The sequence below is a fragment of the Sebastes umbrosus genome, chromosome 2 (assembly GCF_015220745.1).
Source record: "Sebastes umbrosus isolate fSebUmb1 chromosome 2, fSebUmb1.pri, whole genome shotgun sequence".
Lineage (NCBI taxonomy): Eukaryota > Metazoa > Chordata > Actinopteri > Perciformes > Sebastidae > Sebastes > Sebastes umbrosus.
Genome location: NC_051270.1, coordinates 22,014,269 through 22,158,447, shown reverse-complemented (window position 1 = coordinate 22,158,447; position 144,179 = coordinate 22,014,269). Strand labels below are relative to the sequence as shown.

The 144,179-nt window shown below is 39.8% G+C and overlaps 1 protein-coding gene across 4 annotated transcripts; it reads left to right on the top strand.

The window, feature by feature from the left end:
- Window positions 1-46,294: 46,294 nt before the first annotated feature.
- Window positions 46,295-108,542, top strand: pcdh17 (protocadherin 17). 4 transcript variants are annotated; one of them, XM_037751338.1, is made up of 5 exons: window positions 46,295-47,003; window positions 47,781-50,374; window positions 72,706-72,764; window positions 73,195-73,364; window positions 103,738-108,542. In XM_037751338.1, exons 2-5 carry the CDS (start codon window positions 48,092-48,094, stop codon window positions 104,433-104,435), a joined length of 3,210 nt encoding a protein of 1,069 aa, XP_037607266.1. In that variant the 5' UTR covers window positions 46,295-47,003; window positions 47,781-48,091; the 3' UTR covers window positions 104,436-108,542. The 4 variants fall into 4 exon arrangements, with proteins under 4 accessions (XP_037607266.1, XP_037607261.1, XP_037607253.1 ...); XM_037751333.1 differs by having other exon boundaries at window positions 73,192-73,364; XM_037751325.1 differs by having other exon boundaries at window positions 47,781-50,584.
- Window positions 108,543-144,179: the final 35,637 nt, after the last annotated feature.

The window sequence follows — 144,179 nt, the reverse complement described above, 5'->3', positions numbered from 1 at the left end:
CTGAAACATGAGACAACTGGAATGGGATCAGTAGTTACACGAAAGAGTTAAGGAGAGGCCCGGGGCTGTACTTTAAAGAGAAACCAAAGTGTTGTCTGAAATCATTCCAAACAGGCAGGGTGCTTTGAGATGTAATGTTTTCAGTTCCTTTATTTTGTTTTCATCTGTTTTTCTTCAGTATTTTTTTACATACAATTTAATGTCTCACAGAAAAATAGATGGATATGATATAATTTTCTTTCCTGGGAAAACTGGAATGAGGTCACTTTAGTGTAAGCTAATTGCATTATTCAGTCTTTTTGATCAAAGTGTCCCCAAACCTTAAAAAATTAAGAAGAATTATTTATCTAACATAAACAATTTAGAGGCCGTCACATTTTATCTAATGCTTGTCGGACATTGTGTTTCTCATCAATTACTTACAGTACAGCCATGATAACCTTTGTAAATCTTATTATCCAGAGCATGCTCAAGCATTTCTGACAGACTATTGGGTGCTAACATGTCATGTTTGGATACACTTCAAAGTGGCTGAGTTTGTAGCATCTCTTGAGTTTTGGCCTGCATATTTTATAACATCTATCATGAAATAAAAATGATGGGGGACAGTGCCTCAATTAAACAAAAAAAGAAAAAAAGTGCAATGCCATCTAATTAATGTATTAATGAGAAACAATTAAGAACAAAACCATCATACAGCAATGTAACATTAGCTTCAGACAAACATGCAAACCACTGACAAATTACATACATAATGATAAAGAACAATATACAATGTACATCATTTTTATTCATGCAGAAAGAAAGAAAGGTGAAGAAGGAAAAGTGGACGTTCTTATAGAGCGCCAAAGTCTGTGTAGATGGATCAATAAAATAATGGTCAATAAAAGATCAGACTTAAACACAGGAGACAGCTGTTTGTTTCCTGTTTACAACAGACAGTCAACGAGAGCACAATGCTTCCATAACCTTAACCACGTGTTTATTATTTTAACCCGACATTTAAGTGTCATTTTAACTCAAACTTATGTTTCCTAATCTTACCTAAGAACTTATTTTAACCCAAACCTTGATCTTTCCCTGAAGTCGTTTTTGTGCCTAAACCCAACCAAACCATAACCATAGCGTTGTCACATCATAAAACCGATTTGTTTTGGGGGGTAATGGTTTTGGAAGGTACAGACAAATGATGTTGATATACAGGAGGGGCATCAGATCAGAAAATGTTCTGTCTAGAGGGCATGCATGGACAAACAACGTATTTAGTCATTACATTTTTCTTATTCAAGTCTTTTTCAAAGAAAACAAATTTGACATGTCACAGTAGGAAAAGCATATGTAGATAATAAAATCAATGATGGCTGAATTTAATGTATCTGCCTCAGTTTCAGGATAAAACAGAACCATCATTAATGTTATTAGTAACACATATTTTTTTTTGTAATGGCCTATAGGCTTAATGTGAACATCAAATGATCCTTTTGATACTGGAAAGACTTTAAATTGAAATAAATTCACTCTTTGAAAACCTCCCACACAAATCACATTGGCTGTTTTCATTTACGTCAACACTTCAGAATAAACCATTATCACAAATCAGTGGTCATTCGCCACATTTCATATACTCAGGTTCCAAGAAAACAAGAAACAACAACCAATCAACACAGTATATCAGATTAGAGCGACAGAAAGAGACCATAAAAAGTTACAATGTAGATCAAGACATCAACATGCAAAGTACGGCCCACACGTTTTCACAAAAACATGAAACACTTCAATTATACAAATACATGTAGATAAAGATTATACATTCCTCCAGGCTCTAGCTGTCATGCCAAATCCATCATCTGGTAGATGTCAGTAAGACAAACCAAATCCTGTAAGAATGTTTATTTCTTTTCTACACTATATGCAATGACTGCACCGATTTCCCATCACTTATGGCTGAACATAAATCTGCCATTTGTAATGGTAACTTGGATAAATTGGTTTGCTAGTGTAGCATCAATTTCTACAGAAGATGCATTTGTAACTGTTAAAAGGTCTTTACAAACAGATAAAATAAAACCAAATACAAGTAATTCAAGCAAAATAAAGAACACAAGCAGCACAGAAGAGGTAAAGAGTCTATCAGTGACATATATTTTATATTATATGTCCATCCATTATGACTCAGGCAGCCTAACCTGGTTGATCTAGCAGCCCTGATGGCAAAAGCTCACCATGGTCTAGGATACTATTTCAACATTTATTGTGTCATTAAAATGTATGTGCTGGGGGGAAGGTCACTTCTTTTTGAAAATTCGTCAGGAGGGGCCATGAAAAATGCTTAGGCTACTTAAGGAAGGGTCGTTAAAATTTAATCAGGTCTCAATTCCTACAGGTATCGCAAAAAAGTAATTAAAAACCCCATAGTGTCAGATGTTATATATATCACAAATAGTGACAAATAGCTCAACGAAACGTGATGCTGTGATGTATCTGATTCAAACCATATGTGTCTGTTGTGAAGGGAGGTGCCAGATGCCTGTAAGTCATGCATATACATGAGCGCGGTGCATGCAGGGCTGTGCCTCTGTAACCAGCCTGTCCTCGCCAGAAGAAATGACAGCATTGGTCGCTTGTCCAAATATTTAAATTGACAAGCAATCTCTTGTGAGCAAAGGTAGAGGTAGCATGACATTTGCAAACATTTTAGTGATGTGGTGGGGGTGGCAACCCAGTCTCACATAAAAATGTTTAATAGCTATGTTGGACCACAGTGCAAAACGTATTAGTTGGCTCTAGACAGAAGACCGTGGTTTGCATCAGTGTTGGTTTCAGTAAAGAATCAAGACATTTCCCTGACCTTAACTTGGTAGTTTTAGTTGCTTAAACTCAAACCAATTGATTTTTGGTCACTTGGGTGAAATGCAACAAGCTGTTAAAAAAATACCTTATAAATTAGTTATGGCAATTGTGTTAGCAAACAGTCGAAAGCCCATTACACACCGGTAGAATTTTTCTTTTCGCACGTCAATATACTTTTTCGAACTGTTGCTTTTGTCACACGGGAATATTATGCGGCGAAAAAGCAATGTGTTTTTTTTTCTGAATGAGGTGGATTTTCTGAGTTTTCCCACTGCAAGTAAAGACATCAACCAATCACGTTGTGCGGAACAGGTTGAGTTGCGCCTTTACTTACAACAACACTGAAGCTCCGTAGTCCATACCAGGACGTAAAACTCCTTTCAACCTTGACAAAGGCAGCGCAGACCAGATCCACGCCTTCCATTCTAACCTTTCACAATAAAAGCCCTAGACATATAATATTCACAGGCGAGTATTCCGCGTACCCCCGGTGTGTGCTACATACACTCTCCTTTTAGCTCTGTTTTGGTCTCCACCATCTCCTGAGGGAAATATCTGGCTCTTTGGCTGTTAAATGCTCTACTTTCATCAGGGTGGCTGGTAGCATACAGAGGTTTCAGTGAGAGTGAAAACAGTAAAGTTCTTGGTGGAAAAAACTAAACAACGAGCTGAAAGATGGCATGACGCAGCTGAGAGGAAGTGCAGAGTAAGGAAATCATTCTCAATGTAATCCTATACCAAGATGGCATCAGAAAACATTTATATGATTCATTTTTGACAGCCTATTTTACCATTTAGGAATTTATATAAACTAATTATGTAATAATTTCAATTTATATGCATATGCCTGCATGGGGAAACATCTTTTTACGTTTGTATTTATATTACAACTGTGTATTTATATACATTTGTCTTTAGATGTGCATCTTTGTCAAGTCAATCACAATCCAATAGCATACCATATCTGTCTAGCATACGACACCCTCTATCCTAAACCCTTGATTCAGATAAGGAAAAACTTAGCATGCTTGTGCGGCTACTATATATAAATAATGAGGCTTGCGGTCAGTAAATGGAAAATATTATGTGTCAGTATTGACTTCGGATTAATACATAGACAAGCTCAAAGCAGAAATGTGATGTTGCTGATCAGTGTAAATAATAACTGTCTGCTTGATACAGACAAATGAGGCTAGATCTCACTTTTCTCATGTTTTTTGCCCAAGTCTAATTGGGTTAATTAATCTCGCTGCAGATCTGGAGCATAATAAGATTAAACATTACCAATGCTAGTGGACTTTTCCAGCCCATCAGACTTACACTCCAGTCCCAGGCGATCTGTTTATTTTCAATTAGGTCTGAGAATGAAGACTGTTTTGGCAGAGTGCGGGGGAGCAACAGCACCTCTCTGAAAGTCTGCCATGACCTGCTGCTCATGTTCACACTCATCTTCTGTGGCAACTCCTACTTCCTAAGCCTGACTCCCAAACACAATTACACACACAACAAGTTTACCCATGTTGAAATAGGGATACGACGTGAGAGTTTTGTGAAAGGTACTGACTAATGTTTGGCAACAAGATGTTTTTCACATTATAACAAGCACGTTATAACAAGATATTTTCACATGATTACGACATACAAACTTGTCACTGTATAACAATATACTATTTAACCTGTTATAATGTGAAATGTTTACATTGTTAAAACGTGATAACTTAGCATTTATTGTTATTCATGTTTTAATGAGGAAACGGTTTGCGGAGAATGGATAAATTGAGGAATACGGCTCATTTACACGATTTGATTAAGTTCTACTTCATGCTTGGGTTGAGACATGGCGAGATTCTACTGTTATTAAGCACGGTGGATGATATTGTGATAAGTATGCGTACACTAAGAAGGAATTTAACACTAAGAGCGTAATTTCTCATTGATTGGCTGAAGGGGCACATAAGGCTGCAGTGTTTCCCATTAATTACGCCAACCACAGTTTCACAATGAACCGAAAATAAACAACAAACACAAGACTTTGATCCAGGAAACCACTGTTCCGTGCATTAAGTTTCACTTTCACTTCACAATCAGCTGTTCGTTCGTGTCCCGTGCTCACAACATTAAATTTCAATTTAATTTTACAAACATAGTAATTTTAAAGGGACTGTATGTAAGTTTTTTACAGGTATAAACATTTTTAATTGTTTTTTAAAGCCAATGCGTGAACAGTTTGTAACCTAACCTAAAGAAAAGACCCTGTAGACTGATTTTAATGTGAAAAATGCAGATGTGACATTATGCGTGCACGCGAGTGTCTTTATTTTCAGTTAGTGGTTTTAGCTGGCTAATGTTGCTAACGTTTATCAACATGATGCCTGTCAATCACGTTCAGTCTCGTGTGTGATGCCTTACTGTTTTGACCGATGCTCGCTCGCGTCTTTGTTATGCAAGCCAAGCGTGAGCAACAGGAGGCTGACTGTCGTTGACTTAACGCCACAGGTGTCACTGTTAACAAGCAATTTCTGATTCTTTAAGTCCCTTTAAGCCCAACCATGATGTTTTTTTTCCTAAACCTTACTAATTGGTTTTGTTGCCTAAACCTAAGCAAGTGATTTCGTTTGAATTCAAAAGTTAAGCATGTGTTTACTGCTGACATATAAAGTATATGTGATGAGTTGGGATGAGAACGTGTCGGCCCTTTGCGTTTTCCCGTTTTCGTGTCGGCCCCCGTAGTTCCTCTACACGCTCGGTACATGGGAGAAGTTTCAGTTGGTTGCAATCAGCAGCCTCACCACTTGATAGATGCTAGCCAAATCCTACACACTGCAGAAACTGTGTTTACTCAAGAAGCATTGTGTCAGGAGAGAAAGGCAGGATTTTCATTGCATGTTTTGAGATACCGTGTCTGACCTCAGGTTAACATATCGGTCATTTATCAGGAATGTGCAAATCACATTTTTCAGAGGGACAATTTCAATCATCTAAACTGAGATAATTACTGAAAGAAACTACAAAACAAAGCTTGATAAATGTAAACCACTGGGGGGTGTTTCAGATACTCTTTCATGGCAGAGCTATGAGGTAGTTTCAGTTCACTTCAGTTTCAATTAAAAGTTTTTGCTAAAGCTTCTTCTTTGAAAATGAAAATAGTCCACGGGTAGATGGAAAATAATGAAGAAAAAAAAAAGCCTCACAATGTCAGAGACATCATTAATGTCATTGTTGCTAGAATATAGCAATATTTTTACCAAAGTGATTTCCTCAGAAAAATAACAATTTTGATCCTGTATTAGCTCACAAAACATTGCCAGAAGACTGCATCAACGTGCATGAATCTGTACACGTACATGCAACCGAATCCAAGGCAAAGAGGAAATCACTGAGAGCGTGATGCTTGGCCTCGCTCAACCTCTATTGATCTGCTCCCTAGATGAGAGCAAGGTGAAGGACACAGCTATTATATGGATGTGAGGAAGACGGGAGGAAGAGGTAGAGGAGATGATGAGAGATTGGGGGTAAGGTGTCGTAGGAGGAAGAAAAGCAAGTGGAGAAGGTACAACAGGAGTGGAGGTGGAGGGGGGAGGATCTGTAGGACAGAAATAAAGTATTAAAAGAAGGAATATGAAGATTGAAATCAGGTACACAGCACACCCTCAGTCTAAATCACTGATGTATATCTACTAGGGGTGTAACGATACGTTTTTTCAATGATACGATTCAAGGACGATATTTGGCTCATCTAAAGTGATATGATACACAGGGAGCGTGAGCTGGAGTAACGTTTAACATTTCTTTACTATTAAAAGTGCTAAAAAAATACATCCATGTAACATTTGTCTTAAATACAAGGTGCAAATTCTCAGTATCGATGCAATAGATCATTTACCTTGCAAATTGATTTTAGATCGATATACATCTCCCGTGAAGGACAACTTGCCGAGTACCTATCACTGTAGTAGATGAATCGTTACACCCCTCACATCTACTGCATGTGAAGGGAGGGAATATTGAAACGGCCTTCCCAGGTTTACATAATTCTACCTCTTTTCAAGTCTTAACACAACTTCTTGTTTCACCCACATCTTCCTGTATGTTTACACTGACAAAAGTGTGTTTTATTGATGGTAAAGCTCATCTCTACACTCCGGAGTGTCAGGGCATCAATGAAAATACATCACAGAGAGGAGGCAGTCAACTTCAGCCTCCATACTGACAATAAATCTGAGGGTGAGAGGGCCTTGTAGGGTACGTGAAAAAACTCGTTCTCGCTGATGAGAAAGGTACATGACGCAAAAGGACACTCCATCTAAAATGGGCTTCTGTCAACACAGAAATGGAGGCGATGGAGCAGCGGGAGGAGAAGGGAGAGAGAGGGAGATGAGGGGTGGATATGAGACGGACGGCAGATGAGCAGTTGTCTCCGTGGCAGAATCATATTCTCTGAGCCTGTCAACAAGACACTTGGAAAATACAGTTCATTCCAATGAAGGGATTAAAACGGCAGGGAGGTGGACAATTGAGAAATAGACTAAGGTGTAAAAAAGTGGAAAATTGGAAGAAAAAAGCTGCTGGAGGAGAATAACAGCTGCTATTGCAGAGTGAGAGAGAGCGAGAGAGAACTCTGAGAAAATCAGCTGGAAGATGAATTTCTGTTGGCCTTGAGTTCTGCAGGCAATCCGACACTCTCCTGACCCATGGCTCACCACTACGTGCGATGTTTGTGGTAGCAATCTGAGCCTTTTTCTATTGTGGCACTTTTTTTGGTTGCATCAGACAAAATGTCTCAAACGTTAACAGAAAACTAAAAATCTTTTTGCACATTGTTTTCAAATCCTGTTAATAAAGCAGACTCAAATGTCTTGTGCTCTGGTTGCCTGCAATTGATTGTAATCAGAGTAGACAAGCAAGTCATGAGAGGTAATACAGTACACTGTGATGAAAAATAGTGTCACTTTATCACTGCTTTGTGATTTCTGACCAAAGAAAGAAGCTTTTTAGCTTTTGCAGCTCAAATGTCTTGTGTTACCAGCCAGCGTTTTTAATACCGTCCTTCACAGACGAACAACTGCAGGGAGTCTTGAAAGCCAGACCTTTTCTGAACTCTTTACCTTGCACTGCAGAAACTATCTGAGAAATACAATAGGTTTTTACACTGAAAATATACTATTCTATCTTCCAGTCTGTACAGCTTGGAAACACAACTTTTACACAAGTGTTGCCTTATTTTACTTGGCTTAGATTCCCTGCTGGAGTACTCCTGGCTTTTTCAGCTATATAAAAATCTCAGGTGATTTCACATTTAGATTGATCTTAACTTCAATGAGCAGTAAACATATGAAAACGTGTTTATTTGAGACAGGGACTGGTATCAGAATATAACAACATACAGTATTAATATTCACATTTAAGTCACATCCAGTGCCTTCGAACCATTCTACAGCAGCCATGTCACAAGGCTCCCTTTGCACATAACAAACTGTAATTTGTAATTACAAGGATTGCTTGAAATGACCTCTCTGGGTCACAATTTATTTAAAAAAAAATCCAATTACTATACCGTTGATGCCTTCAGCTGACGGATATCTGGGAAAGAAGACACACTGCCATCTCTTTCCAGAGGTCAGATGTTATAAATACTGTCAGCTCAAAACCATCTCCAAAACCAGCATTGATTTGCTAATATACACTCGTGCTACTTGCCATACAAATAAGATTTTACCCCCATCTCCCTCGGTCCTTGTGAAACCTCTCTCTAATGTTCCATCCCTGGTTGAATGGAAAGAGACCGGATAACAAATGAACTTGGGCCGAACACAAAAGCAGAGGTGGGGGAGTGGTATCCGTCACTGGCAGCCATCACATCTGTCACCACTCATCAATAACTCCCAAAATGTCACCCTCCTTTGCTTTTAATCAGATCCTGCAGTAACGCCAGTCAATTTGTCTCTCAGTTTGTTTCGACAGACTCTCAGTTTGTCTTGACAAGCTGGCATGCTGTGAGTTATGTAACAGGCAGCATTGGAGAGCTGCGCTAACTAATATACATGCATCAAAATTCATATCTCTCGCAAGGCCCTAAATTATTTGTGTAGCTTTAACAGCGCAAATTAAATCTCACAAAGATGTGTGTTTTGCTTCGTGGCTCCATCTATCTTAGTCTGGAGCAGTAATTAGATTATCACTCAGTTGATGAACTTCCATCACTCGGCCACCCATTTACTGAGCTATAGTATGCACAGACTTACACAGACAGGCATAGGCATAGACACCCTCACACATACTCGCCTTTCCTTCAAACACAAAATATAATCAGTGCACACAAAGTTAAGTTTGAGCTGGGTGGCAACCTCCGGTTCTGAAAAGTGATGCCAATGCGGAAGTGTCTTACACTTGTATTCTTTCTAATAGCCAGCAGGGGGCGACTCCTCTGGTTGCAAGAAGAAGTCTTATTGTATAGAAGTCTATGAGAAAAAGAGCCTACTTCTCACTTGATTTATTACCTCAGTAAACATTGTAAACATGAGTTTATGGTCTCAATACAGCATGATGTTCATTCAGTAAATTATGGTCCCATTTAGAGTCAAATAGACCATAAAGCAGGGTATGATTTAGGGCGTGGCTACTTTGTGATTGACAGGTCGCGGCGTTGTCCGGTCTGGGAGTTGTCTGTGTTTTCATCCAAGCCGTTCTCACTACCAATTCGTGAAATACCGCCGTTTGGTACCCCTCGACATCAGAAACTAACGCACAGAGGCACCCATTTATTCGACGGTCAGTGCAAGTGACGTATTATTTATAGCATGAGAGTCCGTTCAGGGTAGGCAGGAGAGTTGGTGGATGGGTCAAACAAACACAAGACTTGCAACCATGAGACCGATGTTCGTGTCCCGTGTGAACCTAAAAGTAACGTTGACTTATTTTGTCACATCAGTCTTTAGTCACGTGACTCGTTAGTATCATCAGCCCCGTGAGTCACTAGTCACATGACTCGTTAGTCAGTGAAGTTAACGTCAGCCACGACTGTTTCCTGACCTTAGATAAGTGCTTATGTTGCCTTAACCTAACTTCCTGTGAAAACGGAAGTTTATTTTGAAAGGACACTATTCATGTAATGAGCATATATTGACACAACGTCCCTGGTCTGCCCAAAAGTAACGCAAGAGGGGTACTCTGTTATGGAAATTGTTATTGGACTTCATTAGTTGTAATCCACAGAAGACAATCCACAAATGTGTACTATGATTTCCGAATATTTCACTGTCCACAAAAACTGTTTTCACTTTATGAAAGTTAATTATAACCTTTTTGGTTGCTTAAAAATGTCTTATTCAGTGTTTGGTTGTACTTAGCTCCACCCTCTTTTGTCACTTTTGGTTGCAAAAAACCAAGATGGCGACGGCCAAAAATGCTGAATCGAGGCTTCAGAGCCGCAGTCCACAAACCAATGGGTGACGGTGACTACTTGGACTTCTAATATACAGTCTCTGGTTTGAGCCATCATTCAGATGATCAATAGTACTCCAGTATATATACCTGTGACCGAATGACCTTCAGCTGAAACAAACAGACTACCACATGAATAGCTGCAAAAACAATGTTTTTCACATTTTTATCTGCAAAAAAACATAATTGCAATGTTTATTTTTAACCATGTAGCTTGTGTTCTCTAATTAATTTGAACATTATCCAAAATCTAGCTCAGGGAAGCCTTAAGCTGCACACAGTAGAATATCTACAGTCTGCACAGTATAATATGTGTGTACTGAATAGTGCCTGGAGGGCGAGACAGAAAAGAGAAAAACAGAGTGAAAGATAGAGAGCAAAGTGAATAACAGACATGAATCAGAGGAGGCAGAGATCCACCAAAAGCCCTTTGAGAGTTATTAAGTCACTGATGAGTGTGACTATTGATTGACAAGTCGTTCTGTTTACACCAGTTTGGCCACCCTTCAGACCGGTGTTAATCAAACTAAGCCGATTCAATAATCAAAATAGCAGCAAGAGTGAGAATATATTTTCATTCTTTGGCGTTATGTTTCAGGAAAGTAGAGCTCCGTAATTGGACAAATATTAAAGTTTAAAGCAGACAACTGGAACCTTCTTTGGCTGGCACTGGTGTGACACAATTATAGTAATTCCTCAACACCAGGAGATCTTCTTACAAAATACTTCTGTGTATTCAAAAGCCTGTTTGGAAAGGAAATTATGTTTTTGGAAATGTCAGTTTCCTTTTTATTTGATTGTATCAAAAGATTATCTAAAGCTTGCATGAGGAATATTCATCAAAGATTTCACATTTACGTCACATTAATGGTCTTAAAACACTCAGGCCAGGTCAATGCAAGGGATAATGAATAACATGAATGTAAGGAGGAAAAAAATCTCTGGTTGAAAGGTCAATGCCTGAAGATCCAACTTTAAAGTAGGATTTTGATTAAAGCATAGAAAGGAAAGAGCACTCAATATCAAGAAACCCTGATCTAATCTTTTTGGAAGCGAGGGAAGAACAGGGATTTGACTGCATCTTTTTGGCGTCTTTGGGGTCTGATCCGAGTATGTAACTGATGCGGGACATCATCCCAGTTTCACGGCTGGCTCCCAAAACAATCCATCTTCAAACATCGGACAATCCATCTTGCCTTTTTATGCTGTTCTGTACACACAAGAGAAGAAAAAAAAGTGGGGGGAGTAACACATCAGAAGAAGAGATTAGAAAGATGTTATCTACATCTGTGCATAGTGTGCATGTGCTATCCAAACTAATCAAAGATTCATTTCCCCCTTCATCACTAGGGCTGTTAATTCCTTTAAGAGATGAGAGCATTACTACTAACTTACCTTGGTAAACTCTTCATTTCTGCAGATTTAAAACAGCATCGTGTCAAAGCTCACAACAGACCGGCAGCTCCACTTTGTTCTAAAAGCATTAGTCTCTTAATCTCTTCTTTTTGTTGTGTGTGTGGTGGTGCAACTAAGCCACAACTACTCACAAAGTTAAGATGGTGAATAAATCAAATCTGCTCATGCGGCTTATAGATGTGGCAAGATTGCAGGGAATGCCATATCTGCAAGAGTCCACTTTTGCTTGTTTATCAAAATGCGTGTCTCTTGGAGGATTCAGTTTTATAGATATTGTGCGTAATGTGTTTTGAGCAACACAAACAACTGTCAGTGTTTACTGATTGCGAAGCTGTTAGTGTAATGATAAACCGTCTTGCAAACAACAGGTGTGGCTCTTTTTCCCTTTCCACAATTAAACAGAAGAAAAGAAAACGAATCCTGAGAGGCTGTATTTATTCTAATTGTTAAACCCATTTTAGCTGGAGTAAATCTATAAACATAGCTGTGTTGTATATGCCGTGCAGCAGTTTGTTAATAATGTTTGTGCCATTCTGTGTACTCAACCAATAATTGCAAATAGAACTATGTTGGTTGGGAGCACCTTGAAATTGATTGTTTTAGTCACGAGTTCTGATATGACTCTGTTAACATGTCACCGCTACACACAAGGACAATTATTTCTATTGGCCGTGCACATATGGGGTACTTAGTCAGCCAATTACAAGCAGGCGCCTCTGTCCTAGATCTTGAAGGATAATAGAGGCCGTAATTATGATGTGTTCATTTTAATGGGGTTTTATTGACAAGCATGGTAGCGGCTCAGCCTTAGCCCCCAATCGTAGCTGCTTGTGAAAATAGCTCCGCAACTCAATTACATTTGACATTGTATTTGACTCCATGACAACAGAAACAGGTAAACATGGAGAGCAGATATGCTGGAATGCTGTGCAGATTGAGCTGTTTAACATAAATCATAATGAATGTGTTAAAAGAATATTAACACCACAGAAAACGGATACGATTACACCGTATGCTTGTAGAAAAAATAATCGCTCTCGCTAATAATAGAGACAAGAGAAAGTCGAGGAAGTTCTTGAGGATTGAACTTTCTCGGAGGAGAATTTGTGCAAAACATCATTTCATTATTTTATTTGGATTTATTCAATGATATACATGATTAAGGTCGCAGGGTCACATTCTTGTATTAGTCACTTGACAACATCTGAAACTAATCCTGCGGAGGAAATACAATTGTCAATTGTCTTTTCATTTACCTTTTATTTCCTATTCTCGCTCATGCTCTCTATTAACCTCTTTATACACGCTATCATCAATTTGACACCCTCTCTTTATCACTGTGCCTCACTCGTGGCAGTGTGTCTTCAACATCCTTTTATACCACACGTTTGCATTCATTCATTTCCGTCCTTTTCTTGTCCTTTATATCTTTTTTATATTCATTACTCCGGCTTTCTACTTTTCATTCCTTTCTCCCTGCTTCCCTCATCTTTTTTGTTTTTTTCCTCTCTTCCCTTGAGACTTTAAGGTCATGGTCAGCCATTTATAACCATGTGCTTTAAATGCTGTTTAACCTTATCTCTGCATGCTTTATGGATGCTTCATGACTGATGGAATAAAGCCTCAGTACTCTGCTCCAGGTGCTGCAACAAGACAACAGCTCTTTCTCTTTCTCTCCCCCTCCTCTCCTTCTGTCTGTCTGTCTGCATCTCTCATTCTCTCTCTGGACGCTCCTCGTCGTACGCAGCTCTCATGCATCAACCCCTCTCAGTATACAGGTAGGCGCGCCGCAGCTGAGACTCTGACAAATAGAGATAGGGATGGCCGATCACATGATTCCGCTAGCCCACATCCTGTGTGCTCCCTGTCGAAGGACACTGACGTCATGGGCAGAACCAGAGCTGGTGCAATGACTGTGTCAATGTCACCTTATGTTCTGCTTAGCTGTTAGCATAGTGCGCTGGGCGCCGCTGCTCCCGTCGTTACTGGCCTGGCAGCCTTGAGTGTAGCAAGATGGAGGTGGCAGAGTGAGTGACAAGTCATCCTAAACTGCCACTTTAAAACCTGCTGTGTCTAATGATGTGTATCTAGAAGTGGCACGTGTGTGCGAGTTTATGTCTGCGTGTGTGCACATGTCGAGTGCTTGTGCACCATTACGTCTGCGAGTGTCGTTTTTTAATGTGTTTTCATTTAGTTTAGCAATAAAGACATTGTCCATTAACCCCCTAATATAAATTTAATCTATTTTAACCCTTTGGTTAAGGTCAGAACACAAGAATAATCGAAATAATGGCCAAATAATGTTGTTTGGCATGCATTTCTTCTTCCGTTTCACGAGCATACCACCCATTTATATATCATATTAGATGTCATGCTGTACTTTAGCCTAAAGGAGTAAGGGTTGTGTATGTTTAGGGACAATTATTCCTAAAATTGAAAGATGCTTTAAAACTTCTCTGATTGTGAAGTGCAACAGTAAGAGTCATAATATTAGCGTAGTATGTCTTGAACTACATGGAGTGTTTCTTGTCTTTAGTTACCGAATTATTTGTAAAAAAAAGATGTAAATAATAATTCACGAGTGTTTGTGCATGTGTGTTTCCTAAACTTCTATCTGCACAGCAAAATGCAAATGGTATTGTGCAGCCTAATTGCACTTCATTGTCAGGGGCACACTCCACATCAAAAAGAGACCAATCTCTTCCTCTGGAAAGCACAGGGAGATAATAGGTGGTGTGTCAGTGCGAGTCAGTATGTTTATGAGTATTTATATATGTGTGTGTGCGCGTGCATGTGTGTGAAAGAGAGAAATAGAAAAAAGTAGGGACTGCAGATACACATGCACGTTTCTGTGTATGTGGTGGGAATACTAAATAACAGTAGTGAAAAGCCCTCCAGCCACTGTCAAAATTATCTTCTGTAGCAAGTCCCTGTAGCGCAGCTTGGCTCTATCAAGAGCCTATGGGTCGGACTCACACTTGTGGCTCTGCTTTGCAACGTGGACAAACAGCCAATCTCGCCACAAATGTACACCACGTCCTTAGCTCATTGCAGACAACGTTGATAGAAAATAAATATGTAGATCAACAGTCATGAAGTCAAATTTAACAAATCAGTTATGGCAGTGTGTACAGGCTTCTCTCTTTCCCTGTCTCTTTCTATTTCTGTGTTGCCATACCCAGTTGCCAGGATACCACTTCAGTAATGCACAGTCCTAATTGTTTTGACTGAGTAACAAGCTGCTTAATAAAGGCACCTTGTACAACGTTGAGATTCAAGTCATGCACAAGCTCAGTGGATTAATTTGAGGAGGGGGTGGTTGATAGTGGCGTCTGTATATGTTCTTCAAAACAGTTACACATAAACAGGTACATCAATTATGTTAGATAGTCATCTCAAAGCCAACATGAGTGTATAACACTCCTGACGTACATGCTCTCTGTCTCCCAAACTAGTAGCGCATGCAGGAGATGTAGTATGTAGGTGTGTGTATGTGAAAGTTACCGGTGCTTCTCAGCCGCTGTGAGAGCCAAAAGCAAAATTACGCCGGTGTTAAGCTTTAATACCTCCCAGGACCTTGGTGCTGCTGTAGCTTCCACCTCAACCCATTTTCCAATTAACAATTCCAGCTCTTTCCAAAAGCCCTGCAAACAAGTTCACAAATACAGTGAACTTCTAAAGAAAAAAACAATTCCACTATCTAGCATTTTGGGCTCTGAAAACGAATACATTTTCTACAAAGAAGCAGCTACTTGAGAGAATAACATTATTACATATTCATTAATAAAACTGATGAATAATCAAATAAAAGGATCTCAAAACTCAGAGTCAGGTAAAAAAAAGAAAGAAAAGGTGTACTTGGTAAGGGATTATTTACAAATTTGGACTGAATTCATTTTTATGTTATTAATTTATCACTTTGCTTGCATGTTATATATTTACTTTTTCATTAATTTTCCAACTAACCCGATGACTACCCTTAATTCAATAAAGCACTTTCAATTAAGCCCAATTTAGATTAGACACACACGCACACACACAAACACACACATACGCCTGATTTGATATATATTTGACAATTTGCTATTGTTTTGTTCATACTTTGCAAGGATCTAAAATCAAACCCTATAATGTTTTGTATGTGTAGATGGGAAATAATGAGAGCTGTATTTATTAAATATGTATTTGCGATTAATTGCATGATTGTCCATAGTTAATGGTGATAGTGAATCACAAATTAATTGCAAATTTTTTTATCTGTTCAAAATGTACCTTAAAGGGAGATTTGTCAAGTATTTAATAGTCCTATCAACATGGGAGTGGGCAAATATGTTTGCTTTATGCAAAGGTCTGTATTTACACAAATCAATGACAAATATTGTCCAGAAACCCTCACAGGTACTGCATTTAGCATAAAAAATATGCTCAAATCATAACATGGCAATCTCAAGCCCAACAGGCAACAACAGCTGTCAGTGTGTCGGCATCGACCCCGTGACGGGAGACTTTGGCTAATCACAGGTCATTTCAGAGAGCGAGCGTTCCTATTGGCTGTGATCTGGCTGGTGGGCGGTGCTTGGTATAACTGGACATGGCTGCAGGGTCACAAACTTTCTCATTTTACAGCTAAACAGTACACTACAAGATGTTTCTGAAAACATTTGAGGCGAGAAATATACATAATATTGATTCATAATTGATCAGCGCTGCCTAGTTTGACCATTTGATCGGAGTTTGCAAGTGATTGACAGCTGCTCAGAGACGGCAGGCTCCAGCTCGGCTCAGATTGGTTGTTTTCCTCCTTTCTGTGACATATGCAGATGCCACTAGGAGCACCGGAGGACTCAGAGGCACATGATTATTTTCAGATTACCTGTCTCATGCACTACTGTCAGGATATAGTGACCGTTTTATAAAAATAACTTTTTTTAATCATATTTGCTCCAATTCTACCTACTGTAACTTTAACTTTGACAGCCCTAGAAATAATATAACAAAATATCCTACATGGACATTAGGTTTTTTGTTGTTCTTTCTTTTCTTTGTTGCCTGAACTGACATATTCTTCACCACATATTGCATATAATAATATCTTATACTACTCATAACATTATAGCAAGCTTACAGAGGAAGGGAACTAAATGGACCCTCTGTATGAACTCCACACAGACCAACTGATGCATAATGCAGTGGGTAATTGTGTTCTTGTCATGATATAGTAAGTGGTGATTATTTCTGTAGTATGTATGGTAAATATGAGGATGAGGGAGCCACTCAGTTGTTTACTCTTATGTCGGAAGCTTTTTGGTGCAGTAGATACCGCTTTAGATAGAGACTTTCTCTTGTGGTGAATGTGATCACAATCTAGTCATAGTAGCATCTATAAAAATGCTAATGACAACTTATGTGTCATGTAAGCACATTAACATGATACACGTAAGCCACAAGGTAAAAAGGTGTGGCTGTCAGTAGTTATTTTTATTCATGTACTATACTGTCTGAGGAGCCAATTCCCACAGGCCTGCAAGGCAATCTGTACATCACGCTGTGCTTATTAAACATAAACATGCTTTAAATAAAGTACAAATTCAGTCATTCCCCCAGGCTTTACAGATAAATTCTACCACCTGGATTGCAGCTTGTATAAAATTGATTGAAGTCTGTAAAACATTACATGCATGTCTAGTCTCATTATTAGAGACATTGGAAAACAAACTTTAATTAACAAACAAATGTCTGTTGCTTTTAATTGTTCTTTTCTAACTAATGGTGATATACATAATGCATACATAATTTTATTCATTTTCTTTTCCTTTTACTGTGTTACTTTGGAAATGCAATAATATACATATTAATAAGTTTATTAGCAGAGAGTTACAGTAGATGAGAAGATTGATGGCAACTTGTTTTTACTAATTTGCCACCAGAGACAGATGCTAATGATGCACTGTATCTCCTATATCTCTACCGGCATAGAAACTGATCAAAACATACTGTTTTTGTTCCAGATATAGAAGATAATGTCCTATTATACAATAAGTATAATGTTGTCTATAAAAAAATATATTGATATGATCTAACCTTTATTGGTCACATACATCATTAAATCCAGCCCTGTCTTCTAAAAACTATGTCCCCATACAACTAAACTGCATTGTGAGTTACATTTTTAGGGAAATGTATTTTACTATGGATTTTGTTTGTTTTTGACATATCAAAAATATGTCTGTGATGACAGCCTGCAGAAGTCTGCATAGGGAGGAGGTTGGGTTGGTGAATGCATCAAACAAACGCAGGACTTTCATCCAGGAGGCTGCTGTTTGTGTCCCGTGTGAAACTAAAAGTCAACGTTCACTTATTCTGATTTATATCCGTGGCTTAATAACATAACAAACATAGCCCTTTTAAGCAAAACTATGATCTTTTTTTTCTTAAACCTAATCAAGTAGTTTTGTTGCCTTTTTGTTTTGTTCTCACCCGGGTCGGTGTCCCATGCGCGCTCGCATATGCACTCGCACACTGCAGAAGACTTCGTAGCTCTGAGAATATCTAGTAAATGTACAGTGGACGTTTGTGCAGAAATAACTGCTGCAGCTCCTCCGGACCAACAGACGTTTTCCGTGTCTTGTGAAGTGACGGGGCTCTGCAGCGAGAAACGTTATCGTCTCTGACTGGGTGCCAATGTCTCACTCCAACCGCTGTTTTGAGCGATGCTCGTTCATGTCTATTTAGAGCGAGCAAGTGCGAGCCCGACGCTGACTTTCGTTGACTTAAAAGCCACAGGTGTCGCTGTTAACAAGCATTTCTGATTCTTACAAACAGTCCCTTTAAATTTGCAATGTTAATGTGTTTAAAACTGTTTAAAACTGTTTAAAACTGCGACCGTAATCCAGGAGAAAATGTTTCCCTCGAAACGTAATTGATAATGCAGTTTAGTTGTATGGGAATGTAATTTTGTAGGAGATATAATTAGACATAATTAGTGATGCTAACTCACCTACCGGTCAATAGTGTCAAGTGACAGGAGCTGTAGCACTGCACATCATATCTGTTGTTGCTGCCCTATAACCATATATTATTGCTTTATAAAAATGGGAAACTAATTTGGTCTAATGGAAATTCTATGAAGGACTTCAAACCTTTAGAAATGTATCAGGTCTGTGTTAACATGTAATGATAGGATTTTAGTCGTAGAGAATGCTCAAGTCAGTGTACTTCATTAGCAAGTGAAAAAGTAAATGTGTAACATGTTCGTGTGGTCTATAAGAGTGAAAACAATAGCAACAAATTAAAATGTGTATTAACCGGCCAAGTAACAGCGCAATTTCAACCCTTTTACAATTGAGCCAATTTATCATTACCCAGTGCCCAGTCTGGCCCGCTGTCTCCTGAGCATAAAGCTGCATTAACCTTAGCTAAACACAATCATCAGTTAGCCTATTACAGTGTTCAGCAGCTACAAACTCCAAGATATCAAATGCATTATGATCAAATTTCCATTATATGTGCATTATTACGTGATCATTTTCTACCAATCAAAATATACAATACTACATTAACAGCTAAAGGCAGTAACAACAATTTCAACACACTACAATTTGACTCTGTCTGAACACTTTTACTGTGTTTTTTTTTATTTATTTGCTCTTAAAGGAACAGTGTGAAACATTTCAGATTTGTACTGAATCCAGATCGTAGCTGCGGAGGAATCAATGTGTTTTGAACTGAATGTTCAGACTGAAGCGCCCCTCCTCTGCTCCATGTAGTCTTTTCGCTCAGCCTCCTGTCACTGGAGCACCAGCCGGGAGAGTTTCCTGTGGACGGCTTTCATGTCTTAACAGTCAGGCACTTAAGAAGCATTCATAAATGAGTTTGTGACAGTGATGATGCTGTACAAAGCACTGCCTTACTGGGCATTTACGCTGTGTGAAATGTTTACTTCAACACAGGACACAAAGTAGTTTATTAAACTGCTCTGGCTAATGGCTCTGAGTGCCGTGGGCTACCTAAAGATAGACCCACTGAAGAGATTTGAAGTAAATCTGTATACAGTGTTGTGCCAATGGAAAATAACTTTCTGTTTATATTTGTCAGTCAGTCTGAGCACGGGGAGGCAGATGTGAGTGCTGAATGCAAATGTCCAAGATGCCTCTCCCTGGGCTCCACGGGGGATGCTAATGTGAGCATCGCGCTTTCTTTAAAATGCAACTCAGACTCGAGTGGAGTGCACACAAACATGAACTCATACCTGATGAGGTGAGCCCTGTCATTCAAATGCATCCGAACCAATCAGCATGTGACAGGATTACCCACTTTGCCCTTGCAAAGTCAGGCCCTCTGTGTCTGAGGTAGCTTCAGAGAACCACACAATTTCCTCAGTTGTCATTGGATTCTGAAAGACAGGTCATATCTATTAATCATGTGTCTGCATGAAAGTGTTTTTCCTTCATGACAGCCCTAAATGATATTGTCTTAAACCCTTTTCACATTGCAGTTTGCATTAATGAGTTGCATGATGTGGATTACCTTTGCGTATTTCATTGACTGGATTCCTTCTGTCTAAAAGCAAAAGACTTCTATGATGAGTCGTGTTGAAATATCAGACATAAATCATAAACATGGTTTGCTTTAATGCAAATAGCTGTAATATTACACACATTTTTGTTGAAACACATTACTTGTTTAATGAACCAAATATTCATGAAGAGGAATGTAATTTGCATGTTATCAGTAGCACACTTTACAAAGCTCATTTAACATTAATCATTGCTGTAATTGGTGATGATGAGCAAGAGAGACATTATCAAGATGACTTATATGTTACACAGACTAGTGCAGTTTTAGATTCTTCAAATGTTCCCTGGCTATTGAAGTCCATGACAAACAGTTTTGGAGCCAGAAGGCATGACTATTAGATACGCTCTGGGGATGAAAGTTTTGTGTCACAATTGCCAGTATCCTTTCTTTCTAATAAAAGGTCTGGTAAATAAATATAGAGATGATAATATGCAAGTACATGTGTGACTGTACTGCAAGCTGCCAGTCAGACATTAGAATACTTTTTTTCCCCTGTTCAAATCCTATTTCTATAGCTTTTGATGGTGAGATTAAATGTTGGACTGAGACCAAACTAAACTGATTTCTGATTTTGTTTATTGGTCATTAAAGATAATTATAACACTTGAGAATTAGGTTTTCTGGCACAACTAGAAAGGTATAATAAAAAAAAAAACCTTACTCTGAATTTGCTATTATTAGTGTCTCACAATCTCAATACAAGTAAAGAGTGTAGCTGAATGTAGCTGCAATCTCTGTGTTTTGTGTGCTTGTAGATTTGACTGATACAGGCTGTGCAAATGGCCATTTTATTCCATCCCAACGTCACAAAGTGATTTGCATAGAAGAAAGGTGACAACTTCATTGAAGCTGAACTACTGCAGGATGTGGTGGTGGCCCATAGTGGTCCATTGTAACCAACATTTTTCACAGTGTGTTGTTCTGTCACTCCAGATAAAGTAGTCCATCTGTGGAGAGTTTGGGCCACAAGACTTCACTGAGATCAGATGCTATTGATGTTACTGCTACCTTTGGAAATGGCAAACATTTGTGTGACCTTAAATCACACGATGAAATAATATTTTGGACACATTTTTTGTTTGTTATTTTGTTAGAAGTGTCTGAGTTTAATTGGCTTAAAAAAATCAATACCACAAAATCCCCAATATCTGTGTTCTTAGCTGGATTCTGGTTGAACAGCAAGATAAACAGCAGAGGAGCTGCATTTCCACACCATCTTGCACTTTATTTTCTATTACTAGAGGAATATTCTGAGTTGCACTAGCCACAAGAGGACCTTGTTTACAGTCATTTTGCAGTAGGAAACACAAAAACAATGCGTGGAGACACAACACCCGGATGAAAATCAGCTTGAATCAAACTATTCCTTTTAACGATCTGGATATTTTATGTTCTATGAAAAACAGAAACGATCCTTTCTTGCTTCCATGTATGAGATCTATTTCCGGAAACAATGTCCATACAGGCTTTCCCAGCATGAACACTGGCAGTATTGTCACAATGATGGATAACTTATATAGAAATACCTCTATTGACTTTGAATTTCTATTTTCTGAAAATCTCTGGGGAGTATTTTAGTATTTTATGTGTCAACCTACACTTTGAAAACACAGGATTCAGCGAAGCAAGTCAATTTCAGTTCAGACTTTCTGGTAAGACAATGGATAAAACTAAAGTTGTCACAAGTGAAAGAAAACAAATCTCTAACCAACATGGGTGCAGAACTCAATAACACCAGTAATTCTTTTTAAAAGCAAAGATAATCCAATAGAGACCTAGGTGGGCTAAGAGGCCATCTTCGCAGCAGAGCTCCTCTGCTTTTAGCTGATAGAGAGACAGAGAGATGAGGATTACTGCCATCCAAACACCTGGCCTCTCATTGTGGGAAGAGCAGCTATAAATCAGCTGAGGTCCCCATTCTCCCTGCTCTCTTGTTTTCATCCCTGTCATATACACCCATTCATTTTAGATTGGTGTATTGAGTTTGTACTTGTATTGAACCTGTTAAGTATGGACTGGAAGTGAAGTGTGTGTGTTTCCTTTTCTTCTGTGTGGACCTACTACATGCTTAGAAATGTGATAGATAGTAAAGATGTACACACCTTAAACATAAAACTTGAGTTAATTTAATGAAAAAAAACAAAAACAGGAATCCCCAAGCAGAAAAAAAATCCTTGGTTTGAAAATGAGTTGAAGAATATGAATTGGGAAAATGCACTGAATGGGAGATCATTGTTTATGAATCCTAAATCGATCTAAAATAAAAACCACAATAGCTAGGGCATTCATTATTTTTGCAGCCGAAAGCTACGGCTTCTGTCTTCTGATGATGTCATTACGTAGTGTTTGGAACGTAATAATGCAAAAATAGCAATTTAGTCACTGCGGAAATATTACTATTGCAGATGAAACCATCAAAAGGCCTTGGCACTCTGAACATAAAAAAACTAAAACATGTACATAGCTCAAAATACTAATGAAATATTAAGAAATATTATGGAATATATTATTATTATTATTATTATTATTATTATTATTATTATTATTATTATTATTATTATTATTATATTTTGGATCAATATACTTTGTGTGTTTATTTAGTATTTTATGAAAAAACATGTCAGATTGTTGTATTTTCTAAATATATGACACAATTTCAATATTTGTTCTCCAATTATTATGGTTTATTGACTTACATAACCTTTTAGCTTAGGTTGTACAGATTTTAGGGATATGAAGCATTTGAAGATACTCCACAAATTACATCACAATAAGCAAAAATACCAACGTAGGCACTGGGGGACCATTTCTATTGCAGAGTTCAAAGGGTTAAGTGAGTGTTGCAATACTCTGCTGATGTCATCTTGAGTATATTAACTTGTCAGGCTCTTGTGGTTAATTGGTTCATACTTTTTCTTATCTATATATATTTTTTCTAAAAATCTTTCCGACAAATATGAGAAATATATTTTTCACTCGCCTGCAGTTAGTGTCAGTTCAGTGCACCTGCGGAGCAGCCGCCCGATAATGAACTCCTATATCAGCCTACATTAGTCTAATGTTTTATCTATAAAACCCACATTTTAATGACCTTGTTCATCAGCAGAGCCAGATTGATGTTTAGTATAGTGTTTTGTATGGAGCAGTTGTTCCCAAGGGTTTTGGTTTGCAACCCCTTCAAAGGAAGCTTTTTCTGCTTGTGACCGCTCATCACAAGTTGCAATTGAGTGATTTTTCCTGGCATGAAGATGTTAAAAATATCCAGCAATTCACAAGCAAACAGCGAGGAATACAAAAACGTTTCACATCATACAGTTTGGTACAGCACAAATGCTGTATGTTTCGTCTGGTTTCTATCAATTGTCTCTGGAGCCCTCAGATTTATCTTGTGACCCTTTGGGTGGTCCTGACCTGAACATCTGCTCTAGAGAATGGAGGACCCGACCCAAAAATGTACAAAACAGGGTATCATGGTGGTCATGCAGCATCATAACAATATGTTTTACCCTGTTACTATTCAAATTATAAATGTAATTTAAGACATTTAAGACTGTAAATAACAAATTATTTTACCATATGTTTAGTATAGCTGAAATATTTTGGTTTGGCCTATGTATGTAGGCCTACTTTGCACTCATGTCTCTGGCAGCAACCTGAAGGTTTCCTGTGATTGTTTTTGAGACCATCTGTGCAGATAATTCCTGGATTTGTGTTCAAAAGCATCTGTGGAATCTCTGATTCAACCAGCAGGAAACATTCACACTGAACGGCAACTTACTTGTTTTTAACCTAAATCTCCTAAATCAATACTGGAGTTGTATTTAATAGACAGACTCTTTCACATTGATTATCTACGGGGGGGCCCAACTTGTCTTCTCTATCTTTCAATTAAACCCACATTTTCTGTTAGGACCATGCTTGCTAGTCTTGTTTCAGGAATATTAATCTGAATAGAGGAAAGGAGAAGACATACTGTAATGCATGCAGCGTGGGACTGATGAGAAATAACCCAAGCCTTGTAGCCAGAGACTCTGAGGGACTGACTCACTCTAACGGGAAGTGCCCTTTAATGAGAAGTGCTAGTGATTGTAGGTGGTGGTATTAAGAAAGGCAAAGGAGGATTGAGAAGCCAAGGGTCACACCCGCTCACCTCCTTGGGCTTTGTTCTTCATTACCACAGTGGCGTGCAGCGTTCACTGTGCAGCTTGCATTATGCTTCAACATCAAAGGGGATACTCATTTTGTGCCTCTTTCAGGAGACCTGGGGAAACAGACATGCTGAAGAGGGGCATGCTCATGTTTTCTTGAGGACCGGGGGTGGGAATGTGAGGGGATGTTGCTATCGAGGGATAATGTGTGTTTTCCGTTGCTAAGGAACTGTCTGGCAGACCATCAGAATAGACAGAAGCAGAGAGAAAGATCAACATTCAAAAAAAAGAAACCTTTTGTGGTTTTTGCAAAGTCAAAGAGGATCCTTAAAACTCTTTCCAAAAGAGAACATGAAAGAACGGAGTGAGGATGTATTGTCTTACTCTTTTGTTTTGAGTCTACAGTCTACCACTTTACAATAGGCAGACTTATACAAATGTACAAGACAATGACAATACAGTATGTTATCTTTGACAATTACAGATCATTGTCTCTATTAATAAAGACAGGGAAGACAATTATATCTGTTGCAGATATATTTTTATTATTTTTTTTTGTCTCTAATGTTTTGCAGTTTTTTATTTTTATTACCCTATTTCTACTTAGGCTGTCAAAGTTAACGTAATAATAACGCATTAACACAAATGTGTTCTATGGGTCCCCACGAGTCTCCTCTTTACAGACATGCCCACTTTATGATAATCACATGCAGTTTGGGGCAAGTCATAGTCAAGTCAGCACACTGACACACTGACAGCTCATTGTTTTGTGCTGTTAATTGATTTCCAAAAATAAATTTATACATACATTTGCATAAAGCAAGCGTATTTGCTCACTCCCATGTTGATAAGAGTATTAAATATTTGACAAATAAAGTACATTCGAACAGATAAAAAATGTGCGATTAATTTGTGATTAATCGCGATTAAATATTTGAATCGATTGACAGCCCTAATTTCTATGCTTTAGCAAACTGTTCCTATGTTCATCTAACACATTGTACCTACTGTATGCATGCCAATACAGCTCATTTTAGTGAACAGAGTGAAAGAGAGAGAGAAAGAGAGCTTTGCGAACAGTGTTTTTTTTTCTTGTCATCTTTACCTACTTTTCAAGCAGGCTGGACAAAAGACTAAACTTACAAGCAGTATACATAAATGACATAATGTCAGTAATGCTACAGCCACACATCAGACCAGCAATACGTTATCCAGAGTAGGCTCTCATGACCACGCCCCCTTTTGGGGAAAAACAATCCTGTGTCCCTAAGAGACGGTAACAGAGTAAACAGAGGAAGTTGAAACATGTCTCCAGACTTCTACTTTAAACAAACCGGTAATAGTAATAAAGTTATGCGGAAGAGTTGTGTAGTTGGTTGTACCAACAATAAATCCCAAAACGCTGATCTCCAAGCTATAGACCAGACCGGCATCACGTCATCGCCGAGGCTGCTCTCCCTTTTGGGTGAAAGAAACTTGCTGTCACAGGATGATGCTGGTGTCATACATTAACGTTATAGCAGCATCAGACTGTCGTCTCCAACTAAATCCCCGCCCATAGATCAAACAGTTGACTATTAACAGGCTGGTTATTTACAGACAACACTTAGCCTTACGTGATTCAATCAAATATGTATAGATGTCTGGATATGCAATATCCGGCCACTGTGTTGGACGGGGGAAGACTGACGGGACATGGTGGTGATCGACCTTCATTTATTAAGGTATCGAGAACGCTCAGGTTCAGGCAAGGTCGCAAAATAATTATTAGACATGTGTATAAAAGAAAAGTTTGTTTAACAAGAGATGAATGCATATGAATTTGTCAAAATTACAATCAGACGTCAAATTGCATTGAAGTCTATGGGATCTTTGGTTTTCTTTCGGCGAAAAGGGGTTGCGGCCTTGACTTTTTGTGAATTACCTGTATGTACCGGTCTGATGTAAACAGTACAATTGGAATTATTGGAATTATAGCAATCACAAATGCAAAAAGTAGACATCTTTTTTTAAGAATAAAGAAATAAAAGTTTGCTAATGATCACTGTAATGTCTCTCACTTATGAACATTGTGCATTTGCCAACAAATATAAATGTTTTACTAATATTTTCACATCAAATTTCCCATAAACAACCTTCTGTTGTATATGTTGCTGTGTTTTTGCCCTCCTCTTTCTGCCATGTGTGTTTATTTTGAATTACAAGAAGGAAGAGCAATGAGAGACACTGACACCGGTGAATATGTATTCCAACCATCCTGTCAGAAAAGAGGATCTGGACTAAAATTGTGTCGGTTTGAACAATTTCAATTTTTTCCTTTAAAGCAACCTCGCTGTGTGCTGTAAAATTGCTACTTTGCTTCTATAGCTACTATTGCTGCCTTGAACTGGGCTGCTGCAAGTGTGATAACAGGTTGTAACAATTCAAGGAGCTCACAGCTGCAGAGGACCCACAAAAATCCAAGAAAGATTGTTGCGACTCAGAATAATAGTCTTTTAGAACTCAAAGCTATGCCGTCGCTAGCCTACAGTATGCTATAGTGGAGTGCAAATGCTTATGTGAGAGCCTTTGTTGTGGGATCATTGTTTATAATGAGGGGTTAAACCTTCAGGACTTTGGTTCATTCTTAAATGTTGGTTTTACAGCACTGAGCCGTTGAGGAAACCACAAATCCTCCTTGTCTGTTTTTCCCCCTTCAATTTTCATTCTTTCTCTGTATAGCCGGTACAATATCAATTAACTTGCTCAGCTAACCTTATTAATTCCATCCTATCAATATTTATCATGACTCCGAGCTTTATTGAACAGCCAAGGAACAGAAAATCAAATGAATGCAGGAGTTTTTATGTTTTCAAAGGAGGCTTATTGAAAATTAAATACAGATCTAAAAGAAAATGTTGTATATATTTGCAGCTGTGCTCACCGTGTGAGAGCCCTATACCGTCGATTTTTACTGCAAACTTCGGGGAACATTTTCCTCCAACTCCTGGAAACAGAATATATTTTGGTGTGTGGCAACATAACATCTTGATTAAATTAACATACAACCAATATTCTTTTCAAAAATCTCATTATTTTTTTGTGAAAAATTGCTAAAACTGAAAACAAAACAACTTTATATATTTTTTTGTTGGTTAGGAGATATACTGTAAGATTTTAGGCGCTAATTGCTTTGACATATGAACTACAGCTTATGGACTTAAATGAAGCAGTGTTTCTGTTCACATTCAGTGCTACTTACTAAAACATATTGTGTGTATTGTTTTTTTCACCTTTATTTATTCACACCAGGAAGCTGCCCAGTACACTGGAGCAGTTTGGCTTAAGCGCCTTGCTCAAGGGAACCTCAGTGGTGGTAATGAGGTATAGGGGAAAGAGCTGCTTCTTCACTTTCCACACCCAGTCCGGGGAAATTGAACCGACGACCCTCTGGTCACAAGCTCGCTTCTCTAACCTTTAGGCCACCACTGCTTGAGAAGGTTTTCTTCCTCACAGAACATTTGCCAAGCAGATTTTTTCTTAAAGGTTTGCTTATGTTCACATCCATTTGTATTCTTTGTGTTGTTCATTTCTTCTCCCCTGCCTTTGTTGGTGCATTACTGCCACCTGTACAGCAGTGGGTTGTCGTGATACCATTGGCAGGGATGCATTATTTCATCACCTAAGCCCAAGTATCTACCCTGACTTCCTCTCTAAGAGGTTTTTGTGGGGTTATAGCAACGTGACGCCACTTTTCTTCTTAGAGAGAAAAATCATTATTCACATGACAACAAGAGTTCATCTGTCATAAAAAAAGAACAAACTACCAGTTCTGTTTTTCTAAAGAGGATGGTGCTGACTGAAACGTCATATTAGATAAATCAGTATAACTGTCCTGATGAACTATCTACTCAACTGCTGGTACTCTAATGCATCTATAATAGGCAACAGGTGAAGTCAATGATTAGACATTGTGAGTTATTGGCTGGAACTTCACACCTTCCTTCTGGGCAGGTGAGAGAGAGAGAGCTGCCAGGATAGCACCCTAACCCGTCCCAGCTGCAAGATCAGCACCATGGACAGCGCTACACAACATTGACATGACGCTGCTGTAAACCAAACAGAGTCAATGGCATACTATTAGATCATAAATTACATTTAACAGATACATAAATAACCAGAGTGAATCATACCCGTTTTCGAAGGGTGTCCTTCTGTGGATGTGGTGGCGAATACAGACTTTCTTTTAATGCACTTGAAGGTAGTAGTTTGTCTTTTTTCTTTTTCATTTCCTTTTCTGTCATTTTTGATGCAGTTACAAAAACATATTTGAAGGTTATTTTTGAAGGTTGTTTTTGTTTGTAATCCGGCAAAACATGTGATTTATTCCCTTTGCTTCATGTTGCAGGCCGTATGGGAGGCTGGACCTAAAAGAAAGATAAAGGCAGAAGCTGCAGAGTAATTGATTTTCAGCTATTGATACCACACCACGTCCAGAAGAAAAACATGTCTTGAAAAATTACATGAAATCAAAAATGAATCTTACTCTCATAAACATGATTTAGTTGATTTAAATATGAAAAGAAAATATATGCAGACATGCACTGTGAATACTTTTTCAATAATATGTTATGATTTTATAGTGACAAACTGTACTGTCTCTCTCTCTCTCTCTCTTTCTCTCTTTCTTTCTCTTTCTCTTAGTTTCCTACTGTCTCCACGTGTGTCCGTGTCCATAATAAGACCCCAAAAGATATCACGTTGTGATTCCATGCCTCCTTCTTCCTTGTGTCCTAGCAGAGGACTACAATTACACACAGTGTTCATAAATTACTATGTTTACTCATGCCTCAAGCGTGGCCTTCACCACAGGTATTAGAGCACTAGGGATGAAAAACGGGTCGACTAAAAGAGAGGGAACAGAAGAAAAGACACATTTATAATAGAAATGTTCACTCAGTGCCATTTTATGACTGACGACTACATTTGTGACAGTATTACTGTTATGTATCAAATTAATGCCAATTCAATTACATCAACCCAATTTCCTATGAATTACATATTCAACTATTCTGTATTAGTGATTACATTTTGATTGTACATTTTGCCCCTGAATTATCATTAAATTATTTGTTTTGCATGCTCTTAGAGTTGGAGTTAGTTATTGTTTTGGATATTTTTTGCCTTTGATAATGTATAATAACAGTAACATCTCTGCTTAAACAAAATCATTATTGGTGTAAGTTGTTTTTTGTAATCATTCCACTTTTTCCATGTTTCATAAAACACAACCTCCCCGGGTATGGGTCTTTTTCTGAGTCAGAGGTTTAGCAGGTCTTTGCCACTGCTTTAGCTTCTAAAAACACACAGTAACAATATGTTTATTTTCATTTTGTATGTTGGAAAAGTGAAAAAAAAAGACAGAAGAGATACAGGTATATAGTGTGGGAGACAATAAGCATATTATGACAATCAGTCATGATAAAAAGACGTGATGGTGGTCATAGGTGGAAGTTCGTATGGAAGGTCATACGAACAGAAAAGAAGGACCTCTCATGCAGACGGCAGCGGGGATTCTTGGAGAGATCATCAGCTGGTTCCACTGACACAGTCAGTCAGAGTCAATCCACTGGTCTTCCACTTCTCCCTCTCACAGAATGACCTTGATTTGAGATTTAAATAAAGGTCATTTAAATAACCTTTAAAACAACTAGAGACATGACTGAGACCACCAGCAACCACACCACCACCAGAGCTCTATCTTAAAAAGGAAATTTTTATCTAATACATTATTTAACCTTTACAAAATGTGTAGCTGTTTCTCTGGGAAAACTCGAGGCTGCTGTAATACCATGCCAACTTCACCACAAGTGAGAAGTTTGCTGCTTTGGCTGATTACTCCCTCTGTGGTCAGAATGGACACGAGCAGAAAGGGTTAATAGAGAACATACCTGTATACAGTATGTACCATATATATGGAGATACTGCCATGACATACATTTATGTCATGTTTAGATAATAATATCACAGTAAAATGTCACTTATATCCAAGTCCGATGCATCTGTCTACAACAGCAAACTCAGCTGTAAAATCCTCCGTCACTTTCCCACTTTTACAAATACCAGTATGACTATTTAACATGTATTCAACTAAATATGATGTGCAGTATACAGGATATTTACCTGATATCTTGAATAATATCAGAAACAATTGCTTCTCCTTGTACATCTAAATGTGGATAAATTTGACCCTCAAAGTTACCAAGCAACAACAAGGCACTTGTAGCATCATATATCATTATGCATTCAATATGTAAATGTTGCAAATTGCAAATTAATTGGCTCTCATATACAGATGAATAACAAATTATTCTTGCGAGTTGGACTTTAAAGTATTTAGATTTGACATGAAGTCTTCTACACTAATTAAAGGGTATACGTGTTAAATAATGTAGATGCCATGAAGCCAAATACAGAGACAGTGGTTCAACATTAAACCAGACTAATTCAATATTTATCTTCCTTTTTCTTCAGCCTTTTTCCACTTGTCCTGTTCTCACAGATACACAACCAAATTAGAACCAAAGACAGAAACATAAAAACAAACTGTACAAGAAAGAAACTGTACCTCTCAAATGGAATTTGACTCCCGTTTTAGACATGGAAACAAACACCCACACCATTATGAGTGTCACAAACCAGACAATCCCTACAAATCACACGGTGGAGAACACCGTGGTGTGTGTGCAGAATGGCTGGTTATGCGCAGTGACGTCTTTGATTTAGATGGTTTGGAGATGGGATCATGACTTTCATGAGCAAGGCTTATTAGCAGTCTCTAAACGCTCTGGCAAATGGGCTGATCTATTATATACAACATGAATCATTGGCACTTTCAAACAGGTAAAGGGGGATTTGGGAAAAAAAAGGACACATTTGGAGATAATTACATGAACGCTGGAAGTGAATTCATAATTTAGTTGACATTCAGAATTCTTTATTATCTGGTTAATTAGCTCTAGTTTGAGATTCTCTCGTAATCAGAGCACTTGATCTGCAAGGCATGATGACAGTTTGTCAGTATATATACAATTTACTGCATTTTCCAGGAAGTAAACACATAGAGACAGATAGATAGATAGATAGATAGATAGATAGATAGATAGATAGGTAGATCTATATGCTGTACACACACAGTACTTTACATTTCTTTATTCATGTAAACCATGATGGCATTCAAAATCATTTGTTTTGTTGATTTCTGAGGTTGAATGAATTATATGCTTTGCTCATTTTGCTAATAAAAATTGCAGTGATGAGTCCACACATGACCAAAACAAAAAGAAAAACAAAGTACATGTGGGATCATGTAAAGGGCCAGAAAGGCTCTGCTAAACTCACCACTAGATGGTGCTAATGTGTTTCCCACCCCATTCCTATCAGTGGATGGATGTTCTTTTTGCAGTGCTTGAACCATTTAAGGTTAAACACATAAATTAAACATATTAATTGAAAATGTCTTAGATGAATTTCCAACTGTGGTAAAAAGACATTTCAAAGGCTCAACTTAGTATGAGCTGTGTGTGTCTTCCGTAACCACAGAAGGAGAGTGTGTGGTTGCCACGGGCAACCAGACATTAAAGTATAGTGTAAAGTATAGACAGTACTTTTTTTTTTTCTTTACAATTGATGAGGACTGTGGGGATGTAAAGAAACCCTGGGAATGGATAATGGGAACAGTGCAAATTGAATACAACATATCACTGTAAGTAAGCTATTACTTCTCGGCCCATCCATCTTACGTGAGTGCAAAGCAGCTTTGCCTCCAACAAATAACACACCGTAAATAACTCTGATGCTTGTGGGAAATCTAGTGAATGTAAGTGCCGCAGCCCGTGTTATTTTGCATGTGAAACATCATCGTGAGTAACACCTGTAGGCACTTCATCGAGTCAGAAGGTTGTCTCCTGCTGTTGTGTACATCTACTGATGATGAACGCCACCCATATGCATACTTCAAGGCCGTGAGACTCTACAAAGACTTGCAGCAGCTCTGAGGGAATCAGGTGCTGCACTCTCGCTTCAGCATGATGCACATCTAAGCACAGGCACCGCTCCGCTCTATGGGGATGGGTTGGAGTCTTTGTCTTGCTTTCAACCCCTTTGATATCTCCTGGTGGGAAGGTGGTGGGGTGGTGCGGGGTGGGCTGGGGGGGGCAGGCATTTGCAAGTGAAAGACAGCGAAAAAATGCAGAAGTGAGAGAGAGAGCGAAGGAGACAAGGCAGGTGGAGGGTGGGATTGTTCCTCCGTTGATGGCAAGCAAAACATTTACCTCCTGTTTCGCCTGCGCTGCCCAGGATCAGAGCACGGAGCCGCTATGGATGACTCAGTACATATATTAGCTGGCTGTTATTTATATACTGTACTGTGAAAGAAACAGTGGAGGGTAACATCATGAATGAAAAGAAGATACAGTCTCACATTTCCCTGTCACTGTAGAAACACTGCCAGTGAAACCACATTATGAACCTTGTAATAGCATCTCGTGACATGTGATCCTGCTCTGTGTATCACAGTATCACACAATTTACACTACCTATTTTTTCCATTAGTTATTTTTGTCCTGTTGCTGTGAATGTATTACATACCATGGCAATGGTGGACTCAGGCTGCCTGAGGGGCAGGGGCAAAAAAAAATCCAGTGTACCAGCGCACAGAAAGTTTTCTAGCATGTAAGGCAGCCTTCAGGTACCACCGTATCACGTTTTTTCAATTTTAAGGCCACCCTAGAGGGCACTTCATTGCGTTTTCTCCACTGGAAGGGCATCCTAGAGGGCACTTAATCGCGTTTTCTATACTGAAAGGGCACCCTAGAGGGCACTTCATTGCATTTTCTCTACTGAAAGGGTACCCTATAGGTCACTTAATCGCATTTTCTATACTGAAAGGGCACCCTGTAGGTCACTTAATTGCGTTTTCTCTACTGAAAAGGCACCTTATAGGGCACTTCATCGCATCTTCTCTACTGAAAAGGCACCCTAGAGGGCTCATCATCGCATTTTCTCTACTGGAAGGGCACCCTAGAGGGCAATTCATCATGTTTATACCTACCATAGGGGCATCTAAGAGGACACTCCTGCTGTGGTTTGTATGAACTCCCCCTGAGTCCACCAGTGAACCATGGGATATATTATATGGCTTTATAGCTGCTATATGCTAATCAATATTTTTATATTAACAATGGACGAAATGACTATGTGTAATGTGAAAGTGATCGCTTGTAGTGGTTAATCTTCAACCAACTCTACAGTTCCTCTCAGCTCTATAGAGTATTTCAGCATCTTTCAACTCAATGTTTTGGTTTACAGGCCCTCAGCTTCCCTTGTTTAGGTTCTCTCTCATCACTCTCACCAGCTTCTTTTTCAGCTGCGTCCAGCGGGTGTCTCTTTTCAGGGAAGAAGCTCTGATAAACCCACTGTACGCTACCCCACAGATATTTCTTTCAGGAGTTGGTGGAGACCAAAACCAGAGCTAAAAGGAGATTGAATATTGGACTTACATCAGGTGACCAGAAACACGACTCTAAATGAATTCTAATTGTGCCCCATATTTGCTGGATGTGTCAATAAGCAACTGTTTGCTTACAAGTTTGCCATATGAATTTAAAAGGGGATAATAATCCATGTGTACTCATTTGATAAGCAGAAAAAAAGCTTTTATAATCACTACTTATCCTTCTACCGCTTTATTTTTTTAATTTTTGAGAAGACATTTGCAGCTTTACGTTGAAGTATTAAAGCTTTACTCATTTAAACCTGGGAAATAGTAGTATACACTGTTTGAGCGTGAACTAAGAATTCAGTCATTTAGCTGCTGTATACATAATGGACTTCCTCTTGTGAGCAAGGCAGTTTGATAGGTTGAAGGAACTGAGCTGAGTCACTCTGCATTAATCTCCATACCGGTTCACTGAGAGGGGGAAAAAAGGAAAGATGTCTAGAAATGTTCCCCAGGTCTGGAAAGCTGATCACTCCTGGTAACTCAATGTCACTCCCATCACCTTTAGTGGTTGGGGGAAGGTTACTCTGTGTGGGTGTCTGTCTGTCTGTGTGACATACAAGCTGACCGAAGTGACTGTGGACCAGATGGACCCTGATGTGGATGGCTTGATCAAGTGTAGCGTTATCAGACCACCCACTCTGGCTGACATAAGCTGTGAGGGCTAAGCGTATTAGGAGGCAGGGGGTCCACGGGGACTATGGAGACACTTCAGAGTAATAAACTCATCAGGAGAGAGACAGATACACCTGTTCGCTACAGGGTGACTGAGACAGAGGGCACCGAGAGGGAAGGAGACGAGGAAGATAGAAGGAGGAGTGGTTGCACAGAGAGAAAGAAGGAGATAGCAGCTGAGGAGGGGGAGAGCGAGAGATAAAGACGAAGAGACAGGGACGCTCAGCTACAGAGGGTGACACTGTGACCATCCCTAGAGTCAAAATCGCCTTAGACAAGACAAACTGAGCTGGCCTAGTTGAGTCCAAGTCAAGCCAGACACCAAAGAGGAAGTCTCAAATCCTTTTTTCAAATCCCCAATCTCTTGAAATCAACAATGACAGCACTACTTTTACCAGAAGTGTTGTTGTTGAGTTGAATAGAACAATTATTTAAGATTAGTTGTTTGATATGATGGAGTCATTATAGCCAATTCTCTAAAACAAGACCTTGAGATATTAAGTGTGAAAATATGAGACAGGTGAATGATGTTCAAAATGCAGATTTATAGTGATTTTGCAGTAGTCTACCCTTGACAGTCACGGGCAGCTAACACGGATAGGCAGCCATGTAGAGAGAGAGGGAGAGAGCGGAGACGATAAAGTCCAGATAAAGTGAGATGAGATGTGAAAAAGAAGGAGAGAGAGAGACAAACTCACTCCCTCCACATACAGTAAGCCCAATGCAAGACAAATATAGACGCTCTACTAGGTCACCTATATAAAATTGGTTGGTAATTTTCAACAATCTTACAACACTTGTTCTTTTCTGAATTTCCAGAAATAATGCAGTGACCCATATGATTCTATCTCCTCTGTAGAAAATCACTTTGACCTATTTTGGATGTAATGTAGTCCATGTTCTTATTGCTGCCTTTTAGGATACAAACGGATGAATTAGATGAACCAAAAAAAACCACATATGTTGTACAGTATAGACATTCATCAGTGTCATTCCAGAAAAATATATTATAGTTATCTCCCTGCAAGAGTCTGGTGTACTGATGTATAATATATTCAATTAGGTTTGGTGGTGTTTAAAGGTCCAGTGTGTAGGATATGGCGGTATCTAGCGGTGAGTTGAGGAGACTGCAATCAACTGAAGCCCCTCCCGTGCCAAGCGTGTTGAGAGCCACAGTGGTTGACGCGGAAACGCAAATGGCCCTCTCTAGAGCCATTTGGCGCAGAACCAGTGCGTAGAGAGAGTGTGTGTACGTGAGAAGTGAGTGGTGAAGCGAGAGAGAGAGAGAGAGTTGGCAACGGGAATGAGTAACGTTATTGACTCCAACCCAAGAGTTTGGTTTGTCTATTCCGGGCTACTGTAGAAACTTGGCGGTGCAACATGGCAGACTCCATGGAGAGGACCCACTCCCTATGTAGATATACACAGCTCATTTTAAGGTAACGAAAACACAACAATTCTTATTATCAGGTGATTATACACTAAATAAAACATACGTATTAATATTATATTCCATTTCTGCCAATAAATCCCCCTAATTGTTACACACTGGTCCTTTCAGCTTAAAATATCTTTGTGTTGCATCTTCAGATGTGAGGCAACTTCTTCAACAGTAGCAGGTTTATTAAAGTGTTAAATCATGAATTTCAGTCTATTGTTTTGGGAGTCATGTTAGCAGAGCACAAACTTGTTTCAGGTGTGTTTGTGGTGTTGGAGATCACCTGCTTATTCAGTGATATTAAAAGCAGATGCATCATAGTATCCCGAAGGGGTGGGTCACAAGTGGTTGAAGTAACAGTAAAACTGTCTACTACAGTAGATGGCAATTTATTAATGTAGCTCACATGAGCAAGGGTGTGTATTGCTAAATTTAGATGTCAACAATATCTATCTTACAGTAAGTGTAACTTAAATTATTACCAATTTATTTACTTTTTTCTCTGAGCTCACCCCTGTGCTACCTGAGCAGATGGTAGGTTCCAGATTGAGAAGACAATGCCAGTCATTGTCTGCAGTGAGGGATAAGGTGGCAGTTCACTGTAAGGCTGTGGGTGTCATTGATAGATTTTATTTCCGCTCAGAGTTTTCTTTGTTGAACTTCTTCTCACTTTTGTTAATAAAATGCTACCTTTTTTGCATGTACTCCTGCCCACATGTGCTGCATTGCTCATCATCCCATTCAGAGGTTTTCAGTGTCAAACAAAATCCTTTCTGTCTTTTGTTGCTGGCACACTCATAAAACCAGAAATGAATACAATCTTTTATGTTTTAAGTAAAATTAATATTTGAAACAAGTGGGGGAACATACAAAATAACACAAAAATGTGGTCAAAAATATATACTTTTATTTTTTGGTTGGTATTTGCAGAAATAAAAGGAGTGTCAAGAGTAGAACTTCATTTCAGTTCAGTTTCAGTTTATTCACAAACCATTAAAATAAAGTACAATGAAGTACAATCATATGACATAATGGAGATACTGTATGTGAAAACTAGAATTGCTGCCTGCGGGTTGTACGCCTCCGCCAACCAGTCAAGCTACTGTTTACATCCTTGTCTGTCCAAAATGTCACATCATTTCATCCTGTTAGACATTTGTGTGAAATTGTCATAATTAGCATATGAATTCTTGAGTAATGGTCAATGGTTTTGTGAGGTCACAGTGACCTTGACCTTTGACCACCAAATTCTAAGCAGTTCCTCCTTGAGTCCACGTGGACGTTTGTGTCAAATTTAAAGAAATACGAGCAAGGCATTCCCGTGATATCATGAGAATGGGATGGACGTGAGGTCACAGTGACCTTGACCTTTGACCATCAAAATTGAATCAGTTCAGTCCAGGTGGACGTTTGTGCCACATGTGAAGAAATTCCCTCAAGGCATTTCTGAGATATTGCATTCACAAGAATGCTCTGGACGGATAGACAACCTGAAAACATATTGCCTCTGGCAACGGCTGTAGCTGGCACGAAGGCATGAAACGCTATCTGAAGCTTAAGAATAGGGTCCCCAGACACTAAGCAGATAGTATTTAAAATATATGTTTACTAGCACGTTGTCTAGATTTGAAAAAGTGCAGGTAATATACAGTAACGTTCACAAAAAGAATACCTTAAAAACTAACTAGCCTAACCCTAACTATTAAATAGTCCCAAAACATGTATTCAGTCAGTCTAAACATTGATTAAATAGGTAAGATACAATAATTAGAGACGTATGGAAAGTGGAAATAACATCAGTACAAGCCATTTATTGTATTCAATCTTTACCATATTTTTGTAGCAACTGTTGCCTTAAGCTCTTTTTAAAAACAGACACAGATAAAGACATTTTTTATAGTGTTATCAATTTCATTCCATACCTGTGGACCTCTGCAAATCACACTATAGTTCATACATCTAAGTTTACGTTTCTTTTTTACCCTTTATACAATGCTTTTTTATAGTCTTATATGTATGTGAGGGAAGGTAAGTCGGAATAAGGTCAAAGAGTCCGTCATCGAGCATATTACACAACAATATACATCATACAAGCATTGTGAAAGATATTGCATTCAGTAAGCTTCAGAAGACTGTAGCTGTGGAAAAGTGTGTCAGCGGACCATGGCATGGCACTTATGACTTTGTTCCGTAAAATCTGTAATTTCATAAGATAACTAGGAAAAGTATTGCACCGTATAACATTATAGTAATTTATATATCAGGATCATATAAAGACTGGTATAAGGTTAAAAGTGCTTTAAATGGAAGAAAAAGCCTCAACTTGAAAAACAACATAACATATACTGTATTATTATGTATTTTAACATATTCAAGCTTTAACATACTTTTGCAGCTTGTGCGTATTTGAAATCAGATCTTTCAGATGGGTACTCAAACTGATTTGGGTCTTTCAACAGCTTTTACTTTGGACAAGTAGTAGTATCACCTTCTTTAGACACTTGAGTATTTCATACTATGCTATTTGTCTGGTGCTTTTATTCAATGGACCACAAGTGCAAAGACTTGAATCAAGTTAATCAGATTCATTCTTGTGAAATTATATATGTAAAGCAATACTTTCATCTGCAAAACATGGACAAAATGAGCCTTTATTAGATCGAGCAGTCTAACATTGCCAGGCCTGGAAAAAACAGAATCATATCCTGCTAATAAGTGTTGATGAAAAGCTATTGTGTGCTTATTTTTTCTCAGGAGGCCTCCTCTGTCACTTTGGTAAGCCCTTTATGCTGTCTAATAAACACCTCTGTTTGTTGCTCTAATTAATCTCTCTAATATTAATAAGCCAAACAAAAGCATTGCAGGGAACAATGTAAGTGGTTGGTGCTAATACTAATGACTGCCTGGCCTGATTTGGAAACTGTTGTATGAAAGTATTTTGGAACTTCTTCCTCATCTGATCAAGTAAAGAAATGATGTTGAAAACCCAAAAATAAAGATGCAGCACTTTTAAAGTGTTTCCGACTAAAGCGATCCAGAAGAGAACAGATGGTTGATGGACATTTTTAATGCAGCGGATGGTTATCAAAAATGGTGTGTTATGTGATTATGTGTGTATCGTTTGATGCTCGGCACCTAAGCCAAAGGGAGCTGTTGGTCTCGTCTCCCTGTCTCAGCGTGATTGCCCGCGCTGCAGGTGAGCGGAGAGGTAATTATTTGCACCTCAGGGTGAATACAAGACATACTGTTGGCATAACCATAAGCGTGACTCTCATTACTGCACCTATCTCCTGTGTCCAGTCTCAGCTGGCCAAATGTGATTTGGCTCTTTAGGAGCACTTGGTGATGCTAATAAGGCAATAGGAGATGATTACCATTCATCTCTCACTCGCGTTCTTTCCAAAGAGAAGAGTGTTATTCCACTAAGAGCATGCTGAGAGCATTAATGTATGCATCCGACTCATCGGCTTCATTAAAGGCGTCAGTGTAGAAATAGAGGTTGTGCGTCAATTTGCTTGTGGAAAAACCACGCCTGATGAAAATGAATCTCAGTTACGTCACAAAGCAGATCACCTTATAAACATCTCAATGGAGATTTCACAAAAATTAACACCGGTAATCCGCGATCCAGCCCTCCACCTGCTGACTGACACCAATTACGGCTCACAGTCCAGCAGCGAGGATTGTGATGAGGCAGAATCAATTACACAGTGAGCATTGATCAGGAAATATTTCTTGGAACGTGCAAACAGGCACACTAACAGATCTGGTTGACCATTAAACACATTCCTCCTGTCCAATACCCTCTGCAAAAGAAGCATTCATTACCTGCGGCCATTGTAAAGATATATTAGAAATCAACATATAGACATGTTTAAAAGGACATAAGGGTACAGACACACACACACAATGCAGTATACATGTAGGGTAGCATTTTGTGTATCGACCTCTTTGAATAAACCATTGTTTTTCTTGAGGCTTGATGACACCGCTAAGCCGGGTCAGGGATTTAAACTGCTCTGTTGCAAAGACAGCAACGGAGCTGGAAGAAAAGAAAGAAAGAGATACTGCATAGTGAACATATAGATAGATGGGCTCAAACTGTAAACCGTGACCGTGCTCATCAGTTCTTACCTCTATTAAACCTCTTTCAGACCAACACAGTGAAGCGGGTTAAACTGGCCATTGGTGGTTCGTCTGAATGGATCAATGCATCTACATCTGACCTCCAACCGTCCTCCTGACCTGGTTGTTTCAAGGCGGTTTGAACACTACTCAGCTTTGATGAACAGGCGCCATAGCAATGCTCATTTTTATTTACTGTTATTGTGGTTTGACATGACATTCATGAAGATTTAAGGAGTCGGTGTGCCTCAAACAAAGTGCCTGTGTCTCAAGCTCTCTTTTTTTTCATTCCTCACAGAACTACTTCTGAGGCTTTTCGTGTGTTCAATCATCATGAATGCCTTTGAGGAGAGCAGGTCTGCAAGTGTGCGCCATTATCCACATTTCTATGCATGTGTGATGGCAGACGTTTCAACCTACTCACAGATATAAACTAGAGCTGTCAATCGATTCAAATATTTAATCGCAATTAATCGCATGATGGTCCATAGTTAATCACAATTAATCGCAAATGAAACGCACATTTTCTATCCGTTCAAAATGTACCTTAAAGGGAGATTTGTCAAGTATTAAATACTCTTATCAACATGGGAGTGGACAAATATGCTTGCTTTATGCAAATGTATGTATATATTTATTATTGGAAATCAATTAACAACACAAAACAATGACAAACGTTGTCCAGAAACCCTCACAGGTACTGCATTTAGCATAAAAAATATAAATGACAAATTATAACATGGCAAGCTCAAGCCCAACAGGCAACAACAGCTGTCAGGGTGTCAGTGTACTGACTTGACTCTGACTTGCCAAAAACTACATCTACTTATCATAAAGTGGGAATGTCTGTGAAGAGGAGACTTTAGGGTACCCATGGAACCCATTTCATCCACATATCTTGAGGTCAGAGGTCAAGGTACCCCTTTGAAAATGGCCATGCCAGTTTTTCCACGCCAAACTTTAGTGTAAGTTTGGAGCGTTATTTAACCTCCTTCATGACAAGCTAGCATGACATGGTTGGTATCAATGAATTAGGTTTTGTAGTTTAATATAATGCCTGTATCTTTACTCTAGCTTTAAAACTGAGACCACTACAACCTAAAAATTGCAAGTTGCGTTAATGCGTCGAAGAAACTATTGGTGTTAAAATTCATTTGCGTCAAGGCATTATTATCGCATTAACTTTGACAGCTCTAGTATAAACACGTTTACCTTTAGATGTATGTAGACAACACTTTGTACATACTGTACTTACTTACTTACACCTATCGTTCTTTGTCATGGAGCATAGGCCGTTGACCACAGTTCGCCAGAGCCTCCTGTCCTGGGCCATCCAGCCCGGTCTGCTTGATGTCAGTCTTGAGGTCCCTTCGCCAGCTTGGGCTGTCTTCTCTTTCTTGTGCCTTGGGAGTTCCATCTAAGGGCCTGCCTGGTGATGCATGTTTCCGGATTGTGTGGCCGATTCATCCCTATCTTCTTCTCTTGATCTCCTCTTCCACAGGTTGTTGGCCTGTTCTCTGCCAGAGATCGTTGTTGCTGATGGTATCTGGCCAGTGGATGCTCAAGATCGAACATTGAAGCATACTGAAACCTTTATTTACTGCCGGACATCAGAGAAAGACAGTGAGGAGACAGAGAAGAGACCCCCCCTAAGCCAGCAACAGAGTGTGAAAGGGAAACTGAAATGAAACTCAAAGTTAATTTTGTTGCAATCCAGTTTATTTCTATGGTTTGGCATTAAATTGAAGAGAACTACAGCTTCAACAGGCTATTTTATCTGCTCAGGAATTATCCTGTAATAATATGCAGTATATGGGGTCAAATGCGGGTTGAACTAACTTTCAGCAAAGCGTGTCATACGCGGGTCACCTGTAGGAACAAGTATTAATATTAATAGCTTAGTGCAGTCAGGCTGCATTATACACGGGTGCTGTAACTAATGTACACTACAGAGGGCTTATGTCTCTGAAGAATGAAAGAGACACATCTACTTAAAAATATCATCAGTGCTGCTGTCTCAGCTTTCATACTATCATAGGCAAAGACAAAGAGTTACTCAAACTGTGTTGGAAACAAGCTTTTCTCTACCGCTGAACCACAGCAAAGGGAAGTAAACAATAAGGTGCTACTCCCCCTCTCCCTCCCTCCAACACAGCGAAGAGTTGAACAGTGTAAAGAAGAAGAGAGGCACGGATTCAGATGGCAACATGGAAAAATGTATGTGGGAGACAAACAACAGGCAGGTAAAAAGTAGCAGTGAAGGAGGTGACAGTTTGCTGCGGGGAAAACTCTCCATGTGTAAAAGTCATGATTTTTTTTTTCACCCGACAGAGGTAGTAGAGAAAACGCTCACACTCAGACGCCACATGGTCCGTCTTCATGGCTTAAATTTCTTCTAACAGTGTAACACATTTTTATTGCTCGAGGGAAGAAGAAGTGAATTCAGAGAGTGTAGGAAAAGGAGGAAAATAGAATTCAAAAATGGGTTAAATAGCATAGGCAGGAAGAGGCCTCCTCTCTCTTATTACCACCTGAAGAAAGGCCATTGCCATTAGATTGAAATTTAATTTGCGAAATAGTGTTTTAATGCAACTGTTCACCAGCAGCCCATTCCAAATACGCTTTCTGTCAGTGCATTTCCTGAGGGCCATTTAATTGGGCTAATGAAGAAAGCTGCTAATGGCTGGGTTTATCTCTGGCAGCACTGGTGACATTTCATCAAGGCAGGTGGTTTTCCAGGCATTGTTTAAGCTCACTGTGTAGCGTTGTGTAGTTGGCGAGGGTAAAAAAAGCTAACATGTTATTTGAGCAAATTATAAAAAAAACAAGTGGTGGGAGCAATGATGCAAATGGATAATTCAACTTCTTTCGAGAGCAGATTGAATTATTTTCTCATTAATTTCCCACAAAGTGCTAATCATATTTTTTAAAATACATCTGGCTCAACACTACGCAGCATTTTGTCTCAGGATCTGTAAGTCATGGAACGCCTACACGACCTGAAGACTTCAGAGGAAGGTACACTTAGTGGACAAAATATGCATCACATTTGAATAAATAAACACACACACACACACACACACTGTATGCAGATAGAGACAGTGATGTGACATTTACCTTCATCAGTTATCAACATCTTGACATTAGTACATCAAACCTGCCGTTTAATAATGAGCTGTGGTCGCTTCCTGACTAACGAACGGTTCTGACACTCATGTCATTCCCTCCTGTCAGAGAGAAAGGTCAGCGGGAAAGTCAGAGAGGTTGAGACCCATGTTTATACATGGATCGACTACTGAACAAAGCTGACATGTTGAAATAGCAATACCAAATGAAGGGCATGCTTAAACTCTGACAAAACTGCAGCTCTATGACAACAGTCGAGTCCAACGACGACTAAAATTCCTCTGGGCCGTGATCTGACATTTCTATGGACATGTAATGAGTTATGATGTGTTTTAAATGCTAAATAATACAAATATGGATGGCATGGTGCCTCAGTGATTAGCATTATTGTTACACAGCAAGATGATAAGAAAGCTTTGATCGCTGTTTGCAGCCTGTCTAGTATGTTCCCCTATGCAGTTAAAGATTATTTTCATTATTTAATAATCTGTTACATGTGTTTTGTTAAAGCTGCAGTGGGTAGAATTGGAGCAACTAGGATTAAAAAACATTATTTTTATAAAACGGTCACTATATCCTGACAGTAGTGAGACAGGTAATCTGAAAAATAGCATGTGCCTCTGTGTCCTCCGGTGCTCCTAATGGCATCTGCAAGATATCACAGACCGGAGGAAAACAACCAATCAGAGCCGAGCTTGAGCCTGCCGTCTCTGTCAATCACTTGCAAACTCTGATCAAACGGTCAAACTAGGCAGCGCTGATCAAATATGAATCAATATTCTGTAATGCCTATTTCTCACCTCAAATGTTTTCAGAAACATCTTGTAGTGTACTGTTTAGCTGTAAAACGAGAAAGTTTGTGACCCGGCAGCCATGTTGAGATCAATTGAAGAAATACCAAGCACCGCCCACCAGCCGGAGCACAGCCAATAGGAGCGCTCTCTCTCTGTAATGACCTGTGATTGGCCAAAGTCTCCCGTCACGGGCTAAATTTTTTAAAGCATGAAAACAGAGCCATGAGGAGGTGCAGAAGTCTAGTTTTCTCTCAGAACACTTCAATTACAATATGCTGAAAGGTTATTATGGATTTTTTGCCCAATGATGCCATAAACATTCTGCCTACTGAAGATTTAATTGTGTGGTCTTTAAAATGCCCGTTAAAATTTCCTTAAATCCAAGGAGACATCATCAAAGTCCTTGTTTCATCTGACCAACAGTTCAAAACACAAAGATGTTCAATATACCATCACATAAGACACAAAAAAAGCCTGAAATCATCACCACTGAGAAGCTACAAACGGCTAATGTTTGACTTTCTCTTGAACAATTACAATTAATCGAGGACCAAAATAATTTCAGCTCTATTTGCAGTGAGAACTTTTTAATGGCGAGTTTCTGTTGTTTCTTTACTTTAAAATGGGAATTTGAAAGACACGATTAAATTAACTTTTTAATCTATAATTGTGAAAGTATATTACTGAAAAAGATTATGTGTGATATTGTCACGTTGAATACCTGCTGTGATCATCGCTATAAATCTCTCATTATTTCCCAGGTACTTAACACTTTTAGTTACCTATAAATACATACCAATTAAAGATACTGTATCCAGGTACTGGTACAGGGGATTTATTTATACTATAAAACTTAAAATTGGAGTTCAAACATGTTCAAATGAAGAATGCCACTGGACACTGGAGTGGTACATAAAAACACACACAATCCAATCAGTCATAATCATAGACTGTAGTATAAGGCTATTTTTGGTCTGCTCCCATCTTACCTATGGACCTACATACTTCAAAAAAGTACGGGAAGTTACCGTCTTCGCTCCCAGGACTTAATCCTACTAACAGTCCCCAAAGTCCGTACTGAACTGGAGAAAAGGGCATTCAAGTATGTTGCTCCCTCTTCTTGGAATCAGATACAAAATGACCTGAAACTTGGAGAGCTGGTCTCACTGAAAGTCTTTAAAGTGCTTCTAAAAGATTTGGATACAGGCACATATGGCTGTAGATGTTTTGAATGTTGATGAATGTTTTGTAATACCTTATGATTCTGTAATTTGCTCTTTGTCTTCGTTTTCAATTGTTATGTTTGTTTTATGTCTGCAACTGTGGTGCTGCCTATCTTGGCCAGGACACTCTTGGAAAAGATATTTTTAATCTCAATGAGTTTTTACTCCTGGTTAAATAAAGGTTAAATAAAAAAAAATAAAATAATAAAAAATAAAAAAATAAAAAATCATCCTAAAGTTAACATTTTTAAGTAATTACAATTAGGCCTATATACTGTATATCTAAGCTTTTGCATTAGACTTAACATTTTGTCTCTCTGCTTTGAATATATTTAAATTCCAGAATAAAGGAATTCTCCACTGAATTAAAATCTTATTATCTGTTTCCTGACAAACGGAGCGTTTTAGACAGAGGGTAAATACAGGTAAATGCAGACAGACAGTATGAGGAAAATAAAGTGTTTTTTTAAACATTATAGCATGTAAACATATTCTATTAGAAACACAAAATACAAGTATGAACTTGAAAATGAGCACGATATGGGACCTTTAACATTTTGTCTCTCTGCTCTGAATACATTTAAATTCCAGAATAAAGATTAATTTCAGTTCATTACAATAAATTATTTTTTCCCACTGAATTCAAATCTCAGTCTGCTCTTTGACAAACGACCTAACTGAAATCCAGCCCTGACCCCTCCTTCAAGTCTCTTTGGCAGAGCTTTCCCAACTGCACGGTTCCTCCTCTTATTGTAAACAACAATGTGAGTGTGATATTTGAAAAAACACAGATGCACCACCGGTGAACTGCGAGCCACCAATCATTTGTAGTCTGTACCCAAAGCGGCTTTTGAATCCCCTCCTTCTCTTCCCCACCTCTTCAAATTCATTGGCTGCCAGAGGAGTAGCGACAATGTTTAATGCACCATGCGGTGTCCGGACTTCAGTCAGTGAGAGGAAGCCTTCTGTGCGCTTTAGGGCTGCGTTACGTGCGTAAAATACTAAAGAACGACTGTGCGTATTTATATATATATAGAAGAAAATCACCCTTTTGTTCCCTGACAGCTCCAGACAGACTTGTGGCAGGATGCAGGGTTGTTACTGACCACCTTTCTACGGCAGCTGTCTGTCTCTCTGTGTGTGTGTGGACTTTGACGGAGACGGGGACACGGAGGACAAGGACAAAAATGCCAGGACGCTGTTTCGGGACAAAAACACTGCTCGCCTTTTAAAAATCTATCCACTTTGGATCTACGTTACAGCACATCTGGATGTTTTAGTTGTCTCCTCATAGAGACTATATCTCCGAACAGTTTTTCCCTTTTTCCTGAACACACGGTGACTCACTGCAGGCATGAAGGCGAGCCGCTGAATCCTAATCAGACAGCGGAGAGGACTTCAGCTCATTGACATTACAGTCATACTTTTCTGGAGCACTTTTTTTTTTTTCATTTCCACTGCGCTGCACTGTAGCCGTGCAGCGCGTGCAGCAGCAGAGGAGGCTTGTGGCTTCTCCTCCTCCTGCACGGAGAAAGAGGAAAGAGGATACTGGTATAGGGATGAAACTCTCCCTTTTGAAACCTGCTGGAACTCACTGCTTTTTCTTATACACTTCTATTTTTTGGACTATTACGAGCACAGCAGTTTCTTTTGGTAAGTTTTTTTTTTCATCTTCTATATGTTCTTTAGGTCTCCTCTGCTGCGTAATTTCCCTCTGGAAGCACCACGTCTGTTGCTCATTTCCAAACGGGTTGTTATATCCCAATGCACGCGAATGCAACAGCTTCTTCTAAGGAAATCTTGCAGAGAGAGAGAGACACAGAGAGAGAGAAACAGAGGGCATTCAGTGGAGAGAATTACACGGCAGTGCTGAGACGTTGGCAGCTCATTTATGCATTTTTATAAGGCTCATTGTAAATATCCGGATTATGCGGATTTGTTAATGCGTGTATAAGAGGCTCATTTTTATACACACTTATTCAAATAGCCGCCACAATAGGCCATCTTCCGTTGCAGTGTTACCATATTATTATTATTAAAGTTGCCCTATTACTGTTTCAGTCAGCATTCTCCTAATGTGTGAAATGTGCCACAATAGGGTCAGGGTTGTGCATTGCCCATTAGAGATACATTATGAAACTGCATTCTGTTCTATAATGTAGTAAATAAGCTACAAGGAGAAGAAGCATTATGTCCTGTGTTTCTAGGCTGCGCCGAGTGTCTTCCCAAGGTTAACTAATTGACAAGCTTCCCCCATAATTGTGGAGATGAATTACACATGAGCCCTGTTTCATTTTTGGCTCAGCGGTCGATCTGGTTTCTTACAGGCAGAATGGCTATACCTTAGTCTTGTTTTTTATTTGGGTGACTATATTTGACACATATACGTTATAATAAATCTATATTTTTCTTTTCTGTTTTCCTTCGTAGGTGGTATGAGTGAACGCTTACAATGACTATTCTGTTTGGAGACTGGATCGCGATTATTGCTCAGATGAGTCTGGGCGCTCAGCTGAATATAAATTAGGTGTTCAGCACCACAGATTGCTGGAAGAGGCAGAGGAAAAGAGAGAGACCAAGAGCAAAGACAATCCACAAAGACAAATGCCAAGGCCTCACAGGATGAACAGAACTCTTTATTTGATCCCGAATAATAGAAACACCAAATTTGATCATAATATCAACAGGTCAAGAGAAGCGTAAATACAACACAGATTATAGCAGCTTTTACCGGAGTGGGGATGTATCTTTCTATTTTCTTTTTCCTCCTCTTATGGGCTCAAGCCCTGACATTGAAAAACTTGAATTACTCTGTCCCGGAGGAACAGGGTCCGGGGACAGTGATTGGGAACATTGCCAAAGATGCCAGACTCGGAATCGAACAGGTTGGGCCGGGACAGGGTAAGAAAGCCAACTTCAGGGTGCTGGAGAACTCGGCTCCGCATCTCATCGATGTGGACCCCCAAAGCGGACTGCTGTACACAAAGCAGCGCATCGACAGGGAAACCTTGTGCAAGAGAAACCCCAAGTGCCAGCTCTCCATGGAGGTGTTTGCCAATGACAAGGAGATCTGCATGATCAAAATAGATATTCAGGACATTAACGACAACTCGCCAGCTTTCCCCTCGGATCAGATTGACATTGACATTTCTGAAAATGCAGTGCCAGGGACACGCTTTCCTCTGACCAGCGCGCATGACCCAGATGCAGGGGAGAACGGCCTGAAAACCTATCAAATAACACGCGATGACTACAATCTCTTTTCCTTGGAGGTAAAAGCCCGTGGGGACGGGACTAAATTCCCAGAATTAGTTATTCAACGACCATTAGACCGAGAAGAGCGAAGCCATCACACCCTCATTTTGTCAGCCACAGATGGGGGGGAATATCCTAGGTCAGGTACCATGCAGATAAATGTTAAAGTTATTGATTCCAATGACAACAGCCCTGTGTTTGATCAGCCCTCATATGTTGTAGAAATACCTGAAAATTCAGCCCCTGGTAAAGTGCTGATCGATTTAAACGCCACCGATCCTGATGAGGGCAACAATGGACAAGTAGTCTATTCTTTTAGTGGCTATGCCCCCGAGAGAATCCGGGAGCTCTTTTCCATAGATTCCAGAACAGGGGTCATAAAGATTCAGGGCGAAATTGACTACGAAGAGAGCCCTGTTATTGAGATTGACATCCAGGCAAAGGATCTCGGTCCCAATCCAATCCCAGGCCATTGTAAAGTCACTGTTAAAGTGCTTGACAGGAATGATAACTGGCCGTCTATAGGCTTTGTGTCTGTGAGACAGGGTGCCATCAGCGAGGCAGCACCTCCAGGCACTGTCATTGCTCTGGTTCGTGTCACAGACAAGGACTCAGGCAGGAATGGGCAGCTTCAGTGCAGAGTGCTGGGTAGTGTCCCTTTTAAACTTGAGGAGAACTATGATAACTTCTATACTGTGGTGACAGACAGGCCCTTGGACAGAGAGGTACAGGATGAGTACAATGTCACCATCGTGGCCAAAGACAACGGCCTTCCTCCTCTAAACTCCACAAAATCCTTCACCGTAAAGATTCTGGATGAGAATGACAATGTTCCTCGCTTCACCAAGTCAGTTTACCTCCTTCAAATACCTGAGAACAACATCCCTGGGGAGTACCTCGGTTCAGTTCTGGCACATGATCCCGACCTTGGCCAGAATGGCACAGTGTACTATAGCATAATCAACTCCAATGTGAGTGGGGGTGATGTCAACACCTATGTTAATGTGAATGCTGCGAATGGAGCCATCTACGCTGTGAGATCTTTTAACTACGAGCAAATAAAGTATTTTGACTTTAAGGTTCTTGCTAGAGATGCAGGATCTCCACACCTGGAAAGCAACGCCACGGTGCGCATCAGTGTCCTAGACGTCAACGACAACATCCCTGTCATAGTTCTGCCCCTGCTCCTAAACGACACGGCTGAAATCCATGTGCCGCGCAATGTTGGCGTTGGCTACATTGTCACCACAGTGAGGGCGGTGGATAATGACTATGGTGAGAGTGGGAGGCTCACATATGAGATCTCAGATGGCAACGAGGAGCACCTCTTTGAGATTGATCCGGTGACTGGGGAGGTGCGAACATCCCACCCATTCTGGGACGACGTGAACCCCATTGTTGAGCTGATCATCCGAGTATCGGACCACGGCAAGCCAACTCTCACTGCTGCCGCCAGGCTCATGATCAAGGCCTCCAATGGACGTCCTCCTGATGGACTGCCGCGCACAAAGGACAATCAGAACTGGGACATGTCCCTGCCTCTCATTGTAACTCTAAGCATCATATCCATCATGCTTCTGGCTGCCATGGTGACCATAGCAATCAAGTGCAAACGAGAAAACAAGGAGATCCGCACCTATAATTGTCGCATTGCAGAGTACTCGCATCCTCAGCTGGGGAAAGGCAAGAAGAAGAAGATTAACAAGAACGACATCATGCTGGTGCAGAGCGAAGTGGAGGAGCGGGATGCCATGAATGTGATGAATGTGGTAAGCAGCCCTTCCTTGGCCACCTCTCCCATGTACTTTGACTACCAGACACGCCTGCCACTCAGCTCACCAAGGTCAGAGGTCATGTACCTCAAGCCCACTGCCAATAACCTCAGCGTGCCCCAAGGCCACGTGGGATGCCACACCAGCTTCACAGGCCCAGTCACCAGCACTACAGACACACCTACTAACCGCATGTCCATCATACAGGTAAGATAAATTGCACTCCTCTCCTTCACTGTTATGCCACCATTTTCACGTCACAACCATCATAAAGCCCCCCCCATTTCCTATATCAACATTTGCCCCTTTGTTTTTTTATAAAATGAAAGAAAAAGAAGATAAGGACAGGCAGAGGCAGAGAGGCCCAAGAGCATAGAGAGAGAAGAAGAAGGGAGGGAGGGGTGAGCATTAGAAGGATTAAACAGTCATTCGGGTGCTCTCATAGAACAGAGCCGGTGACATCGACACAAATCAGTTGTGCTTGAAATATGTCACGGCAGGCTTTTGAAATCAGTTTCCATGTAGAAATTTTTCATTAATCACTCAATCACTGTCGTTTCATTCCTGTGGAATAAAGAGTTTAGCCTGTGGCTGAGTTATAATCAGGTATGTGTTTTGTTTTTTTTAGGACCAATTCCATTTTATCCCACAGACCCTTGCATGTCTAAATCCGATAACTGGATTTATTGAAAATATACATAATTATGTATTCATTTTCATTTATGTCATTTAAATGCATATTCGATAGGGCCAAATACAATATACATACTGTAGGTAAGTGCACAACAATTATGCAATGCAATGTGTCACAGCATTTATAGCTACTGCTAATTTTAAATTCCTGTCCCTGTATAATACAGACTACAAAGTTAAACTATGTGTTACATTTAGTTGACTTTACAGGTAGAGCAATATGACTTGTCGACACACTCATATATGCAGTATATACACATACAGACACACATATATTCACATATACACCCGCCCCCCCTCCCCCCGTCCACAAAGAGTAACAGATGCATGTTTACTGTTTCAAGTGACTGTTTAACATCAAGTCAGTCATCAAATTCTACAGCTCCTCGTGGTTAATTCTAGCGATTTTAATTCCTAGAGATTAGCGGATTGTACTTATTTTCACAGCTACTTTATGCGTCTTTGTGTGGAGTACTTGGGTGTATAAGCCTCTAACGTGATAACTTCTCTGTGTCTTTGGCCTTAAGCCCATTAAAAGTCTGTCGTGTCAGACGAGGATTAAGGCCTGCTTAAGACAGTCGTATGTAATACTGGGGATAATGGGCAGCGGTAGCAAACCCTTTTTTCTGATGTTTACCTATTGTTCACATATAAAAAAGTATGTCCCTAATATATTTTGATAGAAATAATAAACAGACCTCAGTGAGTTTTATTATTAATGCATTCCGCCTATGGCCTTATACTATTTGGCACAATAGAGAATGACATTCCTTTCCGTTACATCCCGATGGACTGCAACTATTAGTCTCTCCATTAGGCTCTCTGCTGTCTTTTCTATCCCACTATTTGCTCTGGATGTGGATGTGACGATGACTGTGATCAGATGTGACGTGTTCCCACCAGGGAGGAAGGCCACTGTCTGTTGTTCCCACTCTCAGTCTCAGCCCTGCTTCTATTATGAGCCAGCTGCATAGGGCAAGGGTCAGCACAAAGACCGTTAAGGCTTCCTAATCAGAGGGACAAATTAATTGCTGGTCCATTCTGCAGGCTGTTTCTCTGTTAATGTAGTGGTGATGAATTATACCGTGTGAGGCTGTTGCACATCCATTTTGTGCACTTACTTTTTCTCTCCCCCTTCAGACTGTCAAAGGGAATACAAGCAGGAGCAGCAACAACACGTTCCTTAGTGTCTTGTTTACAGAGGGTCCCCTCGACGCATCAAGCGTGCAGGGTGCTCTATTGTATTATTCAACGGAAACCTGTGTAGAGGGATATGGCCTGAGGCATTAAGTTTCTTCAGAATCTGTACAGAAGCGTATCACTTTCCTCCCTCCTCCCCTGCCTCTGCCTCCTCTCTCCGTTGGTGTGGACAGTAAGTAACCTGAGTCAGAGGAGAGTGGCTATGGGAAAAATGTCAGGAAACAAAGACAGAATTCCCCTTCCATCGATCCCAAGGCCTCTCAGCCCATCTGTCACTACAGTTGCCACGGGAGGAGAGGCTAAATAGGAAAAATAAATAAAGAGATGGATAAAGCGGGAGAGCATATCGCCTGCTCAGTCACTTTCACAAGGGCACCTTAGTGCTGCTGTCTTCATCTGCATCTAGTGGGGCGACTGTAGCCGCCTGCAACTCCCAGTCTCTCTCCACACTACTGCTGCTGGCCTCTAATGATGTTTTATAGTGGTGCACTGGCAGACAGGCTGGGCTTGGTCTCTAGCAGGGAGAGGGGAATAATATGAACATATCAGCCGAGCTCTGCTGGCCTTATCATTGTCACCACCGTGCCAGCGCCCGGCCCAGTGGAGAGCTTCATTTCATTTCTAAAGAGAATTCCTGGGATAAGGAGATGGATGATACGTAATGATGCCTAATTCCGCTTAAGGCGTTGAAGGGAATTACTTAGTGTGGAATCAAGGTTAAAACCAATCCGCTGCAAAATTCCTCAATGCTCAGGAAGAAGGGATTTCAGTAAATTGCTCCAAAAAGAGGGAGCCTGCGCTGCGCCCACTCCGTCTTGAATACATTTTAGGATTTTTTGTCCCACATTATATTGAACTTCAGCAGCTGTGCTAGGCTGTGGCCCACTGACTGCTTCACATGTTTCTCCGCTGCTTTCTTCCCACCTTTTTCGGGGGGCTGCCCTCATTGTTACCAAACATCCAAAGACTCCTGTGTCATTACTTTTAAATGGCCCCATAATTTATCATATTGATTTGTTTTGATAAGTTTCGAGTGTAGTAATTTGATTCACCATGAAACTCTAATTAAACGGAATCCTGTCTCGGTGGGAGACCATCCATGTTAATAAGGTGCAGGTGGTACGGAGGCAAAGGGGGTCTGAAAGGCTATAAAAGCCGCCTTTAGGTGGCGGCATTCTGCCTTGTGTACGGTGGCATTGAGATGAGGGTGTCAAGGAGAAAAGGGGCTCTAGTCTCTGCTGACTTAACATTGTCACTTGTCACTTGGTAGGGAGGCTCCTGCAGCTCTAATGAAAAATGTCAGACATGAATATGTTACAAACACATGGAATATTTTTCTGGAATTACCTGCATGGCGCTATTTTGTTACACTTGTTCTAAATGGCAATCATTGAATTTACCAAGCACTTAATCCATGATGTAAAATGTGCACACAATTTTACTGCATATAAATGAGAAAATCAAGGCCGACTTCTCTTGTAACAAATCATAATAAACCAAGGTCTTTGGATGGATTCTAAAAATGACTGGCAGCATAAACAGTGAGTGAATTTAAAGAATGCTGAAAAAAAAGCAGCTAAGAGGTGCCACTGTGATCATTTAAGTGGCGCGTATACAATATAGGAGATAAAACGTTCGCTCCTTTGAATCTGTTTAGGTTGAGCATGTGCATGCCAACAATGTAGCTGGAGCAGATGTTGAAAATGGGTGCTTCCAGGAATGGTCTTGCTCTGCATAATTTAGGGAGATTGTGTGTGTGTGTGCGTTCGCGTGTGTGTGTGTGTGTGTGTGTGTGGGTGTAACGTCATTGTGCATTCTAGGCATGTGATTTAAGCCTTTAGCTGGCAGGCTCCGTGACAGAGCCCCTCTCTTTTATGAGCGGGACAATCTTGCATTTGTCCGAACCTTGAAACACCCTTCCTCCAAGGAACACACACACACACACACACACACAAGCTCATGCACATGCACACAAACACACAGATGCATATGTAACCGGGCTCGGGCTGTTTTTTAAGGATTCTACCGAAAAGTCTTATCAAAGCCTCCGCTGTATATTGTATTGAAATTGCTCCCACACTTCAGTGGCCACTGAGGCAATGAATAGAAAAGCGCTCTTTATTTCATTTCTCTCCCTCTCCCTTCATCTTCAGATAACTGCTTTCCTCTGGAGCTTTCTATGGAATGAGTTTGGTAAACCTGTATGTACTGGAGCCCGCTTACTGACAGGATTGAGCAGCTCAGCAACTAGATGCAGTTCGTCTCAACAGCCATTTATAGGACTGAGAGACAGTTCAAGAAGCTATTTGTAATTTGTGTGCTTTTGTCCCCCAGTTGAGCTTTTCTGGGCCACTAGGCCACATTTGTTTTATTTCAGCATGCCAGTGCATTAAAAGAAAATTATCAGCTCGCCTTAGGGTGTATCCTCATATTTCCTCAAATAAACCTGCTGCTACTGTACATAACACTACATGCTGAAAATTCTGAATTATTAATAGGCAGTTTTATTTTTCTTCATCTCCCCCAAGCTCATATGATAGATACAACTGAGAGGAAGTGCATGTAGACCACAGAATGTAGCTCTGGGGAAGAACAGTAAATTATGTTATCTCTGCACAACCAAAATATAGACATTTTGTCATTGAGTGTTTTGTTTATTAGCTGCCATTAGTGGTATTTCAGTTTGCAGAGGGGCTTGTTTCAGTACAGTATGTCTTGAAGCTGTAGCAGAAGTGTAACGCACAGCACAAAACAGCAGCTATATTTGCATCCTCTTTCATTAATAAATCATAACGTTTAACAAATCAGAGGGAGGCGGAAGATGTCACGATAAACATCAGAGGTCTCTGGCTACACATTTGTGAACATGGGGGGGAAGGAAGGGAGGGAGATGGGAAACAGAAGCTACTTACTTTCTGATAGAAGCCGAATTTGAGTATTAATTTCCTGGTTTGCAATGTGATGCAGCGCGAGAGAAAGCGGGGGGATCACTGTAGTAATATGCCAAGCAGCCAGTCCTTCTCTTTGAACACATCATTCTCAAGTTTTGGAAAGTGTGAGAAATTCTGTTCTGGTAATAATAAACACCACCAATGTGTTGATCTTTACCCTCACTTTTAATGTTTTCTTTGGCCACTATTTCCATGAAAAACATTAAACGAAGTAAGGCTGGAAATTCTTCAAAGATTTACAAAATTAAGAGTTCATTTGCAGAAATATATTACCCTGGAAATTTGTTTGAGATCGGAGGCATCTGTGGAAGTGAATGTTTTATTTATTGCAAGTTCTCAAAAATCCAAGTAACCCTGCTGAATAATTGAATATATACGTATGTCCACCACTAAACACAAGTTGCCCCTGTAACTTCTAACAAACTCTGGTAGAGTAAAAATGTAGACATAGATAGATAGATATATTATAATGGTTTTACTAGAACTCCTTTCAGCCAGCTGTTGTGCATTCATTTGGACACAGCACTTATCTCTGCTGCTTAATTTCATTATTTTAACAGACCTCCCAACCTGGCAACGCAGGGAAACAAAAGAGATTTGTTTCTTTTTTCAAGTGTAGAGAAAGAGACAGGATATGAGAACACAAGTTGACCTCTGTGATACAAGCCAGATTGGCCGGACACATTAAACCAATTTGCTAGGCTCAATAAGAAGCAGCCTATTGGAGATGACATGGCCACAATAGCAGATTGTCAGTGGACGTTCGCTCTCCAGTCATTGTGCGTTTGTGTGCGCAAGAGTGTGTTTGTGATAGAGGGGAAGTGGATGATCACAACTCACAATAATTCACTGACACCCGGAGCTTCAAAATATCATGTCATACTGTCATGTAATTTTGTTGAGTAGCAAGTGCCATTGTTTAGCTTTGTTGAGCTTCCTTAGACAGACTGGCATTTTAAGTGGTTTCAGATCAAGTCCTATCAGACTTAGTAATTACTTTTCTATTCTGTTCTAACAAGGCTACTGAGGGCCTGACTTGGGTATTTTGCCAGTCATTTGTGTTTGTCTATTTGTGTGCCGGTGTGTCTTGTTTTCTTGACCATGCTGATACTGCACGCTGCCCATATCTCTTTTGCATTTCAATTGCACACCTACACTAGATGGATCTGTGCATTTTGTATAATCCTTTTACTGTAGGGTGTTTTTTTTTTTTATATATATATATATGAATTACTCGAATGCACAGAATACTTTATAGAGAGGAAAAAGAAGATTGTGCCAAGATTTCTGTGCATGCACCCAGAAGGTTTTGAACTATTGGTGCTGATGGCGGTGCGCTCAAACAACTCCGGTACAAGGAGCCAACCTAGCATCAACAGAGGTCACGAAAACAAGAGAACAAAACATCACCTTCACAGTGGAGGAATCTAAGATTCAGCTGGCATGTCTGTGTGCGTGTGTATCTAAGTGCACGCGCACACACGCACCTGTATAAACCACCAGCTGTGCTCTGAAGCAGCGGTCTCGCTGGTTCCCTCAGATTGGAATAGGCTTCCCTGTTGGGGCCGCCTGCCCCCTGAGGGCTCTTAGATCCCTCCTGGGGTCTTAAGACTTAACGTTTTGACCAGCAGGGTGCTGGGGCTGCAGCTATATATAAATATATATATAGGAGTGACCTCCCGGTAATGTGCGCTGAGATGCACAGCACACAGAGGGCTACACCGGCGTACATGGCGTGGTGATGTATTCTTTGAACTGCCAGCAGCTGGGTCTCCTTGCTGTAAATCAAACACTTTCAAAGTCAAACAAAGTGGAACTCGCTCCGCTGTGTCTTGGCACCGGTCCAACCTGAGAGAGCTTTTATTCCTGCCACATCTTCCCTCACTGTGCCCCCCAGGCATGTGCTGTAGAAACAACACGCAGCTCAAAGAATGAGTTATGTGAATCTGTTCTCACCTTCTATCTCATTAGTATAAGAGAAATGATTTATCCCTTTCTCCCTGAATCTCTCTCTCCTTGTCCTTGCCTTCCACAGTTCAGCACTTCTTCAGCTTCATCAGTAATGTGATTAATTGATTGGAGGGATATACCATGAATACCGTCATCATTTTCTCTAATTTCACCTAACTACATGTCAAAACAAGACGCAGTAAAACGGCTTCTTCTCCCACGGCGTACAACCGCTGGAGTACATTGCAGTAATCCAGGAAACGACGGTTTGCTTTGCAATTTGAGGAGTATTTTTCTAAACGATGTAATCCTGCCAGTGTATGTTTGCATGTTTGTGTGTGTGTGAGAAGATCCGACACTCTAATAGGAGAGAGATCCCACTGTCTTCTCTGTTCCCGCTTATATCTGTAGCACAGTTTGAAATCTGACTCCCATGTCTAGAGCTCTGTGTGCGTCTGAGGGGAATTGACAGCCACTGTGTTTTGCAGTGGCTGTTATGTGTTTTGTGGCAACAGAGGCGAATGAGTCGGCACTCTCAGATGTTATTGCCTAAACAAAAGGCCCTCTAAGTGGCGGGCACACAAGATTTGTCATCAAACGTTTGACTGTGGCTGCTCTTCAGGGTAGCAGTGGCGACGCTGAGTGCTAATGGCGTATTGAAAATGGTATATTTGGCCGGTCGCATCTTTTTCCATTGTACTACACAGATGTACTCAATTGGCCCCTCACTGGGTTTATGTCTTTGAGAGAAATCTTTTTGGGGCCTTTAGCATTCAGATCAATTGCTGGTTTGCTCCGTTTCTTATTGATTTTTCCTCTGTTTGGTACTGAAATACTGTATTTCATTATCTATCGCTCTGAGCATTGTTTAGTTAAAAAAAAAAAAAAGAAGTGCTAGTGCTAGTGCTCACTCTCTCTCTTCCTCGCCTCCCCCCCGCTCTCGCTCTGACTCTCTTCCTTTTCGGATTCCCTTTCTTTCTCTCCGCTCTTGTCATCTCAGATAAGCGATGCAATTGCTCATGTTACTGACGACCCAAGCCAAATTCATAATGATGAGATTATCTTGTCAACAGTACAGAGTGTATATGTCTGCCGTATTGATTTGCGCGCAGTCTTAATAAATGAAGTACCACGATGGAAGCGTTGGCTCAATGATAACTTTGAACAGATCTTGCTATTTATACACTCTCAACGCTGCTGAGATGATGAATGGAACTTGTGTATTCTGCCCTTCTCTCTTTTCCCTTTTCCTCCTCTCTCCTCTCCTCTCCTCTACTCTCCTCTCTTCTCCCGACACATTGTTTGAAATGCGTCCTCTCTGAGGTCACGTTGACATGCTGAGTCGATGTACTCCCAGGTGGAGAGACATGGGTGCTGCTGCTGTGGGAGGTACCAATCACATCGACTACGGGGGAGGGAGAGCAAGGAGGAAAACATTAGCAGCTCCAGAGCTTGGGCCTGTGTGTGTCTTTAAATGACTGAGGTTTGAAGGGGGGTTTATCTGTGCATTTGAAGAGAAGGTCAGCAGGGTTTAGAGCTTGAGATTATGTGCGATTGTTTCTTCTGTGGGCTAGCTGATTAATGCTAAAGCTGGTCTGACAGATACTTAATGCACCATAGACGCACTTAAAAGAGACTCGGAGGAGCTGGCGTCTGACACTTTGACAACGGAGCATTATCCTAAAGCCTTTTCTGTCAGTTTTTATCCAGGTGTATGGACAGTATCCTTCCTGTCTTCTATTCCTCCTTTTCCCAGCCCCTCCTTTGCTCAGATAAACCTCTGACCTGATACATATACAGCAGATAGGTCACCTTGAAGGGAAACTACACATTGTCCATCTGCTGTGTGTGTGTGTGTGTGTGTGCATAGAGAGACAGAGAGGGAGAACCCAGGTGTGTGTGTATGTGCACTTGTGCATGTATTGATGTTAGACATACAATATGTGTGCTTGCATTCTGTGTGTCTGTGTTTGTGTGTTTATATATCTGCGTCTGGCCTTGGTTCTGGGCTTTGGGGAAATATCTCAAATCCTTTCATCCACGGAACGGCTCTTTCTCCGCCAATTCAAATGGAATAATTTTGTTCTTTTAATGTTTTTGTTCACGAGCCCTCAGCGTCTGTCTTGTTAACCCGCAAACTAGACCACACTTTGTGGATGGTGTGTTTCAACACTAAATTATAAAATGCTTGTTTCTTTTGTCAAATCTGATATAAATACCAGATGAGATGGCTTAATAATAGCAGTTTGAAAGCGTATTAAAGGTGTGCTTTTAGCAGCCTTAAAACAGATTGATGGCATACCATTTTCAGGTTGCAAGGCTGCAAACACGCTCTTACTGTAAATGATGAGTAGGCTTATTAATTTATTACTCTAAACACTGAAGGATACAGACTTTTGATAAATTTATTTTATGAATGCACTTTTGTATTGCAGTTTGTTGGATCATATTGTTTCATTCAGTGGTAATTTCTATATTATTTGTATGAATTTCATCATCTGAAGAGGGAAAATATAAATCTAACAGAAAAACATTTTCTTTTTCTTTAAGCTGAATTCATTTGCTTTTTTGCTAAGAGTTAGATGAGGAGATTTATACCACGCTCCACCATTCTGTCCAGTAATCTGAAGCCTTGCCAGCAGCTGGTTAGCATAGCTTCAGATTCAGACAACTTTATTCATCCAGAGAAGGGCAATTCATTTGCATCTTAACCCCGTCCATATACATAGCTTCAATACTCACGGGCAAGGATATAGAAGCAGCAGATCAACATACATTACATGGGTCAATACAATGGACAACGAGCAGCAGTAAATTAAATAAACCATTTTGCTGTAGTTCATATAAGCCAAGTTTAAAAGAAAAATGAAACAGTCATTTGATAATGACTATCGACACATACATACAGTATGTACGTATGTATGTATACATACGTACATACACACACTGCGTACATATGCATACACACACAGCATGGGCCACAAAGACTTCACTCAATTCACCTAAAATTATTACCGTTGACGTTTAGTAGCCTGATAGCAGAAGGAATGAAGGACTTAGAGTAGCGGTTTGTTCTACTAAGGGGCACATTATAGCGCCGGCCTGAGGGCATTACAGTAAATTTGCCGGACAGAACATGGTCAGATTGGCTGATAACTCCTTTTGCTTTTTTGGCCATCTGTTTCTCCCAGAGGGAGTGCAAGTCTCTTTGCTGGGCTCCAATTATCTTGGAGCAGACATTCCCAATGCCATTAAGGCTTTTCTTGTTCTTCTCAACCCACTGAACCAGCAAATAAATGAGAAAGTCTTTCAATGAATGATTGATTGATAAAAATGACATAAAATACTATCACAAACATGAACATTTTGAGTTGAGCTTCTACATTAACTGAATTCTTTGTTGTCCACGCTTGGCAACCGACTCTGCGTACGTCGAACACGAGTTGAGAGTTGAACACTGTTCCTAGATACAATTTAGACATCCACACCATGTATAATACTAGCTTTTGGTTTGTCCTTATTCTGCTTGAAATCAATGATTAATTCCTTAGATTTCAATACATAAAGGTCGAGGAGGTTATCATCACACCATTTAACAAAGGCATGTAAGGCACAACCACGGTCCAACTCTGAGCACTGAAGAAGAGACTATAGGGCGGTGTCATCAGCAAATTTCACAAGCTAGCTGTGAGAAGTTCTGCAGTTGTCTGTATACAAAACAAAAAGTAGGGATGACTGGACACAACCCTGGGATGAGCCCGTATTTGAGACCTTGATGCTGCACATCTGTCCATTTACCAAAACCTGCTGGATTCTGTTTGTTAGAGAATCTAAAAACAGCATCAAAAACTGAACAGGTAATTTTTCAAGGGTTTCTCAAGGTGCTTATACACTCTATTGAGAATGAAAAGTTTTACATCCTTCACACCTTTACAAGCTTGGGAAGCAAACTGCAAGGAGTCAAATTTGAGGGAAATGAGGGAAAAAAAAAACATACCTTTTAAAATCGTTTTCCAAATTTTTCATAACAAGGGATGTAAGCACAACAGGTCTAAACTCATTTAGTTCTTTGCGATTTTTTGATTTTGGCATAGGTATTATTGTGAAATTCGGCACACACCTTGAAGAGTTTAGTGAAGACCTGACTAAGCTGGTCAGCACAGTAGCGCAAAGTGCGCCCGCAGATGGCAGATGGCTTAACATAAAGACTGGAAACAGGTGGAAACAGCGAGTCTGGCTCTGTCTGCATTTAACAAAATCTGCCTACTAGCACCTCTAAAGCTCCCTAATTCATTTAATATATCATGTATGTTTAACCAAAACATGTCAAAACAGCATGTTGTGGTTTTATGGGAGATTATGTGTCAAACTATTTCTTGGCCAGAAGAAGTGATTTCCTGGAGTCGTCACCATGAGGTTCATATTTAGACATGATAGCCGCAACAATTTCCTCAACTAACCCTTGGAAAGAAAGCGAACAAGTGTATTCTGTACCAAACTGCCAAAACTATTGCTTTTGAAGGCAGAATGAGTAGGACTTGTCGATTTTAGGTTTGTAAACACAACATTCAAAGTTCGCCCCTCCTCCCCGGCTCAACGACACCAGAAGCCTTAGCCCACTGACCAAGGTTAACTTTAGGGTGCTCGCCAGCGGGTGTAAGCCAAGCCCAGATTCTCGTTTTCGATCGAGCTTTGTCTGCTTGGCGTTTTGCCTCGCTATGTGTGCGTTTTTCCGGCACTGTGTCCGCCATTTCCATAGCTTCCTCTTGGATGTGTACTTACGATAACCTGGTCGCTTTGTTTTTATAGAGGTTGACACCTAGAAACGTCCCGAACACAGCAAAATAAGAAAATACACGCAGAGGGCAGGGTCTCTGTAGATATTAGCCCTGTCCTTTAAAAATTACGTTCACATACAACAAAACTGCATTTTGAATTAGTTTCAAGGGAAAAGTGTTTTGTCTCGGATTTGTTTTTTACGTATCACAAATACATTTGTAACGATAGTGTATGGAAGTATAGGGAGGAGGTCAGGGTGGTGGGTGGGTCAAACAAACACAGGACTTCCACCCAGGAGACTGCTGTTCGTGTCCCGTGTGAAACAAAAATTCAGCGTTAACTTATCTTAATTTACATCTGTAGCTTAATAACGTAACAAACGTAGTCATTTTAAGCCAAATCGTGATGTTTTTTTTACTAAACCTAACCAAGTCATTTTGTTGCATTTTATGTTTTGTTTTGTTTCAATTTCCGACGTTAATCACATGTTTAAAACTGTGACCGTGATCCGGGAGAAAATACATCTCCCTTGAAACATAATTGAGAATGCATTTTAGTTGTATGGGAATGTAATTTTGTAGGAGACATGGTTGTGCAGATACAGATACCGCCACACACTTCTAGTGGGTCAAAAGTAATGATTGAGAGGGATTATTTGTGTATGAGTCTATACAATGTTTTTTTTTTTAGGAAAATACTACTCATTCTGCCTTCAGGTGTTGTTATACGCTTCTTGCTCAGTATTATATATGTACAGTACAAGGAGCCTGTTACCTCTGTAACAGCTTTGGATTTTTGGGCTGAGTAGGCTTTGGATTAATGAGGGTGAAGCAAGGTCAGTGCTGACTCAAGACATCAGTTAACGGCAGAGCTGTTGTAACTATTGATGAGCAAGAACTGAATGATTAGTAGCTTACACACCAAGATTATATACTGCGCCCTCTCCTTTCTTTGTACTGCTTTCCTCACAGTTTCAACAGGGTATAAATAATTCAACATCAAGTAAAGTCCTCTGTCTCCCACTCCTATTTCACTTTTTTTCCAAAGATTTTCTTTTATCAATAATCATAAGACTGGTCCCAGCTGTAAGCTGCCCAGACCAGCTGGTTAAATGTGTCCACACAAAATGAATCAAGTAGTGAGGGAAAACAACACTGCTATTTTAGGAGAGCTGGCAAACTGCTGTGCTAGGTGTTTTTATGTGTTGGAATATATGCCAAAAGCTACATTTATCATTTACTCCTGGGGTTAAACTGCTGTAGATGTAAAAAAGTCATCAATTTATTCTTTTAGTACCCTTTTCTCCTGGTATATTTGCAGACTATGTTTTTCACATTCCTGCACCTCAGCTGGAAGCCAGATGTGCTGTGATGGACACTAGAAAGGCCAGAGAGGCCCTCTTTTCGTGGAGATATGTGTGTGAACATTACAGCATTTCATGAAAAGAACATGCATGGTTTCATGTTAATGCATGATCAGTGCATGGCTGGTTGCCAATTGGTCAGAATGATGGTAACTTTGAATAAGTTAAGTAAGTTGACCAATGGAAAGGGTTTTCTTTGTCTTGGAGAAAAGTATATAACCTGTGTATTATCTTCCTTCGAGGAGACATTCCTGTTTGACTTCTGGTGCCATGTGTTTTAAGTGTTACAGTTCTCTATGACACTACCACAGATGTTGATTGTGTTAATAGGAGTACAAACGTGCCGTCTTGTGTCGCCCTTCCTCTTCAGAGAAAATTATTCTCTGAGATGGCAGCTGAGACTGGCTGCTGAATTGTTGTCAGTGCTGTAGTATTTTTAAAAGATAATGGGGGAAGGAACTGCAGACATACAAAAGTAATATCGCAGAAGATAATTGCAAACAGAACCGGGCCTGTAATACTTGAGTAATATTAGAATGAGGAGTGCGTCTTGCCCTTTTCAACTGGAGACCAAAAAACAGTTTTTTTTGGGGAAGATGGAGATGGGGTCACAACCTCTTCCAGACTAGACTTTTGTCTAGTCTAGTAGACTGTGATTAAGAATGTGTTTTTTCATTTCATGTTTTGGTCTGGTGTATTGTTGACTGTCAATGCCTGAACAGGCTGCCTCATTATATTACAATGCACACAGGTGTGACTGCACCTCATAATAATGGCTCACACAATCTCAGAGACCAGTTAATTCATGTATTTATGTGTCATTAAATACACATGTGTGCTGTGCGCCACTGTGGCCCACCTGTGGATATAATTATTCTTAATTATTTGTGTTACTTATTTTTATTTTATGTAGACGTTTGATTGAGAAACATGTGAAGATATTATTGAAAAAAAATATATATTACAAAGATCCAAGTGAAAATCAGATTAGAAAGATGTAATATGCATCAGAAAAACTCCTCAACATGGTTAGGAGATATGGCAAAATTGACCTGTTATCCACTGCCACCCCTTATTTAGATATATTTGGAACTGGTGGAGATTGGCAAAGTTAAGCTCACGAGGCCATGAGCACCACATCTGTAGCTTACTACTTGTTGCAAATCCAAAACTGTTGTATAACAGCATTAAAACAAACATCTTAACTAGGGCTGTCAAAAATAACGCAATAATAGCGCGTTAGCGCAAATTAGTTTTAACGCCACTAATTTCTTTAACACATTAATAAAATCGATCTTTCGGAGATTGTAGCGGGCTCATTTTTAAAGCTAGAGTGAAGTTACTGATATCAAATGAAACTAGAATCATCAACATAAGGATTACATTGATACCATCTATGTCATATAACGCTCCAGACTTCCACCAAATTTTGGCCAGGAAAAACTGGCATGACCATTTTCAAAGCAGTCCCTTGACCTCTGACCTCTGACCTCTGAAGATATGTGAATGAAAATGGGTTCTATGGGTACCCACGAGTCTCCCCTTTACAAACATGCCCACTTTATGATAATCACATGCAGTTTGGGGCAAGTCATAGTCAAGTCAGCACACTGACAGCTGTTGTTGCCTGTTGGGCTACAGTTTGCCATGTTATGATTTGAGCATATTTGTTATGCTAAATGCAGTACCTGTGAGGGTTTCTGGACAATATCTGTCATTGTTTTGTGTTGTTAATTGATTTCCAATAATAAATATATACACACATTTGCATAAAGCAAGCTTATCTGCCCACTTCCATGTTGATAAGAGTATTAAATACTTGACAAATTTTCCTTTAAAGTACATTTTGAACAGATAAAAAATATGTGATTAATTTGCGATTAATCACAATTAATCATGGACAATCATGCGATTAATTGCATTTAAACATATGAATTGATTGACAGTCCTAATCTTAACCACTGGATGTCACAAGCATAGTGAAACAATAACATTTTTGACGTGGTTTGGGGGATTGCATATACCCATTAGATCATTTGTATTCTCTTTCCACCCAGATGAGAATATGCTTAAATCTGATTAAGATCTTTTGTAAAAAAAAATAAAAATAATGAGACTTATATTCTGTCGCAAAGATATGTGTTCCTCGACTGAAACACTTGAATTCATAATCATTTAATTTCAAACTACAGACCCATTGTAAAAGGGTCACAGTCAAATTGGTTTTATTTACTTTCATTTAGTGAAAAAAAGATTCAGTTTGCTCTAGTAGAGCCTGTTTGTAATCTTTACCCGAGGGGATGTTGGTCAACATCATAACGGTTTATGGGAAATGCTGTCCTTTTCAGTTAGATAGGGATGATTCATTCAATAACAGCTTAATCAGTCCATTAATAAATCAATTACATGCATATATTTTTTTGTAATTTGTGGTAAACAGATTATTCTGTATTACTATATGCTTATTAAGACAAGCCTTCTGAGCCATTTTGTTAATGCAGGATTTAGTTTAGCCCATCATTTGATTTTTCATGCATCATAAAATAGGCTAGACTGTAAGATCTCCAGCACCTGTAATGGTATGTGTGTGTGTGGACTATGTAAGTGAGAGAGAAAAACCTGTTCAAGGCTATGCACACTCTCAGGAGACTTGCATTTTATTATTTTCTGCGTGAGTTGATTTTCAAGATGATAATGAAAGGTTTAAGAATAGAGTTTTCTTGACCATCTCTCAGACTCGTTTGGTAGAGTTTTCTTTTCAGGCTCTTTTAAAAGTGATTTAGTCTAAAAAATGTAATGGCAGACATTACTACAAAGATGAATGTACTCTTAGCACCCCCCAAAAAAAGCTATCCCACTTGTACATAAGGGAACTACCTTAGAAATTTGACCAAAGTAGTCATTTGTAGACCGAAGAGAAAATTATATCCACGCTTGCTCAGGCTCTTCCTCAAAGGGAATAATAAAGTAGCAGTAACCGCACAGGTTGAAGGAAATCAGCTTTGAAGTAGTGTCTCGTCTCTCTTGATGAAAAGAGGCAAGCACAACCACCTCGGCCCTCCCTCTGCCCTGCGCATCCCTTCTTTTCTGTCTTTGCTCTTCACCTATCGATGATTTCAGCCCCCTACTCAGTGTGAGGTTTGAATGTCAACTCTTTCATTTGCGTGCCTTTTCCTCACTACATGAAGTGGTTTTGTTAAGACTGAGGATGATAAACAAAAAAAGAACAGTTGTGCCACTAAAACAACTTGATGCTTTCCACTGGGCTCCTAATAGGCATCTCTAATGACACTGGATGGTCAACCAAAATAATAGGCAATCAATGTGAGTGGTTGCATATTAATTATGAATATTGTGTCTTTGCTGGTGAGCAGTGAATATGCAAGGGAGAGGTTATGCTTTTGATACTATAAAAGCCTCCAAAGTGCTACTTAGCCTTATTTAATGAAGGAGCCCCATTCCACACCAAATGAACATGAACACAAAAAAATAAAAAGCAATGTGGTTATGTTATGAATTATGGCAAACCATGATTAACAAGATGAGACTATTGAGTTGGATTAGAGCTGCCTGAGTCACCAGCTTCGTAATAAACCAGCAATTCTTGCAAAAAAACCCCCACAGTAGTTCTACAAGAAACACTGTCACAATATGTCAACACAGCGGCAACTCTAACACATGCAGATGTGTGCTGCTTTATTCAGCTGGAGTTGTGTTAGATTTGTGGCACTAAAGTCGAGTTCAGTACAATTAGAGATGGGGAGAGACTTGGCGGTAAGAGATACTTTAAATGACTGATCACTAGGGGTGGGACAAATAATCAATATATTCTGATATAGTCTCTAGTGATATATCATTACGCTGGCACTATTTTCACGTTACTGAGGTACAGTATGTCCTTCCTTTCCATAAAAAAAACTTGAAACCTTTTCATAATGCCAGAAATTGTACATGCATCAAGTCCATTTAGGGTCATCAGTCACATGGAGTGTCAGCTCACTCATTCATGTGACAGTTATGGTTACCTGCCATCCTGTGACAAACATTGTGGTACAGAGGAAAATCAACATGGCTTATGCAGGTGACTCACTGTAGCAAATCATTCTGCACAAAACCCTGCAGCAAGGGCTTTTTCATCCTCTGTTGTTGGCTGACCAGCGAAGAGAATATGAAGTCAGTCAAGACTGCAAATGGGCTTCATACCTCATAGATACCAAGCAACAGGAGATGATGTATGCTGCAGCTCAACATATTCGGATAACGAGGGCTGTATACACAACATTCACAGTTGAATACGCAGCGTGGTTTTGGGGTCAGGGTCCAGTATGTTTTTCGGTACAGCTGGGAAGAAAAACCCACAGCATTTCTTTTAATTTATTTTTGAAAACACTAAACATTGGCCCATGGGCATTAAATCCTGCTGTCAGTAAAAGTAAAATAAATTGATAGATCTAAGATCTACAGCTGAAAACAAGCAGAACTGAAAGAGTTCAGTAAAAGCTGTATGGTTTAGATGTACTGTAGGTGTGAATGCTCATTTACTGGTGATTCTCTGCACTGCAAAATGAAACTTTTTATAGTCTTTTTCTTAACTTTATCCAGAGCACGCATGCTTGATTTCAGCTGCGCCTCATGTCATTTATACAGCTGCACTTGTTCACACTGGGGAGATGCCAGTTTAAGTACTATTTTGTACCTTTGCCCACAGCACCGCTCATCAGGGCACCTTGGGGAAAGCTCATTTTTCTTTTTAGTTTGTTATTCATTTGTTGGAAGAATTGGTGCACAGGTTGCCCTCTTTGTACCTGTTTTACCACATATTTCTCTGCAGGATAATTTAGCAAATAGTGTACAAATTACATAGCAGAAATACAAATGACAAAAAATTTGCTATGTATATTAATCCTCTAAATGAATCGACTAAGTGAGACAAATGGCTTTTTTAGGTATTTTTGGTGGAAGACAAAAAAGTACATTACACCAGCAAAATGACAAAAATGGATGTTCTTTTCCCACAGAGAAACCACTTCCTCCTAATATGAATATGGAGAAGGCATTCTAAAATACTATGACTACATAAACAATCCTATCTATGTCACGTTCAGATACGAACTTGTCTTCATTAGGGATGTACCGATACCGATGCTGGATCAGATATTGGGCCGATATTGACTCAAATAGCTGGATTGGTTATCGGTGACAATGGGGCCGATCTATTCAATTCAATTATGTTTATATACTATATACATTATATACTGGAATTTTAATTCCTGTTTAAGTTTTGACCAAAGGCTTACAGTTGAATTGGAATTTTGAAGATTTTTTACCAAGTTGCTGGTGCACAATGTATTATTTTAATAAAAAATAACAATTAAATAAATTTGTATCTATGTATTTATTTGTTACATTTTGTTTTACAAAATTAGTAAAGCAATGTTTAACTCAAGCCTGATGTTGCTTTACACATAAAATAATGATCCCAATCACTTCCACACATTGAGGCATACAGCTTATTAATTATACACTGGTATCAGATCGGTTCTCGGTATAAAAGCCCAGGTATCGGTATCGGGACTGAAAAAGTCGGATCAATGCATCCCTAGTCCTCATAAGTGTAAGATATCTTCTGTTAAAGTCTCATTTATGATTAGGTACTGTCTAGAATCATCAGCGAGGTGTCCATCTGGACTGATAAAACCTCACTGTGGTTGAGAACTGTCTAGTCTCCATTTACTGGCACCGGCGGCACTTCCTTACTTCTCAGAAATTCATTTGGACCTGACCTCTTGTAAGTTATTTGGAAGATAGTGGAAGATATTTAGCAGGCAGTCGACTGTGATGGCTTTAAGTTCACTTAAGCCCATTGATTGATTGCTCTGTTATCTCCAGGAAGATGTATAGGACCAGCTAATTAGATTTGATCACTTACAATTGCTACTCAGCCACTAGGTAATCAATGCAGTCTAATTATTGTCTAGTTCCTCCGCCCCTTTTCCCTTACTTCCTTTATCATCCTCTCACTTTGCTCACTTTTCTTCTGTTTTCCTCTTTTAGTTCCTGCATTTGCGGCACCCACCTTCACCAGTGTGTATACTTTCCTCTGAGCTCAGTGTCTCTTTGTTTTATCCTTTATACAACCTTCCCTCCCATTTGGCTGTTGCTGAGCTGCTTTGACAGCTTTCCAAGAGGAATAAACTAGAGTTCCCGTAATGCAACACACACATACACAACAGAGACTCAGTTTATCAAATTAAAAACTGCAGTCCAGATCTTTTTAGCTTACTGACAAGGTTATGGTGGATCTGGAACCGCTCACACCTTCTGACACACGCGTACACACAGAGAGTACTTCGTGTGCTTTTGGAAGACAGTAAAGGACAAATGCATGTATCATACCTAGCAGGGAAGGTAGAGGGAGGGGAGGTACTCTCGTTCCTGTGAATAAAAGAGAGCTGTCCAATGATGTGTGAAAGAGAAGCTGCAATTTGTCCTCTTTCACAACATCCCCTACCTAAGATATCAAACACTCATGTACACACAACACACAAACATAGCCCGGTAGAAACTACCGGTGCCCCAAAATGCACCAACAAGGCCTGAGAGCAGAATAGCACTCCAATATGCTCGTCCCATTTGTCTCAATCGGCCTGCTGTCTGCTCGGTCAATCTTAGGGTCTCAATGGGAATACAGAATAGAGTGCAGCTTTTTACACTTACTCAGCCTCACTGTACTCAGTATCTCTCTGACCTTTGTGGCCTTGCTGCCTGGACTTGATACAACATATCATTCAGTACACCCCGACAATGAGGTTTTGCAATCCTCATCCACACTACCAATGAAACTAACCTCTGCTGATATCGACACAAAATGCGTTCACCCAGAACCGCTGGATTTATCTCGTGTTGAATAGGTTCGGTGCGTCTCTGAACCTTTAAGGTCAAAGTCTCATATTTTAGGTCCGTAAGCAAGTCAGATTTTAAAACCTTACGGGCCAAATATACAGAAGCTGCAGTTTGGGTCCATTCAATTTAGGTCAGTTTAGTTCAGCTCAATTCAATTCACTTTAGCTCAATTCAGTTCAGTTCATTTCGAGAAGTCCCACAAGGGGAAATTAGAAGGCAAGAAGTGCAAGCATGCAACATGAAATACTCAATGATTCTTGCGGTGCTAAATGAATTTATGTACTGTATAATTCAGTGTCTAATAATGATAATAAAACTGCTGGACATGTAGCCCGTATGTATCATTCCCCCTCAAATTATCCTGTATTCATTGTGGGCTCTGACTGGCTAAGTACAAGGCAGCCCATACTGGCCGTTATCGATCCATTAATTGGAAAGTGGCCCATTGTAGTGAAAGGGCTGGGCAGTTATAGACAGACAGGAAGAGATGGAGGCTTAAGATCAGCCTGGACTCTAATTGGCAGGAAAGAGGTTTCTATGAAGTGGCGTAATGTGCTTTTTATTGGCTTGTAGGGGTGGTGGGCGGTAGATGGATGTAGAGCACACGCTGCTTAAGTGCGACAGGCATGTTTTTTTCTTTTTGTTAAGAAGTCGTGAATACCATGCTGTGGGATTCAGCAGTGTATTCCCATTTAACACACTATGCAAGTACAGTAGACCATTGCCATTTCAGGTTGATGTCATCAATGTGAAACACTACAGTGGGTGGAAAAAGATACACTTTTTACGCTACTGTAATATGCAAAAAAATGTTCTGTGCACATTATATCATTTGGATATTCGCTCTATGTGCGCAGGTGTGTAAAGTAAATTAAATCCTATAACAATCAAGCAAAACCTTCTTCTCTTAATGTCCTTTCATTATGATCAGATGCAGTGCCCACAGAGCTGAGCTGATTGAAAAGTATGTCCAAGGACGAGTCCCTGGTCATAAAAGTACAGAAGGGGCACATTATTATTACAAAGACTTCCATTTCCCATTTTTTGAGAAACTCAGGCTGTTACCATTTCAATGCCAAACAATTTCATACATCCATTCTTCTCGTACTCCGTGGTCAGATTCCAGCCTTTGATATATTCTGTGGGTGTTTTCTTTTAATCCTGGCGAAGGCTGAGGTGGAATAGAGTGTTTAGGTAGAGATAAAGGTGTTGGCAAAAGCATGGAAGGTCAAAGTACTGAGGTGGCCTGTCTGACCTTCACACACCCTTTCTCATACCGAGCCACCGCAGAGCGCGGATGACATTGAAATACTCTATCGACTGTGAGTCAAGCTGTGCATGTGAAAAAGCCTGGCACACGGAGACATTACTCACTAAACGTGACATTTTACTGCTATCAATTCAGGACAGAGAGTTGTGCACTACATCGGGTAATTATTTGTGTTACTGTGATGAATACCACTACAACGGTATGAAAGCTATTTTTTCTTGAAGCCAATTGTTTCCACCCTTTCTACCTCTACCCAACAGGGACGTTGACATATTCCTGGAATAATTTTAACAAAATATAAACACATTAGTTTCTTTCATTATTAGTAAGGTTGACAGGCACTTCTGTAAATGCCAGAAAGAAACTAGGATCTTTGTGACCTTTTAGACCAATCGGCATGATTAAAAACCCTCATATACCGTACGTTGATATGATTAACAAGAGAGGGAGAGAGACAGTACTTTCCAGTGCCAATGTGATTGATCCAGTCTGTAATGCACTGCTGCATACAGTGCTGAGGATTGAGGAGTGTTTGTGCAGTTTATGCTGTAGGCTTTGTACCAGCATCCCTTTATACTGATGTATTTTGTCATACATGCCACACTGTTTCTTTGTGCGACTGTATATGTAAGACTTAACGATGTTTCTGTGCACAAGCGTGTACAGTATGTGTGTTTTTTCTATCGATCCACATAGCATGGAGCCCCCCTGTGTATGATCACGTAGACCCATATCGAATTCAACACATACAAGCCCCAGTTCCTCACAAACAATTTCTCGAGAAAAAAAAAAAAGTGTTCAGAGAGTCGACAGATTCTCGCAGAAATGTTGTGAAAGGAACTAACAAATTGCACATTAATTTTATGTACAAACGGTGGTGTAATTTGGTTACTGGATGTTTTCGCTGACACATTTTCTATGCTCATCAAGGCTATTGTCCTGGCAGTTATTGATCACGTCTGCCAGATTTGATGTTCAGCTCTGCGGTTTGCTCTCGAAAGGCTAATTAGCTTGCTTTATGTGGTTAATGAAATGCTCAAACCTAAACGATACAGAGCTCTCATCCACAGTATTTTATTTGCCCCTACTCTGTCCTCTACCTCATTTTTTCTGCATAATTAATCATATGTCACTGGGAGATCTTGTTTCACAGCAGGACTCATTCCCGTAGAGCTCACTACATACCTTTTTTTTCTCTCTCTCTCTCTCTTCTCCACAGACGGACAATTTCCCCACTGAGCCTAATTATATGGGTAGCAGACAACAGTTTGTTCAAAGGTAAGAGTTGGGATCTATAACAGTCACTACATCTCAGACCTTTGTTTTCTTTTCTCCAATAGTCCCAGCACAGTACAGTAACTAAACGGACAATTAATTGTACTGTGTCATAGCAGGGAGAGGAAGGGCATGTACATTTAATTAGGTTTAAAAGTGGTCAATAACAGCATTTTCTATAATACATAAAATATAATCACACACAAGATGCTCCGCTGTTTTGTTTCATCTCCAGTCTCCTTTAGCAGACAGTACAGCTACAGTATTTTTAGAAGCATTTATTACATCTTAAATTCTATTATTATAATTTCTTTCTTTCAGCATTCAGGGATGCTCATCAATGTTTCATGCTGTTTCTAAACTTCCTCTGAGGGTTAAAAAGACAAAATCTCTATAAGTACTCTTCTTTTTTTTTTGATTGTGTGTCTAGTAGTTCAACATTCAAAGACCCAGAGCGAGCGAGCCTCCGAGACAGTGGTCATGGTGACAGCGACCAGGCTGACAGCGACCAGGACACCAACAAAGGCTCCTGCTGCGATATGTCTGCAAAAGAAGCCCTCAAGTTGAAGGCTACAGGCGTGAAACCACCACCTCTGGAGCAAGGTGAGCCCTCATCGGCTAAATTTGACTGCATGAGAAATGAAAGATGCCACGGCGTGAGCCAGACACACTCGAGTCAAATGACTATCAATCTGTTTTTCCTCCGTACTGCGGTTATTTGTATCAACGATTGAGCTCCCGACTTGCCTGAACGCTCACAATCTGAACTTGTACTCTGCTACTTCATTCCCCCCTACTTTGTTCTCTGCACTTTTCTCATTTAATGTGTGTGTGTGTGTGTGTCTGTGTATGCATTTGAGGGTGTGAGCGAGTGTGCATTCTATACACGTCCTCAGTTTATCAAAGCAGACAAGCCCATTATGTTTTTATAAGCCCAACTTCTTCAGCCTCTCCATTTAGTCCCCCTTCCCTGAGCACCCGTCTCTGAAACTTTGATAATGGAACATGGAAAATGACTTAGTGAGCGGCAGGAGATGTAGCTTCGTAGTGCGGTGATTAAATATGAATAATTATTCTAAGCACTGTGGGTCGGGCAGATTACACATGACATGTGTAGAACAATAACTCCCCAGATATGAGTTGTCGCAGTGCTCCCCCACCCCAGCCACCTCGCATGATTAGTGCAGGGTCAGGGGAGGCAAGAAAGCCGAGATTATACATATATAAGGAAGTAAAGGGACAGGAGGTGGTATGGTGAATTTCTCACTGCAGATTCATCCACCCATGTACCTCGCTGTGGGTCATTACCTGCTTGGCAAAACAGATATTCCCACAGAAATACAAACTCACTAAAGTCTTGACACCAAGAAGTATGTGTCTCGCCGAGTGGATCCAGAAGTACAGTGCGCTATACTGAACATGGATTCTGTGTAATGGTGCTATTAATCCAGGGAACAGAAGGGCTGTTTTTCTCTTTGCGGAAGGACAATGACAATTTGTTGCAATATGCATGTCTGACTAGATCGCATTTTTTTTTTTCCTTTTCATTGGTTTTTAGAATGAAAAAAAACCCACACACGTTGGCAAGAGAAATTGGCCAATTAAAAAGCTCCATATGTTTCTCATTTCGCAAAATGTTCCTATTTAATTGTCCATGAGGGACTGGGAAAATCACATGTATGCACGCGAAGCGCATGACAAACGGAGCTAAGTGTGTGTCAGCCAGTAAAAAACTGTCCCAATAAAACAAAATGTGTACTGCTACTGCCAACCACATTCTGCCCATCCACTTTTCTGTTTTCTCTGTGTTGTCTTCGATCAGTATCCTTTTGATAGTCTCGAACAAGAGATTGTCGCACCCATACACCAACAGACACACACACACACACAAGCCCCGTGGTGCTGGAAACTCAGGCTGCAACCTGCCATTGCCTGTTTCTCACTCTCCGCTGCCCTCCCATTTATTCTCACACTCCGCTATGTTTTCACCCTCGCTCCGCGACTCTCGTTCCACTTCTCCACCTCTCCTTGTTTGGGGAAATCGATTGATGTGAGATTAGACAGTTAACTGGCTGCAGCTGGCTGTGTTTAGCCAATAACATGCGGGCTTAGCTAAGCTGTGGGGGAGGGCAGGGGCAGGAGGCCAAGGCATGGTGCAAGAGCAGTGATGAGTGAGGGGTGGCGAGCATCGCTCTGGCAGTGTTCCAGTGCATCTTTATTAAGTTGCAAAGATACCAGTTGAATGCTCCAAAGCAGCAAATTATGCCACACTTTCAGTTAAAGAGGACCTATTATGCTTATTGTCAGATCTATACTTGTGTTTTCGTTTTCTACTAGAACATGTTTTAATGTTCAAAAAACACTTCATTTTTCTCCTACCGGCTGTGCTGCAGCACTTCTTTTCACCCTCTGTCTGAAACGCTCTGTATGAGCTCCTGCCCCCACCCCACCTCCCGAAAAGCCCAGTCTGCTCTTATTGGTCAGCTGGCCCACTGTTGTTATTGGTCAACCGTGCCAAACTCTGGACTCCGCTCCAGCTCCACTCTAAATATCTTGCTAACTAGTTTGATGGCGTGCCAAACTAGCCGTTATGCAGATGTGTTACTTGGTGACATCACCACGTTATGAAAGAAAAGGCGGGACTTCAACCAAGGCGTTTCAGGCAGTTCAGGAGCACTCCCTTTGGCGTGGACTTTGTGCTTTGTAACTTTGCTGACCTTTTACATGCACAACAAACAATATAATACACTAAAGGAAAGTGAAAAAAGCACAAAAGCATAATAGGTCCTCTTTAATATTTACATGAGAAAACAATATTATTGTATGGTCTTCTGCCTCTCAAATTACAATGCCATCTACTCAGGAAAGTCTGTATTTATGTTTTATATCCTCCTGCTGTTTAAGATGAATTGCAAGATGGTCACCTTGTGCCTGGTGAGCTCAAGTCCCATCTGCTACTTTGTCTTAAACAGTACAGCTCAAGTACAGGTAATTTATTACGGTGATTTTATGGCTAATTAATGAGAAAAAGTGAATAGAGGAAACTGAAACATGAGCTATTAAAGGAGTTATGGTGTAATCTGCTGCTCTGCTTTCAGATATTGCTCTCTGTGATTTAAGCAAAGCTCCCCGTGCACACACACATGGACTGTACACATGGAAGCTCACAGGTCTGTCTATTATCAGATGGAGTGAAAAAAAGGAAAAGGGAGCTTGTCATTGGTCACTATCCCTGGGGTTGTTTTCCTGCAGGCTTATTTTCTTCACATCTCAGCACTTAGCATCTACTTCATAGGTCTCCCTCCATCCTCCCCTCCTCCCTCCTTTCCTCCTTCATCCCATCTTAAGTCCTCTGTTTCTCTCCAAGCATAGCCCTCCCAATTACTATCTGTAGCTCTCTCTGCTTGCCTGCCAGGACTCTGTGGCCTCATTCACTGGCTCAGTATGAACACAACTACAAGTGCACAAAGCATGTAGTTCAAGTCCCAATCAATCCCCAACCCTGTTTCAGTTCTTAGCCTTTATAGTCAAGGTTGTAGCCTACAGTGTACACACAATTGTGTATTTTATTCCTTTTTGTTTTTGCCATCCTCTTTGCGCTTTTTTCTTCCTTACTTCTGTCCCCCTTCAATTTCTCTATTTATGCTCTCCTGTGGTAATTGCTAGAACAAACACAACTCCCCATTTCCATGCTTGTAATTCATCTTCTTCTCTGATGTTCGGTGCGGTTCCCTTCCAGACAACATAATCTGGACATCTTCGCACTAGGGACCAGTCTCAAATTGATTAATTAGCCCTGCAAAATTGGTAGCAACGTATTAATTAAGCTTAAGTATATCAAATGCATTTTTTTTGCCAGTTTGTAACGGCGATTAATTGATGCTTCATCGCGCCTGCAGCAGACGTTGATACGGGTTTGTCTGGCTCCGGCGGAGTGGCTGGCAGCACATCGCTCGCCTCTGTGGAGATGACTGCCGTAGTCGCTATCACGAACAGACAGGCGGCAGTGGTGTAGGGAGATGTTGCCCACTGATAGGGCTGTCCGAGGGAACGGGAGAGAGGGGGATGATGGAAGGGGAGGAGGAGGAAGAGCGTGGAGGGACACTGTTTGACAGGGATACTGTTTGACTGTACCAGCTGACCTGTCCTAATTAGCTGCGATTGGAGCGTGATAATCAAGACGCCCGGCTTGTTTTAAAAGGGAGGCATGAGTGGGAGAGAGGAGGATGTGATACTACAAGGACAGCGTGGATACAGTGAGGAAAGACAGCATGAGATGTGTTCCTATGACAGCGGCGTAGACGGCGATGAAATTGACTTCCCCCATTATTTGTGGCAGGCTGATAGAAATCCCCACCCCCACACCATCCCTCATCTTGTGAATAGCTTAAATAAGGGAAGTGTCATGCTTTGTCAATTGCTCTCACACACGCAAACTATTGGCACATGCTCACCCAAACAATGATATAAGTGCACACACAGACATATATACTGTACACAAATAAAGGATGATACTCACCAAATCCTATATTTATATGAGGCTTGTCTTGGCTGCAGGTGTTTAATAATTTATGGTGCTGAGGATGTCAGTGAGTGCATTTACAGATTATAATGTTCCTAAAACATGTTTTTCTGTAAATCTCTCTGTTTTGTAGCAGGACATCTTAAACTACGTCACATATTTTAGTGTCTTTTAAGCAGCACATGCTTTTTTGACACCTTCTCCAAAGCTTAAAAAGAAGTCCTTGGTTCGTTGGGACTCTTTCAGTTAAAGCTATTTAAATTAAGAAATATCTTTTATTTAAATAACTAGATATGTAGCAGCATTTTGCAGCAATGTAAGAGCTCTTTAGTGTTAACACTGTACTGGTATTTCTTATAATATTTTAGTCCATTAGCTATTGTATAGTATCATATTTTATCCTACAAGAACGTGTCACATTAAATATGAAAGTCCTGTTGACATAACATCACAGAATATTTTATTGTAAGTATTTTATATGAATATGCCGCTCAGAACAATGAGCGCCCATGAGAGCCCATTTATTCCTTTAGATGTATAGTGCTGATGAATATTATCATCATTAGCATTTTTTAATGAAATACAGTCGCAAAAACAATAAGAACAATACATCTTTTTTTTAAATAGTGATTACATATAATGCATTTTTGAGTCCTTGTGACACTTCCAAGTAAGAAGAGGTTGCAACTTTACATTTATTCATCTGTAAAATCATGCACAAATGAAGTCTTTATATGTTGTTTTGTTGAATAATAGCTTTTCTCTACCAGTCCACACGGAGACCAAGCAAACTCAATATTCAGACTTTAATCCATCTTAAATATTCACTCATCTTCCCTTGTGGCAGTCTTAATCTTAAGACTCTAGCATTACTGTACTTTTCAAAGTGTTTCAAGTCCCCACAATCTCAGGCTTTCCTTTTTTTTTCTTTCTTTTTATTCACAGCAATTAATTTTGAATCACGACTGAACCTTTGATAAAAAAAAATGCAATTCCAAGATTAATTGACTGGTCAGAAGTCAGATCAGATGCCCTTTTCACACTTGCAGCCATGGCAACCTCTATCCTGCTCACTTTGGCCTTCAATAAACCTTTATCTAACTGTTGGAAAAGGGCATTCCATTCAACATCATTCATATTTCATGGACAGATAAATGCAGACACGTTTTCATAGGATGGGTAGATGCGTATTACACCTATAATTCAGATCATTCTGAACTGAAAATGCAGCATGACAAGCCTGTTACGAGTCCAATGGTGACAAGCATGTTTTTGTTACAAATAGTGCACTTAGGCAAGTACAGGTAATTTTATAATGCATGTATATGTCATTTGGTGATATTTATATTTATAATGTCTAAAATGTCAAGTGCTTTTATTATGGCTCATCAAATGTACCCTTTATAGGCAAAACGGTGCACCCATGTAACCGAGAACATTTAGTTTATTATCACTGCAATATTCATATTTTAGTCACTCGTTATAGTTTAAGTTGTTCCAGAGATCAAACCGTGCTGGCTGTTGCAATTGTCAATGATGTTTTATCAGTCAGATGGATGACTTTATATCTGCAGTTGTTTTAAAATGATAATTCTTTTATGCGGGTTCTTTTAGGGGTAAATTATTGTTTATAATGTAAAGTTTTCAGTTGAAGCGAGAGAAGGACACAGACAGACGGAGAGAAAGAGACAAACAAACAGTTCAGACACAATTGAATGTCAAAAACAAATGAACAAAGCAGCACAAAATCTGGCTGCTGAAAGACAGGCTGCTTGAAGACGCACTTCTTCTGAAACCTTTCCAGTGAGCATGTGATGGAGCCACGGCCAGAATGTGACTCAATCATGAAACCGACTTTTAGACATTTATTCATCAGATGGAGACTAAAAACAACAGTTACTGCTGTTACGAGTGTCTGAAAAGTGCTGCATGAATGTAGGCAACTAACGATTATTGTCATTGTTGATTGATCTGTTCTTTATTTTCTTGAATTAATGGATTAGATGTTTGGTCTATAAAATGTCAGAAAATGGTGAAAAATATGAATCAGTGTTTCCCAAAGCCCAAGATGACGTCCGCAAATGTCTTGTATTGTCCACAACTCAAAGACATTCAGTTTACTGTCATAAAGAAACCAGAAAATACTCACATTTAAGAAGCTGGAATCAGAGAATTTTGACTTTTTTTTCTCAAAACATTACTCAAACTGATTAGTTGATTATCAAAATAGTTGCCGATTTATTTAATAGTTGATAACTAATCGATTAATCGTAACTAGATCAATGAAAAGAAGAGGTTCCCATTTCTCTATAGCATTTATAGATTATTCTTAGCTGTGATATTTTTATATAGTATATGTGATATTATGATGTATGATACACCCTTTGGTCATGTGATCAAGAGACTTTATTGCAATATTGCATAAATAACCCCCAGCCCTTAGTAAATGTATATATCATTGCTGACAACAACAAATACAACCCAATCATTTCTCATTGATTTACACGTGAATGAAAAATGTGTTGAAGAGTGTACATTCATTCCGCCATAAATCAGTGTAGCAAGAACTACGTTTTTCAAATTAAAAGCAGAACCTTTATTATTTATCATATAACGCCCCCCATATTAGCAAGTTAGCGCAATAAACCAAAGTCTCCGTCAGGGTGTACTCTCCAGAGCAGAGGGGGCAGCGTTAATGTGTGATTCTTCACACGATGCTAAAGTGATTGTTCTGCAGGTTAATGGACAAACATCTGCTGAGAGAGAGGCTTCATTTGCGAGCATTGTAATTAGTCAGTTTACAAACAAACCGGTAGCATATGGAGGAGTCATGGTTTCATGTGATGCTATCACATCTGTCTGTTTAAACGTGATTAATTAAGGCCATCAGAGTGTGTTTACAACCGTTGTTCCAGTGGACACATGTGCGTGGTGCGTCATTCCAGTGAACTCCGGACTTGATGTGTTACAGAGCTCCTCTTCTTCGCCTACCACCTCACTGACTTCTCTTTTCATCCGTCATCATTATCAAAGAAATTAGGATATTTTTTCTCTCTATGAAGTATCCGTTGTGTTTTTATTCAAAACCTTAAAGAAATTCTCTAAAATGTCTGTAGCATGACCTCACAACATCTGAAAACAGCAGCCAGATGCTTGTGTTTCCTCTAACAGTTTGTGTGAGCCATTGGACAGAGAGGATTTGTCCCTGAGCCTTTCATCTTTTCCTGCTCCTCATCTTCTCAGCTCTCCGTGGCCTGTCCCTGGCTGGGCTGATAGCCTGATTCATGGCAACATCACCACCAGCTACTTTCCTGGTGTGGAAAATTAGAACCATCAGCAATCTGGACCTCTCCAGGAGGCATCACTCAAAGTCAAATACGATTTGTGAGTGTGAGTGTGTGTGTGTGTGTGCCCACACGTGTGCCAGATCGTGTGTTCACCCCATTCTTAGCGGATATGGCGGTATCGCACAGCAGTGAGGCGATTTGCGGCTAAGCTAGTGGAATCCTGTGGAAAGCCTAAAATCTTGTGGGGTGAAGGGAGGGGAAATATCACAGTCTTAGGATTTCTTCTCTCTCATTATGGAAGATTTATAGGGATTAGTCTATTTTCTTTAATACACAAAGTTTTTTATTAAATTCCATTGTTATGATTGTGGTTCATGAAGGGTAATGTCCATTCTTTGCGTCCTCCCTCTTGTGCTTAGTGTGTGTGATACTGGGCTGGGCTAGCTATGGGATGTGATTTCCACCTCTAAACCTCCGCCCGCCTGCACGGCGGCTCACCCCCTGATCCTCACTCAGCCGGTGAAGCCTATCTCAAGCACTGTGGCACCACAGCGTTGGAGAGGATTGATGAATATCTCGGACTCTTACCAATTGGGCTATAAATCTCCGGCATTATCCCTTCACCCTGGTAGCCGCAGTGAATAATTATGGCATGTTTATGGAAGCAATGAGTAAAAATATGTCTTATTTCACTCTAAGCACCATTACAACCTCTCATCGTAGCATGATTGGACTTCTCATCTTAGAAAAAAAAATCCCATTGAGAGTGCTTTTCTCTCGCACCCTCCAATGTGGGCTGCTGCCCCTAAATGCTTCCGGCTGCCCGGCCCTCTCTCTGTAATGAGAACATTACAGTGTATTAATCCAAGTGTGTGTTCACTCATATTAGACATTGAAAAAACACACAGCCGTTAAATGCTGTGGAAATGTTATTCAAGGCCCATTAAAAAATGTAGGCGCACTGAGTATGAGGATTAGTCCGGAGTCATGGAGATTTAAAGTTAATCACTCTTCAACCATATTGTTAAAGATTCATTCACTGTTGGGTCCAGTAAACCCTCAGTGATATTATTATTATTATTATTTCATCTTTTTTTTTTTTTTTTAGGGCTGTTAACACAAATTTATTTTAACGCCACTCAATTTCTTTAACGCATTAATGCAACTTGCGATTTTTAGGTCGTAGCGGGCTCAGTTTTAAAGCTAGAGTGAAGATACTGGTATCATATGAAACCTAATATTAGCCTATGAACCTTAAGCCTAAGGAACCAACCATGTCATAATAGCTTGTTGCAAAAGGCTAGATAACGCTCCAAACTTGCGCAAAATGTTGGCGAAGAAAAACTGTCATGGTTATTTTCAAAGGGGTCCCTTGACCTCTGACCTCAAGATATATAAATGAAAATAGGTTCTATTGGTACCCACAAGTCTCCCCTTTACAGACATGCCCACTTTATGATAATCACATGCAGTTTTGAGCAGGTCATAGTCAAGTCAGCACACTGACACACTGACAGCTGTTGTTGCCTGTTGGGCTTCAGTTTGCCATGTTATGATTTGAGCATATTTTGTATCCTAAATGCAGTACCTGTGAGGGTTTCTGGACAATATTTGTCATTGTGTTGTGTTGTTGATTGATTTACAATAATAAATAGATATATACATTTGCATAAAGCAGCATATTTGCCCACTCCCATGTTGATAAGAATATTAAATACTTGACAAATCTCCTTTTAAGGTACATTTTCAACAGATTAAAAATGTGGACAATCATGCGATTTATCACAATTAAATATTTGTATTGATTGACAGCCCTATTATTTTTTTATTTGTATTTTTTGTCAGTCTCACTCAAATCTCTGAAAAACAGATTTTACACACACACTATTAAACACACCTTTTAATGCTGAACTGTAGATCTAGCTGGAGATGCTTTTTGTCATTGTTCCATAGTCCGAAGCCTCGCCTGCAGATGAATTTGAATATGTTTGCTGTGTAATGCCTCTTTTGTATGTAATAGAAGTCAGAAAGTGAGGCGAGGCGGTTTGATGAGTTTGCATATTCCATGTTTACAGTTTATACATGCACACAGACTTGCTTGCTGTAAACACACTAGTAACCTACATTATCCTCCAGAGTGTGTGTTTTCACACTGGTGAGACTTAACTGCCAAAAAAAAAAAGAAAAAATTCTCTGCCATATTTGTTTTACCACACATGTAAGATATATTCCCCAAAGCAACAGCAAGTGAGAAAATCCAGTGTATTTATCAGCTCCATCATCACGACAGACATGTTTCTGCTCCCAGTTGTTCTCCTCATAATCACATGAACAACAACCTTGTAGATGTGGCGTCTGTGCTATAAATGACATTAATTAACATTTTGTGGCTGAGCCCCATGGCTGCACAGCCTATGTGTTTTTCTGTTGTTTTTTGAGGCATGAACCTCTCATTGAAAAGCTTAGTTAAATTTGTGATTACAGTACATGCAATTAGGACGTTATCATAAGTTTTGATGCTGAGATATTTTAACATAGAAGCTCTGAGAGAGGAGATGTTGCTGCAGTTTTTCGGCTCATGGGTGGTAACAAGTGAGCTTTTACTGAAAGCAACAAACAGGCTCAGAATGTGAATCAGTGCTGTGCAACCTTGTGCTTGTGTCTGTGTGTCAGTTAGATACACAGACTGACTGACAGAAATAACTCCTCTGAGCAATCCAAGACTGATTTGTAAAAGGCTGAGTGGATGTTTTAAAAAATGCTGCTGCTGTATATTCGCACCGTCCTTGTGCACGCTTCCTGGCTGCATCGAATCACGGTGGTTGCGGGCTGTGAAATGACCAAGTTTCTAAGGGTTAAATGAAGAAGCACTCATAATGCAAGTTCATTTGTTGTCACAGCACCTCTCTAAGAGTGTGTGTGACAGAGCAGCAGAAGAGCTGTTCCAGTGTCTGCTCTCAGTGGGTGAAACATGTTGTCCAGCACAGCAGTAGGGAGGATACTACAGAGCAGATTATAATGATACAGAACATCGTCACTTCCTGGACCAGAGCCACTCCGTGGCCATCTGTCCTCTGTCCACGGACAGGCGGGCATTTGTGCATGTGCATGCTTGTGTGTGTATGTGTGTGTTGGATGTAACTCTAGACATTAACCACACTCTCGCACATATGCTTTTATTATTTACCATAGCCTCTTTTACTTCCTACATATCATTTTTCAGTCGTCTTCATTCTCATTTCTTTGAGCACTGATCTACGTGTCTTGAAAATGTCATTGGTATCAAATTTGATGATTGTTTAAGCAATTTATCAAGTAAAAATACCAAACTGTTTACGAGTTGCAAAAATTTAACAAGAATAATTAGTTGGTTAATTGGTATTTGTCCTTATTTGCTAATGTTTTATAGGCAAAAGATTAGTTGATTAATGGTAAAAAAAAATAATAATTGATAAACCATTAGAAGCTGCAGCTTTTTTGTCCTTGCAGACTTTGGTTGATATTGTAACAGTCAAAGCACTGCGGCCATCTGTAGTTTTTGTCTCTTGAGTTGGATCCATTTCAGACATAATAATACACATCATAATACACAGATGGAGAGACAAGTCTTCTGCTTTTCAACAGTGATGATGTATTAATATGACAAATTCACACCTGTAGCCTGTTTTCACAATTAGAGAAGCTGATTCTCTCATCAGCTGGTATAACAATATTGAGGGAGGTGAAATCACGGGGGGTCACAGATTTTTTATTCCCACAACTCTGTCTCTTATCTCACCAAACACATTCCTCTGCACTACTGACAATGTACAATTTCCAAACCTAGATCCAGCGTAAAAGTGGGTTCTGTAAGCGTGCAGTTACATTAATATGTTTTTGGTTTGGTGGGACAGCCACAATCAGCTGAATCTTTCTGATTGTTTTTCAGAGGTTTTGGATCACACAATGCTGTGGTTTGACAAATATTGTGCCCAGTAATGCAATATTGGACACGGCGACATAATTCATTAAAAATAAAAAACCTCCAAGTGGCAGATTGTTCAGCTTTGATTATGTGAAAATGAAATGCCTGGTAAAAGTTTCCCTTGACAGTGAATTCAGCACAACTTCCACTGAATCAGTAAGATACAAGCGAAGGGCCGCTTTGTCTGGGCTGTTTCCTTTGCTCATGTGAATGAATATTTGTTGTGCCCTGGGGCATTGTTTCCCCATGTTACACTACATCAGGGACCAGAGAGATAAATGGGCCTGGCCTGTCCAAGGCATCAGGACTCCTTCTCTGCTCAACCATAACTAGTAATGTCCTTTCATCCACTGCCTGCAGTGCTATAGATAATGGAATATTTGAAGAAGAGGAAATACTGAAACAAAGACAGGGGATGTGGTTTATGTGATTACAGTGGATGGGATGATCCGAAATGTCAAAAAGGAAGACAAATTGGATATATGAAAGGGTATACAGAGCAATAATACATGTATTAAATAAATAAATAAATGCAAACTCAAATAAGTGGATTGAAAGAAGATCTAAGAAACAGGGTCAGAATGATGGAAGGAAGAAACATGGCAACCAGTTGAATGATCAGATGATGAGAAGAAAGAGCTCATGGATGGATGGATGGATGAAGAGGGGCGGGACAGCAGGCAGGCTCCATGGGAGATTGGCTTAAGTAGCATGGTGCCTGGCTTCCTGCAGTCACTGAGAGACCAGTTCAAATTCAAAAGAAAAACCTGTCAATGCAAACACACACCCTGCTAAGACATGCCTAAACCCAGTCACATGTACTCAGTGTGTGCACGTATGTCCCCGTCATTAGCCCGACCCCTGCAGCTGCTACTGAATATGCATTAAAGCATTTGCACCATACACAGTCCTTTGCGGTATCTGTGTGGATGGCAGTACAAGCCAACTGTATGATTCATAACATATCTCTGTTACACGTGTGGCACTATAGCGTTCTCATAGCGACGGAGATTGAGAGAGAGAATGTGTGTGTCTCGGTGAGTATGTGAGGATGGCGACTGGGAGTGTTTTTCTCAGATAACCTCAGTTTGTTACTTTTTGATCCTGCTAAATTAAGATAAGGGGCTTGGTTAATTAAACTGTCACATGGCAATACCTTGAGGAATTGCGAGGCCAACACAGCTTTAATTGGGTGGCTGCTATTGTCCCTGCGCTAGCTCCCATCCCCGGGAAGCAGCCCCACAGAGGGGAAAAACACCCTCGTGGCTAACTGGCAAAGGATGCAAGGGTTGAAGGAGCGACAAACTTAAACATTTAAATAAAGAGGGGTGTGGCAAAGACGGGGTCTGATCTTAAATGTGTAAAAACAATGGAGCCACTAAACGTAAAGATAATTTAAGACACTAAATACATTATATACCAAACAGGTGATGCCTACAATGGCTCCATGACAGAGTGAAAACCAGGTTAAGGCCTTTACACACCGGGGGTGTTTTTTTCGTGCAATTAATCTGTACGTCAATACATGTTTTCGAAGTGTTGTTTTTGTCAGGAGTCACACAGAACACAAATATGACGTTGCAAAAAAGCAATGTCATTTTTTTTAGCTTTCGCATCAAAGGCATCAACGCATCATGTTGTGCGGAACGGACATTATCCAAAACGTACACTATAGTGTACAACAACACAGAGACTCTGTCCGAACCAAGACGGCAAACTGTATTACTCCTTTCAACCTTGACAAAGGCAGCGCAGACCAGATCCACTCCTTCCGTTCTTACCTTTCACAATAAAAGCCCTAGACATATACACTATATACGATGTGTAACTGTTTACCAGAGGGAACTCAAATTCACTCAGAGCATTTCGCTAAAAGGAAACTCAATAAAATAGCTTACAGTAGCGTAGGCTGTACAACAATTTACCTCAACTATCTCAAAGTCGCATCACTGCCGGTTTGAATCGTTATGATGCGAAATATTCGCAGGCGAGTATTTCTCATTTTCTTGTTGTTTATTCATTACACCCCTGGTGTGAAAAGGCCGTTAGAAATAAGATGAGGAGTTTTAATTGCTGCTTCAGTATGCATGAATTGGAGTTCTGTGTAATTTTCTGTACATTGCGGTAATCTCTGCGGTGCATTAGTAGCAAGGCAGGTCTCCAAAGCCCCACGGACAATGTCAGCAAGCTTAAGATGCATCTGTAATTACTAGTAGCCAATTAACAGCTGACCTCACCATCCTACCCCAAACCACAACAAAGATCTATTATGGAGATTTAGAAGGCTCGCAGTGTAAACAACTAAGTGTGATGGATCTTCATACAGAGCTTATGGGTTGTTTGCACCTCCTCTCCTGTTTTACTCACACATACAAACTGTACATACACACACACACACACACACACACTTAATTGAAATTCAGACCACGGCAAGATAGACGGTGGGATGTGTTGCAGATGTGTGGTTTTTTTTCTGAAACAGGTATTAAAGAGAACGCCACTCAGAACACCACTCAACCTACATATGTTACTCCTTGGATACACTCATGTTTTCTAGTTGTAGCAAGTTGAATATGTTTATTAGAGTGTACCAATACATTATTTTAGCTGAATTGTATTACACTTTATGTGAAATGCAGTATATACATTTTTCCTGTGCGTCATATTAATTGAAATGTCTGCTGCTGTATCTGATAATAGTTTTTAGAAAATAAGCATTACTGAGATTAGTATGGGATCTCTTAGAAACAGTGTGAGGTTGTTGCTGCTGGAGGAAGTATCCCCGATAGCATAATGCCCGTTCTGGGGCAATGTTTTGAAAACAGTTGCCCATCTGTCCCTGAAGGTGATCAAAATCTGCCTTGATTAACAAGTGGGGAAATCTGGATGATGGTCCCCTGTGCTGCCTCTCATCCCCTCCCAAGTGGGGATCAAAGAGGATGAAGTTTTGAGCCGAGGGATAATCCAGTTCCCTAGATTGTGATAATGGTGCTCAGGGTGATCGTGTGGGTGAGAGCTAGTTCGAACCTGCATATGGTCGCGGGTCCGTCCTTGCGTCTACTTGTGTGTCTGCATGCTGGTGCTCAAAAGAGAAGAAGCAGACAATAGCAGAGCGAGCCACTAAATTAGTATACAAACCGACAATGGAAGACACGCACTCTTGCTGTTGCTGTATCCAGGCAACCACATCAGAATTCAAGACATATCGAACAACAGGTGATTGCCACCATCTTCCTTTTTCAGCTTTGTGCTGATAAATTATGACCACTTAGAATACAACAATTTTCTAGTGACAGTAAAATTAGACAAATCCTACACCTTGTGCACTAGAAAACACATTTGCAGTAGTCAAAGCATTTGAATGTGGCAAATTTCTCGCAAATAACTTTGAGACTTAGCTTTGTTTGTGTTCTTTGTGATCTTTTTATTCTTTTCTTTGCGACTCAAAAACAGTTTGTGAAATGACAGTGAGCTTAAGCTCTGCTAAATCTCATTTTAGTTTTAAGTTCCCTGTTGTTCCGCATGGTCTCTTCCCACCCTGATCCGTGTCTGGTGTTGGTGTCCAGCTGTTCCATCAGCACGACAAGTGGTTCAGGAAACTCCCTCATTGTTCACTGACCAATCGCAAACACACCAGAATGCTGTCAACGAGCATTTTCCACCCAGTGGTTTGCATTTGCCTGCACCTGTGGTTTTAGCCCAGAGGGCAGGGGATGCAGTAAGGGGGGGGAGGCTGGGCATTGGGGTGGAAAGGCAGTCAGGGTTGGGATTAGGCGGTCTTTCTGTCTGTCGAGATTAAAGGAAATAGATTCATAGTGAGTTTCCCCCCATTTTGTCGTGTTTTCCCTCAAAATGCATCAGAGGACAGCTGAGCCTTACCACCAGAATTTGCATTTTTCTAATTTGCATGAACTCATTGGAGCTCGGAGGCAACTTACGGTTGTGGGTGCACGTATGCATGCAAGCGTGTGTGTGTGTCTGGGCATGTGCTTTGTAATTTGACAAGCAAAATAAAGAACTTGTCCAAACAATCCAACAGACATGACTGGAAAGAGCCTGCGCTGCATTCATGGAAATCTTGCTCTCGAAACCAACTAGACGGTTGAATCATTTTGTTGTCCGACATTTACTGGAATGTGAAGAAATTACACTAACTGCCTTCAGTGATTTACAACATGTTGTAACACACAGTGTCATGCTGCAGTAGAGACTCCACTGTGGAGAGTTACTAGAATAGATATACTCTGCACTGCAGTGCTTTGCTAGCCTGGGTTGTGAATCTTATCAGGCGGAGTTGTGGTAGTGGATTTTGTGTGTGTGTGTGTACGTGTTTGTGTGTGTGTGCCTGCATGTGTGTGTCCAGGCCCCTCTGGAGTCCATTAATCCCAAATCTAACAGACTTACTGCAGAGGCATCCTGTGATGTGAGCTGAATCCCTCTCTGGAATATTGGATGCTGCTTCCATAATATCCACTTCCCTTTCTCTCATTAGGAATACATTGTTTTGTGTTTTTTTTTTTTTTCTCCCCCCATGACGCCAGGATTGTCCACCAGGACAGGTGGCTGCCGAGTTTGTTTACAATCCAGGTGTGTTTTCACCAGTTCTCTGATCTGTAATTTTACATCTCTGAGCTCTTTTAATCCTATTCTTATCTTGTGTAAGCCTTCTAATCTTTGACCCTAATCTTAAACCACCACATAGAATGGGGCAGCGTGGGTTGAGAAGAGTTGTTTTTCTCACCTTCAAATTCAATGCATGCATTTGCCAGAGTGAGCTGGGGTCCTCTCGCCTTTAGGTTTTCTTTCTCACAAACCCAGTCGGTTGTATTTATTGCTATATATTTCTATTTATCTGTGTTTTATTGCAGTGGCCTGGACTTGAACCCAGCCTATTTTAACGCCTTGTGCTCATAACACAGTCTCAGGAGTGAAACAGATGGAGAGGCAAAGAAAGTATAAATTAGATAGTGAGATGGAAAACACATTTCTATTTGAAATGATTATCCCCCCCGACGGGTAGACTAATAGACCGTTATTGCATTTCCGTCAGTTTCTTTTAATCTAATCATACTTATAAACAGACGAGGGAGAGCGCTAGTGTGTGTGCCCATGTTTATCCATACAGAGACACAAGCAACCAGTGTCTAGACGGCAAACACCAATTTGACTGGGGCGCGGAGGAACATCAATGCTAAAGCAATGTTGCTGAAACACTAGGCATGTTCCTCAGTCTTCCACGGAGAGGAGATTGTAGTGACAGACAGACGGCGATAGGAGGAAGAGGAGGAGGTGCAGCAGATATAGAGGAGAGGTTGGCAGAGCTCACTGTGGCTAATACATCCAAAGTGTGTCAGTTAGCTCTCTAAATGTGTTAGGCCCCGGGGCTGAGAAAGCCAACACCATCGACTCAACCTACCTCTCTCCACCTTTCCACTTAGCCTCTGTTCAACACCCGCCAATATCCTTAGGGGAGCTACACTGCTGTTCATTGGCACAATTGATCAAATGCCTACATGCTAAAGTGTGCAGTTTTCTTATTGCACGTATTAGTCTCATGAGTGTGCTGGAGGATTAATTTAGAGTGGTGTGCTGCTATGCGGCATAGCAGGTAGCTTTACAGGTGGTGTGTCTTCACACTTCCTCCCCTCTCTTGGCGGATGTAACAGGCAGTCAGGCTTAGGGCGATCCCGTTTCATTAGGTAATGATACTAGTACTTGATAGTTCACAGGATCAGTGCCATGTACGGTACGAAGAAAAAGTTCTGTGATTTGAACTTTATGACACGCATTTTCAGTGTTGATGATCGTGTACATTAATTTAGCTAAAAATGTGTTCCAGCATTGACATTCCCCTTTTATTTGCCAACTTCCACGTACATAGTGCATATTACTGTGTGATTTACACACAAATAATACACACAGTGCAGATGCCTATGCGCTCCAGTGAGTGGAATAAAAATAAAAATATTTGCACAGACTAGTAAGCAGGCTCGGTCTGTCAGATCAGGCTGTTTGAAAACATCTGACTGGTGTCACATCAGGTATGTGCGTAAGCTCGCAGTATTTTTACAGCACAGCTATGATTCTGTTAGTTTAACTGAATTTATGTAAGAGACATAAACAACAGATCTTCACAAGTGTCACAGCTGTTCTCCTGAGAAATGCTGGAGGTTCTAGTGGTGGTACAGTATGTATCGCAATCTGCATAATTGAATCTGAATGGTAACATTGCAAATCATCGGCACATCTAGCTTTTCTTCCAACTGTAGTCAGGCTGGGTTTTCTACCGTGGCACATTACTCCAGTTACCTTACACGGCATCTCCATCCATCTCATCAGGCTTCAAGTAATGCGTTTGTGTCCGGCAGGCCAGTGACCGGGCCAATCAGCGTCCTGTGGGGAGCTACTGGCAGCTACAGGCAGCTACGAGCATGGCTTAGGTGTATGAGAGGACACGGAGAGGCGACTGTTTGTTCTAAACAACAATGGCGGCTCCTGAAGAGGTTAGCATAGCTGCAATAGCATCAGTTATATCAGACCTGGAGAGTATTTCTTCATTGAAAGAAGAGCAAGGAACGGCACTGAAGGCTTTTCTCGATGGAAAAGATTAGGGCTGTCAATCGATTAAAAGATTTAATCGCGATTAATCGCATGATTGTCCATGATGAATCGCAATTAACCGCAAATTAATAGCTCATTTTTGATCTGTTCAAAATGTGCCTTAAAGGCAGATTTGTTAAGTATTTAATACTTTTATCAACATGGGAGTAGACAAATATGATTGCTTTATGCAAATATATGTATATATTTAATACTGGAAATCAATTAACAACACAAAACAGTGACAGATATGGTCACAGGTACTGCATTTAGCATAATATATATATATATGCTCAATATAAGGTTGGTGCCAATGGATTCCTTAGGTTTTTCTAGTTTCATATGATATCAGTATTTTCACTTAAGCTTTAAAACGGAGCCCACTACATCCTGCGAAAAATCGATTGCGTTAATGCATTAAAGAAATTACTGCCATTAAAACGATTTTGCGTTAACTTTGACAGCCCTAGAGAAGATGTTTTCGCTCTTCTTCTGACTGGCTTTGGCAAGAGTTTGATTGACAGAAGATTCATCCAATCACCTGCAAAGTATTGTTTGAAAGTGCCTGCCCTTTTCCAAACAGTTTGCAATGACGGCTTCTCAGATGCTTCTGTGTAAACAAACAATCTGGCTCGTCAGGTTACATGACTCCCAAACTCTGGTTAAGAATTTTGATTAATTTTATTGTATTTGTATTGAAAACATGATTTCTGATACTTTCTGAATCACTTTATGATGTCTGAAACATTTTGCGTATCCCCAAGTCAGCACTATGCATGACTAATTCATTCTTCCAGGTTGTGGCCATTTCTTGGATTACATTAAGCTCAAGTGTCGAGCCTCTTGACATGTTTCACCTACCTAACCTGTCTTTATTGAGTTTGACCTGTTTCAGCAAAGAAGAATCTATTGCTAGTGGCAGCAAGCTGTCAAATAAGCATACGGCTTACAGAATGTGCCTTTCCTCTTCTTTTTTTGCATGATCTTGATGAATTTATATACGCCTCAGAGCTTAGCTTCATTCTACATACAACTTAACGCTAAAAATGGTCAAGGTCATTTGATCCCAATGCAATATAGGGCAATAATATGCTACTGTATACTGTATGTGTTATTGTATCACAGTGATGGTATACTGTTGAGACAGAGAATCAGAAGCACTTCCCCTAATCCTGCTAAAGCAGTACACATGGGAATGATTACTTGCACAAAGCCATGACACCCTGAGTTGTTCAAATCCCCTTTGTTCAAAAGAGAGCGACAAATAGAGGCATACACAGAGAGAGAAAGAGAGAGAGAGAATAAAGAAAGTGATTTAATCCAGCAAATGTGACAGGATTGTATGATGTCTGGTGGATCTTGTTATTGTATGGATCGTCTGAGTGAAGCCTCCACAATGCTGGATGTGTTTATCCTTGTTGTTTTAGACCGGTTATCAGGACACGGCCACAGCGCCACGTTTTAGGCACGAGTGTTGAATATAGCACGAGTGAAGTAGTATGGCTAGAATGTATAAAGAAATGTTGGAGTGAAGCACTTCAAAAGACGACCCAATTAGCAACAAAAGGTTTCCCTTCATTCTTTCCTTAATAGGGTGTTTTAAACCTGTTTTCTCCTTGGATAGAAACAGGATTTCTGTAATGAGCTAGTGAGTCATAGATTCTCTCGGCTGAATTTTTTTTTTAATTCCCTGCCCCCTCCCTTTTCTATCTCTTTCTCTTCCTCTCTCTCTCTCTCTCTCTCTCTTTCTCACTTTATTTCTTGCGCTCACTGTCTCTCTAAATGGGCCAAGGCAACTTTCCTTGCCGTCTACTGGGGGAAGGAAGTAGATTAAGGCTATTAACACGCACAAGGATGCTGATCCGCCTTTCTGGTCTCTGGTCCATACTGAGCTCTCTCCTATGGCTCTTCAGTTATAGACACCCTTCGGACATGATGTGTTTGTATTTTTGCTGCTGTGTGTATTGCGGAGGAAGTGTTGTTTGACTGAAACAGCCCATTTGATTCCTGCAAATATACCCAAATACAATCTAAGGGTGTCACGCAGCGACCAAAGCAGCCAAGAAAAAAGAGTGCCCTCTCATTCACATCTGCAAACAGTAAGTAGTAGTGAGTAGAAGTAAAACATGGTGCAGGCATGCTGCGTCTGTTTACGTTGCTTATGAGTGAACATGCTGCGATGCACACAGAATAAAGAAAACACACACACACACACACACACACAAGCATGCTATATTTAGATGACAAACTGCCATAAACCCAGGCTAAAGAGGGAAGAAATAAACAAAAGAGAGGGAAAAAAAGCAAGGCGGTCCAGAAGCATCCCCTGTCACGGTGCAATCCCCCATGTCCTAATTACACAGGCTTAGAGGAAACGGAGGATTAGCGACTGATTCACCACGCTGCTCGCCTCATCTTCTAATAAGTCCCCTTCTTGTCTCTTTGCCATCCTTTGTGCCACCCTCCATGTCTCTCTCCAGGTAAAGGTAGCAAGATACTATTGACCTGTGGCTTTCTGTGTCTCTTTGTTCCTTCTTGCTAACGTGTCTGCCTCAGACAACCCCACCTAATCCCATTTGAAAAGTAGGCTGCATGTTCAGCAGGCTTGTTTTGTTAGCTGGTCTTGTCATAATTGTATGTTCAATATTTGGACTTTGTTTACATCAGTAATATATACGATCACATTCTCAAGTTGTACATGTTTTGTTTAGTATGTATTTGTTTGTATGTGTTTGTGCTAGGGATGTCACGGTGAGGAAATTTTCCCTCCGGGTAATACATTTGATAACACCGGTGTTATCGATTACACCGCTCAATATAGGTAGGTTGCTTACTTTCATCTTTAACGGTGGATGGCTGTTTGTCTGGCCTCTCCGTTTGAGCTTTCGTTGCAGGGCCGCAGGTTTCCAAGCAGCACGGCTGTGACCGCTCCGTCCTCCGCGCGGCCTTGTGTTATGTTATCAACATTATGGTTCTGTTATAGCATTGGGTTTAAATCCAAAATATGCGCTTTTACTTTTGGCTTTGACACCAAATCCTCCGCCATCGTCTTGTCTGGCGAGCTATCTTCCGTCCCGTGTGTGTGAAATCTGACTCCTCTGTGTTGAGACTCGGAGCGGACACCTTCAAATCAATTTGTAGTGTCCATCATCCAAATATGTATCAATAACACAGCGCTTATACGTTAAAAATTAACTAAATGGGTTTTATTTCTTAAGAAAAAAAAGTAATGTAATCGGTGTATGCCCGAACACAGTGTAACACCGGTTACGCAACTACCGAGGCAAGCCTGGTTAATGCACGTGTTGGCACTGAGTACGATGTGGCTGTTTATTACAGGGTAATATAGGAGTCATATATAGGAGTTCTTAATTTTTTTTACCGGTCAGCTTTAGCTAAATGTGCCATCTGCAGTCTGTCATTAGTGAATACACTGAGCATGTTTTGTTTACAGCATAATAACTTTATTTATATATCATGCAGAGACAGGCTGAGAAAAACATTTGAAATTGCCTTTCACATAATATCTCACTTGTCTGTAGATCTTTTTTAACTTTAATTTACATACATACTTTCAATGTATACGGCACAAAAACAAGTTGGGATGAAATCTATTTGACATGTAAATAGACTTTTTTATAATTGTATTTCTTAGAGTAAATAGTAAAACAATATTTTCTGTAAACTCAAACCTTTCTATAATTATATATTGAGTGATTACCTGTGACAATTAGTACATTTTAGGCACATTTTTCTTGTATTTTGGGTTCCTGGCAGCTTTATACTTTGGTTTAGTTCAGCTTTCATATCTTCATGGCAAAATGCAGTATATAGATATGGTAAGAGTGTGTTGTAGCTGACAGTTATATACAGTATATAATACAATATATTGCTTGAAATTTATTTTCTTCCAGGTTATATAGCTTTTCCATGTTAAGTGTTTGATAGGTATAAATAGCTTGATTTTAGCAGGATGATGTAAGGCTTGTTCCTCTCAGACATCTATATCTAATAGCTTGCCTGTGGCTGCTCGGCTGCAATTGCTCCACCATTAGAACACTTAAGGAGTGAGAGAAAGAGGGGTTGAAGAGTGAGCCGTGTAGCCAGAGGAAATGTGAATTATACAAGGTCTTAAGTCGCGGGTTGGAAAAGAGGCTCGGGCTTTTTGATTGGCTGAAGCAAGGATCTTCCTTGACTGACCTTGCAATATTTATTGAGTGCTTCTGACCGCTGTGAACAGTGAATGATCCGAGCTGCTTTATGCACAACGAAGAAAAAATATCTCCGTGTGAGATCTGTATATCTGTCTCTGCAATAAAAGGAGCTCAATGAAGTTACTTAGTATACTTAGTTGAATGGACTGCTCAAACACAGCAGTTGTCATACGTCACAGATGTGGTTACAGATAAACATCAGTTTGCATGATCTCAGCGCTTTTTGGCCTTGGATAGGTTCCCATGGCCGTTCATCAACGTTAAACTTGTTTGTTGAGGTTTCTAGTTTTTCTCTAGTCAGAGGTTCGATTGTCAACAGATAACAGAGAAACGGTGAGATACCACCCCCTCCCCTTCCTTTTTTTCCCACAGTTGTCTCAAGGCCGACCTTCACTAACAAAGAAAGCTAACAGAAACCTTTGATAAATGAGATTATAGCAGGCAGCGCGTGACTCAGCTGTGAATGACAAGTCTGTAGCATGTAGTGGAAACACACATAATGCTACACCAAAAAGCTATTCATATTTTAATGGAGTATCTTTAAATGAACTTCATTAAAAAACAATCAATATTTCTTCAAGTTGCAGACACTCACTGGCGGAGTCTAAGTGCGCACTATCTCCTGCCCTATTCAGACACAAACAGGCAAACACACACGTGTACATACATGCAGCCTTTATATAACCAGATAGGTCACTTGCAATCTAATTTGTATTTATAAGGACCGCATTGTGCATTTTAGGGCCCTCGTTGTTGCTTTGTGTTAAAGGGAAAGTGCTGTTTGAGAACATGAACGCGGCTGTCCAGATGCCCCTCATCTCTACAACCCACAGACCTCTCTCGTCACCCACAGCACACAGCCCTGCTTGCTCATCATTGATTAGGCTTTGTGTGTTTGTTTTTGTTTGAATATGAGCTTATGCTCCTCTTCCTCCTCCTCCTCTCGGGTTCTCATCCCTCTCTCTCCTATGCATAAATACTCTCTCCTCGGGGTGTTCTTTGAACAACTTAGCCAGGCATTAGCTGATGGAGGGGCCTGCAGTTTGTGTGCGGGAACGCCTGAAGAGAGGACGTGTTTGATCCTGAGATACATGTCCTTGATTCAGTCTCGGCATTGCCAGCCACCGGGCACCCCCACCGCTGCTGCCAAGCTTTTCCTGCTATGCATCGGTATTCTCTTGCCTCCCACTGTGATAAAAGCTATTACACTGGAGAGAAGTATCCTTCTCATTGAGCTATAAGCCACCCACTGCAAAAAACAATCCAGACCTATTCCCTCAACACACAGCCGCACTCACAGTAGAACTTTGAATCGATAATTGGACGCTAACCAACAATTTATCACATTATATCATAAAACTGTTTTAATTTGGATCCAGCTATTATTTCTGTGCATTATATTGGTCTCTGGTGCAATGGATGGAGAGCTTCACCAGAAAAAAAAGAATATTTAAAACTGCACTTTACTCCAAATTACCATTTTAAATCACATCATGGGCACCATTTACTGTTTGTTTATAGACTTCAAGCAGAGCAGAAGGCCAGTATTAGATGCAGGTCCCACAGCAAACATACGATGAATACAGCATTTTCATGGAAATACTATTGTATTGCAACCGCTTGAAATAATGTTGACAAAACAGACTTGCCAACCGTAGAGAACAACCTGCTTTCCCAGCAGCGCTCTGCTTTAAAATCATAACAATATCAGATTCAGCAATACACTTGAGTAATGTTCTCATTTTCACCACAACAATGCTGTGTAAGGAGAAAGGAATAGAAAAAACAACTTGCTCTGTATCTGAGGTGATGAGATATATAACATTTTGATTTCTGTGGGTCTGTGTCATGAAAAAAAATAATAATAATAAAATCACAGCAGAATAAACAACAGAGCACAGTTTCATAATAAAACAATTCTTTTATAAAATCATTTCCACAAATTCAAAAAGTGGCAACTTGTAAGATCTACCTCGACAGATAATACCATATTAATTTATTTATATATAGCCCTCCAGGCAACCTCTCAACTGATTTCTTACAAAACAAAATCTTAAATTTCCAGTCGCACACTCTGTTCACCCGGACCCGAAGTTTGTTTGGTAGACTGGCGACCTGAGAAGTCATAAGATATTTACTAAACATTAGGCTCAGTCACAGTGGAGACTCTCTCATCTGTGCAGTTCAAATATTTAGTCACCTTGATTGGCTGAGCGAATGCGGGGAGGGGGAGTTGCATGGATCAGCTGGGCTTGATCGCAGTAGGCGAGGAGATTAAAAACACAATAACACACACTCACACACACACATAAACACACACTGTGAGCTCCCTCAGGTGAACAGGTGCAGTCATGGTCTGTCACAGATGCTCTGCGCAATTCGTCAGCTGCCTTTCCTCCTGTCCACCTTGGGTGGGTTGGGGGTATATTCACCACAACACAACCTCGGCACACACACACATTATCTCGGATCATTCTCCATTCTCATAGGCTGCTTTGGGAGCTCATAGAGCTGCCTAATGACTAGCCAGGTGTGCATGATGGTAAAATGATTCACCACAACTGTGATGGTACAACTAAATTAGTATTATGTGTTTGTAGGGTTTTACTTTCCTGTACTTTGAACTTACTGAACACTGTAGGAGTTTGTGTGTTCAGCTTGCTGCTGCTGCTTTGCCTGTGTGTGTGTGTGTGTGTGTGTGTGTGTGTATACAGCTCTCTCCTGGTTCCCCTCTCCCTCCCTCCCACCACAGGAACCACAGAGTGTGACAGAGGGACATTAATCACAGGGCTGGGTAATAAAGCGAGGAGGGATGGGCATGCAGGGCCAGGGGGGCAGGCGTCTGGAGGGAGAAAAGGGTGTTTAGGGAAATCACACCATGCTTTATGACACACACTGATACACAGGCACATTTTTACACTCACAGGTTTAGGTGCACATCCTTCATGCACCCGCACTGAAAGCTTCCACCGTGAAAGTTTGAAAAATTTAATCGAGGAGAAGGCGAAAAAACAACTCAGGTTTTCCGGGAATGGTGACCAGTTACTTTCTATTAATCTGTGTTGAGGGAGAGCCTCGTGCTTCTTGCCCACCTGTGTGTGATTTTACGTGCCCCTTGGCCCTCATTAATTAAGTGTTAATTTAGTGAAAGACTTTTTCTGGAAGGAAAACTGAGGGGCATTTTTTAAAAGAATTTGGAAACAGATGAGAGGCATTTAATGGCTCAGTAGAAGAAGCACCTTCGCTGTTGCTGTGATGCTGAGATGGCTGCGGGGAGCTTTTTCGTGATACTCTCATGATATGAGATGATTATAAGAATATGGCTGTTTGTATTAGAGTATAGCTAAATGACAGCAGAACACACAATTTAGTGGTCCACTGGGTTTAAGTGTTTGTTCTTTTATTTCTTCAGCATTGATTCTTAACCCCCGGGGTTATTGGAGTTTTTTAATATCAACCTCATTCCATCTTGACCTTTTACAGTGGACACCGGGTTGTGAATCATATCAAGTGGAGTTGGGATGTGTGAGTAGGTGTGCGTGTGTGTGTCTGCATGGGTATGCATCACCATCCCCAATTCTTTGTTGCTCATTTTTCTGTTGCATCTGCACTCGCATGGTGCTCCTCAAGGAGTATTAGGAAAGAGTAGTTTGAAAAATGAGATACCAATAATAGTTTCCAGTTCTTTTAAATCCACCAACTTCACAACAAAGGCTCAGCGCTCTAGATGCTGAAGATCTGGGCATTCAGCGAACAGAAAGCAGAGAGGACAAAAGAAAAATATATATAGAAATAAACTTATACATACACATTCACTGTCATGCCTACAGATACATACAGGACATCATTCTCTGTTGTCTTGTCTTTTCCTTCTGTTTTGAAAACATCGGATGGCCATTACACACTATATTTTAGATGCTCTACTCTGTTTTTAAATGGAATTCTTTAATAAAATTATTCATTCAAATTACTCATAATTTATTCTGCAAGAACTGCCTCTAAAATGTCCCAGTCACTTTAAAGAGATACATGTAGGGACTGATTTTTTGCATTAATATAAGGCACCTCATTGGTTCAGAAAGTGATTAACAAATCCTTCATCCATCTATCTTTTGTTTCCACTGGCCTATCTCACCCGGGTGCCGTTACGAGGCGCGGCAGTGTCTGATGTTGACAAATAACACGGTGAACCCAGATCATTTACTTCTTCTGCTCCTTCTTTTCGTAATGTTGCTGAATTAAGGCTCTTTCTGAATTCGTAACAGTTTCTTTGACACTTTGTGTGACCTTTTGCTGTTGCTCACAGATTTCTTAGAGCAGCTTAGCTACTTTTATATCTGTTTCATGTGCTCTTAGCAGTAAAGATAACTGGCAGCTACATAGCTGTTCTATCTAACTCATTGTTACCCAGTCTTGCTATTCTGCCCTAAAGCAAGGCAATTAACCCTGCCAGAGAGGTAGTAAGATAGCTCCGGCTGCTCGCTGTTAAAAAAGCGTTCAAGTACAAAAGAGTGTGTGGAGTTAATTAAACTTTTTTGTTGGCAATAGAGGTGTAATAAATATCTGATTTCAATCAGGGATTCAGGTCAAGTGTCTACAATAGGGCTGCAAAGATACAAACATCAACTGTGTCTGCCTCCTGACCGGGCAATTCGATCAGACTTTCAGTGACACTTCCCTTGTAAATGAAGCCGAATCTTTCCTCTTCTCTTCTCTCTGATGTCTAGGATGTTCTGGTCACGCTTTATACCGAGTAATCTGAAATTCTCGCTGCATATCATTGCATCGACCCCCGTCGTTTTCATTTGTCGCCATTTGGTTCAGGACCAATGTGGTTATAAGATGTGCTGTCCTTTTCAAGCCTTGTTTGTAAGATGAGATTTAAGGACACACTTTTCTTTAGCCATACAATATCACTGCCCAAGATTGCAAACTTGATAAAAGAGTGTAAAGATAAAAAAAACATAAAAAATACTGCGTGCCTGTTGTAAACACAGATTGATATCTTGAGGTTCAACATATCTTGAGGCTTTGATTTTACAACAAATACTAACAAATAATTTCATCTGAAAAATGAAATCAATGATGTTGCATAACAGAAAAAAAATACCCATGATAAATTGAGGGCATCTACTAAAAAGATATCAACATAAAACATAAAAGTGAGTGGACGTGAGCAGGTTTTAAGTGATGGAGAACCAGTAAAGCTTATATGGTAATAGTTAACATGGTAATATGATTATTTTTCTTGATTTATTGCATATTCAAAAATAATGAATAAAGTTGATTATGAGTGTGCTTTGTCATTGTATCATATCAAATCATTGACCAAGAGGTGAATCAAATTGTGACAAATGATTGCATGTTTGAGTGTATCCATCAGTGTAATTTATCTTGAACCATGCACAGAGCAGAGAGGGAAACTGGAGAGGGAGCGACTGAGCCCGCCCCTGGTAGCCAAATCATCACAGGCAAATGTGTCCTTGGTGGAGGCTTCTGTTGCCCATCCCAGAGAGCTGGTGGAGCCATGGTGAAGAGAGAGAGAGAGAGAAAGAGAGGGAGGGAGGGAGATGAATGTCACCCCTGCTCTCATATGTCATATTGTTAACCATAGATATGAGGAGAACGCCTCAAGGTTGAACGTGCAGCTAAGACATAAATAATCTATCAGAGGTTTCCTCCGACTAAATAGAGGAAAATATGTCTGCATGGATTATTTATGCTTTAATATGCACACCTTGAATGGACAATCACCTCTGAGAGCATGAAGACGATGTAGGGGCCAAGTTAATTGTGTGTGTCTGGAATGCATGCAAGGTGTGTGTGTCTGTGTGTGTGTGTGTGTGTATGTGTGTGTGGAAGGCATTGGTTGTCTACCTGCTAAGCTTGGGTACACGTAGGGTCTATATTCTGTGGCTTGGTGATGGATTACAGTAACGGCGTGTTCCGGTTGGAAAGTGTATTCAGGTTTGTATTATTTATGTACAAGCTTTCGTTTGAATCATCGATCTTTGTGCTTTTGACATGTTTGTGTTTCCTCACTCAAATCTCGAATCAGTCATGCGCAAACGCAGGCACAGGCACGCAGGCACAGGCACGCAACTGCTCCTCAGTGTGTGCAGATGAATTCCTTAACCCCCCCCCCCCCCTCCCCCCCAACACACACACACACACACACACACACAGCATTTAAATGTAGTCCATCTCAAAGTGGTCTCCGCTTTCCAGCTCACCTTATTTCCTCTTCAGATGACTGCCTCGACATGGGAAATGTCAGGCTCTCTTTGCCAGCGCTGTGTGGCTTCTTCAAACATTTGTGAAGTGTTAAGCTCATCTCCACAGCTTAGGGGGGCAGTCTCTCAGGAATCTAGGCTGCTGACCCGCAACACAGCAAAGACAGCCTGGCCAAGTGCACTCAAGCATCATCTACTCTGCCCGCTCATTTGCATCAATGAAAGATTGTATTAGCACCAAGTTTGTGGTCTTTACAGCAGCACTCTCACCATACTGTAAAGGTCCATGCACCACGTGGGTGGCTTTACAGCATCTAACAGTGATGTTGTTGTCTTCTCACATTTAGTTGAGCATAACAGTGGAAATGCAGCTCCTCATTCTTACTCTTTTAAATGTTACCTTTATTAAAAAAGTCTAAGAGGACATTTTCAATCCTTGCATTAACAAGCCCTTCACCTACTGACCTCAAACCACAAAAGGCTTGTTACAGGAATAAAATTACAGTGATTTAAAATGTGGATTTGGTCCCACATACTATATATACAGTATATACAAGGACATCGATTCATTGTGAGGAATCAAGGTTTAAACCATTAACATTCAGCAGGGGAGGTGAAAGGACAAGCTGTTTTATGTTAATGGCATTGCTAAGTCTATGACTATGTTTTAGCTCGAATATTGCTGTCTGCCACTTGTGCAAGTGACACTTTCATTGGGCTATACAAACATCAACAATGCCAGAATTAAGCTCCTCTGAATAGACTTGCCTAATTCCTCTTAACAAACAAAGCTGGTTCAGTTCTGTTGCAGTTCATGTTCCAAAAAAGTGTATTTTAGTAAACAAGCAAGTGTTGCTATAAGAAATTGGAAGTGTGGCATTTGTCTGCAGTGTTTGGCTCCACAAACAGGCAGAGATGCATTGCATATCTCAAAACCAATATGCAAATTGAGCCTGAGCTGCAGCATTTGTTCAGAAGCCTGTGCAAGCAACCTTTGGATTTTACTGGAGAATGGTCTTAAATGCTGGTGTTTTATTCCATTCTCGTTTGTCCAGCCTGTACCTTGTTGGTTTTACACTTCTTTAACTAATAGAACGATTGATGGAGGTTTTTGTAAAGGCAGCATACTGAAATGTGTTGAGTAGCAGGTGCACACGCTACAAACATGATACACAATCAGTGTTTTAATACCCTTCCATCAGTTAGTTGTAACTGACCACTCACTGTGCAATACACCCTCTGATGTGTGGATGAGGATGAGAAACAAGGAACTAGTTGTACCAATTTCATCCGTAATGTCCCAACTGTTAGGATCCCGTCTTTTTGTGCTCTCTCGGTTGTCTTCTCTTGGTTTCATCCCACCCTGCCAATGGAAAAATTCCATTTACGGGACAACAGATGCTCCATTTCTTTTCTCTATTTTTCACTTCACGCCCAAGAGAAGAAAAAAATGGGCTCCTCTTTGTTTTATTTTATTATTATTTTTTAACCAAGTTCTGGATCTGTTTGACACAGGCATGAACACTCCCATAATCAGCCAGAGTGTGCATCCCTCTGAATAGAGATGAAAGGGGGGAACACACACTCTCACTTATACACACATGCGCGCACACACAACAACAACAACAAGGAGCACGCAAATAAACAGGCACAAACACACAGAGAGGAAGCACAAGCCATTTGGCACAGGCGCTCTGTCTAGGGAGGGCTTCAAAGCCCACTGACATGAATTTATGATAACGCCACTATGCCTTTGCCAAACCTCAACTGTTGTTGTTTTTCTCTCGCTCCCTCCCCAACCCTTCTGTATGCTCTGCCATCCCCTTGATCAGAGCTTTGGAAAATGCTAGCAGGTGTCCCCCAGTCCCTTGGAAAGGTGTGTGTATGTGTGCTTGCATGCACATGCATTCACATGTGTGGTTAGAGTGGGACATCCTTAGCTAGCTCTTCCTTTTTCTTTTTACATAATTTTATTCGGTTTGGCTCTACTTCTCTAAACTCTGGGCTCCAACTCTTTGTACAGTTCAGTTTCATAATGCTACTATGATTCTATTACCCTCTCGCTGTGTGGTTTCACTCTATTCTATGCACACTACTGACATAATATCACTTTCTTCTCCATCCATCCCCTCCCTCCCCTTCTTTTCCATCTTCAGATGAGGACTGTGTGAATTGCACCGAGGAGTGCCGAGTGCTGGGTCATTCCGACCGCTGCTGGATGCCCCAGTTCCCCGCTGGAGGAAACCAGGCAGAGGGTGTCGACTACCGCAACAATGTGTTTGTGCCAGCGGGGATGGAGACAGTGCCCGAGACAGAGACCTACGAGACTGTCAACCCCAATGGCAAGAAGACATTCTGTACATTTGGAAAAGAGAGGCGTGACCACACCATCCTGGTCGCCAATGTCAAGCCCTACTTGAAGGCGAAACGTGCCCTCAGTCCACTGCTCCAAGAGGTACCCTCAGCCTCTGGCAGTCCTACCAAGGGCTGCTCCACCATGTCTCCCTGCTCTTCAGTCAAAAGCCCAGCTGACGGAGCTGAAGGCAAACCTCCTCCTGCCACCTGCTCTGGCCACTACGGGCCTCCTGACGGTCAGTACCTGTCACCAACCAAACAAACCAGAGACCAGGGGGTCTACCCACCCTTGCCTCCGTCAGACCCAGTGGCCAAGGTGCTCGCAGAGGCCCGCTCCAGGATCAGCCAAGAGGCAACAGGTGAAATGGAGTGTGTTCTGGAGCAGGTGGAGCCCGACGCGAACCGCGACAGAATGGACGCTGACCAGGTGGTGAGAGACATCGACAAACTATTGCAGGACTGCAGAGGAAGTGAGGCCACTGGCACACTCAGGAAGTGACACGAAGGACTGCAACAAAAAGAAGTATGGAGGCAGAGAGAGGAATATAATGCTATTCCAAAAACTCTCATGCCAAAACTGTCACCAAAACAAATCAAAAAGGTTAAATGGCTCTTCTGATGGGAGCTCTTTTCGCTGTTGTTTGTTGTTGAAAAATACTGACACAGGACGGATAATGGGAACATTTATTATGTCAGTCATTTGGCACCAGTTTGGTGCTAAGATCTCTACCAACACAAAGGAACTGGGTAACAAACATCTGAATTCTGCTGAATTTATAAACTCTTTTTGTTTTGGATTCTTAAGGAAATTGCAGAGGCTTATGCCTCTGGCACCTCGCAAGCTATTATCTAAGTGCCCACCAGCTCATAAGTGTGTTGTTCATGGTCTCTCGTGAAATCCTACATATCTAAGTGTGTGTAGGTGGGTTTCTGTTATGTGTGATGGCCATAGAAAACTGAATGAAAAAGGACTATTTATGGTCAGACATGACAATCGATGCGGAAACAGTGAAACAAATTCTAATCTATTTGGGACAGTGAAAGACCGAATAACACAAAACGACCTTATCATTCTTGACTTTAATATAGGTGTTTAACGTGTGATGGATCCTGTATCTGAACATGAAGAGCTTGGTTAATCAGGTGTGTGTTCGCAGGCGTTGGTTATGGACATGGGGACGGAGGGGCTTAATTGCTACGCTGAAGGAGAATTATTAACAGTGTAACCATGTTTCACCTGTCATTTGTAGCCACATGTGTAAGCTGTGTCTGTCTCACGCCTCTATTTAAACATTCATGTTGCTGACTGGTGTAGCTGCACGCACCAATTTTACACACATTTTACACATGTGCACCACACTTTGCGCCTACACACTCACATGCACTGATACCCCTACAAACACACACACACACACACACACTAATGCTTACACACAACTGGCCATCTGTGTAATTGTCTTATACATGAACATCATCAGCTTTCAGTCCCTTGTGTACAGTGAATTATCATGTGTGTGACTATGCCTTAAGGCAATCACAAGTTGTATAAAAAGGGACATTTTTCCTCAACTGTGAAAAAATGATATCTATATGATAATATAGATGACTATATGTATGAATCCATGTATAGTGTCCAAATATTAACAAAATATTTATACATTTTTTAAGAAAAAAAGAAATGAGGAATCTCAGCAAAAAGTGTCCTCGGGTTAAGGTCAAGTGCGGGGTTGTTAACTCAAAGAACTGCAAAGGACACTGCCATTGTTTCGAAGACAAATATCCAAAAATATAAATAAACAAGAAAATGTCCCTTCACATTATCACTATACATAATATCATTATATGTGTAAATGTATCCAATTTAGATGTGTTTACATCAAAAAACTGACATATTTTTATTGATTTTACTGCAATTTCTGTGCATTTGAGCCAAATTGTTATGTGTACAAAAGCTATATTGTGTATTTTATTAAATTAATATATAGTTGTGTTGCAATATACATGGGCTTATATTGTATTTGGCAAAAGTTGCCTTAGTAGCTGTCGAACTCTGTGAGTTTGCTTTAGTTTGGGTTTTTGTTGGTGTTTTTTTTTTTCCTCTCTATTCTGCGTCTTTGCAGGCTGGCTTCAGTGCTTTTGAGATGTCGCCTCTTTTTACCCGAAGGTCCAGCTGGATCAAATACAATAACTGTTGAAAGCTTAATGAGCCAGCTGATCTAGAATACAATTCAAACCAACAACAAAAAGCAACAACCACAAGATAACAGTTTGAATATTTTTACTGAGCAGATTTTTACAGGCAGCTATTTTCTTTAACAATAACTAGTATGCGTATCTCTTGTGTTCATTACGTTTTTACTTTCTTTCCAAAAAAGAAACCTGCCATATGGAAAGTGGAGTGGTTTCCTTGGTGATCATAAAACTGCCTTACTGTCTCTGCGGAGAGCTTGTTGTATCTGTGGAGCTTGTGACTGCTTATAAAGCCCTGGTCCACCAGAATGTGCATTTTCTATAAAGGACCAAAAGAGGTTCTTTTTCAGCAGTCTGTGTTGTTTATGTATGTACTCCTTCTCGATACATGTTAGAATTCTCATACTTTGCAGAGAAACTTGACATCTGAAATTCTATCTGAAGTTACTTTGGATTTGATGTCTTAGCTGTTTAGGTACACGGTTTATATAACCAAGTGTCTTCACATTCAGGCTTTCTTAAAAAAAAAAATGATACAGACCTTTATTTTTGAAAATTTTGGCACATTTCGGCCACTCTCTGAAATAAGGGAGGTGCTTTTTCTATTATACTCTGACAGTAAAATAGGCAGAACAGTAGGCTATTAGACTAGATGTGTTTTGGAAAATACAACCACAATCACCAAATCTATGTAAGATGCAGCCATGAGAGGGAACAGTGACTTGCATTCATATGGCTCCCGGTGTGTTAAGTGTTTCTGAGCTGAGTTGGAATCTTGACAGCAGATATAACACATTATATCCTGCAGACATGTCACATCTGAGTATTTTGGTATTTCTGTCCTTGCGTCTTTTTTTTCCTTAATCGAGATACATGTTTGGAGGTTCTCCTGTCATTCTGCCATTCTTCTGTATCTTTTGCCTACTTGCCATCTTTTTTTTATTTCACTATTCATTTGCTTACTTTTCTCCTCTTCAGCTGTTTGCTTTCTCGCCTCTGAGGAGCAAAGCAACTGTTAGCTTTTCTCCTCTCTTTCGTCTGTAAAGTATTTGGCTTCGGTTTACCCTTGCTCTTTTCCTGGGAGATGGCAGAGGCTGTTTTTAGAGAAGGCTTGGAAGATTTGACGGAGGAGGAAAAAATATTTATGGTTATTTTTAAATGAGATTTCTTTTTGTTACCTCTCTCAAATATCAGAATAAATCAAGCAAGTCTGACATTCACATCACACAAGCAGTTAAAATGTGCTGTTCAAAGTGCGCACTGCAACTGTGATCTTGACAAAAACACTGTTACACGTGTGCGCATGGACGCACCCACACCCACACACACACACACATCCACGCAGCACCTTGCCTTTAATTTAAATGCATAGCCCCTTAAAGGTATGAAGAGAGGGAAAAACACTACCCAGACAAATGTGACACTTCCACACTTGTCTTCATGGTTTATTTTCTGTTTTATCTCATTGTGCTCAGTCTTCATGCTGTATCAAGCATTCTCTGCTCTGTGTGCTGTGTGTGTGTGTGCTTGATTCGCTTTCATGCCCCTCATTGTTTGACCAAACAATTTCTTTCTTCGTATTTAATTTCTGTTACCTGTGTGCTATAGATTCAACTCCAACTCACACAAAACCTATATTGCTGTGGTCTGTCTTTTATTTGGGCATTAATTAAAACAAAGTGCGGAGGTCACCCCAGGATTCTGTCTTCTGCTCAGTCTGGCTGCCACAAACAGTCACTGTCACACTTCAGGCACATTTAAAGTGCTGTCCCCTCGAATGGTGTTCCTCTGGCCTGGCCACTGTCTGCACATACGCAAACTGTGGGCAGGAAATGAGCCGGCTCCAGTGGATGGAAGGTATTCTTTAAAGCCATGGCCCCTCTCTCAGGCTATTTGCTGTCAAATAGAGCAGAGGCTGCTGCTGAGGTCAACACTTGGAGATTGAGCATAATGCAAGGCCTCTCATTATTGTCTAATTACACACTGTTGGCATCATACACTGTTGGCAGTGCATTACTCAAATCTAGAGTGGGTTATTTTTGCCCACTTGAGACTGTTGGTTTTACCAAGTGATTAGGACAGGGCCTTGTTGAATGTGGCTTACCGCCTCTGGTCTCTGACTCACACTGATGCAGGTGCACCCAGACTCAGACAGCCACTGCTTCACACACATAGAGACAACATGTCATTTTGGTTAGTTAAAACAAGCACCCAATGTTTGTCAGTGTCGTCCCCTCACCCCCAAGCCCACACTGATAGCATAGGGCTCCACGCTACAATGGGCAACTGGTGAAAAGACCAGAGACATTCATTTGTATGGATTATTTCAACTGCTATTGTCTAAAGGCTGTGTTCATTGTGATCTATCTGAAAAAAAAGATGAAAAGATCAAATAAAAAAGCAATTACTAATAATGTTTGCTCTTGTCCTTGTATGAGTTGGTTGAGGAAACGGCTAGTCATGGCTTTGATTTAATTTCTTGTTTCCCAAGAGATAACCTCAGGCACCCGATATTTTTGTTCTCTCAATCATCTACGCGGCCAATTTCGCTTTGCCAAATAGGATTGCACTGTTTACTTTCACAGTGCCAGCTTACTTTGGATAAGATAAAAATTGGCTTTTTCAATTGCGTTCTTTGGTTTTAAATGCACATATGCATGCACCTCGTACCCAGGCATGCACACACACACACACTTAAAATGTTTGCTTCGGGCAAATGATTCTTCATTCATTACATTAGTTCACATTTCCGACACACAAAAGATTACTGCTCAGGCTGTGTTTTTTTTTTCTTCTAATTGTTCAGAGGCAAATAAATTGGTGCTTGAAATTATGTGTACTAATGCTTCTCTGATAAGATGTTGCACTCCACCCTTCAGCTAGATTTGCATTCAGAGGCCAATTTGAAGTCTCTTCAACTGGCCCGTGGTTAGAGAGATATACTATATGCTTCCTATTTGCTCAGTGAAATCTGGTTTGCTTAATTCGTAATTAATGGCTATTAGGAGTTAGATTCTCGTGGAACATACACTGACGGATGTGACCTCCCTCATGGTGTTTAGTTCCCCAAGTAGAATAGTGAACAAACTTTTTGCAGCCGACTGGTGCTTAAAGTATAAGGGCTTTGGAATGGGTTATTAATGTCCCTTTTCAGTGTTTTTCAATACAAAATGACAGACCATGGAAGCTAATGATACACCATCACATTTATCTCAGGGAACTATTCCATCATCACTGTTTAATTGCAGAAGTACATATGGTTGTATGCTCCACGCATCAATCGGCATACATCTGTCTAAGGATTAATGTTAGTAATTTCCCAGACTACAGTCATCTAAATGATCATTCAGGACTATCACATCCTAATTAAACAAAGACTTCCTACAATCGGTTAGTGGATATTTTCCTCGTGCTGAAGAGATTCAATATAAGGAAACTTAAAAAAAAAAAAAAATCAAACTAAAATAATCTTGATGGATAACTCATGTCTGTTGTGTTTGTAGTTGTCTCAAGACCCATCTTAATACACTTGGATTTTCAAATTCAAGTCAAATTCAAAATCAACTGGGATAGTAATATTAGTGCTTTATGTGAACAAAAATTCAGTACCTAAAAGAACTCACTCAACTACATCAAGATAACTTATTTATGAAATGATTTATTATTTGAAGAGGATTAATTTTCACTTTGACCACAGAGGGAATATTTTACCCCATACTGGATTTGCAGGCCATTGGTATGCACCAAGGCTTTTTTCTGTTTGTATCTAACTAGTCGCCTCAAGGCAGATATTAATTAAAAAGATAGCCGAGGTTCTTAAAAACACTATTTACTATGTCTAGGACTACGGCTGCTTCATGCTGCGCTCTCTCATTTGGCCTAGTGGTAAGAGTTTCCATTAAACTTACAGCATACCTGCAAAAAATAAGAGCCTGTCCTCTTGTGCCTGTCAATCACCTTCAATCATAGTCTCTCAGAACTTTACAGATCACACAACTTGGAAACCGTGTGTGTGAAATATTAATGGTATGGTAGACTGTTTGGTAGGTAAAGAGCAGCAACAAGTATATAATGGGACCAAACCTGAGCTATAACACAACCTGAACACATAATAAAGAGGTATATATTTTGTTATGTCTGACAATACATGACACACATTACATTTGACAACATGCAACAATTAGCAACAAGTACATGCAATAGAAACAAATAATTATCAAGACAGCATCATATGTGTTTATTAGTTTAATACATAAAGAAAGTAAATTTGCACAGAGTTATGGTAGATACTTTAATCCACTAATCGTTTAGTTGTTTAGTAACAGGCAAATTGAGTTAGAGATTTCAGAGTAAGACTACATAGGAAAATCATATTTCTGCATTTTAATCAAGGTCCTTGATCCAAATAACTGTGCTAATGGGATTTAATCAAGTACTGTTCCGTATTGAGCTGGCTTAAAGGGCAAATGGAGAGAAGATCTTTTCAACACGAAGAAGAGAAGGTATTCATCATATTCTAGTTAAAGGACAAGGGTTCTCCTTTCATTTGTCGTTGTGTTCAAGAAGGTAGGCAAATTGAAAATGTGTCTGTGTGTGTATGACTGGGTGAAAGGGAGAGTGTGTGTGTGTATGGTTGCGTAAAAGAGATGTGAGAAAGGCTGAGGTTGGAAAGATGAATGTACATCTCACAACAGAAACGGTAATGTGTGAGAACTTTGATTTGATGCCAAAAAAAAACAAGCAAAAAAACCCAAACAGACAGAAACGGTAGGTATCTATGGCCACAGTGCCTGAGAGGGTGTTTAAGAAAATCACTTTTCATCAAACAAGAAGAAATGATGGCACACGCAATCATGGTAAACAAAGTCGCATGCCTAAATAACAATACATGGCACGATGAATGTTGATACGGGCTTTTATGATGCTCTATGTGGATGTGCATCCAGACTCTATTGAAAGAGAGCCAACCTTTAGCCTGTCATCTGGAAACCGTTTGTATATTGTATGCTTTTCAGGACATGCTTTGACAACTTTTATTACAAAAATAGATCTAGCACGAGTACAAAATGAAGACACAAACACCGCAATTAGTATGTGTTTATTACATTCAGCCATTCAAGAAACATGTGTCTGCACCCAACACCTCAGGCTGCTGGTTCCCTTTCACATCCAAGCCCTTCTGCAGTCACCTCGAAGACAAGCAGTTTGTTAAGTGTTGAAGTGTTTCCCACCGGAAGCAGAATAGAAAGCAGCAAAACAATGGCTCTAGACAGCTTCTGTGAAGGATCCAGCTCACATCAGTGAGGGAAAATGCTAGATGAAAAGGTCAATAAGCAACACGGAAAACTTAATATGAAGTAGACGTGAAGTCTGTCACATGGCTTAGTGGCCCTGGCAAAGTACAGGACTGACTGACCCTTTTGAATCAATCATAAATAAATGTCTGGTGTGTAAGACTCTCAAGAGCTGAAGAGGAGCTTTCACTAAATGCCACCTGGACTTTTAAACTAATTCTATTCACCTAATTTGTTCCCTGTTAATGGTGAATTTTTCACTTGTGGTGTTTCTAGTAAAATTGGATACAGTCTCTGAGTTTCTTTCCATTGTAGAGCTTCATTAAGGTTACTTCCTTAGATGTTCTAGGGTAGTCATATTCTTTATCTTGTTTACACAGGCCCAAGCTGTTTCATTACCAAATGCAACGGTTCCTTAATTATAACTGCTTGGACAATTTTTTTTTTATATATATGTGTTCACATAAACAAGTAAACGCACATATTAATTAAATGCTAAAAGCAAGACACCTCAAACCATGTTGATCATCTATATTATTATACGAACATAGGTTGTGAATGCTTCTAGCACTCACAACCTATGTTCTTCTACACAAAAAATCTTTATCAGGGGCCGTTCACATGCCACATCTAAAAACACTTGGAAAACGCCAGATGTGCCACTTTCATCTTTTTCCAAGGTGCTTGGGAGGTTGCGCTTCTGTCGTACCTGCATTACTAAGCAACCAAAACCTTGGTGCTGCGATGACTGTGATGAAGTCTTGCGATAATTTAGCTGTAAAAGCCTCACAGACTAAACTAAAGAAAGTAAAACAAAGATAAATGGATTTCCAGCACCATATACTCCTCACAGTGGCTTTACTGCTCGATTTGTATGTGTCAGTTTGGCTCACCAGATGTTTTGACATTCTTAGATGGAAAGGGTGAAGCAAGTAAAATAGTCGGTGGGAAAGATCTTAAAGCTGTGGGTAGCCCTGCACTAAATATACAACCATATATTTATCATAGACTGATATTTACGGGAAAAAAGTAAAGATATGCTCGCTGTAACAGGTTGTTCCTCCTCGTACAACGTGTTGCGTGCTGCAGGGTTCCAAAAGCTTAACCATTTTTATCTCGCACCCTGAAAAATTGGCGCTTGGGAACATTTGCGCTCGCTTTTGAGTGTGCGTTCCACGAGTCATTGACAATGGATTTCAGGGTGCAAAAAATGCTGCATGTGAACGGCGCCTTATTCTTCCATAGTCTGTTTTTAGCACTTAACTACTTCCACATTTTCAATGTAGAAACTTCATTCAATCAATTCAATCAAAGATGTCAGCTCAATTAGGACATAATCATAATTTCAGAAATATTCAATGTTCAATTCTGGGAAATTTTCCTCATTCACATTACTAGAAGAAATATTCATAATTGACATATTTTCATGCATTTTAAACTCTTATGTACTCATTCATACGTTGACCTAGAAACCCCATTCAAACTTTAAAATGGGTGTAATTCAACTTTCAAATCCCATTCAAACTTTTTTAAATATTCAACGTTCTTTGTGTGTATTGGATGGAATGTTCAGATCTAGAGTGGGTGACATCACAGAGTGGAGAGGAGCTTTAAAATCTTCTGAAAACAACAAATATTTAACTTGCTCCCATTCCCACAATTTTCACTCTCCATACATCATTTCAAGTCAAAATGTAGAAAAAAATGTGCTCATTCATACAATGTCACTGTAGAAGCACACAGACTTACACATTTGGCAAGGAGAGCCTGAACATGACAGGAACTCCATGCAACTGCCCCAGGCACTCATGTTAACTGAGACCAAAAATTCCTCGAGGACAGAAAACAGTACCAGTTTTCTATCCTGCTCACATTTTTCACACTATACACACGGTGCCCGCTGTACATTATCCTGCTTATTACACGGCTACTTACTAAAGAAACCAATAATTTGACACAAAAATGGTCCTCCAGATCCAGAGATCAGAACTGGGTCCATAGCAACAGTCTGGTATACATAACAGCGGTCTGCTATAAAGTAATAACAGACTGTAGAATCTAATTGACCAATCATAATCGAGTATTCAACAAAGCCGTGTAACAATATTTGATAAAACACCAGCAAGGACTGTGGGGATTAGAAGAGCCATGGTTTGGCAACACTTACAAGCAGAGCATCTCAACCTGACAGAGAAACAAGCACCAAAAAGGAAACACGAAAAGAATAGAAAAGGCTTATTTGCCTGTGTTGTATAGGCATGTTTCATCTTCCCACTCTCGCCTACCCTCACCCAATGCCATTAGTATCTTAGCATGCAAGTTTAATTAATAGAGCTAGCTGGCATGAGCCTGCTTTGTTGATTCATTGCACGCTAGGTCTTTAGCTGCAGCATACGTGCTAGACGGCTAGAGAGCAAGTAAGCTAGAAATTACTTTTTTATCACATTTTTATGGCATATATACTATGAATTCTTTCTGACTTTTGCGCCGTACTATACTATGACTTTTGTTTTCTTTTTCACTTTTAATGGCATACTATACTATGACTTTTCTATAACTTATTATAGCATACTGTTTATTACTTTTTTATGACAAACTATACTATGACTTTTTTTTTTACTTCTAATGAAATACTATACTATGACTTTTTGAGACTTTTTTGGACATACTATAGCCTGCAATGTTTTTTTTTACATACTTAAGTATGACTTTTTATGACTTTTGGACATACTATACAAAGACTTTTTTTCAATATATTATGACTTTATTTATGACATTTTTTAACATACAAAATAAAACAACATACAACATATGACTTTTTATTACTTATGTCGACACATTATACCATGACTTTTTGATTACTTTTACCAACATACTCTTCGATGACTTTTTTTAATGAAAGTTTTTGACACAGTATTCTATGACTTTTTTTCGACATACTATACAATAACTTTTTTTGCAACTATACTATGACTTTTTTTTTTCATACTATACTATGATTTGTTTTTTGATTTTTTACATAATAAGCTATGATGTTTGTATGACTTTTCTACATACTATACTATTTTTTTCATGACTTTTTTTCGAGATACCATACAATGACATTTTTTCAACATGCTATGCTAAGACTTTTTTTCGAAATACTATTTTATATATGTTTTTCAACATACTATACTATGATATTTTTATGTTATTTTCAACATACTATACTGTGACTTTTTTGACAATGATATTTTTAAGACTTTTTTTTAAATACTCTTCTATGACTTTTTTAAATAAATGTGTTGACATACTATACTATGACTTTTTTTCATGAAATCTTTCGACATAATGTAATAGGACTTTTTTTAATGAAAATTTTCGACATACAACATATGATTTTTTCTCATTAAATGTTTTGACTTACTATGACTTTTTTTTAATGAAATTTGTCTACATACTATACTATTAATTTTTAACATAAAATTTTTCGACATGCTAAACCATGATTTTTTTTCATGACATTTTTCGACAGAGCATACTATGACTTTTTTTGGTGAAATTTGTCGACATACTATACTATGATTTTTTTGTCATACTAGAAATATTCAGTGTTCAATACTATGACTTTTTATTTTTTCAACATGCTATACTATGACTTTTATATTTTATACAGGTCGAGGTTAGAGTTAGGGTTATATATTATACAGGTCGGGCTTAGGGTTATATTATACAGGTCAGGGTTAGGGTTTATTGTATAATTATATAGAATTCAGTTAAATTCAGTTAAATTCAGTTAAATTTCTGGTTTTCTGTTGCATAACCCCCCAGTTGTATCTCTCCGAAACCCTGGGAGGAGACGCTCGTCTCACTCCACTGTCGGGCACCGGGCATCGATGTGAGGATGGGGATCGAACCCTGCTCTGCTGCAGCCAGAACCGGGAACTAAGCAGCCAAGCCACCAATGCCACACGTACTTGAGACTGTTCTCTTTGTATATTTGACTTCGTCATTAGAAGTTAGAACAGAAAACGGACTGTATCACATAAGGATCAAACCTCCAACCTCCAACCTCCAGTATTCCAACCAGATAGCTATCACATTGAGCTATCAGACTTCTTTTCGGACACTTTTCAGAGACTTTTCAGATATTTTTCAGTAATTTTTAGATTTTTCTTACAAAAACATTTTTTTTTCATCTTACAGACTTTTTTTTCGGGACATTTTTTCAGTAATTTTTTTTATACATTTTCAAGACTTTTGTTTTTGGACATTTTTCAGACTTCTGTTTTCAGACATTATTCAAACTTTTGTTTTTGGACATTTATCTCACATTTTACAGAATTGTTTTTGGACAGATTTTCAGACATTTTTCAGTCATTTTCAGACATATATTTGAAATTTTTCAGACTTTTTTTCTGTGTTTTCATAAATCTTGCAGACCTTTTTCTGTGTTTTCATAAATCTTGCAGACCTTTTTTTTAGAACATTTTTCAGATTTTCTTTTGGACATTTATTCATACTTTTTTTTCATGAATTTTTCATACTTATTTTCCGGACATTTTTTCATATTTTTTTTAATACATTTTTCAGACTTCTTTTCAAACATTTTTCATACATTTTTTTCATACATTTTCCTGATTTTTATGTTTGGACATTTTTCAGACCCTTGTCTTTGGACTTTTTTTCAGACATTTTACAGAACTTTGTCAGATTTTTTTTTCGAAAATGTTTAAGATTTTTTTTTTCCGGACATTTTTCAGACTTTTTTTCCATACATTTTTCAAACTTCTTTTCGGAAATTTGTTCAGACATTTTTCAGTCATTTTTTAAGACTTTTCTTACAAACATTTTTCAGACATCTTACAGACTTTTTTTCGGGACATTTTTTCATAAGTTTTTTTCATACATTTTCCAGACTTTTTTTTCAGACATTTTTCAGACATCTTACAGACTTTTTTTCGAACATTTTTCAGAATTTTTTGTCTTACATTTTTCAGATTTCTTTTACGGATATCTTTTAGACTTTTTGTTTTTTTTCATTTTTTCTGACCTATTGTTCGGACATTTTTTTTTCGGAAATTTTTCTGACTTCTCTTTTCGGACATTAATCAAACTTTTGTTTTTCAGTCATTTTCAGACATATTTCTGTCATTTTTCAGACTTTTTTTCGGACCCTTTTCAGATTTTAGTTTTCGAACATTATTCAGGCATCTTACAGCCTTTTTTTTCTGGACATTTTTTCACACACTTTTCAGATTTTTTTTCTTTCAAACATTTTTCAGACTTGTTTTTTTCAAACATTTTTCAGACTTTCTTTTGGAAATTTTATCAGGTTTTTTTTTTTATCTTTTTTTTGGGACACTTTTTAGAATTTTTTTCAAAAATCTTACAGACTTTTTTTTCAGACATTTTAAAAAAAAAAAAATCAGAAATTTTATCTAACGTTTATCAGAAATTTTTGTCCACATTTTTCAGATTCCTTTTTCGGATATCTTTTAAACTTTTGTTTTTGGAAGTTTTGCTGACTTTTCGTTCGGACATTTTTCCATAACCTTTTTTTCAGACATTTTTCAGACTTTTGTTTTTGGAAATTTTTTCTGACTTTTTACAGAATTTCTTTCTAGACATTTTTAAAAAGAAAATTCGGAAATTTTTCAAATTTCTTTATCGGACATTTTTCAGAATTTTTTGTCTGACATTTTTCAGATTTTTTTTCGGACATTTTTCAGACTTTTTTAAGAATTTTTCGAAACGTCGGTTTTCAGATATTTTTCAGGTTTTCGTTTTTGAAGATTTTTTCTGACTATTTGTTTGGACATTTTACAGACATTTCTTTCAGACTTTTTGTCAGACTTTTTTACAGACTTTGGTTTTCGGACATTTTTCAGACTTTTGTTTTTAGACACTTTTATGACATTTTCAGACTTATTTTTTTTACATTTTTCAGAATTCTGTTTTCGGACATTATTCAGACTCATTCATGACTACAATCCGGCTCAAAGACTACAACAAAAATGGGAGACCAGACAAGTTGTATATAGTATAGCATAGTATAGTATGTCGAAAAAGTAACTTTTTCGACATACTATACTATGAGTTTTTTTAACACACTAGACTATGACTTCCTTATTTTTTCAACATACTATACAATGCCTTTTTTTGACATAAATGCAAGCTGAATGAATGATTAGTCTCTTTGATCAACTGAAAAGGATAAAGTCTCTTCAAACAGCAAGAACAGGGACGAAGACACCGTAGTACAGAAATAGCCAAGGACAGTTCGTGCCAGCCCGTTGAGGAGTCAGAACACAGCATTGTTTAGCTCTCGTCAACAACGCCGGCGTCCATTTAGTTGCAGACACTGCAGCAGCAGAGGTAGTTGGTTCCAGCTGGACAGTCAATGAGTCACTGAATCCTTTTATGACTCGCACCGCAGCAACGAGGGTGGTCAGCTCCAGCAGACCAGTCGAAGGGTCACGGCACCAATTTTGTACTGGGTCTGATTCTGCGCTGTGTTGTGTATAAGGTAAGGACACACTTCCTGGACTGGCTTTGAGCAATTTATTTTTCCACCAGCAGCAACAGGAATTGTAGTTGAGAAGAAACAAAACATTTGCAGGGTCTCTCTTGCATTCATGCTCTCATCGCCTCTGTAGTATTGTGTAAAGGCACTAAGTATTCCATGGTAGCAAACAGACTCAACAGTACACTCTAGCGTGGCGAGTTACACAGCAGCCCTGCGACACACACAAGCCTCGACACACTTCTCCTCTAATTACTTGGTAAATGCATGAAAAGTAATGAAAAGGCAACTATAAAGCTTAACAATTCTAATATAATGACTGATGAGCTAATATGATGAGCTGAGAACTTGTATACCTTCCCCGTAAGAGTCTCGGAGCAAAGAGGAAGTAAAACAAACAGAAGTGTGACAAGTGCCGTTTGTAAAATAAGATGCTCGCTTTGTTTCCATCGATAACCCCCGACATTTCTATTTATGGGAAAGTGTCAAACCTTAACATGAGACCCAACCTACTTATGTATACAATTTCCCTTTGAACATACTAACAAAATCAACAATACTTAAAGGGACTGTTTGTAAGAATCAGAAATTGGTTGCAACAGCGACACCTGTTTCCGTTAAGTCAACGAAAGTCAGCGTCCTGTTGCTCTCGCTCGCCCGTGTGCACGTGCTACCTGAATGTGAGCGAGCATCCGTCGAAAACAGTGAGTCGACACACATCAGCTAAAACCACAAAATCACTCTATATTTCACCTGCTTGACAGTAATGTTAGCTGACCAGACGAAGGTCTCTCCATGAAACAATGCTGATCCTAGTTTTGGCTTTTCCTGCCTCAGCCTCCGGATCGCGTCCGCGACGATAACGTAACTCTCTGCGGAGCCCTGTCACTTCACAAGACACGGGAAACCTCTGTTGGTCTGGAGGAGCTGCAGCATTTATTTCTGCACAAACGTCCACTGTACATTCACTAGATATTCTCAGAGCTAAACTAACTCTTCTGCAGTGTGGAGTGTGCGCGCATGCACGTGTAGATGTGGAGCGAGAGAACGTGCACGAGCGTGTTGTGTGAGTGAAAGCAGGCAGGCAGAGGAGCAGAATACAGCAGAGACTCCGGCCCTGGAGACCAAAGCGACGTTCTCCTCCGCGTCCTCCGACCGCGGCCAACACTGTTTTGCAAGATGGGCTTCACTAGATATAACTTTGCAGTTTTGGTGCTTCCGTGTAGTTTGTGTTGGAGTCTGAGTCACACGCGAGCGCGCATGGGACACCGACCCAGATTGATTTATACGTGTTAGAAGTTACAAACAGTCCCTTTTAAGAAATATAACAAAAGTGTTAGCGGAAATGCTGCTTTGCATCCTTCAAAATAAAAGTCTGTGCTTTGATCCACATATAATTCTTCCAAAATATATAATGCCCTGTTTATAATATAGCGCAACAACATCACACTATGACACTGAATACCTCATCTTGTTTTCCAGGACAGCCTGAACGTTTTCAGTTGTGTCCTGTGATGTCCTCAGCTCCTGTTGAGCGGACCATGAGGCGAGCACGGACAACTGAGTTCTATAAGCCTCATCATGAGAAAATTAATCGCTCTAACCGTAAGTCAGACCTTGCTCCACAAGTAAAAAAACAAAAAAAAAACAAATACAAAACACTGCTTTCCAGCTTAATGTGAAGGAACATTATGCTCAAGGTTTGCATGGCAAGTTTGTGCACAAGGGCACGCTTTTTGGTGGCTGATTAGAGCCCCATGCTCGGAAAGTTTTGCTGTTCTGTTTCCCGACGCTTTTAAAGACATCTTTTAAGACATACTATGCTTTGACTTTTTTAAAACAGCTTCAGCCGCTTTTTCGTGCATTTTCAACTTGTATCTACTGATTCATACTCCATTCAAATGTTTAAATATACCACATCTTTCATACATTAGGAGTTTTAAACAACTTAATCCCATTTATACTTTTGGAAATATTCAACACAGCTCACTGATATTTCTGAATTTTCCCCAATCATATCCCACTTTTCCAACTCATTCGTAATCCTTCAGCTGCTTCTTCATCGAAATTAAAGACAGCAATCCATTTTAGCGTCATCCTTTCAACAGTCAGCATTCACACCGCAATTTCTACAGAACTTGCCTTTTTTCATTATAATTCGTATATTCGTTTATTCTGTGGGCATAATGAGAATTTTCCGATGTATATAACACTCGTGATTTTATTGTTAGACTTTGATAACTTGCCACAGAGGCCATGACAGAGAGGATGTATTGGATGAAAGAGAAGACTGATACCTGAATGGCTGCACAATAACAACAGGATGTGATTTGGACAGAATGTCAGGAGGGAACAGGAAGGTCAATATTACAGTAACAGAATATGACCTTGGGGACAAACGTCTTACTATTGAAGCTGTTCTCCTTTGGCAGAGCTGTACCATTGATCCTTTGCTCTCATATCAATTAGATATGTCGTAATTAAGCTATACCACAATGTCATTTTGACAGTGTTGCGACATCCTGAGCTACCCATTTTGTCTAATCTATATTTAAAAATTATTTGAAAAAAGAAGCTTGTGTAAGAGTAATCTTTGTAAAGTAGAAAACTTTGCATGACATAATGTCCTCTTAAAAGAGTCTTTATCCTGTCTAAATATGAAGTGTTGACTTAAATGTCACTCATATAAATATGAATGCAGAAATATGAACATATACACACACACACACACACACACACACACACACACACACAAACACAGACATGCACCCCCACACTCACCAATTACTTTTGCTGCATGATAAATCTCATGATAGGAAAAATAAATTAGAGGGGCAGATAATTGAATTTACCTTAATAGCTCGTGCTCTTTATTTGCCATATTGACTCTCTTTGATAAAATAAGAACATAAATGACATTTCCAAGCAATTATGTGATTCGGTGCCAGGAGTCCTGTCTGTTTGGTATTTCTCATCAGTGCTGCTGTCGTCAGATAGGCGGTATCCAGTGAGGTAGAGAGATACACGTTCGTATCACAACATTAGACAAGGATCCATAGATTCTATAATTATTCAACCAAACAAGTATTTCTAACAAAAGGAAGTGTTTATTACTTTAAAAAAAAACAGAACAAATATGCTTCATAATCTCAATAAATATTATAATATTGGTATCCAAATAAAACAATGTATTTTTAAATGTTTTTCAGAAAAACTAAAGCATTAAGTATGCCTTTTATTCTCTTACTTTTTAAGCTAAATAAACAATAAACCCCTTTAAATTAGCTAAGAAATGCATTGTCACACAGCTGGAAACAAGAGTGTTTTTCGCAGCTCAAGAAAAGTTTACATTTTACAGATGGTTGAAACACAACATTGTGTTCAAGGTGAAAGTTTAGACATTTTCTTTCAGCTGTAGTGAAGTTATGATGACTCGTAGAGAGTGTACTTGAATGCAGAATGCTTCTACCATCACTCTGATGGCTGAAGATTTTGGCCTTGAGAGTCAATTGTTCTTAATGAAAGTCTGTTGACATTTGTCTGTTGGCCCCTTTTCAAAGCATCAATCTTGGTCAGACCAAACTTTTGTATGGTATCGAATGTACAGCAATGGCAACTGGCAGCTTTTAGTCAGATCAAAGGCTTGTGCCTCTGCCTTCCACCCTTTGTTTTCAAAGTTTATGTTTCTCCAGTATGAACACAGCAGTGGGTATCATGCAGGGAGGCCGGCCCCTCTCAGAACTCAGAGACATGGCTGACAAAGGCGATTAAAGCCTCAGACAGCATGCCTGCATGTGATTAGACCATCCGTTAGAGCTTTGAACCCCCACCACCACCCCCAACTATTCCCAAAACTTATACACTGGCGAAAACGTAATACGCATCAATGAGGAGTGAGGGATGGAACGTTCAAATGGGAATCAACAAGGGAAAAACAACAAAGAGTTGCTAAATAAGCTGGGCGACATTCAGAGGCCTTTTCCTCGGCTAATGGCTAGTGCAAATAGAATGGGCCTTGAGGGATTTAAAGGGCTGCGGCTGACAGTTAAAGCAGTCTAAAGCTGATCTACAACAAAGTGAGAATGTGATGCATCCGCAAAGCATCGACCTAGACAGGATGAGAGGGTGTAAATAACAGGCACTCCCCAGAGATGTGTGCCACATAACACAAAGACTCCCTGGTTTGGGTGTTTGATTCGTTTGAAAGCTATTTGACATTTACCTAACCAGCTGCAGGGAAATTATCTTTAAGGATTCACAGTTTGGCTCAACAATGGTACAAGCTTCTGTCTGTCTTTCTTCAATTGAGGTGCCACTACACACATCTGTACTGCAGATTCTGTTTTGCCTGCGTTCTGTATGGAGCAGTAATGCAACTTTATATAGAAAGCTAACCTATCACTGAAGCACTGCTTCGTGTTTGGAGTCACCGTGAAATCATGCCAGCCTTAGGTTATCCTGGGGAAAAAAAGTGTTCCATTTCCATTTATGTCTCTTTCTGTTCTTATCTGGTCCAACATCCCTGCCATCTCATCTCTGTTACCTTAATGGAAAACATAAGAGATGCCCTTCTAATGTTTCCCCCTTCAGATATACTGCTCTTTTTCTGCCTCTCTCTGTCTGTCTCTTCCCCTGGACCACCCAGACTATCACAGCGAGTGACGCGAGTGTGTGTGTGTGAGTGAGTGTCTGTGTGTGTGTTGTACATCTGGGCTAGTGTTACAGCTCAGATCACAGCCCAGTGCACATCTGAACACCCTGTTTTCAAGTGTCAGTTGAGTGGCAGAAGGACAGTGACAGTGCCGTCTCAGATGTGCTGTCTGTGTGACACAGTGTGCATGACACCAGTTTACAATAAGGTGTCACATTGTACGTCAAAGTATATGACCGCAGGCAAATTAGTCAGGTTGAAGGGCTTTTTCTTGTTTCTGAAAGTCATGTGTAGATATTATTTGACTGATTTATCAATTTATTAATCAACTGATTTCTCAACAGTTTAAGCTATCGATCAAATACTTGATTCACCTCGCACCAGCTTCATGCACCAAAGGTGTCAAATGAGACATATCCATATTTCATGTCAATATTTGCACATAACAAGCATGTTCCCAAATAACTGGAATGTATGTTCATTCAAAAAGGAAAGACTAGAAATGCTTAAATGCTTAAAATAAGCCGGAGCGTGACATTAGTATTCTGCCGCAAAACATCTGGGAACGTCTGGTGGGCGGTTTGGATGAACAAGCTTTGACATCAGTGTCTGTGGTTCGCATATCGTCTCCTACCAACAGTGGTTTCTCTTAGCTATGAAAGGGATCTGTCCCGCATTTCCATGATCTTTCCAAATTTACATCTTAACCATAGAGGTGGCACATCAGAAAACCCTAATTTGAGTCGGATTTGAAATCCCAATATCATGTTTCAGCTTCTAAAATAAACAAAATAAACACATTGTGTAAAAGTATATTATTAGAATGAGGCTAGTGGAACAAGAGTTAGCCTAAATTGTCTATTACACGATAACTTTAGTGACGACAAGTTACTTCTATTGTAATAAGAACACAGATCTACTGCCTTAGCCTATGGAAACTGATGGAAACCCAATGAAAAATGGAGGACAGATACATCAAAATCAACTTTAAGACACACTACTAAATGCTCATCAACACATTTTATGGTGCAACAGACCACTGATTAAATGTCATCAAATAAAAGTGAACAAAAAATGCATATTTTGCTCTGATGAGGTTGTCCATTTCATCACCTCCAAAGTCATTTGTACATGCAAAAACTCTTCGGAGGGCCAGATGGTTCAGCCCTGACGTACATGAACCGTTAAATTTCAAAAGGTTGAGATGGTGCCACGGGTGGCAAAGCTGCATCTGGCATGGTATTGAGAGGCCTGTGTGGTATCTAGACCACATCCATTCCTGATGGCATCATCCAGGACCACTGAGGCACAAACTGACGCCCGCTGATGACTGGCAGGGTCATATGAAGAACCGCCCAATTCTTACAAAATGTCAGAAAGGAGATACTGATTATTTAATCATTAATGCAAAACATTACAATAAAATATATTAACCTGATTTGGTTTGATTGCATGTCTAAATACTCTATTTCAAGCAAACTATTTGGGTAAGCAAAATCTGTGTCTATGTTGTGTATATTTGTAAAGCCCCCAGAGGTATATTTGTGATTTGGGGCTATACAAAAAAATAAAATTAACTAAAGCTTTTCAGATTGACTATGATCAAACCCTGCTATATGTTATTATAACAATGTTTACAAGACAGCATCTCACAATTCTTGATATGTGAGCCCTGTTGTTTTGTTTTTTCTTTGTTTGCATGGAGTAACCTACTGTTTGGCATGCTTTTTTTCTCCCATTACTGAAATATAACATGCAGTTCAAATGTACACCATACTACTACTACTGGATAACTCAGTAAATACAAAATCATATCAAATCAATACATGAAAAAGAAGTGGTAATTTTTAAGGATGAAAAAAAGATTAACTTGACATATTTCATCTCCCCACTAATTTACTTATCCAAATGTGTTGGCCTGAAGTGTGTGTTGGATCAATAGACGAGTGACGTCATTAGTCCTTCTGTTATAGCCTGGACCACACTCACATGTTCCATGGCAGTTGGTCATGGGGTGAACAGATTCCTTTTATAGGTTTGAAGTATGTCCTCCCTAAAAGCAGTATATGGATTTTGTTTTTTTACAGACAGAATAATCTAAAAGACTTTGAACATGATTCTATTGTTGGCAAAACATGCACTGCCTTAGTATTATCCTCCAAAATATGACAACCCTTTGAAAAAGGTACATTTGGAAAATTCTAAAGAAATGTCACACACAATCTCTGCTAGTTAGAATAATACACAGTCTGGAAATGCATGCAGTTCTTTATTTTCATTTTTTACAAATTCCATTCACCCTCATTGTATTGGGGTGGTAGCATAATTCTCACTGGCAGAGATCTCAAATCCTTAGCAAATACAACCATAACTATTTGCATAGCTTGGAAAAGCTGGGAAAATATGTTTAATTGTGATTTGGGTGAATTGACATGAGTTGGAGGTTTCACTCTGCACCTGTATTCTAATGAATAAATTGTTTGGCACATTAAACCGAATACAAGGTACTGTGAGGAAAACAAGACTTTCCCTTGGAGAGACGACAGCACTCAACAGAGGACTTCTTGTTGTCACACATAGGTTATGTAGGTCAGGATATGTAGACTGGCGAGTACAAAGAAGTGCACTCCTCTAAAAATTGTTCATGAATACTGCAGGGTGACGCTTTGTCTTTCTGCTGCACTGAACCTACCCTCACTTACAAGACAGCTGTGCTATGGCTATGTGCGTCCCAGCCGCTGACAGGCACTATATATTCTGATGTATTGTTGTTAATGTTTAAATGCCTTCACTGCCATGCAAAACCACAGTAATGTACTTCCCCACAAGCTGGAGAAATGAAAAAAAGAAGAAGAAAAAAAGGCTGTATGAAGCTTATTTGAGTTGGAATATGATTGACCAAACTGCACAGACCTACAAATCTGACGTCTTTACTTGTGGAATTGCAGCATTTACCGACATTATTTATCTAGTTTGCACAGCTGACAGCATAAAGCTTTGCATACGGCTCTACGGTGGAAGTGATGATGTTGTGCTAAGCTCTTTAAGGTCACAGGAGTTTCAAATAGCAGAGCAGGTGAATCACTCACCAGACACACCTGATTAAAATTAAACCTCTCCGCGGGAGATGTTGCTTCGCTCGAAAAGGTGTAATTTAGAAAAAAAAAGTCTGCTTTTGACACGTGAATGTTGGAGAGGGGGGGCATTTCAGCACGAAGCCTGACACTTGTTTACATAGTAAGTTCAAAGCTGTCCAGCTTACAACCTGATATAGCTGCTTATTTGGATGAAAAGTAAGACCCTGTAAAAACCTTTATTTGCATAAAACCTTTGATTTAACACAGATGAATGCACATGAGAAAGCAACAGCCGCTTTGTTGAGATTAGAAGAGTTTATTTGTCACATTAGTCAGAATTACCTGTATTGGTGTCAGCTGTGGGGAATAGGAGCAGAGCGGGAGGCACGGGTAGAGGAAAGGTGAAAGAAGCACAGCGAGGGAGAAACACAGTGGGGTAGGTACAAGGGAAAAGAAGAAAGAAAGAAAGGAAGAAAGAGATGCATTCATTCGGCACCTTGTCGCCTCATAAGGCGCTCCCTCACCTCCTCCTACCGATAATAACTAGGTTTGCACACTGAGCCACAGGAGAGATGAAAAGCTCCCTCTGCTCCTGCTTCCTACTTCCTAGGAGGGCTCGACAGTCAGAGAGGAACCCGAGCAGCTCTGTTGGACTGAACCTCTTCTCCCCTCAGAGTGGTGGCTGGAAGGATGTCTACTATGACAGCTGGAGGTCTGTTGTGATGAAGGAGGACTGTGGAGTTAGATAAACTGCCAACTGATGTCTGCTTTAGAGGGGATTGGGATCTGTGATACAGGCACTCATGCAAAAAGGCTGGACTGAGACAGAGGCAAGGGGAAGAGATGAAAGGGCAGAAATGTATGGCAGGATCATGGTGAACACATGGCTTCTTACATCGCCCGGTGTGACCTCTGCCATTCCCTCTTGATTATTATAGAGGTCACATCATGATGCCACCATGTAAACAAAACGGAGGAGGAGGGGTAGGGAGAGATAATCAACCAGTCTTCCTCACAAGTCCTAATGCTTGCTTCTCGCTTTGGCGTTTTGTTCACAAACAGATGCTACGACAGATGAACAACATGACATTGAAAAGGTCGAGCTTCGTTGGCCCCACTGTAAAAAAAAATGGGATAACTTTTGTCCAACATGGCTGACTACCAATGTAGTGATTATAACGTTATGTTTCTATGTGTGGACTAAATGTTTTGTGTTTGTAGGAAAAGGGAAAAACAGGGGGAAAAATCTCGACCAAATCAAGCTCTCCTTTGTGCCACTAACGTCCAATTTTCCCTACCTGGTACTTACTGCTAAGCCAGTCATCACCTCCCAATTCATACAGACAAAACCCCTCCCTGCACCTTGTTTTGTTTACCCTCTTCTTTTCATTAGGGTCAATTGGGCAGCCTAGCTGCGTTCTCTGCTCCTGCTTTTGCTGGATATGTTTTTGATTGCCTCTGTCTAGACCTCTGCCTGCTGTTGTGTAAAATTAGGCAGGTCTTACACTGGTAAGCTAATAAAGTTACACACCACACTGCTGGTGTTACAAGCTCACTACAATCTATTTTAGCTATCCTTTTCATTATTTTTTTGTCTCTGCTTCCCTTGACTTCACACTCTTTTGCTAACTTTTCATTCCTCTCTCATTTCTCTCCCTTTATATATCTCCTCTCTTCACACAACTCCATAACCATGTCTTGCTGTGCTTCGTGGATTGCAGTGTTTTTCCTGAAATTAGAGTCACATGCCGCCTCTTATCCAAATATAAGTACGTGGCAAGCCTCCGCATTTAGTTGTCAGTCAAAACTACAAGCCTCCACTCATCACAGTGTCATAGGTGTTGATGAGAAAACGACTGCAACCTCTATTCTCATATGAGCATTCGGGAACAGCTCAGCGGCCCCATCAATCCCGCCTTCGCCCGCCTGACAGAGCCATAATAACACAAATCGCTGCGACTTTCAAATGCAAAATGAAGGTAAATTAGTAGTCAGCTCACAATCCTCTGCCATTCTCACAATGATACAAAAAAAATGAGGCAAGGTGATGTAATGAATAATAAATTTACTTTCATGGTTACAGTACATTTTCCAAGGAAGATTTCCAAGGAGAGCCCAGTGTTTTTTTTTTAATACAATACAACTGATTTTATAATGTTGACATAACAAGACGAGTTGATGTGGAAGATATTTTTACACACACACACACACATACACACACAGCTACAGCAGGCAGTTGAAAGCTGGCATGTCTGACACCCACTCAGGGTTTTATACTCACATTTGCCCCGTACCATAATGATTTTTATTTTTGTTTTCACTGTTGGCAACTGTGCAGCTCCCCTGGAACGACTGATGGTCCGGTGCCTTGCTCACCTGTACTTTGATGGTAGCTGTTGAGGGTAAGAGTGGCGTTTACTCAGCTTTTTGTAGTCAGTCCAGAACTGGCAAATTTTCAGCCAGAATGCTGTTTCTCTAACCTCCAGGCTACTACTGGAGTCAAGTGGGCATGATCCTAGAAAACTATCAAAGCTTGTTTTGAAAATGTTTCATTTTGTTTAGAGGCAGGATGCCGAGTGATGCCAGATTAGGTTACCCACTAGCCCAGTGCCGAGTACCCCTGACAATACGGACCTGTTACTGTTAGTTTGCTTTGTCTTGTTGTTTTATTGGATCTAGTTAGATTTTTTTTTCTTTTCTTCTTCTATTCCTCCCTTTTTTCCCAAGCTGCAACATCCTTTCAGACAGTCTTGTTTGTAACGTAGGGCTATTTAAATCACCAAACTTGAATAAACTTTACCCATCGGCAGTTTTCTAATGGTTTCCCCATCATTCTAGAAACAGGCTATGAGCATATGCTACACAGATCCTGCCCAGGGGCTGTCCTTGGGATATTTTATCAGTAGTGGCTATCATAAGCCCACTCTGTCTGCACTAGAAGCAACAACAGGCCCAGTGTGGTTTCTAATGTTTCAGCAGCACTGGCCATTACTACTGCCACGCTGCAGTGTCTCTAAACATTTGTGACCTTGTTAATATTGACTATACATAATATGATGTATTGAAGTAGTAAATACTGTATGGCACTAACAATCATCAGACAAAGGGGTGTTTAAAGATCATATTTTTACAATTTGTTATTTAGAAAATTTGCCAATTTGCCAATTTGCAACTAAAAAAAGACAACAATAAAAATAAAATAAACACATTCACATTTTCCACACTGACGTCATGTTCCCACTCAAAAAAGGTTTGTCTGTTTCCTGCTGCAAGAGGACAATAACCAAAGCAGGAAATGGGGTGCTCATGAGGCAAGGACAGCTTACTATATACTTCCTGTAGTATAGACAGTGGAAAGATAACTAATGAAAAATGCAAAAGAGTAGCTGATTTTGCTTTGGGCTAAATGCTATATGGCTTATTTTATAATACAATTATCTTGAGATTTTAAAATGTAATATTGCATTGTTTATTTTATTCAAAATGCATTCAATAAATCCCTGACTTTTATATAAATAAAAAATAAAGATACCTAGTCCTAGCTGTCTTTGAGCAAGGCAAATAATCTGCACTTTGCTCTACTGTAAGTTGCTTATAGATGATATCATCAGCTGAGTTTCTGTGTCTGAATTTGTTCATTTGCTTTTGTGGAGGAAAAGGGTGTGGATCCTAAAATTAGCCCATTGTTTCCAAGCTAACAACGGTCTATGACTCACCAAAGAGACTGCATGGATTTGCAGGGTCGACTGCAATCACTGCCAGGCTGGTGCATTCCTTAACTGCAGTAATGAATCCATCTCTCATTTTTATAGCATGATAATGTCACATACAAGGCTACGGCTGGTCAGGAATGATCCCACAAACATGACAAACTCAACATCCAGCTGCATTCCCTGTCAGTAGAATCCCATTAAATAAGCAGTAGGTTGGTGTAAGCAGGGACAGCACCCTTCAACTGGAAGGCCTAGTTTCAGGACCCTGTGACTGCAAGCATCCAAATTGTTTAAATGTCTTTGAGCAAGATAGTACACCAATAGTCCATGCCGACTCCAGAGAGCTGCTGGAAGGTGTAAAAATAGCATGACATTTTAAGGACATTATTCGTGTCATGATGATGCGTTTAAGCTTTTCTTGTGTCATTTCACCACCACCTGGTTAAAGTTGTGAAACGGCTTTTCGTGTGTCATTTAACGCCACGTTGTTACCGTGAAACAGTCGGGGTTATGTTTAGGCAACAAAACTATGATAACGACCTCAGTTAGGTTTAGGCAACAAAAAGGTTTAGTAAAAACATCATGGTTGGGGTTAAAATAAGTACATAAACTAAATAAAATACTAAATAAAATACGGACATAAAGTAAAGTAACGGAAAACAAATCACAAACATCACTAATGACGCTTGAACACAATAGTTCTGTGGTCCCATCCACCTCCCTTCCCACCATCGCAGTCTTTCTCACTTTTTATACTACGTCACTTGGTCTGAGCGACACTCGTTATTCTACTTTACTTGCTCTGAACATATTCATGCGGCTGCATTTACACTGCAGTCAGTACAGACTACATGGCGTGAAATGACACAGCAAAAGCAAGAATGGCATTGTTATTGCATGCAAAATGACTTACAAATTGCCGTGTCATTCATCCGCCATTTGGTGAGACCGGGCTGAAATAGCAAAACCTCTCTGACCTCCCTGTGGAGACTGGATAACAGAAATAAAAAACGTTCCTCTTTTGGAGATTAGTAAAATATGGCAAAAACTGAGATGGGATTAGATGGAGGCTGAATAAACATTTTGCTCTTGAGATCAAACTTAGTCAACCTAACATGACTGTAAGTTTTAGAGTCACCATGAATCAGCATGTCTGTTAGACATTTTCATCACCTTTTACCATCTGCGCAGCAGTTAACTAAGCCTGTTTCGAGGGCAAAACAAGGTGCAAGTCAGTGCTAAAAGATTAAACACTATTTTTGTATCTTTTGCATATATTACACATTGAATCATACAACATCTGCCAGTGCTCAGATAATCACTGATGCTAAATATAGTAAGACCGTGCTGCTAGTATCAACCAGCAGAGAGCTATTAGGGGAAAGGGTGTTTAAGGGAAGCTCGCCAAATGTGATTTCAAACAGAAATTCCCCAGGCCAACTGTTTGGGTGTGCACAAAAGGTTGCTGCAGATGAATCAAGTTGCAATGGCTTAATAGAAACACTGAACTGACCTCCATTTTGCAATGTTTTCCTTCATTTGACATCTTGTGTTTTTAAATCTATTATTTATATGCTGTACCTCCTGTGTGCCACAATGCCTCTGTTTGGATGGGAAGCACTAGAATAACAGGATTGTCTCCCTTTCTCCATGCATGAAATAGGGAAGGCAAAACAATCTGGCCATGTCAACAAGGACAGTTGTAGAGAAAAGTGACTGAGGAGAATAGACATTTTGGAAATATCAGCAGTGCAATAATCTGGGGATAGAAGAAAAAGAGCGGTATGGTCCAGTGAGCCACAATGTGAAAACCAGTTTAGAGGCTACTTTATGGTTAACATGGAAAATCTAAAACAATTTCACCAACCTTGGTTTCTTTTTCTATTATGGTGAATGTTTTTAGTATATAACCAACCCAACTCCCTGGTAAATCTGTATTTGTTTCCTTTGTTTTTGAGGCCTATTCCCAGTATTCTTATGTTCTACTTTTAGTATGAATGTACAAAGTCATAGTACAGTACAGTACCGAAAGTCTGTTTTTAAATTCCAAGAGGAGACTATTGCAAGTCGCTGTGGGTAAACGCTGCAAGTGACATAGTTGTGTTAAACCAAACTGTGCTGAAATATGTGACAACCTTGTTAGGATGATGGGAAACAACTTGTTTTCTTCCTTCTACACCCTCTTTCCTTTAAAAGGTAGCTGAAACAAGCCTTAAATATATACATTTTCACTGCTTATCCAATCTAAATACAATGCATGCATCGTTACACTCTGCATATATATGGAATGATTCCAAGAGTTTCAAACAGACTTAGAGGTGATGGTGATCATTTTAGTTTTTCACATTATTAATAGTAGTTAACATGGTTACATTTGCTACATGGATTTATGATTTATGTCAGACTGCAAATCTTATTTTATTTTGGTCAGAAGATTTTGCACATATAATGATACAGTAGTCCATCCCCATATGAAGGCTTCAGTTCTTTCAGATGAAGAATTCTATCTTTATTCTTTTGGCTGAGCAGATAAGCAGCTGATAGAACGATTGTCCAAATTGTCATTCTTTGGCTTCACCATCACCCCTCTGGCTTTAGGCGGTGTGTTGATGTTCAGAGGGTGCATTTGCCAAAGTCCTGAGCAAGAACAGCTGTAAGCAGTTTCAAAGTAATAGTTTTTGGCATAGAAGGGCATGTGGTGCAGGTGATGCACATTTTCAAATTAATTCCTCTCATATTTACAGACAAATGCTACAGAAAGACAATGCCAACTTATGTGTTTCAAAATCTCAAACCAGATTTCTACTTTAATTTATGAAGAACAGATAACAAACAGCACAGTCAGTGAATATTTACTCAATAAAAACAAACATTTTCATTCTCTAGAATTATATTTCACACTGACTTTGGATATTTGAAACCCATAAATAGCAGCAAACTTAGTAGTTTTGTTTCCTAATTAAATGCATTTAATTGGAGGTATGCTAGTTCAGGCAGAGTTAATCAGGAAAATAATCATTTATTTTACAGAAAATAAAACTCTTGTAAATTAACTGTATCATTGATATTTCTAGAATCAGGGTTTCCATATGACCAGTAGCTGGATGATAATAAATAATAATAAAGCGGCACGAGACAAAGTTAATATGCAGCCTTCTACCACTTGTGGCTTTTGTGTTTTTAATCATCATACCACACCAGTGTAAACGCCAACACCCTCCTTAACTGAGAACATTCAGCAGCTGTTCATAGATCCCTGATGCACATAAGTGGCTAGAAAATACCAACCCCAGGCTTTACATAAAGGCAAAAATAATAGAATACAATGTTTACATGAATTCAAAATAGAGAATAAATGTAATACAAGACTGTATTTACATGAATACAAAACCCTTTAGATAATTTGACAAAATCCTCCACCTCCCTTTAGTGCAGAGATTATGTGCAAATACGACTCATGCGAGTATTCATTTTTAACATGTAGCGCCTCTTCCATACCATGCAATCAATATTGAGTGCAGAGTAATATGCAGTATATGGATCAGGGGCAGGTAAAGGGGCCCTTGGTCTCTGTTATACTATAAACATTCAATTTGGCGAATACACAGTAAAAACGTGAGCAGTGTGAAAATCAAGTGGACAACAAGCGTTTACTATTTGGAAAAGGCAACATATGTCAGGTTTAAAATCATCCCTCTCCAGCCTATCTGCAGCCAAACCGGCCGTACTCTGCCATTAATCCAAGCCATCTTAACCTGCAGTAATCTAATATATCAGTGCGTTACTGTCTGGCCTTACCAATTCCCATGGTCACCTGAGCAGATCATTACTTTGGTATAAATTATACGCGTGACCTGTTTAGTAATAATCTTTGCATTTGTTTTCCAAAAAACAATTTAGCCACTGCAGTCCTCGACAGGTTTCCCCCCACATTAACCATCCTGCTTGCATTCACTGTACAGTAGAGGGCTTAAAATCAACAGGCCATCTGCGAATAGATGGAAGGGAGGGCCAGGATGGGGGCGGCAATAATTCTCCATTCCAGATGTGACCCTACGCCAAGCTTGGCAGGACGAGGGCAGTGATCCAAGAGGGAGGGATGGAGGGAAGGTTACATGGTAGGAGGGTGACTCGGCTTGCATTGAGTGGCGAAGGACAAATTTGTTATGTGCACATGACAATGAGGAAGAGGGCATGGAATGATAGAACGGCTGGCTTTGGGGGCCATGTGGCAACACAATAAGGACTCAGACGCAGCCAATCACTGGTTGGAAAAAACAAACTTTGGGGACTGAGGTGGGAAAGCACTAGGCAGATGGGGCAGGAACCCGGGCCAGGCGAGGACAGCCATATGTGAGAGGCAGCTGATGTGTGAAGTATTATGCCCAGCAGCCACCCTCTCTACACACTGCTGTGTGTGAGGGCACCTTGGCCCCCTCAGAGCCACACAGATAAACACTATCCAAACCTCCTCATTTACAGCTTCTCATTAGTTAGAGTGGGGAGGAGGAGGGGAAGGAGTGCGAGCTTGCCCGTAACCCTGGCACTCCTGCTGGAATGAATTAGAATGTTTTATATTGTGTTGCGTTTTAAAGGTAATATTTTATTTCAGAGCTTCCTTGACCTCTAGATTTTCATGGACAGACGCAGAGGGTTTTCGGACTGACTTTTTAATGTCCATCAGTCCGCCTTATTGTAATTCATACTGAACATTATTGAGGAAAATGCCATTTTTTTGCCCTTCGTCCTTGGGATTCCTCTCTTCTCAAAATTACGTCTTTGTGGCCAGCTGGGCAAACTTTCATTTTGTTGCTCTCCATTTTAGTTCTATATGTGATAGCCTTTAAAACAGCACTTTAGAAAATTGTTTATCTCTACTTTGTGGGACCATATGTTAGCAATGGGCACTCAACATTTTAAGAAAGCCTTCTGATGGCAAAGATTCTCTTTGCAATGAATTGTTGAAGATACGCGGTACAAACTAAGCATCAGATTGTACACTTTCAGTGCCATTCAGGAGATCTTAGGAATGCATGTCAGAACAGATTTTATGGTCTTATGCTTAAGATTTACACACTCTCACTCTTTGTCAGAAGCTTGCCATTGAGGAAATGTATAGCCTGCAAGAGTAATAAAATTTGCAAGCTATTGCGGCTTTGTAACAGGCAGTTTTACATTTAATTATAGAGAACGACCGTGTTTGAGAACAATATCCCAGATTGAAGTTAGTTAAGTGATCAACAATTACGTTTGCTAATTCCCAAGGTGATGTCAAGACGGAGACACAGCTGATGTCACTCTCAACCTTAGGAAAAAACAGGATGTGGGTAGTAGGATTACTGGTTATTTTTCATATATTCCCATTATAAGAGGTGTTTTAAGCTTATCTTTGATTTATTAACCTAACACTAGTGATCTTAATGATTTCAAGATTCCAGCAGCATTAACATCTGGTTTTGATTCTGCAATTGCCGTTATGAATTTGCCTTCAGAATACTAACTAAGTACAGTTTAATGTGGCTTGTTTCATTCACACTTAAAGTTAACACAGAAATAATTTTGATTGCTTGGCATCAAGGACATTGTTGATATGCTTATAAAGAGAATAAAATAGCAGGATATTAATATCTACAGCAACTCTCCTGATTTTAACACCAAAGTGTGTGTGGATTGTATTTTTTTACATGAATCAGTCCAATCATCTTTTAGGATTAGACCAATTATAATGATGAGTAATAAGTAATCATTACATAATATCTGAAGAGTCCTCCAGGGCGATGAGGTTCTTATTTTAATACATTTGTGACGTGGGGATTTGCATGATAAACTTTATGCCAGGGCCTTTACAACTATTAGATTTATCACCGTTTTAGCATTCATGTAAGGCTTAATACAAAAACACTAAAATCACCAAAGATCCTATATTTTCCAAAGTAGAAACAGATTTGTTTTGATATTTGGCAATTTTTTTCTTTTTTTTCTGCTTGAGAGATTGATAGAGGTCACAATACTAACCCTGACCTTACCGACCAAATCATGTTTTGTTCCTGCAGGATCAATGTCTCTCACCAGAATGTCACAGATTAAAGGTTTAACCTTAAAGGTCTTTGACAAAGTCTTGTTTTGCTGTCTGAAGAGTGAGGACTTCAAAATGGACAATTGAACATGAACCATCTTTAAAATATCACTTTGCCAGTTTGGTGTGTTTTGGTACCTTGTCATGACCTCAAATGCGGTTTGGTTTAGTATGTTTGCATCAACCCTCATTCACTTCCACTTCTGATGCTGATAGTTAGTGCCACTTTACTGCAGTGAACTGTTTCCCACATAGGGAAAGGTTTCACCTTGGACCATATAAACAAACAAAAAAACGGTGTTATCCCCTACCGAGCTCATTAATTAAGATGCAGTATATTCACTCAGGGCATGTCTGCATGTGTTGAATAAAGCATCTGTAATGGAATCGCTACGCACTGCTTTTAATGGGAATGAAAACAGGTGAATTAATAGGTCAAGGCTCACGTCAATCCCTACCACGCCCACTGATTATATTTTCCTCCTAATCCCACCCAGTGTCAAACTCTGCCCCTGGTCATGGAGCTAACACAAACACAGCCTGTGTGCTCTTGCCTGCACCATTTATTCTGAGCAACAGAGCCCTGAGATGTTGTATTCTCTGGACAGGTGCACGTTCAAACCAGCCTGTCCCTCATTTCACAGTCTGAATATAGATCTAAAATATCTCAGGTTCTTTCAAGAGTGCACTGTTTCATGCAACCTGTACTGAAACTAATGAGACTGCCTATCACCTCATTATTGGTTTTAGCTAATGCCATGGGTGTGTAGGTGTTTTTTATTGTGGGAGTTCAGCCTTTCAGGCCTGGATCTATTTTATAATTAGAAGGGCACTCTCTCTGCAAATAAAGGCTCACTCGGCCACATGACAAGAGATTTTTGGTAATTTCATGACAGGATCCTCGGGCAGCACAAAGGAGCAATGGCACAGTTGTAGAAGGGGTTGGATTTGGAGACATAAATTGTCTTTGGGTGTGGTAGGGGCTGTCATCAATCATGGACAATTAAATCAGCTCCTCGCCTTCCCTTGAAGAGCAGTACACTCACACTGCAGTGCATCAACAGTTTAAAGAGTACAGATCGACAGGCATCTCCTTGAGGGAATGCAACTAAAAGTGTAACTGCAAGGTGCAAAAACGTGGCCCCTCAAATTCTAATACAGAAATACCTGTGCAGTCACAACCAACCACTTACCACAATTGTAGCTATAAGGTGATTTTAAATCCATGATTACAGACTACTCCGCCCTTTTTAACAGTGTTCTATTGTTGTCTGGCTGTTTGCTTTTTGTTAACTCGATAATTACATTCTTGTGTGTATTTAGTCTGTTTTACTCTCGACATAATTGAAAATGACTGCATGCCCTCAATGATTCCTTGAGATTTAAATAAAGGTTGAATGAAAAAATTAATGAACAAACAACGGCTAACTATAAAGATCCACTGATATTTAGAACATTAAACAGTGAATTTACTCCAAGAAATGACAAAGGCACATTTGCTGTTTGTTGTTTCAAGTTTGCGGCTTTCTAACACCTACAGCCAATACATACCAGGTGTGCTAGCTGATTGCTCAAGTACATCAATTAGGCTGATGATGTCACAGGCCTAAACTGCTTGCAATATAAAAACATGGGAAAGATTCTATATTTACAATTAGATGGGCACAAAAATGGCACTGTTAAACAATATCCTGATTATATATTATAGGGATACCAACATTATTTGAGAAAACTATCATCAGGATTTCAGGCTTTTTAAAATTATTAATTGTCACAAGTCTATATACAAATGCAAAATATGGCTTACAAAGGACAAATATGTGAGTCCAAAACATTTAGTGACCATGAAGTTTAGTTTATACTAAATTTGATCCAAATTTGTAATTGTTTTCAATTGAATATCCATATTTTTCTGCCTTATCCCTGCATTTTGTAGTCACTGATTTTTAACAATTGCTAAATAAATAAACTTAAATTATTATTAATTATATTACTTGAAAGCAACAGGGAAGAGAATGACATGCAGCAAAAGCCACTGATTACATTTAAACCCAGGAAGTTGTGATTACTTATTAGTTGGTTTTGGCCACCTGCAAAAAAGACACTCCACGACCTGACATGCTGCCTTTTGCAGCTTTTAGCAATAAATTATAAATGTACAGAAATTTGGAATGCAAGGACTGGCCTGATGTAAAATGTATAGGAGCATTTTAGAGTATGTCTCAAGGTAAAGGTAATCTTATTTTAAATTGAAATGACGATTAACAAGGCGTCAGTCGATTCAGTGTTGCCATTGAGAATAAAAAGAAGGCCTGTAACACCTGTCACAGTGAAATGGAATAATCAATCACCATTGCAACATTTTATGATAAACCCCACTTATATGCACTGAATCGTCTCTCATCATCCCTACCACTTATAAAACATCTATGGTTACCTTTGTTGTACAGCAAAAGAAAGTGCATGTGACCTTCATGATGTTCTCTGCCTCAGCTTCTTAGCCATCATTTTTTTAAAGTATGCTGCTCAGTCATGCAGCTCATGTACATAATTGCTGGCGACTCTGAATGAAATATCTGATTGGTTCAACTTTATAATTCCACTTATATCAATCAATTATGTGTCAGATGCATAAGACATGAATTGCTCTGTGGGAGGTCACTTCATTGATTAGCTCAAGACTCACGCTGTGTGCTTTTACCACAACGACAGGCTACTGGCAGCAAAAGCATGCCTTTCTATTGGTGATTAAATGTGCGCCTTATGACAACGGACCTTGTCATAATCATTTAATTACAAGAATTTAAATGCTGCACAATAAAACAGCATCTGTGATTTGTGACAAATCATGTTATTCCCATGAGTTGTGCCTGATGCATCTATTGCTGAAACGATCTACATACTCCTCCCTTGACACTTATGGACAGTATGTCCACAAATGGTGAATAATATCTGCATTACATTAAATGCCAGATGTTGCTATTAATATACCCACAGGGATTTGAAAAGTAACATGGGAAATGCATATACGTGTACATGTTAAAATGATGGTTGTATTATATGCAGCTGTGTGGTAATGCAATGTGTGACATCTAACTCATAACCCTAACTTTAATATAAGCCACACAATTCTTACTTTAAAGGAGCAATACGTAGGACTGAGAGCTAGCATTTTAAAATAGGTAACAGCAGTCCAAATTCAAAACATTGGAGCGTTGGCCGGTCCACTCCTCCTGTGGCTGATAGCCCTTAATGTGTGAGCATCACGGCGTTAGCCTCTGGCCAGCAGTAGTCGGAATCACTTCACCGGCTTTGTGTCTCAAATACTTGCCGCCTTGATGACCCAGCTGCACGCCAACCACAAAGAGATGTGCCGAAGCTTTTAGGTCGAGTAGAATCTAACGTTAACGCTTGCTTTGTTGATCCAGTTCGTTTGCTTGCTTCCATGGCTGCAGAAGGCTGTGTTTGCGTGCCAATTAGTTTCATATGTGGCAACGGCGTGTTGAAATGGGCAGTGGACGAGATCACACAGATTCAAAACTAAATCAGACGTTCCGGACCAGAAAGGAAATTTCAAAAGAGAACATACTGGCTGTAACATTGTTGCCTGAGAAACCAGTACTTCAATTCAGCATGTTTCCTTAATCTCTGATGATATATCATAGTAATTTTATGATTTATTACAGTAAATATATTACATATTGGTCCTTTAACACTAAAAGTAGGAGTGTTTTCACAACTTATCTGTTTGGTTCAGTTAAAACGACCGCTTTGACTCATTTAGGCTGGTTTGAAAGCTGTCAACCAAACTCTGGTGCACAACCAGTCTGAGACTGCCTGAAAAGGTGAATCTGGGTCCACCCACAAACGGACTCTTGTTTGTAATTGCATCGGGTTCAGTAAAGTGCTGCATGACTTGCTGTCAGCTTCAGCAAATGTATTTACCCACATGGGTCCATGTAGGGCTGATGAAGCAGGATGACAGTCACCAAAACTGTCGAATGAATGAGCTATCTGTCAGTCCATATGGCTCCATGTTTATGAGTGAGTCCTCATTTTGTTTATTTCAGGTGCACACACACAAGGATGCACAGGGCCTCTTTAGCCTAGGTCCTCACAACGACACGTACACAACACACAAACACACATATGTATAATTCACATGCAATATCACAGTCTTTCCTTCTGGAGCATTCTCCTTGTTGCATTGCAGCAGTATTCCCAGAACTATGCTGCTGATTGCGTCTCGCAGACAGCTGGGCCTCGTCGTACGTGCGGATGCATTTTAAACAGAGCCGATAAATCTATATCAGCTGCTTTCTGGGGCTCTCAAGTGTGTCTTAAAAACATATATGTATCTCCTCTTGTCAGTGCCTTGGGTAATCTGCTTTGGTCCAGTAGAGCAACTGAGCGTAACGTGTCTGTCATGTCAGAGAGTGTGCAGTGCTTGGTTATTTCTCCTGTGAATGCACTTGAGTTGTGTTTTTTTTTTGAGAAACAAAATATGCAGATACATCTGTACAATTAAGCCAATTCCAGTAAATGAGTGATTTTACATTCATGTGAAGAGTCTTGATTCTCTTAAACAATAATTTGCATGCAGCCGATCTGTTCAATGTACAATGGTGTAGATGTAACATGTTTTGTGGATGATACACAGGCTAAGTGGACTGACATGTTTTTAAGAATACTGTTGAAAATCAAACATTGGATTGTGCATCTCAAGTAGGTCATTGATTTGCAAATGCAGGGGAACTAAAGTAAAAATAATGCTGTGTGGCCTGCACCACAGACACAATTTAATCACATTTTGTTCTTCACAAATACAATCCAGATGGCCACTCTTAAGACACTAGAATCCATTTGTTATTATTTGAAGTTTCTAACAAATTGTCAGTACAATCATTAAGTTATGAGTATTTTGGTTGATTATTCACAATGAGCAACAATCTAAAATTCCTACAGTACATTAGTTGCACAGCACGTCTTCAGCATTTGTCCCGACACACACAGTGGAGAGTGGGCAGCTGCATTATTTTCCTCCCTTGTTGTTCCACCTCAGTAAAGGTTTTGTGGAGCTCATGAACGCTTCCACCAGTTTTTGATCATAGCCATTTCTCACCTCCTGTCATTTAAGCCTTGCTCCTAAATGATTAATCTCAGATCATTCACACCTGCAAATAATCACGGCCAACATCATTAACCTGGTTGACCCCCGGTTCCCCGTCCAGCTCATTTTTTCCCGACTGCTGAGCCTGTTCTTCTGCCATTCATCACTCCATCCGTGGAAGGAGAACAGCATGTCTTATTGATCTCCTGTCAATGCCTGGAACTGACCAAGGGGAAAGTGATCTAATGCTCTCAGTTTGGTATTTTAAGTGTAAAAGAGCGATAAAGGAGACAGCACTACTAAATGTATCTTTATCTTAACGTGGAGAAAATATTTGGATTATGTTGGTTGCTTAAAATACTGAATGGCCCATTTCAATAGCTGTATTTGTATTACATTTTTCTGGAATGCCCCTTAGTCTCTTTTTCTTACTTCAATATAGGCATCTTCATTTTCTTTTACCATTTGCAGCAGTGTCACTCTGCACAACCAAAACAAGTATATCATTTTAATCTCAAGAACAAAAATAGAGTCAACAGAAAAAAAAAAATAAAAAAAAATAATGCATATATATCACCTTAGTAGTTTGCTCCTGGACATCACTGCCACCTGAAAAGTAAACATAGAAATCATGGTAAAAGAGACAAAGATAAATTTAGCTTTTAAGGGGAGCTCATCTGTCCCTGGCAACATTTTAGATTTTATATCGTTGTGCCTTATTTGCTTAGTTTTCTTTCACAAGACGCTGGTCTAGACTCTTCTTCCTGCCCATTAGAGAAGTGTCTGCTGCTTTTAAAGTGAATAAAAGCAGCTGATGTGATGAGCCATTAATGAACATCTTCAAATCCATAAAGTTGTATTTATGCCACAACATGTATAACTATTTATCAGATCAGGCTTTCTTGAAACAGGCATAAGCAATCACATGATTACATTGACATTATTTTTTTTTGTTTTTTAATGCTCTACACTAATGCTCAAACTTAACATAACTAGTGTGTGACAATACTTATGAGTTATATATTCCATAATTGAAATGGCTGGTGCAGATGCAAGAAACAACCAGACATAAAGCAAAGAGTGGTTTAAAACTATCAATCATCGATCCAGTTACACAATTTGATCTTCCTCTTTGCATTTCTTCATTTTGTGAGCAGTTTTGGCCACATACAGTATCCACTCTGCAGCTGTCCCTCAAACATGCATCGCCATTGTTAGCGCTATTTCAAATGTCTGTTCTGTGTTATTGATTTAGTTGTCCTGACTATAGCAAATATCAAACAAACTGAAACATGAAACTACTTATTAATAGTGGGGAACGCCAGTGGCTTTGGGCTTAAGCGACTGATAACCCGTCCATTAAATATGAGGCGAGAGCTGCAAGTGAATATCTTTAGCTTAGCATAAAAACTGGACACAGGTAAACAGTAATACCTTGAAGCCTCAGCTGGTTGCCTGGCAACCGCACAATTATGACAAGGCTGCAGGTAGTCACTGTACCCGACAGAGAAACTGTTTCGGCACATAACTCCTCATAAAATCACAATTTTACACTCAAGTTTTGTCTGCAACAAAACCAGATGCTGCTGCTCTGCGAACGTGCTGCTCACACTACAACTCCTTTGTAAACACAGTGTTAGAGTGAGATTGATCTCCTTATTAACTGACTCTTGGCAATACAAATGAATGAATGAGTGTGATTTACAAAATTTCAAAGTATTTCTTTATGTTAAATCATGTACAGTATAGCCTACTGCATATAAGGAAATGCAACATGGCTGAAAATGAAACCTGACAACAGAAGAAGACACCGGCACATATAAATCAATGTCAGCAGAATTGTTGACCACAAATTAAAAATGATTACTTTACACAGGAGGCCACAAAAGGCCAATAAGGCCAGTGGTTCTTCAACTGTTAACTTAAAATGGATTAATGGGTTTCATAATCACAGCAGAAAGTGTGCTCTTAGCCCAGTGGTTGTTGTTTTGTCATTGTTCCACATTTAAAATAGGAGTGTGGAGCTTAAATGTATCACTGTCTAAATATTTATTGAGCTCATTGTAGGCTATAATGCACAATTGTTCTCTTCCTTGAAACAGAAACTTCAAAGACTACTTCCTACTCATCCTCGTGCTCTGAGGCAATGTTTTAATTTCTTATCACTGCACCAGAACCAAGCATTTGTGCACAAAAAAAACACAGTTACATAAGATACTTGTAGTTGAGGAACACAGAAAATGAGCGAAATAAAATATTCTTCCAAGGTTTTTTTGTTTCAGATACGTCTCGGTTGAAATGCATTTTTCAAACTGAGGCCAGGTCTCTTTGCAACAGTGCTTCAAGAGGTACAGTACATCTTTCAAAACTTTACAAAAGGGAACCACTCGTCAGAGACGTAATTTCTCAACAGTTAGTTTCTTTTGTGAACAGGAAAGTATTGTGCAAATCCAGGTGTTAATTGGGATGACAGAAATGTATCTCAGCCTCTAAGTAGAGGTTGAAAAACTGCAATGTTCTTTTGTTTCACTGTCATACTCCAATTTGTCGCCCTCTGTCACAGTTTACACCATATTTTCAATTTCTCTTTTCCTCATGAGGCCTTGTCTCAAGTCTCCAGACAGAACCTGTGTGGGAGTGATTGTTTCATACTGGGGACTGAAGATCTTGTCATCAAGACATCAGACTGGGTAGCGAGCACTGCCACTGCCCGACATCAGTATCTTGGGTTTAATCAAAATGGGTTTGGTGGCAGAGCCATTGAGTGACAATGTTATATCAATTGGCACTTACTCGTTGCAGCCATCTGGGCCATGGCACCCTTATGTAATCCCCCTCTGAGTACTGTACTTCAATGTACTTCTTAGATGATCTGTGAAGGACACCCAATGTGTACATCTTGTTTACATTTCTTTGACTAATACGTAATATAAAAATGCAGCATCATAAACCCTGTCACAAAATGAGGAGGAATGCGTTAATATACGTGAGCGGGTTTGTCACTCGGAAAGGGGATTTGTTTGCCCTCAGGGTTTGTCAGAGTTTCTTAGAGATTACCCTTTGTCTGAGGTGATGGATGCATGCTGCACTTGCTGTTTCTACCAGTCTCTCTTTCTGTTTCTAGGTCTCTTTGCATTTTGGCTTTCTTTGAGCTGACCACCTTCTGTGTCTTTCAAGTGCCAGATGTCTGCCAGATGAGTGCGCTGGTATTCACACACAAAGTTACTATTTGAACAAGCACATACACGTCATGACCCAAAGCACCGTGTCAAAATGTTATCTGCATGTACATACGTCTTTGCTTAATGAGAAATTAAGAAAATATGCACTAATAAGATATGTAAGAGAAGACAAGTTGGGAAACTCTGGACTCTAACTATAGCCTCCAGTAAAGGATACTTGTGTGCATGTGAGTGTGAGAAGAGGAGTGAGAGAGGGGTGGATATACCTCTACATACCAGAGGAGATGGGGAACATTGTTGTCCCACAAGTTGAAAAAAAAGGCAGAATCGCACACACTCATGGGCAATTTATCAACATGTAGGTCAGACGGCCTTCATCATGTGTGTTAGCCCAGCCCAGGTGCAAGCTAGTTTTACTGATGGAGTGTTGTTGCCCTACATGATC

What these genes read in the sequence shown, in the direction of transcription:
- pcdh17 (XM_037751316.1), top strand. Translation starts at nt 48,092, where the DNA reads ATGTATCTTTCTATTTTCTTTTTCCTCCTCTTATGGGCTCAAGCCCTG. An exon ending in AGACAACAGTTTGTTCAAAG is followed by an intron (nt 72,765 to 73,191) that starts GTAAGAGTTGGG and finishes TTGTGTGTCTAG; the next exon opens with TAGTTCAACATTCAAAGACC. An exon ending in ACCACCACCTCTGGAGCAAG is followed by an intron (nt 73,365 to 103,737) that starts GTGAGCCCTCAT and finishes TTCCATCTTCAG; the next exon opens with ATGAGGACTGTGTGAATTGC.